The sequence below is a fragment of the Hippopotamus amphibius genome, chromosome 3, assembly GCF_030028045.1.
Source record: "Hippopotamus amphibius kiboko isolate mHipAmp2 chromosome 3, mHipAmp2.hap2, whole genome shotgun sequence".
In the NCBI taxonomy this organism is placed as follows: Eukaryota; Metazoa; Chordata; class Mammalia; order Artiodactyla; family Hippopotamidae; genus Hippopotamus; species Hippopotamus amphibius.
The window spans coordinates 123,995,984-124,140,162 of NC_080188.1; the positions used below are offsets into that span (position 1 = coordinate 123,995,984).

The 144,179-nt window shown below is 37.7% G+C and overlaps 2 protein-coding genes and 1 pseudogene across 4 annotated transcripts; all 3 read left to right on the forward strand.

Annotated features, from left to right (window-relative positions):
- Nucleotides 1-17,076: 17,076 nt before the first annotated feature.
- LOC130848781 (organic anion transporter 7-like) lies at nucleotides 17,077-18,612 on the forward strand (annotated as a pseudogene).
- Nucleotides 18,613-30,319: 11,707 nt separating this feature from the next.
- Nucleotides 30,320-30,823, forward strand: LOC130848782 (iron-sulfur cluster assembly enzyme ISCU-like). Its single transcript, XM_057727177.1, has one exon. The coding sequence runs from the start codon at nucleotides 30,320-30,322 to the stop codon at nucleotides 30,821-30,823; it is 504 nt and encodes a 167-aa protein (XP_057583160.1).
- An 18,001-nt stretch (nucleotides 30,824-48,824) lies between these two features.
- On the forward strand, nucleotides 48,825-115,983 carry LOC130849472 (solute carrier family 22 member 10-like). Of its 3 annotated transcripts, XM_057728389.1 has the most exons (11): nucleotides 48,825-48,897; nucleotides 72,484-72,600; nucleotides 73,293-73,396; nucleotides 106,509-106,663; nucleotides 106,766-106,934; nucleotides 108,198-108,321; nucleotides 109,509-109,624; nucleotides 111,905-112,119; nucleotides 113,623-113,731; nucleotides 114,253-114,456; nucleotides 115,786-115,983. In XM_057728389.1, the coding sequence occupies exons 2-11, from the start codon at nucleotides 72,520-72,522 to the stop codon at nucleotides 115,844-115,846; spliced, it is 1,338 nt and encodes a 445-aa protein (XP_057584372.1). In that variant the 5' UTR covers nucleotides 48,825-48,897; nucleotides 72,484-72,519; the 3' UTR covers nucleotides 115,847-115,983. The 3 variants fall into 3 exon arrangements, with proteins under 3 accessions (XP_057584372.1, XP_057584369.1, XP_057584370.1); XM_057728386.1 differs by lacking the exon at nucleotides 48,825-48,897 and having other exon boundaries at nucleotides 72,071-72,600; XM_057728387.1 differs by lacking the exons at nucleotides 48,825-48,897; nucleotides 106,509-106,663; nucleotides 106,766-106,934 and having other exon boundaries at nucleotides 72,076-72,600.
- Nucleotides 115,984-144,179: the final 28,196 nt, after the last annotated feature.

Consider the following 144,179-nt stretch of genomic DNA (forward strand, 5'->3'; position numbering starts at 1 on the left):
ATCCTTTGCCTCCTTAGGCAGGTTTATTCCTAGGTATTTTATTCTTTTTGTTGCAATGGTAAATAGGAGAGTTTCCTTAATTTCTCTTTCTGCTCTTCCATTGTTAGTGTATAGGAATGCAAGAGATTTCTTCACATTAATTTTGTATCCTGCTATTTTACTAAACTCATCAATTAGTGCTAGCAGTTTTCTGATAGAGTCTTTTGGGTTTTCTATGTATAATATCATGTCATCTGCAAAGAGTGACAATTTTACTTCTTTTCCAATTTGGATTCCTTTTATTCCATTTTCTTCTCTGATTGCTGTGGCTAAAACTTCCCAAACTATGTTGAATAAGAATGATGAGCGTGGACACCCTTGTCTTGTTCCTGTTCTAAGAGGGAATGCTTTCAGTTTTTCACCATTTAGAATGATGTTGGCTGCTGGTGTGTCATATATGGCTTTTATTAGGTTGAGGTAATTTCCTTCTATGTCCATTTTCTGGAGAGCTTTTATCATAAATGTATGCTGAATTTTGTCAAAAGCTTTTTCTGCATCTATTGAAATGATCATATGGTTTTTATCCTTCAATTTGTTGATATGATGTATCATGTTGATTGATTTGTATATATTGAAGAATCCTTGCATCCCAGAGATAAACCCCACTTGATCATGGTGTATGATTTTTTTAATATTCTGTTGGATTCTCTTAGCTACTATTCTGTGGAGGGCTATTGCATCTATATTCATCAGTGATATTGGTCTGTAATTTTCTTTTTTTGTGACATCTTTGCCTGGTGTTGGTATCAGGGTGATGGTGGCCTCATAGAATGAGTTTGGGAGTGTTCCTCCTGCTATATTTTGGAAGAGTTTGAGAAGGATAGGTGTTAGCTCTTCTCTAAATGTTTGAACGAATTCACCTGTGGATCCATCTGGCCCTGGGCTTTTGTTTGTTGCGAGATTTTTAATCACTGCCTCAAATTCCATACTTGTGTTTGGTCTGTTCATAGTTTCTATTTCTTCCTGGTTCAGTCTTGGAAGATTGTATTTTTCTAAGAATTTATCTATTTCTTCCAGGTTATCCAATCTATTGGCATATAGTTGCTTGTAGTAGTCTCTCATTTTCTTTTGTATTTCTGTGGTGTTCATTGCTACTTCTCTGTTTTCATTTCTAATTCTGTTGATTTGCATCTTCTCCCTTCTTTTCCTGATAAGTTTGGCTAATGGTTTATCAATTTAGTTTATCTTCTCAAAGAACCAGCTTTTAATTTCATTAATTTTTGTTATTGCTTCCTTCCTTTCTTTTTCATTTATTTCTGCTCTGATCTTTATGATTTCTTTCCTTCTGCTCACTTTGGGGTTTCTTTGTTCTTCTTTTTCTAATTGTTTAAGGTGTAAGCTTAGGTTATTTATTCGATATTTTTCTTCTTTCTTAAGATAGGGCTGTATTGTTATAAACTTCCCTCTTAGAACTGCCTTTGATGCATCCCATAGATTTTGAGTTGTTTTTTCATTGTCATTTGTTTCTAAATATTTTTTTATTTCCTCTTTGATTTCTTTAATGATTTCTTGGTTGTTTAATAGTGTATTGTTTGGCCTCCATGTGTTTGTATTTTTTGCAGTTTTTTTCCTGTAATTGATATCTAGTCTCATGGTGTTGTGGTCAGAAACGATGCTTGATATGATTACAATTTTCTTGAATTTGCTGAGGTTTGATTTGTGACCCAAGATGTGATCTGTCCTGGAAAATGATCTGTGTGCACTTGAGGAGAAAGTGTTTTCTCTCGTGTTTGGATGGAATGTCTTATAAATATCAATTAAGTCGAGATGGTCTAATGTGTCATTTAAAGCTTGTGTGTCTTTATTTATTTTCTGTTTGGATGATCTGTCCATTGATGTAAGTGGGGTGTTCAAGTCTCCCACTATTATTGTGTTACTGTCAATTTCCCCTTTTATGGCTGTTAGCATTTGCCTTATGTATTGAAGTGCTCATATGTTGGGTGCATAGATTTTTACCATTGTGATATGTTCTTCTTGAATGGATCCCTTGATCATTATGTAGTATCTTTCCTTGTCTCTTGTAATACTCTTTACTTTAAAGTCTAATTTGTCTGATGTGTGTATTGCTACTCCAGCTTTCTTTTGACTTCCATTTGCATGGAATCTCTTTTTCCATCCCCTTCTTTTCAGTCTATATGTATCCCTTGGTCTGAAGTGGGTTTCTTGTAGGCAGCATATAGAAGGGTCTTGTTTTTGGATCCATTCATCCAGTCTGTGTCTTTTGGTTGGAGCACTTAATCCATTTACATTTAAAGTGATTATTGACATGTGTGTTCCAATCCCCATTTTCTTAATTGTTTTGGCTGTGTGTTTGTAGGTCTTTTCCTTTTTCTGTGTTTCCTACTTAGAGAAGTTCCTTTAGCACTTGCTGTAAGGCTGGTTTGGTGGTGCTGAATTCTCTTAACTTTTGCTTCTCTGGAAAGCTTTTGATTTCTCTGTCAAGTCTGAATGAGATTCTTGCTGGGGAGAGTATTCTTGACTGTAGGTTTTTCTCTTTCAGGACTTTCAGTATAATTTGCCATTCCCTTCTGGCCTTCAGCTTTTCTGCAGAAAGATCAGCTGTTATCCATATGGGTTTTCCCTTATATGTTGTTTGTTGCTTTTCTCTTGCTGCTTTTCATATTTTTCTTTGTGTTTAATTTTTGTTAATTTGATTATGTGTGCCTTGGTGCATTTCTCCTTGGGTTTATTCTGTATGGGACTCTCTGTGCTTCTTGGACTTGGTTAAGTATTTCCTTTCCCATGCTGGGGAATTTTTCCACTATAACCTCTTGAAATATTTTCTCAGATCCTTTCTTTTTTTCTTCTTCTTCTGGGATGCCTATGATTTGAATGTTGCCACACTTAATTTTATCACTGAGGTCTCTGAGGCTGTCTTCCATTCTTTTTATTCTTTTTTCTTTTTCCTGCTCTGTGGCCGTTATTTCCCCCATTCTATCTTCCAACTCACTTATTCATTCTTCTGCCTCAGTTATTCTGCTGTTTATACCATTTAGAGTATTTTTAATTTCAGCTATTTTGTTGTCCATTGCTGTTTGTTTGTTCTTTAGTTCTTCTGATTCCTTATTAACTGTTTCTTGTACTTTCTGTATTTTGTTATCAGGATTTTTATCATTTTTACTATTGTTACTCTGAATTCTCTTTCACGCATTTTTCCTATCTTCTCCTCATTTATTTGGTCTTATGCTTTTTTTTCCTTCTCCTTAGCCTGCCTGGTGTTTCTTTGTTGTCTCATGGTAGTCTAAGCTTCAGGAATTGCTTCTCCTGACAATAAAGGGCTTTAAAGAAGACTGTCCAAGCCCCAGACTAATGTCCGTGTGTGGGGTTAACAAATACTAAGTCTCAGAAACACATACATGTATAAGACACACAATTACTGAATCCAATAGAACATGAGGCACTAGAAAAACCTGACAGAAGAACCCCAGTATGCTTTCAGACTTTCAAAGAAGAAACCAACAGAAATTCAAAACCAAAATAGAACAAAACAGAAATGAAAGCCAAAGACAAACAAACAAATAAATAACACCATACACAAACAAACAGAAATGCAGGGAGATATTGTAAGCTAGGATCAAATATAAAAAATAACTAGAGTACCACCAGACAGACTGGTGAGTCTCAGAATGAAATTAGACAATTATACTAAGAAATATGATAAAGTCAAAAACCTAATATTAAATACCAAGGTGCTTTGTCATCTGGAGAATAAAGCAAGAGTCTGAGCATATCAATACTATTGCTTATAAGTATGTTAAGATAAAATAAACTGAAAAAAATGGAAGACAGGACAACTGGAGAGCATAGTGTGACTGGAAATATGCAAATAAAAAGAAAGAAATAGAAACATATAAAAGATAGAGATGAAAAGAAGGTAGGAGAGATATATAATCTGCACTACCAAAAACTTAGCTAGAAATAGAAGTATATGAAAAGGTTAAAAATAAAAATAGAATAAGAAATGTTATAAAACTTGTAGATCCCTTAGGACTAAGACCATAATTAATAAAGAAAAAGAAAAAAAGACAAACAAAAAAACTAGAACTTACCCCAGAATGGACCAGTTCAATAGAATTGATACTAATATTTCTGTTTCCTTAGAATCTCAGTTGTAAGTGCCCTTCTACCTGCCTTTAGTTTTTTGTATTATTCTGTGACCAATAGAGCTTCCTTTATTGTATGTCTGTTAGTGCTGGTGTGTGGGGAGGGAGAGGGTACAACAGTGGTTCCTTCCCCTGGGAGTGAGTGAGCAGTGGTGCACTGTCATTTCAGTCAGGCTTGGAGGTGCCTATTTCAGAGGGATGCTGGTGGTTCAGGTGTAAACAGAATGTCTCAGAGTTGGGCCTCTTTGTGTTTTTTTTCTCTCGCTTACTCTCAGCTGCCAGCACTCTAAGCCAACCCAGCCTGAGGTCCTGAGGGCCCTTGTTAGCCCTGAGTGCCTTAGCTTGGCCCACAGGGGTCTTTCCTCTGCCCATTGCAGGCACTGAAAGAGAGAGAGAGAGGGGCTATGCCCACAGCTCCTTCCACCCCCGCCCATGAGCCAGGAGCATCCGGCTGCCATCACGGCCGGGCAGCTCTCAGGGGCAGACCCTCCTCGCTATGGACCTCTTCCCTCCTGTCCTCTCTGCTGTCTCCCTACTGGCAACAATGTTTCTCACCCTCAACCAGTTCTCCCATTCCCACGCTCCCTCTCCCAGACCCTCTGTTCAGCTGTGAATCAACGTCTCAGTCTGAGAACACTGAGCCATGGTGTGGACCTTCCATGTGTCTCTCACTCCCTCCTGTCTGCCACAGCTCAGCTGCTTCACCCTCTTAGAGCCATCATAGATGCTTCCCTACCAGTTATGTTGGGATCATTGCAGTCCTTTCTGGTGTCCAAGGTAGTCTACTGGTGTTCAGTTGGTTCTCTATGGGAATTATTGCATCTTTTGTTGCATTCCCAATGCATCTGTGGAGAGGGAGGCATTCCATGTCCCTCTACTTCCCCACCATCCTTTCTTTTTCTGCCTATGTTTTCATCTAAGAGTCTTATAGTGTCTGGCCTTACATTTAGGTCTTTAATGCATTTTGAGTTTATTTTTGTGTATGGTGTTAGGAAGTGTTCTAATTTCATTCTTTTACATGTAGCTGTCCAATTTTCCCAGCACCACTTATTGAAGAGTTTGTCTTTTTCCCATTGTATATTCTTGCCTCCTTTGTCAAAGATAAGGTGCTCATATGTGCGTGGATTTATCTCTGGGTTCTCTATTGTTTTCCATTGATCTATATTTCTGTTTTTATACCATACTGTCTTGATCACTGTAGCCTTGTAGTATAGTTTGAAGTCAGGGAGCCTGATTCCACCAGTTCCGTCTTTCCTTCTGAAGATTGAATTGGCTATTCAGGGTCTTTTTCGTTTCCATACAAATCGTAAGATTTCTTGTTCTAGTGCTGTGAAAAATGCCATTGGTAATTTGATAGGGTTTGTGTTGAATTTGTAAATTGCTTTGGTAAGTATAGTCATTTTCACAATGTTGATTCTTCCAATCCAAGAACATGGTATATCCCTCCATCTGTTTGTGTCGTCTTTGATTTCTTTCATCAATGTCTTATAGTTTTCTGCATATAGGACTTTTGCCTCCTCAGGCTGGTTTATTCCTAGGTATTCTATTATTTTGTTGCAATGGTAAATGGGAGTGTTTGCTTAATTTCTCTTTCTGCTCTTTCGTTGTTAGTGTATAGGAATGCAAGAGATTTCTGTGCATTAATTTTGTATCCTGCTACTTTATTAAATTTATTGGTCAGTGCTAGCCATTTTCTGATAGAAATTTTAGTGTTTTATTATGCATAATATCATGTGATCTGCAAAGAGTGACAGTTTTACTCCTTCTTTTCCAATTTGAATTCCTTTTATTTTGTTTTCTTCTCTGATTGCTGTAGCTAACACATCCAACACTATGTTGAATGAGAGTGATGAGAAGGCACCCTTGTCTTGTTTCTCTTCTTAGAGAGAATGCTTTCAGTTTTTCACCATTTAGAATGACGTTGGCTGCTCGTTTGTCATATGTGGCTTTTATTATGTTCATTTAACTTCCTTCTATGCTCATTTTCTGGAGAGTTTTTTATCATAAATTATGTTGAATTTTGTCAAAAGCTTTTTCTGCATCTGTTGAGATGACGATATGGTTTTTATCCTTCAATGTGTTAATATGATGTATCACATTGATTGATTTGTGTATATTGAAGAATCCTTGCATTGCAGGGATAAACCTCCACTTGATTGTAGTGTATGTTCTTTTAAATGTGCTGTTGGATTCTGTTCGCTGGTATTTTGTTTGGAAATATAAAAAGAAAAAGAAAAAGAAAAAGAAAGAATATAAAATAGAAATGTATTAAAGATAATGAAGAAAAGAAGATAAGTGAGATAAACTCAGCACTACAAAAAAGCTATCTAGAATAGAAATATATAAAGAGGCTAAAAATAAAAATAAAAGTAAAACATAAAATTAAAAATATCTTATAAAACATGAAGATCCCTTATGACTAAGATTGTAAAAAACAAACAAACCAACTAGAACTGACCACAGAATGCATCAGATCAATAGAATAATAATTCTTTTTCCTTGGGGTCTCAGTTGTATGTGTCCTTGTACATGCCTTGAGCCTTAGGCCACCTTCACATCCCCAAGAGGCCCTCTTCTGCCTCTGTGTTGGATTCTGAACGTGATGTTTGTCCTTTGAGGTCCACTTAGGCTCTGATCTGACCCAATGCCCATGTGTGCTTGCTCCTACTGTGCACAACTGCCATAGGTAAACCTTTTTCATTCATGGGAACATTTATTGTCTACTCTGACTTTCCAAAGGCATAGTGTCTACCTAGCTGATCACAGGGATTTAGTCTGCAGTGTGTATGTCTGATTGGAAGATTTTAGAACCTCTTCCTCAGTTCCCCTGTCCCTGGTGTTCAGCTTTGGTTTTGTCCCTGCTTCTGCATGTGGTCTAACCACCAGAGTCTGGTCCTGAGGCTGCCTTGGAGCTCTTTGGGTCTGCTTCAGTGAGGATTTCCTTTATGGTTCCTCTGCAGATGCAGGTGTGTGGGGAGAGAGAGAATTTGATAGTGGTTCCTCTCCCTGCATGTGACTCAACAGTAGCGCCCTCTTTGGATTGCAGTAGCCCCAGGGATGACTCCAAATGTGCAGGAATGCTGGCAGCTGTGAGTATAGGAAACCTGGCTTTTGTGTGGTTCTTTGCTGGTGCCTGGTGCAAAGCACCTGATAGACCACCTTTGGGGGCTTTTTACATTACTCTGTGGCCAGCAGTGAATCATTTATTGCTCATCTGTAGGCAGTGGTGTGTGGGGAGAGATGTCCCCTGCTGGTGTTTGATGTTCTTCTCTGCAGCCTTCTTCTGGCTCCCGGCAGCAGGCACACCAGGGCAGCTCCTCCTGGGGAATTTTTATATCCCGTGTGCACTGTGATAGCAAGGCCTAGAGGGGGCCTCCCTTTGTTCATAACAGGTGCCAAAAGAGAGGGTAAAACAGTGGCTCCTTCCCCTGTGTGTGAGTTAGCAAATAGTACCCTGCATGGCTCATGGGAGCCCTGGCATTGGTGGTGCCAATTGCAGAGAGAAGCCAGTGGGCTTGGGTGTAATAGGAATGTCTCTAGAGATGTCCTTCTCTGTGGCCTTCTTCTGCCTCTTGGCAGCAGGCACCCCAGGCCAGCCCTGCCAGGGGGTCTTTTCTATCCTTGTCATCTGCGGCAGCCAGGCCCAGAGGGGGTCACCCTTTGTTTGTCATAGGTGCCAAAAGAGAGGCTACAACAGTGGCTCCTCTCCCCTGCTTGTGAGTCAGCCTTAGTGTGCCAACACCATTGACACAGAGCTATCCATGGTAGGCATTCTCCGCTGTGGATTTCTTGCCTCCTGTCCCCTTACTCCATCTCCCTTCAGCCAACAATGTTTCTCACCCTGACCCAGTTCTCTTGTTCCCACATTCCAGCTCCCAGACCCCCTGTAGAGCTGTACATTCTAAAAGAGCTACATTCTTATACTCCCTTCCCCCACGTTTTGTGGTTTTGACATCTTATTTATATCTTCATGCTTATCCTTTTACTATTTATTGTATTTATAATTGTCTTTACAATTCTTTTGGTATCTCTAAATCTACACTGGCTTATTTTACTGATATTCAATCCTTCCTATATATTTGCCTTTCCTATTGTGATTTTCTCTCTCCTATAGATTTTTACTCCTTTTCTATTTAGAGAAGACCCTTCAATATTTCATTTAGGGTAGGCTTATTATTGTTGAATTCTTTTAGTTTTTGTTTGCCTGAGAAATTCTTTACCTCTCTTTGTGTTTAAATTATAATCTTGCTTGACAGAGTATCCTAGGTTGCAGGTTATTTTCTTTCAGCACGTTGTATATAGTATGTCACTCCCTTCTGACCTGCAAAGTTTATGCAGGGAAATCAGCACAAATCCTTATGTGGGTTCCTTATAACTGAGTCTTTGTTCTTCTCTTGCTGTCCTTAGAATCCTATATTTGTCTTTTGTTTTTGCCATTTTAATTATAATATGTCTTGCCATGAGTCTGATTGAGTTCATCTTGTTTGGGAATCTCTGTGCTTCCTGTACCTGGTTAAGTGTTTCCTTCTTTAGATTTGGAATGTTTTCAGCTATTATGTCATCAAATACATTTTCAATATCCTTATCTCTTTCTTCTCCTTCTGGAACCCCTATTATGTGCAGGTCACCATGTTTTATATTTTGCCACATATCTCATTTGGTGCTATCATTTCTTTCTTCTTTTTAAGAACTTTTATTGAGATACAGTTGACATACAATAAACTGCTTATATTTAGACCCCACTTGCTGTCCATATGTTTGTTCTCTATATCTGTGTCTCTATTTCTGCTTTGCAAACCGGTTGATTGGTACCATTTGTCTATATTTTGCCTATGTGTTAATATATGATATTTGTTTTTCTCTTTCTACTCACTTCACTCTGTATGACTGTATCTAGGCCCACCCATGTCTCTACAAAGGTCCCAATTTTGTTCCATTTTATGGCTGAATAATATTCCATTGTGTAAATGTATTGCATCTTCTTTATTCACTCATCTGTTGATGGACATTTAGGTTGCTTCCATGTTCTGGCTATTCTAAATAGTGCTGTAATGAATATTGGTGTGCATGTGTCTTTTTGAATTATGGTAGTCTCTGGGTATGTGCCCAGTAGTGGGATTGCTGGGTCATTTGGTAACTCTATTTTTAGTTTTGCAAGGAACATCCATACTGTTCTCCACAGTGGCTTTATCAATTTCCATTCCCAACAACAGTGCAAGAGGGTCCCATTTTCTCCATACCCTCTCCAGCATTTACGGTTTGTAGATTTTCTGATGTTTCCCACTCTAACCTATGTGAGCTGATACCTCATTGTAGTTTTGATTTGCATTTCTCTAATAATTAGTGATGTTGAGCAGCTTTTCATGTGCCTCTTAGGCACCTATATGTCTTCTTTGGAGAAATGCCTATTTAGGTCTTCTGTCTATTTTTTGATTGGGTTGTTTGTTTTTTTGATATTGAGCTCCATGAACTCTTTATATATTTTGGAAATTAATCCTCTGTCTGTTGATTAGGTTGCAAATATTTTCTCCCATTCTGAGGGCTGACTTTTCATTTTGCTTATAGTTTCCTTTGCTGTAGTTTCCTTTGCAGAAGCTTTTAAGTTTCATTAGATCTCATTTATGTTTTTTTTATTTCCATTACTCTAGGAGGGGGGTCAAGAAATGATCTTGTTGTTATGTCAAAGAGTATTCTTCCTATATTTTCCTCTAGGAGTTTTATATTGTCTGGTCTTACATTTAGATCTCTAATCCATTTTGAGTTTATTTTTGTGTACGGTGTTAGGGAGTGTCCTAATTTCATTCTTTTACATGTGTCTGTCTAGTTTTCCCAGCACCACTTATTGAAGTGGCTGTCTTTTCTCCATCATATATCCTTGGCTCCTTTGTCATAGATTAGTTGACCATAGTTTACCTCTGGGCTTTCTGTCCTGCTCCTTTGATGTATATTTCTGTTTCTGTGCCAGTACCATATTGTCTTGATTACTGTAGCTTTATAGTATAGTCTGAAGTCAGGGAGTCTGATTCCTCCAGCTCCATTTTTTTCCCCAAGATTGCTTTGGCTATTCAGGGTTTTCTTTTGTCTTCAAACAAATTTTAGGATTTTTTGTTCTAGTTTTGTAAAAAAAAATGCCATTGGTAATTTGATAGGGATTGCATTGAATGTGTAGGTTGCTTTGGGTAGTATAGTCATTTTCACAATGTTTATTCTTCTAATCCAAGAACATGGTATATCTCTCCATCTGTTTTTGGGTTGTCTTTGATTTCTTTCATTAGTGTCTTATAGTTTCCTGAGTACAGGTCTTTTACCTCCTTTGTTTGGTTTATTCTTAAGTAGTTTATTCTTTTTGTTGCAATGGTGAATGGGGTTGGTTCTTTAATTTCTTTTTCTGATTTTTCATTGTGAGTGTGTAGAAATGCAAGAGAATTCTGTGCATTAATTTTGTATCCTGAAACTTTACCAACTTCATTGATTAGTTCAAGAAGTTTTCTGGTGACATCTTTAGGATTTTCTATGTATAGTATCATGTCATCCATAAACAGTGACAGTTTTACTTCTTTTCCAATTTGGATTCCTTTTACTTCTTTTTATTCTCTGATTGCTGTGGCAAGGACTTCCAAAATTATGTTGAATAGTATGGAGAGAGTGGACATCCTTGTCTTGTTCTTGATCTTAGAGGGAATGCTTTCAGATTTTCACCAGAAACCAATGACGTTTCCTGTGGGTTTGTTGTATATGGCCTTCATTATGTTGAGGTAGGTTCCCTCTATGCCCACCTTCTGGAGAGTGTTTATCATAAATGGGTGTTGAATTTTGTCAAAAGGTTTTTCTGCATCTATTGAGAAGATCATTTGGTTTTTATCCTTCAATTTGTTAATATGGCTTATCACATTGGTTGATTTGTGTATACTGAAGAATCCTTGCATTCCAGGGGTAAACCCCACTTAATCATGGTGTATGATCCTTTTAATGTGTTTTTGAATTGTGTTTCCTAGTATTTTGTTGAGGATTTTTGCATCTAAATTCATCAGTGATATTGGTCTGTAATTTTCTTTTCTTTCTTTTTTTTTTTTAATAGTATCTTTGTCTGGTTTTGGTATCAGGGTGATTGTGGCCTAATAGAGTGAGTTTGGGAATGTTCTTTTCTCTGCAATTTTTTGGATGAGTTTGAAAAGGATGGGTGTTAGCTCTTCTCTCAATGTTTGATGTAATTCCCCTGTGAAGCCATGTGGTCCTTGACTTTTGTTTGTTGGAAGATTTTTAATCACAGTTTCAATTTCATTAGTTGTGATTTGTCTGTTCTTATTTTCTATTTCTTCCTGATTCAGTCTTGGAAGGCTGTAATGTCCTATGCATACCTATTAAATCTAGCTGGTTTACTGTATCATTTAAAGCTTGTGTTTTCTTATTAATTTTCTGTCTGGATGATCTGTCCATTGGTGTAAGTGGGATTTTAAAGTCACCCACTATTATTGTGTTACTGTCGATTACCTCTTTTGTATTTGTTAGCATTTGCCTAATGTATTGAGGTGCTCCTATGTTGGGTGCATAGATATTTATAATTGTTATCTCCTCTTCTTGGATTGATCTCTTGATCATTATGTAGTGTCCTTTCTTCTCTCTTGCAATATTTTTTTTAATTTTAAAGTCTATTTCTTCTGATATGAGTATCACTATTCCAGCTTGCTTTTGATTTCTATTTTCATGGAATATCTTCCTCTGTCCCCTCACTCTCAGTCTGTGTGTATCCCTAGGTCTGAAGTGGGTCTCGTGTAGACAGCATATAGATGGGTCTTGTTTTTGTATACATTCAGCCAGTCTGTGTCTTTTGGTTGGAGCATTTTGCCCATTTACATTCAAGGTAATTATCAATACATATGTTCCTATTGCCATTTTCTTAATTGTTTTTTTGTTTGTTTGTTTGTTTTTATAGGTCCTTTTCTTCCCCTGTGTTTCCCGCTTAGAGAAGCTCCTTTAGCATTTGTTGTCAGGCTGCTTTGGTAGTGCTGAACTCTCTTAGCTATTGCTTATCTGTAAAGCTTTTGATTTCTCTGTTGAACCTGAATGAGATCATTGCTGGGTAGAGTATTCTTGGCTGTAGGTTCTTCCCTTTCATCACTTCAAATATATCGTGCCACTCCCTTCTCGCTTGTAGAGTTTCTGCTGAGAAATCAGCTGTTAACCTAATGGGAGTTCCCGTGTATATTATTTGTCATTTTTCCCTTGTTGCTGCTAATAACTTTTCTCTGTCTTTAATTTTTGTCAGTTTGACTACTGTGTGTCTTGGCGTGTTTCTCCTTGGGTTTCTCCTGCCTGGGACTCTCTGTCCTTCCTGGACTTGGGTGGCTATTTCCTTTCCCATGTTATGCAAGTTTTCCACTATAATCTCTTCCAATATTTTCTTGGGTCTTTTCTCTCTATCCTTTCCTTCTGGGATCCCTATAATGTGAATGTTGGTGCATTTAATGTTGTCCCACAGGTCTCTTAGATGGTCTTCATTTCTTTTCATTCTTTTTTTTTAAATTCTTTTATGCATCAGCGATTTTCACCATTCTGTCTTCCAGGTCACTTATTCATCCTTCTGCCTCAGTTAATCTGCTATTGGTTCCTTCTAGTGTATTTTTCATTTCAATTTTTGTATTGCTTCTCTCTGTTTGTTTGTTCTTTAATTCTTTTAGGTCTTTGATAAACTTTTCTTGCAACTTTTCGATCTTTGCATCCAGTCTTTTTTCAAAGTCCTGGATCATCTTCGCCATCATTATTCTGAATTCTTTTTCTGGAAGGATGCCTATCTCCATTTTATTTAGTTGTTTTTCTGGGGTTTTATCTTGTCCCTTCAACTGGTAGAAAGTCCTCTGCCTTTTATTTTCTCTATCTTTCTGTGCCTGTGGTTTTCAGTTCCATTGAACAAAATACTGCTAATACTGCTTGATACTGCTGTCTGCCCTCTTGTGGAGGACACTATCTAAGAGGCTTGCGTATGCTACCTGAAGGGAGGGACTGGTGGTGGGTAGAGCTGGGTGTTGCCTTGGTGGGCAGAGCTCTGTAAAACTTTAATCAGCTTGTCTGCCAATGGGTGGAGCTGAGTTCCCATCCTGTTGATTGTTTGGCCTGAGGCTACCCAACACTGGAGCTTACAGACTCTTTGGTGGGGCTAATGGTGGATTCAGGGAGGGCTCACAACAGTGAACACTTCGCAGAACCTCTGTTGCCAGTGCCCTGTCCCCGCAATGAGCCACAGCCACCCCCCACCTCTGCAAGCGACCTTCAAACACCAGCAGGCAGGTATGGCTCAGTCTCCTATGAGGTCACTGCTCCTTCCCCCTGGGTCCTAGTGTGCACACTACTTTGTGTGTGCCCTCCATGAGTGGAGTCTCTGTTTCCCCCAGTCCTGTGGCGGTCTGGCAATCAAATCCAGCTGGACTTCAAAGTCTGATTGTCTGGAGATTCCTCCTCCTATTGCCAGACCCCCAGGTTGGGAAGCCTGACATTGGGCTCAGAACCCTCACTCCAGTGGGTGGACTTCTGTGGTATAACTGTTTTCCAGTTTGTGAGTCATCCACTCAGCACTTATGGGATTTGATTTTATTGTGATTGTGTCCCTCCTACTGTCTCATTGTGGATTCTCCTTTGTCTTTGGATGTGGGTTGTCTTTTTTGGTAAGTTCCAGTGTCTTTCTGTCGATGATTGTTCAGCAGTTAGTTGTAATTCCAGTACTCTTGGAAGAGGGAGTGAATGCATGTGCTTCTACTCCACAATCTTGAACTTCTTCCTATGCAATCTTGATACTAAATCCAATAATAGTTAAAAAATAAAAAGCATGGGGTTGTTAAAATTTCCTGACATGTTATCGGCAACACCACTGGTTCTTGTAACTTATTTGAACATAACAACTGCATTCTGATTGTATTATCACGCAAATTGAAAAATCTCTTTCAATTTGAACATACCCAATACTTGGACCATAATAAACGTCTGTTGCTGTCATTTCTGTCTGCTTTTCTGATTGAGTGAGTTTCATTTATTTATTCGCCTGATTACTTATCCATTCTCCCGTGTCATTTAGTCATCTAGTCATTGCTTTTTATATCATATTTGAATTATCTGGGTTTTTGTTGTTGTGTTCATCTTTATAGTTTCTAGTTCCTTGCCACAGTGATCTGTATTTCTATCAATAATCCTTCTTAACTCCTTCAGCATTTTTATTACCTCCTTTTTGAACTCAGGTTCTTGTCGACTGGAGGGGTCTCCTTCATTATTTACTCTTCCAGGTGATTTCTCTTGTTCTTTTAGACAAGAGTGGTTTCTCTGCTTTTTCATTTACTTAACTTTCTTTACTCTATGAAGTTAGGAAAAACAGCAACCTATGGGGGTTTTGAAGAGATGTTTATAGGTTGGAGCATCCCCATGGAAACTTTGAGTGTCCAATGTCTTTGGTGCAGGGACTGGTTTTGATATGAGTGCCAACCATGTCTTTCCTCAGGTGCACTCATCCTTATCACCTTAATATGCTGTGTGGTTGGTTTTGGAGTATCTAAAGCCTATTCAAGGTGTGATGTGGGAATTTCTTTCTTCTCCAGGCATGTTGTCACTTTTGGAGTAGAAGTTCTGAGGGTCAGGTTCCATCAAGTTTCATTACCCTTAAGTGCATGCCCTGCCTAAGTTGAGGGGAGTGTGGAAGTAGTTAAGGCCTGTGTGGTCACAGATAATGAAAGCATTGCCTGTGTAAGTGTTTGCAGCTCTGCTCAAATGTGTCCCAACTTTGCATACTTTTCCCTGATGTGTTTACCCTAGATCTACTGCAAGGCTGTGGTGTTGATTGTTCAGGCAGGCCTGGCATTTACTAGGTTGTGGCTTGGGGTCAGGTTATTGTGGTTGCAGGAACTGAAATGGCTGCACTGCCATCATATGTATGGGCTGCTTAGGACTTTCCTAGTGGTAGAGTGGTTAAAAATCCACAATTCCACTGCATGGAGCATGGGTTCAATCCCTGGTTGGGAATTAAGATCCGTCATGCTCTGTGGTGCACCCCCTGCCCCCTCCAAAAAAAATATATGGGCTGTTGCCTTGGCACTTTTTCCTAGGACTTTTGTCCCCCAAAGACATAACTAAGCTTTGGTGTGGAATGAGTGGGGCCAGAGTTCACCCCATTTGGATTAGGAAGTACAAGAAGGAAGTTGCTGCCAATGCCAATTTTACTCCATCCTGATTGTTGGCAAGCCAACAGGTGTGCTCTCCTTGCAAGTAGTGTCAGTATATCTGTCCCAATGGTTCTCCCAGCAAATAAGGGTGCTTGGATCTTCCACACAGGACCAAGAACTGGAATTCCCAGATGGTGGCTCTGCCTGATAACTCCCCAGGGTAGGAGTCCTCAGCTGAAAACCTTCTCTTATTCTCAGATCCCTTTCAAGGGTGGGGTTTGTGAACTTTTGACTTTCCCCCCAGTAACAGGGAAATCTTTCTTTCAGTTTTGGTTGTATAGGAGTTTTTCTGACAGTTTCTACTTAGTATTGTGTGAAAATTGTTCCACATGTAGATGTATTTTTGATTTTTTTAGGGGGATAAGTGAATTCCATGTCCTCCTACCTTGCCATCTAGATCCCTCCCCTCTATACAACAATTTTTAAGTGACAGAAGTTAAAAAATGGAAAACAGATTAGTAGTTGCCAAAGATTGAAAAGGGAGTGATAGGAGCAATGGGGGATGTTGTATATTTATAACAGTACAACAAAAGGAATGTCTGTGGAGAGGGACCTCTTTGATATCTTGACTGTGGTGGGCACAGGAAGTTACCCAGGTGATAAAACTATATGGCACAAAGTACACACCCATAAACAAACACAGGTACAAGTAAAACTGACTGGGGAAACATGAACAAGATCAGTAGATTGTATACTGTCAATGAATTAGTAGTAATACCGTGCTATAATTTTGCAAATATTACTATTAGGGGAAACTGGTTGAAGTGCACACTGCTTCATGTTATATATTTCTTGCTACTGCATGTGAATCTACAGTAATATCAATAAATATTTCAATTAAAATTATCAATGACTAGAATGTTATAGCACATAAATTACATTTTAAAAACTGGAAATGGTTATATTAATATGAGAAAAATACATTCTTGAATTCAAGGAGCATAACTAGAGATAAAGAGGCCAAGTTCATAATCATAAAATGACCAGTTCATCAGGATGCTGAACGCTAGTGGATAAAAGATCCTTAATATATTCTGTAAATGAATAAGTAAACCTTAGGAAATACACCCTTATGTGAGCTTACCACTGTCTTTCTCCTGTATCTTTATTTGAAGGAATTTAAAACTATTGTCACGTCCTTGTGTGATTGAAACTGATGCAGAATGTCAGTTACCAAAGGTAGTTATTGTACCACATTGCACTTTGCTTTAGTAAAACCAAAGGGTTGTATTTTGTTAATTATTTTAATCTAAATTCAGTATAAACAATAAAAACACTTGCATTCTGTCCTTTCCACAGGAAAATAATAAAGTAGTTCACTTCTGTGTGTCTCAAATTCCATTTTCTGGAAATGACTGAAGACCCTATAGTAGGCTTACTTTATTTTGTTTAGTGACTATGTATATGCCAAAGTCCAATATTGCCTTTACAAAATCACTGAGGAGAAGCACATTCAGAGAGTAAACCTTTAAACAACTTAATGGTCATCAGATACAAGTATCTTTGGTAAATAATTTTCTTTGTGAGTTACTAAAAAAGAAATCCCTCCTGATTCCAAAAGGACTGGTGAAACTGTTTCCACTGCTCTGTGCAGTAGTGAGGTGATAGGACACATTGATGAGAAACTGGTGTGATATCAGGCAGACAATGTGAATTAATGAAAGGACACATTTTTCTCCCTTTGAAGTTATTGCTAAAGTCATTCTGGTCTTCTTGAGGATCACCTGTTCACAATGGCCTTTGAGGAGCTCCTGGATGAAGTTGGTGGCCTGGGGAAATTACAGATCCTACAGATGGTTTTAATTCTTCCCTCTTTCATGATAGTAATGTACCATACACTGTTGGAGAATTTCACTGCAGCCATTCCTGGTCATCGTTGCTGGGTCCCCATCTTTCAAATGACACTTTCTTTGATAATGACACTGGGACTCTCAGCCCTGATGTCCTCCTGAGAATCTCCATCCCGTTGGATTCGAACTTGAAACCAGAGAAATGTCATCACTTCCTCCTCCCCCAGTGGCATCTCCTTCACCTGAACAGGACTTTCCCCAATATGACTGGCCTGGACACAGAGCCATGTGTGGATGTCTGGGTATATGACCGAAGCTCCTTCTCCTCCACCATCATGACTGAGGTAAAGGCCCCATTACTTCTTGTGAGTGCATGGTTCTGGTGTTTATAATAGCATATAATGAACATGGTTCAACTCTTAATTTACTGAGTAGTGTAGACAGTGCTCTTTCATTTTTTAGGAAAAGTGATTGCTTATCTTTTTAATTGCCAAGCACTTACATTACAATTGATAACAATAAAATCGACAAGCTAGTCATGAATTTTCCTATCACAAAGCTATAAATTTTATGTGACAATTGATGGTTAGGTGAGTTAGTACTTGACGCAAATTTTGGAAATTTTTTCTTGGTCGTTTGCTCTCAGCTTATCTATAAATTGCAAATATTTCTTAATTAAAAAAATTCCATGTCTTGGCTACTTGTCAGAGAAACAAATCAGAGTGCACTTCACTCTAGGCATGAAATCTGGAAATCAGAGTTGAAAAACACTTCAGTGTTTTCAATGTGTGGCAAATACTGAGGACCACTGAGGTATCCAGTGTTAAGTGAATATAAAGACTAGCACTGAGGTAACCAAGGAGAGTTACTTGAGGAGTTCTAAAAATATACGCTTAAGCTGAAACATGGATGATATATATCAGTAAATGTAGTAAAGGAATCCAGAAAGCATACAGTTCCTGAGGGGTTTTCGAGTGTGTGAACACTGAGGAACTATAAGATGCTGTGAAGCTCCTCTGTGCTGGTTTCCTTCTCTTCCAGTGGGACCTCGTATGTGATTATCAGTCACAGAAACCATTGGTTCAATCCCTGTTCATGGCTGGAATGCTGGTTGGGGCCTCATATATAGCCATCTGTCAGACAGGTGAGTGTCTCCACATCACTGATACCCTTTCCCTGTGGTGTCTTCACAGTTTATGACTAATTGTTTCATAAAGAAGTCTTTATTGAGTTCCAATATACAATTTATACTGTTGTGGGTGGCCTTGGTTCCCAGGCAATATAGACGGAAATGCAGAATTAGACTCATTGTGATGAATCACACTTTGTTGTCACAGAACTCTCTGTACTGGACACAGAAATGACCTCTCCTTAAGATCTGGGTGCATTTCAGATCAGCACTTAGAGGCAAGTTGGATTAACCTCATTTATAAAGATGAGAAGGGGTTACCAACGGGAAGTAAAAGGAAGGTACTTTGAGACAGGAGTTCAGCCTTTTTGAGGAAACAGCAAGGCAGTCCTTTGCCATGGTTTCTGTGTTGAGTCCGTCACAGATTCAGTGAGTTAAATGTTTGTGGGTTCCGACATCGGTCATTATGTTGTGGTTTACCTCACTGTAATTAGTATTCATTTCTATAAAACCTGGTGTCTTGCTATTTTGTACTAAATTTGAATTAAGACATATTTTTCTATAATCTGGACATTTGATTTTGTAAGTAAAAAAGCCTTATTAGAGGTAATCCTTGCAATCATGTAAGGTAATTAACCTATAGACATCTAGTGTTATAATCTGTGGTGTGAGAAGCTTGGGTAATTCTGTGCCTGCTAGTGATCACTCAAAAGTAAGAGGACAACCATGACAGCCATACACAAAAATCTCCTATAGAGGAAATGGGAGGCTTAAATTATCCTTTGTCATCTGTAAGCCTAACATCATTTAATCTTACAGCTGAAAACTCTGCGCTCTGAATATATCACCTCAATACAATTCATAAAAGATTTCAGTGTCAGAGTGCTGATACTCTCTGGTCTTTTGACTGAGTCTTTTAGGATGATTCACAATAAAATGCTGATTGATCTCTTTAGATGGGCATAGGATGATAGATGTGTGTGGCTGTGTGTAGAAGTGGGTTATGACAAGTGATGACAGTGGAAAATAAGGGAAAGAAGAGGGAGCCTTATATCTAAGCTAAACTAAAAAGAGGGAAAATCTTCTGAACACTGTCATGAAAACAAAACAAAACAAACAAAACATGTCAAACCTAAAACTTTCACATAGCAAAGGAAATGATCAACAAAATGAAAAGGAAACCTGAAGAATGAGAGAAAATATTTGTAAGCCATATAGCTGATAGAGTTACTATCCAAAATATACAAGGAAATAATACAGTCAGTAGCAAAAACCCCAAATAACCTGGCAAAGGAACTCAAAGGTTATTTCTCCAAAGAAGACATAAAAATAGAGAGTAGGTATATGAAAAGATGCATAACATCACTAATGACCAGGGAAATACAAACGAAAACAGCAAGATATATCCTTATGCCAGTTCAGATGGCTAATATATCCAAACACCATTGTCAAGACCAATGTCAAGGGGCTTTGTACATATGTTTTTTTTCCAGGAGGTTTACTGTTTGGGGTAATGTGCAAGTCTAATCTTTTTTGAGTGAGTTTTTTTGATTTTCTATATAGGAGTCAAATTTCATTCTTCTGCATGTGATTATCCAGATTTCATAACATCATTATCTAAGAGACTGTTATTGTCTTCCTTACCATATACGGTATCTGAAGATTTAATTTCTGGGATCATGATTCTTTTCTATTGCCTTTATGGGTCTATTTTTGTGCCAGTACCATACTGTTTTTATTACTTTATCTTTGTAGCATGGTTTGAAATCGAAAGTGTGATGCTTCTAGTTTGGACCTTCTATGTTAGGATTCTTTTGGCTATTTGGGGTCATTGGTGATTTCACATAAATTTTAGGATAGTTTTTCCTATTTCTGTGAAAATTGTCATTAGAATTTTGAAAGAGATTGCACTGAATCTATAGATGGTTTTGGGTGGTATGGACATTTAAAAAATATTAATTTTTCAGATCCACAGACATGGGTTTTTTTCTGTTTATTTGTGTCTTCCTCAAGTTCTTTCATCAAAGTCTTATTGTTTTCAGTGTTCATATCTTCTATCTCTTTAATTACTATATTGTTTTTGATAATGTAGTGAAAGGGACTGTTTCTTTTATGACCTTTTTCAGATATTTCATTGTTGGTGTGTAGAATGCAATTCACTTCTATATGTTGATTTTGTATCCCAGAAAGTTACTGATTTTTTAAATAAATTTATTTATTTATTTGTTTATTGGCTGCATTGGGTCTTCATTGCTGCATGAACTTTCTCTAGTTGCAGCAGGCAGGGGCTACTCTTCATTGTGATGTGCAGTCTTCTCATTGTGGTGGCTACTCTTGTTGTGGAGCACAGGCTCTAGGTGTGTAGGCTTCAGTAGTTGTGGCATGCAGGCTCAACAGTTTTGGCTCATGGTCTCTAGAGCATAGGCTCAGTAGTTGTGGTGCACAGGCTTAGTTGCTCCATGGCATGTGAGATCTTCCCGGACCACGGATCAAACCCATGTCCCCTGCATTGGCAGTCAGATTCTTAACCAGTGTGCCACCATGGAAGTCCCAAAGTTACTGAATTTTTATATTAGTTCTAGCAATTTTTTTTTGGTTAAGTCTTCAGCATTTTCTACTTAAAAGTTCATATCATCCATAACCAAAGAGAATATAATTCCTCCTTTCCAGTGTGGATGAATTTTTCTTCTTCTTCTTCCTGGATAGCTCTGACTAGGAACTCCAGGATTATGTTAATAGGAGTGGTGTGAGTGGAGACCCTTTTTTCCCCCTGGAATATAGAGAAATCTTTCAAAGTGTCACTACCTGTAGGATGTTATCTGAAGACTTGTATATCACCTTTATTATGTTGAAATATGTTCCTTCTATTCCTAATTGATTGAGCATATATATTTTTATAACAAATATGTAGACAGTAATCACACTCTTGAACAAACATTGCATCCGAATGGAAATTAAAAGTTTTAAAAATATCTGAGACAAACAAAAACAAAATCACAACATACCATAATTTAAAAGGGAAGTTTATAGTAACAAATGTCTATGTTAGAAAGAAACAAAGATCTTAAATAAACAATCTAACTCTATACCTCAATGACATAAAAAGAAGAGAATAAACCAAGCCCAAATTTATTAGAAGGAAGTGAACTAACAAGACTACAACAGAATATGTGTGTGTGTGTGTGTGTGTGTGTGTGTGTGTATGCATAGCTATATCACTTTTCTGTACACCTGAAATATTATAATTCAACTACACTTCAGTTTTCAAGAATTGCATTTCAAGAAAAGATAAGTGAAGGCCTAAAGAGTACATAAATAAAAATAACAAAATTGGAGGAAAAGAAAGATGGCAGTGAAATAGAAGGACATGGAATGCATCCCTCTCCACAGATGCATCAGGAATAAATCAAAAGGTGCAATAATTCCCACAGAGAACCAGCTGAACACCAGCAGAAGTCCTCAGACACCAGAAAGGACTGCAAAGATCCAGACATAACTGGGTAGGATGGGGGGTGTGGGGAGACAGGAGAAAGAGGAGGAGAAGAAAGGAAAGGGATGGATCCCACACCCTGGGGGTGGGGGGATCTGAAACAGAGGGAAGATTGCTGAATTCTGGGAAACATCCCTTATCTGATGGGGAAATCCCTTCTCCAATGGGGAATTTCCCTGAGTCAGAAGGGAGGCATTTGGGACTGTTCAAAGAGGTTGAAGCAGCTGATCTGGGGCAGACAGGAAAGAGTGAGAAACACACGGAGGGTCCACACAATGGCTCAGTGTGTCCGGACTGAGATGTAGGTTCACAGCTAAACAGGGGGTCTGGGAGCTGGAATGTGGGAACTGGAGAACTGGTTCAGGGTGAGAAACATTGTTGGCAGTGTGGAGACAGACTGAGAGGACAGGAGGGAAGAAATCCACAGCAGAAAATACCTACCACAGAAAGCTTGGTGGCCATAGTGGTGGCTTGATACTGCTGACTCACAAGCAGGGGGAGGAGCTGTGGGTGTAGCCTCTCTCTCACCACCTGTGACAGACAGAGGAAGGACCCCTCTGGGCCTGGGTAATGCTGTCAGGGAAAACAAAGGCCCCCAGGTGGGGCTGGCCTAGAGTGCCTGCAGCCGAGAGCCAAAAGTCCACAGAGTGGCACAGCTCTGGAGACATTCTGTTTACACCTGAGTTGCTGGGATCCCTCTGCAGCAGGCACCACCCAAGCCTCCTGAGCAGCTGTGACCCAGGCATAATGCCACTGCTCACTCATTCCCAGGGGAAGGAGCCACTATTGTATCCTCTTTTTCCCCATACACCGGTGCTTACAGACAAACAATAAAGGAAGCTCTGCTGGTCGCAGAGTAACACAAAAGGCCCAAGGGGTGTAGAAGGACACTTAAAGCTGAGACCACAAGGAAACAGAAATATTATTATTAATTCTGTTGATCTGGTCCATTCTGGGGTCAGTTCTAGCCTCTTTTTTTTTAAATTAATTACGATCTTAGTCCTAAGGGATCTACGCATTTTATAGCATATTTTTTATTTTATTTTTTATTCTATTTTTATTTTTAGTCTTTTTATATATTTCTATTTTTAGCTAAGTTTTTTGTAGTGCTGACTGTATCTTTCCTACCTTCTTTTCATCTCTATCTTTTATACATTTTTATTTTTTCTTTTCCTTTTCATATTTCCAGTCACACTATGCTCTTCTGTTGCCCTGTCTTCTATCCTTTTTTAGTTTCTTTTATCTTAATATACTTATAATCAATATTGTTGCTTGGCTCTGTTTCCTTGCTTTATTCTCCAGATGACACACTGGTTTGGTTTTTAATGTTAGGTTTGGCCTTTATCTTAGTTCTGATTATAATTGTCTGATTTTGCTTCGGGGAATCTTCAGTGTGTCTTATTGCACTGTCGCTCTTTATTATATTTGATCCTAGCTTTAAAAATTTCCCTGTATATGTGTTTGTGTGTGTGTGTGTTTTTAATTAATTATTATCTTAGGCCTAAGGGATCTACACATATAACATTTTTTATTGTTTTATTCTATTTTTCTTCTATTTTTACTTTTAGACTTTTTACATATTTCTATTTCTAAGTTTATTGTAGTTCTAACTTTATCTCTCCTACCTTCTTTCCTTCTCTTTTATACATTTTTTCTCTCTTTTCTTCTTCTTTTCATATTTTCAGTCACACTACACTCTTCTGTTGCCCTGTCTTCTATGCATTTTTAATTTATTTTACCTTAATATACTTATAATCAATGTTATAGGTCTGCCCTGTTTCCTTGCTTTATTCTCCTCATGACACACTGCATTGGTTTTTGTTATTAGGTTTTGCTTTTATCTTATTTCTAAGTATAATTGTTGGATTTCATTTTGTGAATATTCAGTCTGTCTGGTGGCACACTTGCTCTTTGTTATATTTGATCCTAGCTTTCAAAATTTCCCTGGATTTTTTTTGTGTATGTGTGGTGCTTTGTTGTTTTTGTTTGTTTGTTTTATCTTTTTTTCTGGTTTTGAATTTCTGTTGGTGTTCTCTTTGATTGTCTGATTGCATCCTGGGGTTCTTCTGTCAGGTCTTTCTAGTGCCTTATGTTCTATTGGATTTGGTATTTGTGTGTCTTATATATGTATGTGTTTCCTTGATTTAGTATTTGTTTGACTCAACACTCTGCAATTAGCCTGGGGCTTGGACAGTCTTCTTTAAACCCATTTATTGCCAGGAAAAGCAACCACTGAGGTCTGGACTACTCCATCAGAAGTGAAGTTGGAGGCTCTGGGAAGGGAACACTGAATCCAGGATGCTAGACTACTAGGGAGTCCTCAGACACAGGGAAGATTAACTGCAGAGAACTCTTACGGAGCCCTGTATTAGAGTCTAAGATCTGGCTTTGGCCAACACTCTGCAATGGCCAGTGCTGGACACCTCACACCAAACTGCAAACAAGATAGGAACATAAATGCACCCATCAGCACACAGACTACCTAAAGCCATATTAACCTCACAGATGCCCTAAAACATACCACCTGACATGGCCCTGCTCATCAGAGATAAAAGATACAGAGCCACACACTAGAAAAAGGACACCAGACACCACGCCCCACCAGGAAGCCTACTCAGGACAGTGGACAAACCCCACCACAGGAAGCAGAGGGCAGAAACAAGAAGAATTACTACTAGAAGCCATAGGGAAAGGAGACTGCAAATGCTATAAATTAGACAAAATGAGAAAACAAAGAAACACCATGCAGGCAAAGGAGCAGAAAAAAAAAAAACCGCACAAGACCAAATAAATGAAGAGGAAATAGGAAAATTGCCTGAAAAAGAATTCAGAGTAATGAGAGTAAAGATGATCCAAAATCTTGACAACAAAATAGAGAAAATACAAGAAACAGTTAATAAGGACTCAGATGAACGAAAGAGCAAACAAGCAGTAATGGACAAGAAAATCACCGAAATTAAAAAGACTGGATGCTATAAATAGCAGAATAGCTGAGGAAGAAGAATGAATAAGTGAGTTGGAAGATAGAATGGTAGAAATAACTGCCACAAAGCAGGAAAGAGAAAAAAGAATAAAAAGAATGGGAGACAGTCTCAGAGACCTCAGGGACAACATTAAGTGCACCATCATTCGAATCATAGGCATCCCAGAAGAAGAAGAAAAAAAGAAAGGGGTCTGAGAATATATTTCAAGATGCTATAGTGGAAAGCTGCCCCAACATGGGAAAGGAAATAATCAAGTCCAAGAAGCACAGAGAGTCCCATACTGAATAAACCCAAAGAGAAATACACAAGCCATATATTAATCAAACTAACAAAAATTAAACACAAAGGAAAAATATGAAAAGCAGTGAAGGAAAAGCAGCAAATAACATATAAGGGAAAATCCATAAGGATAACAGCTGATCTTTCTGCAGAAATTCTGAAGGCCAGAAAGGAATGGCAGGTTATGCTGACAGTCCTGAAAGGGAAAAACCTACAGCCAAGAATACTCTACCCAGCAAGAATCTCACTCAGATTTGATGGAGAAATCAAAAGCTTTACAGACAAGCAAAAGTTAAGAGAATTCAGCACCACCCAACCAGCCTTACAACAATTGCTTAAGGAACTTCTCTAAGTAGGAAACACAAGAGAAGGAAAAGACCTACAAAAACACAGCCAAAACAATTAAGAAAATGGTAATAGGAACACATATGTCAATAATCACCTGAAATGTAAATGGATTAAATGCTCCAAACAAAAGTCACAGACTGGCTGAATGGATCCAGAAACAAGAGCCTTATATATGGTGCCTACAAGAAACCCACTTCAGACCAAGGTACACATATAGACTGAAAGTAAAGGGAAGGAAAAAGATATGCCATGCAAATGGAAGTCAAAAGAAAGGTGAAATAGCAATACTGATATCAGACAAATTAGACCTTAAAGTAAAGACTATTACAAGAGTAAGGAAGGACATGACATAATCATCAAGGGATCCATCCAGGAAGAACATATCACAATGGTAAATATCTATGCATCCAACATAGGAGCACTTCAATACATAAGGCAAATGCTAACAGTCATAAAAGGGGAAATCAACAGTAACACAATAATAGTTGGAGACTTTAACACCCCACCTACATCAATGGACAGATCATCCAAACAGAAAATAAATGAGGACACACAAGCTTTAACTGACACAGTAGACCATCTTGACTTAATTGATATTTATTGGAAATTCCATTCAAAAGCTACAGAATACACTTTCTTCTCAAGTGCTCACGGAACATTTTCCAGGATATAATATCTTGGGTCACAAATCAAACCTCGGTAAATTCAAGAAAATTGAAATCATATCAAGCATCTTCTCTGAGCACAATGCTGTGAGACTAGATTTCAATTACCTAAAAAATATTGTAAAAAATACAAACACATGGAGGCTAAAAAATATGCTATTAACCAAGAAATCACTAAAGAAATCAAAGAGGAAATGAAAGAATATCTAGAAAGAAATGACAATGAAAACACAACAACCCAAAACCTATGGGACACAGCACAAGCAGTTTTAAGAGGGAAGGTTATAGCAATACAGTCCTACCTCAAGAAAGAAGAAAAACATCAAAAAAAAAAAAAAAAAGAAAGAAAGAAGAAAAATATCGAATAAACAACCTAACCCTACATCTAAAACAATTAGAGAAAGAAGAACAAAAAAAACCCAAAATAAGCAGAAGGAAAGAAATCAGAAAGATCATATCAGAAATAAATGAAAAAGAAAGGAAGAAACAACAACAAAGATCAATGAAACTAAAAGCTGGCTTTCTTTGAGAAGGTTAACAAAATTGTTAAACCATTAGCCAGACTCATCAGCAAAAAAGGGGAGAAGATGCAAATCAACAAAATCAGAAATGGAAAAGGAGAAATAACAACTGACACTGCAGAAATACAAAAGATCATGAGAGACTACTGCAAGCAACTATATGCCAATAAATTGGATGACCTGGAAGAAATGGATAAATTCTTAGGACGGTACAATCTTCCAGGGCAGAACCAGGAAGAAACAGAAAATATGAACAGACCAATCACAAGTGTGGAAATTGAGGCAGTGATTAAAAACTTCCCCACAAACAAAAGCCCAGGACCAGATGGATTCACAGGAGAATTCTTTCAAACATTTAGAGAAGAGCTAACACCTGTCCTTCTCAAACTCTTCCAAAATATAGCAGAAGGAGGAACACTCCCAAACTCATTCTAAAAGGCCACCATCACCCTGATACCAAAACCAGGCAAAGATGTCACAAAAAAAGAAAGTTACAGGCCAATATTACTGATGAATATGAATGTAAAAATCCTCAACAAAATACTAGCTAACAGAATCCAACAGCACATGAAGAAGTTCATACACCATGATCAAGTGAGGTTTATCCCTGGAATGCAAGGATTCTTCCATATACACAAATCAATCAATGTGATATATGATATCAACAAATTGAAGGATAAAAACCATATGATCATCTCAATAGATGCAGAAAAAGCTTTTGATAATATTCAACATCCATTTATGATAAAAAAAAACTCTTTAGAAAATGGGCACAGAAGGAAATTACCTCAACATAATAAAAGCCATATATGAGAAACCAACAATCAACATAATTCCAAATGATGAAAAACTGAATTCTTTCCCTCTAAGGACAGCAACAAGACAAGGGTGCCCACTTTCACAACTATTATTCAACGTAATTTTGGAAGTGTTAGCCACAGCAATCAGAGAAAAAAATGAAATAAAAGGAATCCAAATTGGAAAAAAAAAGAAGTAAAACTGTCACTCTTTGTAGATGACATAATATTATACATAGAAAACCCTAAAGAAGCTACCAGAAATCTGCTAGCACTAATCAATGAATTTAGTAAAGTAGCAGGATACAAAATTAATGCACAGAAATCTCTTGCATTCCTATACAATAACAATGAAAGAGCAGAAGGAGAAATTAAGGAAACAGACCCATTTACCATTGCAACAAAAAGAATAAAATCCCTAGGAATAATCGCGCCTAAGGAGGCAAAAGATCTGTGTGCTGAAAACTATAAGACACTGATGAAACAAATCAAAGATGATATAAACAGATGGAGGGACATACCATGTCCTTGCTTTGGAAGAATCAATATTGTGAAAATGACTATGTTACCCAAAGCTATTTACAGATTCTTCACAATCCCTATCAGATTACCAATGGTATTTTTCACAGAACTAGAAGAAATTTACAATTTGTATGGAAATGCAAAAGATCCTGAAGAGCCAAGCAATCATGAGAAGGAAAGATGGAGCTGGAGGAATCAGGCTCCCTGACTTCAAACTATAGTACAAGGCTACAGTGATCAAGACATTAGGGTATTGGAACAAAAACTCTGACAAAGGAGGCAAGAATATGCAATGGAGGAAGGATAGCCTCTTCAATAGATGGAACTGGGAAAATGGATAGTTACATGTAAAAGAATGAAATTAGAACACTTACTAACACCATACACAGAAATAAACAAAAAATCGATTAAAGACCTAAATGTAAGGCCAGACAGTATAAAACTCTTAGAGGAAAACATAATCAGAACTCTCTATGATGTAAATCAAAGCAAGATCCTTTTTGACCCCTAAAATAATGGAAATAAAACCAAAAATAAATAATTGGGACTTAATGAAACAAAAGCTTTTGCACAGCAAAAGAAACCACAAAACAAGAAGACAACCCTCAGAATGGGAGAAAATATTTGCCAATCAAGTAACTGACAAAGGATTAATCTCCAAAATATACAAGCAGCTCATGCAGCTTAATACCATAAAAGAAAATGATCCCATCCAAAATTGTACAGAAGACCTAAATAGACATTTCTCCAAAGAAGATATGCACATGGCTAACAAACACATGAAAAGCTGCTCAACATCACTAATCATTAGAGAAATGCAAGTCAAAGCCACAGTGAGGTATCACCTCACACCAGCCAGAATGGCCATCATCAAAAAATCTAAAACAGTAAATACTGGAGAGGGTGTGGAGAAAAGGGAACCCTCCTGCACTGTTGGTGGGAATGTAAATTGGTACAGTCACTATGGAAAACAATATGGAGATTCCTTAATAAACTAAAACAGGAGATACCATATAACCCAGCAATCCCACTCCTGGGCATATACCCTGAGAAAACCATAATCCCAAAGAAACATGTACCACTATTTTCATTGCATCACTGCATACATTAGCCAGGACATGGAAGCAACCGAAATGCCCATCAACAGATGAATGGATAAAGAAGATGTGGCACATATATACAATAGAATATTACTCCGTTATAAAAAGGAATGAAATTGAGTTATTTGTAGTGAGGTGGGTGGACCTAGAGTCTGTCAGAGAGTGAAGTAAGTCAGAAAGAGAAAAACAAATACTGTATGCTAACACATATATATGGAATCTAAAAAAAAGGTGGTATTGATGTACTCAGTGACAGAGGAAGATTAAAGATGCAGATATAGAGAACAGACTTGACATGGGGGATGGGGAGTGGGCGGAAGAGAGAAGCTGGGACAATCTGAAAGAGTAGTATTGACATTTATACAATACCAAATGTAAAGTAGTTGGCTACTAGGAAGCAACTGCCTAACATAGCGAGGTCAATTCAATGCTTGCTGATGATCTAGAGGGGTGGGACAGGGAGGGTGGGAGGGAGGCTCAAGAGGGAGGGGATATGGGGATGTATTTATAAATACAGCTGATTCACTTGTTGTACAGCAGAAAATGGCACAACACTGTAAAGCTTTTATACTTCAATAAAGATCGAAGAAAAAAATAAACAATTACATGTTAAAATAGTGTATACTGTAGAAGATATGCATAAATTCCTAGAAACACACAGCCTACCAAACAGAATTAAGAAATAGAGAGCTTGAGCAGACAAAACATATAAGGCAAGTGAATTGGTAATCAAAGACCTCCCAAGAAAGAAAAGAACAGGCCCAGATGGTTTCATGTAGCCATTCTACCAAAGATTAAAAGCAGAATCAATATCAATCCTTCTTAAACTCTTCCAAGATATAGAGGAAGCGAAAATATTTTCAAACTCTTTTTTTAAGGCTAGCATCATATTAATACCATAGCAATCATAATACAAGGAAAGAAAACTACAGACCAATGTCAGTGATGAACACTGATGCAAGACATCCTCATTAAAATACTAGTACACCAAATTCAACAATACAGTATAAGCACTATACACCATAAACAAGTGGTGTTTATCCATAGGATTCAAGAATTGTTCAAAATAGGCAAATTGTTCAACGTGATACACAGTATTAAGAGAATGAAAGGTAAAAACTATGGGATCATATCAATGGATGCTGAAAATATAGAAAATATTTAACATCCACACGATAAAAATTCTGAACAAAGTAGATATAGAAGAAACTTAACATCAAATCAGTAAAGACCACATATTGATAGCCCACAGCTAACATACTCAAAGGTGAAATACTGAAAGGTTTTCCTTTAAGATCCACTGCTGGCAGTCATAGCTAGTGTAATTAGGCAATAAAAACAAATAAAAGACATGCAGAGGCGCCAGCCCGCAAGATGGCGGCGTCCGGCGGTGGCCCTGATACTCCGGGCCCCTCACCTGCCCGCCAGGGAGTTGTCAGCTCCGGCTCGGCTCTCTCACAAGAAGGTTGTTGATCATTATGAAAATCCCCAGAATGTGGGGTCCCTTGATAAGACATCTAAAAATGTTGGAACCGGATTGGTGGGGGCTCCAACGTGTGGTGATGTCGTGAAATTACAGATTCAAATGGATGAAAATGGGAAGATCGTGGATGCCAGTTTTAAAACATTTGGCTGTGGTTCTGCTGTTGCCTCCAGCTCGTTAGCCACTGAATGGGTAAAGGGGAAGACGGTGGAGGAAGCCTTGACCATCAAAAACACAGACATCGCCAAGGAGCTGTGCCTCCCGCCTGTGAAACTACACTGCTCCATGCTGGCCGAAGATGCCATCAAGGCTGCCCTGGCTGATTATAAACTGAAACAAGAACCCAAGAAAGGAGAGGCTGAGAAGAAATGAGCCCCTGGCAAAGCCTCCCGCAGGTCACATGGGCTGCTTACCCCCGCACCGTGCAGTCACTTAGCTGTTCAGAAGACCTTGCACTACAATAAAAGTGCAATGAGATTCACACAGCATTTGTCATTCACGTTGTAACTCTAATACAAGCAAAATACACAGTCTAGTTGATCTGAATCCTGTGGCTTCTCACTTTCATCGCCTTAACTTAGTGTATGTCTATTTCAAATTGTGTGTATGGCCCCAAAACTGAAATCAATAGTTAAGTCTCAGGTTTGGGTACTCGTGAAGTGCACAAATATCTAACTTTCCCTGAATCTATTGCAGGGAAGATTACCAGTCGAATGCCTTGGTAAACTTATTTGGTAGGACCAAGTATTGTACATAAAACAGATTTGCATATATATAATAAAGGAATCTAAGACAGAAAAAAAAGACATGCAAATAGGAAAGGAAAAAGTAAAATTATTTCTATTTGTTGATGAATTGATCATATATGCAGAAAACGCTAAAGATTACACACAGAAAAGAGTTAGAACTAATACATGAATTCAGTAAAGATTTAGGATACAAAGAAATGTACAAAAATCATTGGCATTTCTATACACAAACAATAAATTATCCAAAATGATATGAAGAAAAAATCCTACTCACAAAGCAACAAAGAGAAAACTTAGGAATAAAGTTAACTTAGGGGGAGAAATACTTGAACACTAATAATTTAAAATATTGATGAAGGAAATTAAAAAGGACAGAAATAAATGAAAATATCCTTTGTTTATGAACTGGCTGAGTTAATACTGTCAAAATGTTCGTACTGCCTGAGTAGGTCTACAAATTCAATACAATCTGTTAAATTCTTATTGGCATTCCTTACAAAACTAGAAAAATGCAATGATTTTTTGGATATAACCTAAAAGCCCAGGCAACAAAAACAAAAATAGGCAAGAGTAGTTATATGAAGTTAAAAACTTCTGCACAGCAATGAAACCAATCAACAGAGTGGCAACCTATGAAATGGGAGGAAATATTTGCAAGATATATATCTGAAAAGGGCTGAAAATAAAAATGTATAAGAAGAAAACCAATATTTAATGACTCAATAGCAGAAAAACAAATAATTCAATTTGAAAAGAGGGCAAAGAACATATACAGAAAGTTCTCAAAAGAAGAAATACAAAAGGTCAACATATATATTAGAAGGTGTTCATAATCATCAGGGAAATGCAAATTAAAACCACAATGAGACATCACCTAACACCTTTTAGAAATGGTGTAATCAAACAGAAAAACGATAAGAATTTGCAAGTCTGTGGAGAAAAGGGAGCTTTTGCACAACCTTATTGTGAATGTAAATTGGTACCGCCATTATGGCAAACAGTGTGAAGTTTCCTCAAAAAGTTAAGAAGATTCAACAGTTTCATTCCTGGGTATATATACAAAGGAAAAGAAATAACTATTGCAAAGACACATCTGCCATCCCATACCCAATGTACAGAAACAACTTAAATATTGTTGATGAGTAGATAAATAAAAGAATTTTAAAAAGTGTGACAGGAACATTCAATGGAATACTATTCTCTCTTTAAGTAGAAGGAAAGCCTGTCATTTGCAAGAACATGAATGAATTATCACATTGTAAAAACTAAGCTGGACACAAGACAAATACTACATGACTTATAGGTGGAATCTGAAATACTTAAATCAGAGTAGTATAATATAGAGAGGTGGTTGCCAAGATTTTGTTGCTTAAAAAAATGAGATATTGGGCAAAGACTGCAAAGTTTCAGGCTTTCAGAATGAATAAATCCTGGTGCTGTACTGTATATCATGATAAATATAGCTAACAATACCATCCTCTATACTCAAAAATTGCAAGAGGCGAGATCAGAATTTCTCTCTCATGCACAAAAAAATCTGAAAAATGATGGATATGTTAATAAGTTTGGTTGTGGTGATCTTTTCACAATATACATAAATCCTCAAATTAGACATTTTTTAAGAGTTTTATATATTTTGGGGGGGTATAATTGGCATACAAAGTTATACGAGTTTAAGGTGTACAACATAATGATTCAATATTTGTATATGCTGGAAATGATCACTGCAATAATTCTGGTTGACATCTGTCATCATATATGTCACAGAATTTTTTTTCTTGTGAGGAAAACTTTAAAAATTTACTCTCTTAGCAACTCTCAAGTACACAATGCAGTGTTATTAACTATAGTCATTACAACATTGTGCATTACATTGTAATGACTTATTTTATAACTGTAAGTTTGTACATTTTGACTCCCTTCACCCATTTCACCCACCCTCACCCCCCACCTCTGACAACCATCAATGTGTTTTCTTTCTCTATGAGCTTGGTATACATTTTTATTTATTTAAAAAAAGTTTTAAAGCTCTTTATTGGAATATAATTGCTTTACACTGTTGTGCCAATTTTTGAGGTATACCATATAATTGCTTTACACTGTTGTGCCAATTTTTGAGGTACACCAAAGGGAATCAGCTGTATTTATACATATATCCCCATATCCCCTCTCTCCCGTGACCCCCTCCCTCCCACCCTCCCTGTCCTGGCCCTCTAAGTCATCACCCATCACGGAGTTCATCTACCTATGTTATGCAGGAACTTCCCACTTGCTATTTGTTTTACATTTGGTAGTGTATATATGTCAATGCTACTCTCCCACTTCGTCCTAGCTTCCCCTTCGCCCCCACCTCCAACCCTGTGTCCTCAAGTCCATTCTCTACATCTGCATCTTTATCCTTGCCCTGTCACTGGGTTCATCAGTACCACTTTTCTTTTTTATTTTTTAGATTCCATATACATGAGGTAGTATACGCTTTTTGTTTTTCTCTTTCTGGGTTACTTCACTCTGTATGACAGACTCTAGGTCTATCCACCTTATTACAAATAACTCAATTTCATTTTTTATAGCTGAGTAATATTCCATTGTATATATGTGCCACATCTTCTTTATCCATTCATCTGTTGATGGGCATTTAGGTTGCTTCCATGTCCTGGCTATTGTAAACAGTGCTGCAATGAACATTGTGGTACATGCTTCTTTTTGGATTATGGTTTTCTCTGGATATATGCCCAGTAGTGGGATTGCTGGGTCATATAGCAGTTCCATTTTTAGTTTTTAAAGGAACTTCCAAACTGTTTTCCATAGTGGCTGTATCAATTTACATTCCCACCAACAGTGCTGGAGGGTTCCCTTTTCTCCACATGCTCTCCAGCATTTATTGTTCCCAGATTTTTTGTTGATAGCCTTTCTGACTGGTGTGAGGTGATACTTCATTGTGGCTTTGACTTGCATTTCTCTAATGATTAGTGATGTTGAGCAGCTTTTCATGTGTTTGTTAGCCATGTGCATGTCTTCTTTGGACAAATGTCTATTTAGGTCTTCTGCCCATTTGTGGATTGGGTTATTTGCTTGAGATTCTTGTATAGTTTGGAGATTAATACTTTATCAGTTGCTTTGTCGGCAAATACTTTCTCCCATTCTGAGGGTTGTCTTCCTGTCTTCTTTATGGTTTCTTTTGCTGTGCAAAAGCTTTTATGTTTCATTGGGTTCCCATTTGCTTATTCTTGATTTTATTTCCATTATTCTAGGTCAAGGGTCAAAAAGGAATTTGCTTTGGTTTATGTCAAACAGTGTTCTGCCTATATGTTCCTCTAAGAGTTTTATAGAGTCTGGTCTTACATTTAGGTCTTTAATCCATTTTTTGTTTATTTTTGTGTATGGTGTTAGTAAGTGTTCTAATTTCATTCTTTTACATGTAGCTGTCCAATTTTCCCAGCACTACTTATTAAAGAGGCTGTCTTTTTTCTATTGTATATTCTTGCCTCCTTTGTCAAAGCAAAGATGCCCACATGTGCGTGGGTTTATCTCTGGACTCTCTATTGTGTTCCATTGATCTATATTTCTGTTTTTGTGCCAGTACCTAACTGACTTGATCACTGTAGCCTTGTAGTATACATTGAAGTCAGGAAGCCTAATTCTGCCAGCTCCGTCTTTCCTTCTCAAGATTGCTTTGGCTATTCGGGGTCTTTTGCATTTCCATGCAAATTGTAAGATTTCTTGTCCTAGTTCTGTGAAAAATGCCGTTGGTAGTTTGATAGGGATTGTGTTGAGTATGTAAATTGCTTTGGGTAGGATAGTTATTTTGACAATGTTGATTCTTCCAATCCAAGAACATGGTATTTCTCTCCACCTGTTTGTATGGTCTTTGATTTATTTCATCAGTGTCTTATAGTTTTCTGCATACGGGTCTTTTGCCTCCTTAGGAGTTTTATTCCTAGGTAGTTTATTCTTTTTGTTGCAATGGTAAATGGAAGAGTTTCCTTAATTTCTCTTTCTACTCTTTCATTGTTATTGTATAGGAATGCAAGAGATTTCTGTGCATTAATTTTGCATCCTGCTACTTTATTCATCAATTAGTGCTAGCATATTTGTGGTAGAATCTTTACGGTTTTCTATGTATAATGTCAGGTTATCTGCAAAGAGTGACAATTTTACTTCTTTTCCAATTTGGATTTCTTTTATTTCTTATTCTCTCTGATTGCTGTGGCTAAAACTTACAAAACTATGCTAAATAATAGTGGTGAGCATGGGCATCCGTGTCTTCTTCCTGTCCTTAGAGGGAATGCATTCAGCTTTTCACTGTTTAGAATGTTTTTGGCTGTTGGTTTATCATATATGGCTTTTATGATGTTGAGATAACTTCCCTTTATGCCCACTTTCTGGACAGTTTTTTATCATAAATGGATGTTGAATTTTGTCAAAAGCTTTTTCTGCATCTATTGAGATGATCATATGGTTTTTATCCTTCAATTTTTTAATATGATGTATCACATTGATTGATTTGTGTATATTGAAGAATCATTGCATTCCAGGGATAAATCCCACTTGATCGTGGCACATGATCTTTCTAATGTGCGGTTGGATTCTGTTTGATAATATTTAGTTGAGGATTTATGCATCTATATTCATCAGTGATATTGGCCTGTAAAGTTTTTTTGTGTGGCATCTTTTTCTGGTTTTGGTATCAGAGTGATGGTGGCCTCGCAGAATGAGTTTGGGAGTGTTCCTCCTTCTGCTATATTTTGTAAGAGTTTGAGAAGGATAGGTGTTAGCTCTTCTTGAAATGTTTGATAGAATTCTCCTGTGAATCCATCTGGTCCTGGGCTTTTGTTTGTTGGGATATTTTTAATCACAGTCTCAATTTCCATACTTGTGATTTGTCTGTTCAAATTTTCTGTTTGTTCCTGGTTCAGTCTCTGAAGATTGTATTTTTCTAAGAATTTATCCATTTCTACCACGTTGTCCATTTTTTTGGCCTATAGTTGTTTGTAGTAGTCTCTCATGATCCTTTATTTTTCTGCAGTGTCTGTTGTAACTTCTCCTTTTTCATTTCTGATTTTTTGATTTGCATCTTCTCCCTTTTTTTCCTGATGAGTCTGGCCAATGGTTTATCAATTTTATTTATCTTCTCAAAGAACCAGGTTTTAGTTTTATTGATCTTTGTTATTGTTTCTTTCATTTCTTTTTCATTTAGTTCTGATCTGATCTTTATGATTCCTTTCCTGCTGCTCACTTTGGGGGTTTTTTGTTCTTCTTTCTCTAATTGTTTTAGGTGTAAGGTTAGGTTGTTTATTCAAAATTTTTCTTCTTTCTTGAGGTAGGATTGTATTGCTATACAATTCCATCTTGGAATTGCTTTTGCTGCATCCCATGGGTTTTGGGTCATCGTGTTTTCATTGTCATTTGTTTCTTGGTATTTTCTTGTTTCTTTTTTGAATTCTGCAATGACCTCTTGGTTGTTTAATAGCATATTGTTTAGCCTCCATGTGTTTGTATTTTTTACAGTTCTTTTTTCAGGTAATTGAAATCTAGTCTCACAGCATTGTGGTCAGAGAAGATGCTTAATATGATATCAATTCTCTTGAATTTACTGAGGTTTGATTTATGCTCCAATATATGCTCTATCCTGGAGAATGTTCCCTGTGCACTTGAGAAGAATGTATATTTTGTAAGTTTTGGATGGAATGTCCTATAAATATCAGTTAAGTCCAGATGGTCTAATGCATCATTTAGAGCTTGTGTGTCCTGATTTATTTTCTTTTGGTTGATCTGTCCATTGGCACAAGTGGGTTGTTAAAGTCTCCAAATATTATTGTGTTAGTATCGACTTCCCCTTTTATGGCTGTTATCATTTGCATTATGTATTGAGGTCCTCCTATGTTGGGTGCATAGATATTTACAATTGTTATATTCTCTTCTTGGATGGATCCCTTGATCATTATGTAGTGTCCTTCCTTGTTTCTTGTAATGTTTTTAGATTAATGTCTAATTTGTCTGATATGAGTATAGCTACCCCAGCTTTCTTCTGACTTCCATTTGCATGGAATATCTATCTCCATCCCCTTACTTTTAGTCTGTATGTGTCCCTAGGTCTTAAGTGAGTTTCTTGTAGTCAGCATATATAAGAGTCTTTTTTTTGTATCCATTCAGCCAGTCTGTGTCTTTTGGTCATTTACATTTAAGGTAATTATTGACATGCATGTTCCTATCACCATTTTCTTAATTGTTTCAGCTGTGTTTTTGTAGGTCTTTTCCTTGTCTTGTGTTTAGTGCCTAGAGGAGTTCCTTTAGCAGTTGTTGTAAGCCTGCTTTGTTGGTGTTGAATTCTCTTAACTTTTGCATGTCTGTAAATCTTTGATTTGTCCGTCAAACCTAAATGAGATTCTTGCTGGGTAGAGTGTTCTTGGCTGTAGGTTTTTCTCTTTCAAGACTTTAATTATCTCCTGCACACCCTTCTGGCCTTCAGAGTTTCTGCAGAGAGATCCGCTGTTATCCTTATGGGTTTTCCCTTATTTGTTATTTGTTGCTTTTCTCTTGCTGCTTTTCATATTTTTTCTTTGTGTTTAATTTTCGTTAGTTAGATTAATATGTCCCTTGTTCTGTTTCTCCTTGGGTTTATTTTGTATGGGACTCTCTGCACTTCTTGGACTTCATTTACTATTTCCTTTTCCATGTGGGGGAAATTTTCCACCATAATCTCCTCAAATATTTTCTCAGACCCTTTCTTTTTTTCTTCTTCTTCTGGGATGCCTATGTTTCAAATGTTACTATGCTTAATATTATCCCTGAAGTCTCTGAGGCTGTCTTCTATTCTTTTTATTCTTTTTTCTTTTTCCTGTCAGTTATTTCCCCCATTCCATCTTCCACCTCACTTACTTGTTCTTCTGCCACAGTTATTCTACTTTTTATACCATCTAGATTATTTTTAATTTCAGTTATTGTGTTATTCATTACAGGTTATTTGCTCTTTAGTTCTTCTAGGTGCTTATTAAATGCTTCTTGTACTTTCTTACTTTGTTTTCGAGATTTTTGGATCATCTTCACTATCATTACTCTGAATTCTCTTTCAGGCAATTTTCAAATTTCTTCTCCATTTATTTGGTCTTGTTCATTTTTATCTTGCTCCTTTGCCTGCAAAGTGTTTCTTTGTTTTCTCATTTTGTCTAATTTATCATATTTGCTGTCTCCTTTCCCTATGCTGCCTAGTAGAAATTCCTCTTATCTCTGTTCTGTTTGGCTTGAGGTGTCAAGCACTGGAGCTTGCTGGCCTTTGATTGGATTTGGAGCTTTGTGTTGAGAATGAGAACTCTGGGGGAGCAGTTGGTAATTAATAGTCCATGGGGTCAGGAGTTCTCTGGTGGTCCAATGTCTGGACTCTGCTCTGCTGTTTCAGAGGTCCAGGTATGACCCCTAGCCAGGGCACCAAGACCCTGGATGCTGCACGGCATGGAGAAAAAGGAGGTAGAAGGAGTGCAAAGAAAAAAAGGAAGAAAAAATGGAAGAAAGGGAAAGAACAGACAGATCCCCAAGACTGGTGGTAAAAGCAACTCTAATCAGTCAAAATGATACAGGGAGATGTGCACACTCCACTTGCAGAAAGAGAAGAGGAAAGGAAACCAATGACAAGAGAAAAAGGGGAGAACAAAGAAAAGAAAGGAGAGAGTATTCATACCAATTACAGGCAAATCCACATACACATATGTACAGTAAAATTTTAAATAACAAATACCCAAAACCATTAACAGGATAAGCATACCAAAATGTCCTGTAATATTTCTAGATATGGCTCTGCCCCTGCTGTGGAGAGGACTGTGGAGAGCTCAATGTGATCTGGTATTAGCCCTGTGTGTATTTGTCCCCACAGTTGTCCCCTATGTCTGCAGTCTCTCTTGTAGTAACACTCATCTAATCAGGTGATTCACAGATGCAGGTTCTTTCAAGCCTATTGTGGGCATTAAATTGGCTCCTCTTGCAGCCATTTCCCTTTGTCTTCTTTGGTCCTGCAGTCCTTGTGGATCAGTTTTGGTTTTGTTCCCTATTTTGCATGTGGGTTGCTCTCAGGATTCAGTTCCCCACCCAGGCAAGAGGGGGTGAAAGAGGGTGATTGGGGCTCACTTGCAACTTCAGGTCGGGGGTAGGGAAGGAGATGGCAGTCTATCTGAAATCTGTGGGATTCCTTGCAGCAGCAGAGTTCAGACTGAGCCTGAGGTGTGCTGTGCATTCTCCCAGGGAAGCTGGTCCTGAATTTGGAACCCTTGGTGTTGGTGGGCTTCTCCTTCTTTTGGGAGGGTGTGGCCAATAACTTGCCTTACACACAGGACCCTTGGCAGAGGGGTGGGGAGGGGGCTTTTTGATCCAGCAGTTGTAGGTCATGCCACTTCAGGCCTGTGAGTTTGCATCGAGGGAATTTCCTCCCAAGCACTCTGACCCTGTGGGTGAGTGGGCCATAGGCCAGCTGCGTGGCAGCAGGGGCAGGGAAGCGGGTTGGCAGGCAAGTGAGCAGGAGTTTGGTGGGACTCAGCAGCATGTGGGGCAGGCGGGGTGCAGGGCAGCTGGCTTTTTGATCTAGCAGCCCCCACACCAGTGGTGCAGTGGCAGGGGCAGGGGAGAATGGTGGCCAGCAGGTGGGTAGGCATTCTACACGACTCAGTGGCATGCAGGGCAGGTGGGGGTGTGGGATGGTGGGCTTTTCGATCCAGCAGCCACTGGTCAGCCATGCTGGGTGGGAGGTGGGAATTTCAATACAGTAGTCATGGGTCATGCCACTTCATGGTCTGTGAGTTTGCATTGAGGGAATTTCCTCCCAAGCACTCTGAAACAAAAGTCCCCTGCCTCTCCATCTAGCCCAGGATTTTCCCCAAACTTCCTCATATCTTGCTGGCTCACCTGACCCTGAGGCTTTTCTTATGCAACCAGCCCCACTCTCTCCCTGGAGTCTGTTCTCTGAAGCCCAAGCCTTGGCACCGAGCCCCCCAGCTCACCAAGTGCTGCCATGGGTGAGCAGATTAACTTCTCTGGCTGAGGAGTGCTGCCTGACTCCTCCATGTGGGGATCTCTCTGCTCTGCACTCAGCTGACCTGCCATTGCTCTCCCTTCTGGGGGCTTCGAGGCTCCCTTTGTCCTTCCCCACAAGTTAGGTGGCTCCCCCATGTGTGGGAGTCTTCCCCCCTCACAGCTCCCTCCCAGAGGGGCCGGTCTGCTCAGAATTCTTTGTCCCTCTTTTTCCCTTCCTTCCTTTGCACTACCCACTTACATGGAAATTCTCTTGCCTTTTTGGCGATCTGAGGTCCCCTGCGGCATTCAGAAGGTGTTCTCCAGGAGTCACTCCCCAAGTAGATGTGTTTTTGATGTATTTGTGTGGAGGAAGGTGATCACCATGTCCTACTCTTCCACATCTTTTTCCAGTATCCCCCAAATTGAACATTTAGATGTATACAATTTTATCTGTGAATTATACCTCGATAAAGCAGAAAAATTTTAAATACATAAAAAATAGAAGAAAAATGTGAAATTTAAAAAGCTAACCTTACATGTTAAGGACATGGAAAAATAAGAGAAATGTAAATTCAAAGACAGAAAAGTAAGGAAATAAAGATTCGAAGGAAGATGAAGTGAAAATAGAAATAGTAGATTCAATGCAATAAGTAATAATTTCTTTGAAAATTCCTACAAAGCTGATTATCTTTGCCAAGAGTACCAACAGAGAGGAGAAGGAGGGCAGATGGAGAAGGAGAGGTGGGGCAAGGAGGGAGAGAGAGAGCTAGAGTGACACTTAGAGAGCAAAAGCGAGAGAGATAGAGACAGAGACAGAGAAAAGTATCTAAAATGAGACATAAAAGTGGGGATATTAATACCATGATTAAATAATTTTCAAAAAGTGTTAGAATACTATGGCAAGTATATGTCAAATAATTGGGTACCTAGATGAAATGGAAAAATTCTTAGACACCCTAATGTTACCTTAAATGAATCAAGAAGAGATAATCTTAGCAGAGGTAAAACAAGGAGAGATTGAATTAATTAAAAAAAATTTATCTGCCAAGAAAATAAGGTCCAGGGCCAATAGCTTTACTGGTGAATTCCACAAAACACTTGAAGTATTAACCCCAATATTTCTTGAACTCTTCTATAAAACAGAAGAGGAGGAAAACTTCCTAACTCATTCTATGAGACCAGTGTTGTTATGATATCAAAGCTAGACAGTGACATCACAACAAAGGGAAAGCATTCCCTACAAATATAGATACAAAAATATTCAACAAAATAATAAAAAACTGAATCTAACTGCCTAGTAAAAGGATAATACATCATAAAAAATTAGATTTATTTCAGGAATGCAAATGTTTATCATAAAAAATCATCCAATATAATATACCATTTTAATAGAAGGAAAGAAAAACCTATATAATGTTGAGATGCATGGGAGGCATTTTATGAAATCAAACACTTTTCATGATAAAAATGAAATAGGAATAACATGGAACTTACCAAATACATTAAAGGGTACTTAAGAAAAAAAGCTATAGCTAACATCATACTCAATGCTGAAAGCATAAAATCTTTCTCATTAAGATGAAGAGCAAGAAAAGATGTCTGTTTTCACTGCTGCTATTCAACATTATACTGGGGAATCTAATTAGAGCAACTAGGTCAGAGGGAGAACAAAAATTTGCCTAAACTGAAAAGGAAGAAATAAGAACCTACCTATATTTTCAGATGACATGATTCTATACATATAGAAGATACCAAAGAATGTGCAAGAAACCCATTAGAACAAATAAATGAATTCAACAATGTTATAGGTTACAAGATAAAGACTTAAAAATCAGTCATTTTTCTATATACCTGAAACCAATAATTTGAAAAGAAAATGAAGAAAATTATTACTCTTACACCATCTTCTAAAAGAATAAAATACTTTGAAATAAATGGAACATAGGTCATGAATGAATTGCACATTGAAAACTGTAAAGCCTTGTTGAAAGAAATTAGAGAAGAACTACACAAACAGAAGTCATGCTAAGTTAACGAGGTAGGAAGAGTTAATGTTATCAATAAACTCGACAGTGTTTAATGCAAACTACAGTTTAGTTGAAATCCCTATCAAAACACCCATGTTGTTTTCTTTCTAGAAACAGAAAAGCTGAACCTGAAATTCAGTTGAATTTGGGACTGGAAACAACCAAACAATGGTGTAAAAGAAAAATAAGTTAATAGGACCCATATGTCTTAGTTTCAGTACTAAAAATTTTTAATAATCAAATATTATGCTACTGGCATAAGATAGACATAAAAAACAATGTAATAGACTGAGAGCCCAGAAATAAATCCATACATTTATAGCCAACTGATTTTTGACAATGTTGCCAAGATCATTCAATGTGGGAAAGATCAGTCTCTTCAGCAAATACTGTTGAACAAATAAATATCCACATATAACAGAATACAGTTTGTATCTACCTAACACCTTACACACATTTACTTCATAACAGAATAATGACCTATATATGAGTGAAAATTTTAAAACTCAAAAGAAAACATAGAAAGAAACTATAACCTTGTATTCAGCAATGGATTATTAGACACCAAAAGCACAAACAACAAAAGAAAAATAAGTAAACTGTTTATCAAAATTAAAAACTTTTTTGAATCAAAGGATATTATCAGGAAATAGAAAAGACAAATTCAAATGGGTGAAAATATTGGCAAATCATATATCTGTTAAACGTTTAGATCCAGAATATACAAATAACTCAACAATAAAATGGAAAACCAATTAAAAATTAGCAAAGGATTTGAATAGATATATTTACAAAAAAGATAAATAAATAGTAATAAGCCCATGAAAAGAAGCTCAACATCATCATTTATTAGGGAAGTGCAAATCAAAACTCTATGAGAAACCAGTTCACACATACTAGGATGGCTATAATTAAAAAAAAAAGAAAATGTGAAACCAGAGAGAGATCTAGATGGTGGAGCAAGAGGATGTGGAGCTTGCCTCCTTGCCAATCAATATATATTTAAGAAAACACATTTACATGTAGAACAATTCTCAGTGAAAACTACCTGGAAACTGGAAGGACTGTTCTACAACCAAGGCTATAAGACATGTAATTACACATTTAATCAGATAGGATGAGATGAAAGTGATTGGGTCAAAACCTGTGCTCCAGTGAGGGGATTCAGAGAAAAAGGGAGATTACATGGGTGCAGGTCAACACTGGGAACTGGGTATGTCAAGGCACTGGGCATTTCAATTCTGGGGTCTTGTGTGGAGGAGACAAGCTACCATGGCTGTTTGGATTGCTCAGTATAGTGCACACAACATCCATGCCTGTTTTTTTGTTTCTTTTTTTTATTTTTTTATTAATTTTTAATATTTTATGATAAACTGCATATATTTAGAGTGTACAATTTGGTATCCCAATCTCCCAATTCATCCCCCCCCCAACCCTCCCCACTTTCCCCACTTGGGGTCCATATGTTTGTTCTCTACCTCTGTGTCTCTATTTATGCCTTGCAAACCGGTTGATTTGTACCATTTTTCTATAGTCCGTGTATATGTGTTAATACACAATATTTGTTTTTCTCTTTCTGACTCACTTCACTCTGTATGACAGTCTCTAGGTCCATCCATGTCTCTACAAATGTCCCAGTTTCCTTGCTTTTTACAGCTGAGTACTATTCCATTGTATATATGTACCACATCTTCTTTAGCCATTCATCTGTTGATGGACGTTTAGGTTGCTTCCATGTCCTGGCTATTGTAAATAGTGCTGCAATGAACATTGGAGTGCATGTGTCTGTTTGAATGATGGTGTTCTCTGGGTATATGCCCAGTACTGGGATTGCTGGGTCATATGTTAGTTCTACTTTTAGTTTTGCAAGGAACCTCCATACTGTTTTCCATAGTGGCTGTATCAATTTACATTCCCACCAGCAGTGCAAGAGCATTCCTTTTCTCCACACCCTCTCCAGCATTTACTGTTTGTAGAGTTTCTGATGATGCCCATTCTAACCGGTATGAGGTGATACCTCACTGTAGTTTTGATTTGCATTTCTCTAATAATTAGTGATATTGAGCAGCTTTTCATGTGCCTCTTGGCCATCCATATGTCTTCTTTGGAGAAATGCCAATTTAGGTCTTCTGCCATTTTTTGATTGGGATGTTTGCTTTTCTGACATTGAGCTGGAAAAACTATTTGGAGATTAATCCTTTGTCTGTTAATTCGTTTGCAAATATTTTCTCCCATTCTGAGGGTTGTCTTTTCATCTTGGTTATAGTGTCCTTTGCTGTGCAGAAGCACTGACGTTTCATTAGGTCCCACTTATTTATTTTTGTTTTTATTTCCATTATTCTAGGGGGTGGATCAAAAAAAGATCTTGCTGTTATTTACATCGAAGAGTGCTCTTCCTATGTTTTCCTCTAGCAGTTTTATAGTGTCTGGCCTTATATTTAGGTTTTTAATCCATTTGGAGTTTATTTTTGTGCATGGTGTTAGGAAGTGCTCTAATCTCATTCTTTTACATGTAGCTGTCCAGTTTTCCCAGCACCACTTATTGAAGAGGCTGCCTTTTCTCCGTTGAATATCCTTGGCTCCTTTGTCGTAGAGTAGTTGACCATAGGTTATCTCTGCTTTCTATCTTGGTCCATTGGTCTATATTTCTGTTTTTGTGCCAGTACTGTACTATCTTGATCACTGCAGCCTTGTAGTATAGCCTGAAGTCAGGAAGCCTGATTCCACCAACTCTGTCTTTCCTTCTCAAGATTGCTTTGGCTATTCAGAGTCTTTTGCGTTTCCATACAAATTGGAAAATTTCTTGTTCTAGTTCTGTGAAAAATGCCATTGGTAATTTGATTGAGATTGCATTGAATCTGTAAATTGCTTTCAGTAATATAGTCATTTTCACAATGTGGATTCTTCCAATCCAAGAACATGGTATGTCCCCCATCTGTTTGTGTCACCTTGATTTCTTTCATGAGTGTCTTATAATTTTCTGAGTACAGGTCTTTTACCTCCTTTGTTAGGTTTATTCCTAAGGTAGTTTATTCTTTTTGTTGTAATGGTGAATGGGATTGTTTCCTTAATTTCTCTTTCTAATCTTTCATTGTTAGTGTATAGAAATGAAAGCGATTTTTGTGTGTTAATTTTGTATCCTGCAACTTTACCAAATTCATTGATTAGCTCAAGTAGTTTTCTGGTGGCATCTTTAGGATTTTCTAGGTATAGTATCATGTCATCTGTGAACAGTGACAATTTTACTTCTTCTTTTCCAATTTGGATTCCTTTTATTTCTTTTTCTTCTCTGATTGCTGTGGCAAGGACTTCCAAAACTATGTTGAATAATAATGGTGAGAGTGGACATCCTTGTGTTTTTCCTGATCTTAGAGGGAATGCTTCCAGTTTTTCCCATTGAGAATCTTGCTTGCTGTGGGTTTGTCATATATGGCCTTTATTATGTTGAAGTAGGTTCCCTCTATGCCCACCTTCTGGAGAGTTTTTATCATAAATGGGTGTTGGATTTTGTCAGAAGCTTTTTCTGCATCTATTGAGATGATCATGTGGTTTTTATCCTTCAGTTTGTTAATATGGTGTATCACATTGATTGATTTGCATATATTGAAGCATCCTTGCATTCCAGGGATATAGCCCACTTGATCATGGTGGATGATCCTTTTAATGTGTTGTTGGATTCTGTTGGCTAGTATTTTGTTGAGGATTTTTGCATCTAGATTCATCAATGATATTGATCTGTTGTTTTCTTTTTTTGTAGTATCTTTGTCTGGTTTTGGTATCAGGGTGATGGTGGCTGCATAAAATTAGTTTGGGAGTGTTCCTTCCTCTGCAATGTTTTGGAAGAGTTTGAGAAGGATGGGTGTTAGCTCTTCTCTAAATGTTAGATAAAATTCACCTGTGAATCCATCTGGTCCTGGACTTTTTTTGTTGGGAGATTTTAATCACAGTTTCAATTTGATTCCTTGTGATTGGTCTGTTCATATTTTCTATGTCTTCCTGATTCAGTCTTGGAAGGTTATACTTTTCTAAGAATCTGTCCACTTCATCCAGGTTGTCCATTTTGTTGGCATATATTTGCTTGTAGCAATTTCTTATGGTGTGTTATATTTCTGTGGTGTCCATTGTAACTTCTCCTGTTTCAAATTTCATTGATTTGAGTCCTCTCCCTCTTTTTCTTGAGAGTCTTGCTACAGGTTTATCAAATTTATTTATCTTCTCAAACAACCAGCTTTTAGCTTTGTTGATTTTTTGCTATTGCTTTCTTTGTTTCTATTTCATTTATTTCTGCTCTGATCTTTATGATTTCTCTCCGTATACTAACTTTGGGTTTTTTTTTCTCTTCTTTCTCTAGTTTCTTTAGATGTAAGTTTAGATTTTTTTTTGGGAATTTTCTTGTTTCTTAAGGTAGGATTGTATCACTGTAAAATTCTCTCTTAGAACTGCCTTTGCTGCATCCCATAGGTTTGGGTCATTGTGTTTTCACTGTCATTTGTCTCTAGGTATTTTTTTTTGATTTCCTCTTTGATTTCTTCAGTGATCTCTTGGTTATTTAGTAGCATATTGTTTAGCCTCCATGTGTTTGTGTTTTTTATAGTTTTTTTTTCCTGTAATTGATTTCTAATCTCATAGCATTGTGGTCAAAAAGATGCTTGATATGATTTCAATTTTCTTGAATTTACCAAGTGTTGATTTATGACCCAAAATGTGATCTATCCTGGAGAATGTTCCATGTACACTTGAGAAGATTGTGTAATCTGCTGTTTTTGGATGTAATGTCCTATAGATATCTATTAAATCAAGCTGACTTATTGTGTCATTTAAAGCTTGTGTTTCCTTATTAATTTTCTGTCTGGATGATCTGTCCATTGGTGTAAGTGGGGTGTTAAAGTCCCCCACTATGATTGTGTTACTGTTGATTTCCTCTTTCATGGTTGTTAGTATTTGCCTTCTGTACTGAGGTGCTCCTATGTTGGGTGCATATATATTTATACTTGTTATCGCCTCTTCTTGGATTGATCCCTCGATCTTTATGTAGTGTCCTTTCTTGTCTCTTGTAACATTTTTTATTTTAAAGTCTACTTTATCTAATACGAGTATCGCTACTTCTGCTTTCTTTTGATTTCCATTTGCATGGAATATCTTTGTCCATCCTCTCACTTTTCATCTGTATGTGTCCCTAGGTCTGAAGTGGGTCTCTTGTAGACAGCATATATATATATGTGTGTCTTGGTTTTGTATCCATTCAGCAAGTCTGTGTCTTTTGGTTCATGCATTTTGCGCATTTACATTCAAGGCAATTATTGATATGTATGTTCCTATTACCATTTTCTTAATTGTTTTGTTTTTGTTTCTGTAGGTCCTTTTCTTCTTTTATGTTTCCCACTTAGAGAAGTTCCTTTAGCATTTGTTGTAGGGCTGGTTTGGTGGTGCTGAATTCTCTTAGCTGTTGCTTGTTTGTAAAGCTTTTCATTTCTCCATCGAATCTGAATGAGATCCTTGCTGGGTAGAGTATTCTTGGTTGTAGGTTCTTCCCTTTCATCACTTTAAATATATCGTGCCACTCCCTTCTGGCTTGCAGAGTTTCTGCTGAGAAATCAGCTGTTAACCTTATGGGAGTTCCCTTGCATGTTTTTTGTAGTTTTTTCCTTGTTGCTTTCAATAACTTTTCTCTATCTTTAATTTTTGTCAGTTTGACTACTATATGTCTTGGCATGTTTCTCCTTGGGTTTTTCCTGCCTGGGACTGTCTGGACTTCCTGCACTTGGGTAGCTATTTCCTTTCCCATGTTAGGGAAGTTTTCAATTATAATCTCTTCCAATATTTTCTCAGGTCCATTCTCTCTCTCTTCTCCTTCTGGGACCCCTATAATGTGAATGTTGGTGCATTGAATGTTGTTCCAGGGGTCTCTTAGTCTGTCTTCAGTTCTTTTCATTCTTTTCTCTTTATTCTTTTCTGCATCAGTGATTATCACCATTCTGTCTTCCAGGTCACTTAATCGCCTTTCTGCCTCAGTTAATCTGCTATTGGTTCCTTCTAGTGTTTTTTTTCATTTCAGTTATTGTGTTGCATATCTTTGTTTCTTCTTTAATTCTTCTAGGTCTTTGGTAAACTTTTCTTGCAACTTTTCGATCTTTGCATCCAGTCTTTTTTCAAAGTCCTGGATCATCTTCACCATCATTATTCTGAATTCTTTTTCTGTAAGAGTGCCTATCTCCTCTTCGTTTAGTTGTTTTTCTGGTGTTTTATCTTGTCCCTTCATCTGGTACAAAGTCTTGTGCCTTTTCACTTTCTCTGTCTTTCTATGCCTGTGATTTTCAGTTCCACTAGATGATATACTGCTAATACTGCTTGATTCTGCTGTCTTCCCTCTTGTGGAGGAAGCTATCTAGGGGGCTTGTAGGTGCTTCCTGATGGGAGGGACTGATGGTGGGTAGGGCTGGGTGGGCGGAACTCTAAAACTGTAATCCGATTTGGTAAGTGGAGCTCAGTGACACTTTAATCTGCTTGTCTGCCAATGGGTGGGGCTGTGTTCCCACCCTCGTTGTCGTTTGGCATGAGGTGACTCAGCACTGGAGCTTACAGGCTCTTTGGTGGGGTTAATGGTGGACTCAGGGAGGGCTCACAGCAAGAAGAACTTCTCAGAACTCCTGCCACCAGTGCCCCTGTCTCCTCGGTGAGCCACAGCTGCCCCCCACCTCTGCAGGCAAGCCTCCAACACCAGCAGGCAGGTCTGGTTCAGTCTCCTATGGGGTCACTGCTCCTTCCCCCTGGGTCCTGGTGAGCACATTTTTTGTGTGCACTCCAAGAGTGGAGTCTCCATTTCCCCCAGTCCTGTGGAAGTCCTGCAGTCACATCCTGCTGGCTTTCAAAGTCTGATTCTCTGGGAATTCCTCCTCCTGTTGCTGGACCCCTAGGTTAGGAAGCCTGATATGGAGCTCAGAACCCTCAGGACTTCTTCAGTATAACTGTACTCCAGCTTGTGAGTCACCCACCCAGCATGTATGGGATTTAATTTTAATGGGATCGCGCCCCTCCTATTGTCTCATTGAGGCTTCTCCTTAGTCTCTGGATGTGGGCTGTTTTGGTTCTTTTTGTGTGTGTGTGAGTTCCAGTGTCTTTCTGTGGATGATTGTTCAGCAGTTAGTTGTAATTCTGGTGCTCTCACAAGAGAGAGTGAGCACACGTCCTCCTACTCCACTATCTTGATTCTTCTGCCCCATGCCTGTTTTTTTGTATGAGTATTGTTTTCCATTTTACTGCTGAGTCATGTTACATGATACAGACGGGAAAATATTTTCTAACTGTACTGCAATGTGTTTCTGCATTATACATTAACCAGACCTACTGAAAGCTGCTAAAGCCTGTTTGGATTGCTCAGTATAGTGTACATGAGATCCACACCTGTTTTTTTGTATCAGTATTGTATTCCTTTTTACTGCTGAGTAATGTTACATAATACAGATGGGAAAATATTTGCAAACTGTAGTGCAATGTGCTTCTGCGTTATACATTAACCAGACCTCCTGAAAGTTGATAAAGCTTCTTTGAGTGTAATGGTCAATGCTTTTTTTCTTCTTCTTCCAATGTCAGCAACACTTTACAAGATTAATTTTTGTTTTCCTAATTCTTTAAGGGGTCATGGTGACCTGCTGCTCATTTCAAATGTGCAGACCTGAACTATGTAACTTTTGTGAACTTTATAAATTGTCAGTTTGTCATTATCATGTATGATCTTTTGTCTCAAAAATGTATAGGACTCTGCATTTTACTTTTAACAACTGTAACAGTCCTCAGTTTTCTAAGGGCTGTCTCCTAGGTTATAATCCTCTGCTTGGCTCAAATAAAATTATCTATTTCTCCATTAGCTCAATCATTGTTAATTTTCAGTCAACAGGTACCATCAAGAAGATAAGAGATAATAACTGCTGTTCAGATGTGGAAGAAAGGGAACAGTGTGGCATTTCCCCCAAGTATTAAAAATAGAACCACCATATGATACAGCAATCCTGCTCTGGGCATAAATCCAATGGAAATGAAAACAGGAAATTGAAAAGATATCTACACTCCCATGTTTATTGCAGCATTATATACAGTTACCAGGATATGGAAACAACCTAAATGTCCACTGCTGGATGATGGATAATGATGTAGTATATATACAAAATGGAATATTACTTAGCCACGAAGTAAGAAAATCTTACTCTCTGTGGCAACACGGATGGACCTTGAGAGCATTGTGCTGAATGAGATAAGTCAGAGAATGACACATACTGTTTATAACTTCAGTGTCAAATCTAAAGCAATCAGACTCATGGAAACAGAGAGTAGAATGGTGGTTATCAAGGGCTGCAAGATGTAGGGATTAGTGAAAATTTTAAGGGTATAAATTTGCACCTCATAGATACATAAGTTCTGGAGGTGTAATTCACAGCTAGTAATTATAGTCCACAATACAACATTATAAATTTCAAACTTAATAACAGACTAGATCTTAATTGTTCTCACCATAAAAAGAAAATGATAATTTTGTGACACAAATAAAGTATTAGCTGACACTATATTGGTGATCATATTGCAGTATATCATACTTGCAGTATCATATCAATGTAGTATATCTTAAACTTATAAGTTTTATGTCAATTATATCTCAATTATGAACAAACAAACATACAAAGACTAGTAACTATCTAGATGGCCTTCGCCAGGTGATTGGTTAAACTAACTTTTGTATCCGCATTCCATCTATTCAGCAATAAAAAGAAACAAGCTATTGATACACATAGCTACTTCAATGAATATCTGTGTAATTTTGATTAGTGAGAAAACCAATCCCAAAATATTATATACCATATTATTATTTATTTTAAAATTAAAATTTTCAGCATCATTGAGATATGACTCACATTAACACTGTGTAAGTTTAAGTTGTACAACATAATAAGTAGATATATGTATATATTGTGAAATAATTTCCACAATGAGGTTAGTTAGCTCATGCAACACCTCACATAGCTACAATTTTTTGTGATGAGAACATTATATACATAAAACATGTAGTCTTTATTCACCCATTGGCAGACACTTGGGATGTTTCCATGTCTAGGGTATTGTAAATAGGGCTGTAATGTACATGGGAGCATAGATGTAGATATTTCTAAGAGGGTGATTTAATTTCTTTCAGTTATGTATCCAGAAGTAGGCATGCTGGATCATGTGATACATATACTTTTAGTATTTAGAGGACTCCCCACACTGTTTTCTACAGTGGTTGTTCCAATTTTATTTGCCACCAGCAGTCTACATGCTTTTCCTTTCCTCTACACTCTCACCAGCACTTGTTATCTCTTATCCTTTATATGATTTTCTGGTAACTGTTCTAACAGATGTGAGGTAGTATCTCATCGTAGGTTTGGTTTACATTTCCCTGATAATTTGTGATGTTGAAATTCTTTTCATTTCTCCATTTGCCTTTTGGATATTTCCCATGGGGAAATGTCTATTCAGGTCCTTTGCTCATTTTTAAATCAGATTGGTAGGGTATTATTTTTTTTTGCTATTAAATTGTATGTATTTCTTATATATTTTGGGTGTTAATCTTTTATCAGATATGTTGATTGAAAATATTTTCTATCATACCATAGTTTGTATTTAATTTATTGATCATTTCTTTAATGTGTAGAAGTTTTCTGGTCCCACTTGTTTAGTTTTGCTTACATTACTTGTATTTTGGTGCCATATCCATAAACTCATTGCCAAGATCAACATCAAGGTGATTTCCTACTACGGTTTCTTCTAGGAGTTTTACATTTTCAGGTCTTATATTTAAGTTCTTAGTCCATTTTGAGTTTTATTTTTTGTGAGTGCAGTAAGACAGGTGTCCAGTCCATTTTTTAATTTGTGCAAACCCAGTTTCCCAGCACCATTTACTGCAGAGACCATGCTTTCTCCGCTAAGTATTCTTGGCACCTTTGTCAAATATTAGTTGATTGTATATGTAAAAGGTTTATTTCTGGGCTTTCAATTCTATTCTAATGGTTTATATGTCTGTTTTTATGCCAGTACCATATTGTTTAGTCACTATATCTTTGTAATATTGTTTGAATGAAGATGTATTATGAATTCAGTTATTTTTTTTATTATTACTTTGGCTGTTTGGAATCTCTTGTGATTCCAAACAAATTTAAGGATTATTTTTTCCATTTCTCCAAAACATGCCATTGGAATATTGCAAATCTGTGAGGTGCCCTGATGCTCTCAATGGCTTCATATAGGATGGATATTTACCAATATTAACTCTTCCAGCCTATGAATATGGGTTATCTTTCCATTTATGCGTTTCTTCCTCATTTTCTTTCATCACTGACTTACAGTTTTCAGTGTACAGATCTTTCATTTCCTTGGTTAAATTTGTTTTGCTTTGTTTGATGTGATTGTTAATGGGGTTGCTTTCTTTATTTCTTTTTTGGATAATTCATTCTTAATGTCCAGAAACACATTTTATACCTGCATGATTTTGAATCCTGTAACTTTACTGAATTTATTGATTGGTTCCAACAGTTTCAATCCTCTTTAGGATTTTCTATAAATGAGATAATATCCTGTGCAAATAATGATACTCTAACTTTGTCTTTGCTAATTTGGATGCGTTTTACTTCTTTTTCTTTACTGTTTGATCTGGCTATGTTTCTCATTATTTTGTTAAAGAGATGTGCTGATAGGAGGCACATTTTTGTTCTCGATCTTAGAGGAGAGTCTCTCAACCTTTCACCATTTAGTTTGATGTTAGGTGTGCGCTTCTTATATCGTATAAATGGCCTTTATCATATTGCGGTAAGTTCTCGCTATACCTATTTTGTTGAGAGTCTTGCTTGAAATTGCCTTTCTGTCCCTGTCTCTTTCACTAATTCTTGGATTCTCATAATGCATATGTTATTTTCTTTGTGCTGTCCCATAAGTCCCAAGGCCACTCTTCACTTGTTTTCTATTTTGTCCTCTGACTGAATAATTTCAAAACACCCATCTTCTAATTCAATGGTTAGTTCTTCTGCAATGCTGAATCTTATGTAGAAACACTCTATTAAATTATTTAGTTCAGTCTTTGTATTCCTTTTTAAAAAAACTCTTTATTGGAATATAATTGCTTTACACACTTGTACCAGCTTTTGATATACATCAAAGTGAATCAGCTGTATTTATACATATATCCCCATATCCCCTCATTCCTGCAACTGCCTCCCAACCTTCCTGTCCGAGCCCTTCAAGCATCACCCATCATCCAGTTGATCTCCCTTTGCTATACAGCTACTTCCCACTAGCTATCTATTTTACAGTTCGTAGTGTAAATATGTCTATGATACTTACTCACTTCTTCCCAGCTTCCCCTTCGCACACCCCCACGCCCAACCCAGTGTCCTCCAGTCTATTCTCTGCATCTGCAACTGCATCCTTATTCTTGCCCTGTCACTGGGTTCATCAGTACCATTTTCCTTTGATTCCATATATATGACTTAGCTTACAGTATTTGCTTTTCTCTTTCTGGCTTACTTCACTCTATATGACAGACATTAGGTATATTCACCTAATTACATGTAGCTCCATTTCATTTCCTTTTATGGCTGAGTAATATTCCATTGAATATATGTGCCACATCTTCTTTATCCATTCATCTGTTGATGGGCATTTAGGTTATTTCCATGTCCTGGCTATTATAAATAGCACTGCAATGAATTTTATGGTACATGTATCTTTTTGGATTTTGGTTTCCGCTGGGTATATGCCTAGGAGTAGGATTGCTGGATCATATGGTAGTTCTACTTTTAGTTTTTAAAGGACCCTCCATACTGTTTTCCATAGTGGCTGTACTAATATACATTCCCACCAACAATGCAGGAGGGTTGTTGTTTCTCCACACCCTCTCCAGCATTTATTGTTTGTAGATGTTTTGATGATGGCCTTTCTGAACAGTGTGAGGTGATACCTCATTGTGGCTTTGACTTGCATTCCTCTAATGATTAGTGATGTTGAGCATATTTTCATGTGTTTGTTAGCCATATGCATGTCTTCTTGGGAGAAATGTCTATTTAGGTCTTCTGCCCATTTGTGGATTGGGTTATTTTCTTTTTTGGTATTAAGCTGCATGAGCTGCTTGTATATTTTGGAGATTAATCCTTTGTCCATTGCTTCATTGGCTAGTATTTTCTCCCATTCTGATGGTTGTCTTCTTGTCTTGTTTATGGTTTCTTTCACTGTGCAAAAGCTTTTAAATTTCATTAGTCCCATTTGTTTATTCTTGATTTTATTTCCATTATTGTAGGAGGTGGGTCAAAAAGCACCTTGCTTTGATGAATCTCACAGAGTGTTCTGCCTATGTTCTCCTCTAAGAGTTTCATAGTGTCTGGCCGTACATTTAGGTCTTTAATGCATTTTGAGTTTATTTTTGTGTATGGTGTTAGGAAGTATTCTAATTTCATTCTTTTCCATGTTGCTGTCCAATTTTCCCAGCACCACTTATTGAAGAGGTTGTCTTTTTTCCATTGTATATTCTTGCCTCCTTTGTCAAAGATAAGTTGCCCATATGTACTTGGGTTTATCACTGGGCTCTCTATTGTGTTCCATTGATCTATATTTCTGTTTTTGTGCCAGTACCTAACTGACTTGATCACTGTAGCCTTGTAGTATACATTGAAGTCAGGAAGCCTAATTCTGCCAGCTCCGTCTTTCCTTCTCAAGATTGCTTTGGCTATTCGGGGTCTTTTGCATTTCCATGCAAATTGTAAGATTTCTTGTCCTAGCTCTGTAAAAATTGCTGTTGGTAATTTGATAAGGATTGCATGGAGTTTGTAAATTGCTTTGGTTAGGATAGTCATTTTCACAATGTTGATTCTTTCCAACCAAGAGCATGGTATGTCCCTCCATCTGTTTGTAACGTCTTTGATTTCTTTCATCATTGTCTTAAAGTTTTCTGCATACAGATCTTCTGTCTCCTTATGAAGGTTTATTCCTAGGTAGTTTATTCTTTTTGTTGCAATGGTAAATGGGAGAGTTTCCTTAATTTCTCTTTCTGCTTTTTCATTGTTTGTGTATAGAAATGCAAGAGATTTCTGTGCATTAATTTTGTATCCTGATACTTCACTAAATTCACCAATTAGTGCTAGCAGTTTTCTGGTAGAATCTTTAGGATTTTCTATGTATTATATCTTATCATCTGCAAAGAGTGACAATTTTACATCTTTTCTGATTTGGATTCCTTTTATTCCATTTTCTTCTCTGATTGCTGCGGCAAAAACTTCCCAAACTATGTTGAATAAGAATGGTGAGAGCGGACACCCTTGTCTTGTTCCTGTTCTAAGAGGGAATTCCTTTCAGTTTTTCACCATTTAGAATGATGTTGGCTGCTGGTGTGTCATATATGGCTTTTATTATATTGAGGTAATTTACTTCTATGCCCATTTTCTGGAGAGTTTTTATCATAAATGGATGTTGAATTTTGTCAAATGTTTTCTCTGCATCTATTGAAATGATCATATGGTTTTTATCCTTCCATTTGTTGATATGATGTATCACATTGAATGATTTGTGTATATTGAAGAATTCTTGCATTCCAGGGATAAACATTACTTGATCATGGTGTATGATCTTTTTTCATGTGCTGTTGGATTCTGTTTGCTATTATTTTGTTGAGTATTTTTGCATCTACATTCATCACTGATATTGGCCTGTAATTTTCTTTTTTGGTGACATCTTTGCTTGTTTTTCACATCAGTGTGATGGTGGTCTCGTAGAATGAGTTTGGGAGTGTTCCTCCTTCCGTTATTTTGGAAGAGTTTGAGAAGGATAGGTGTTAGCTCTTCTCAAAATGCTTGATAGTATTTGCCTTTGAAGCCATCTGACCCTGGGTTTTTGTTCTTTGGGAGATCACAGTCTCAATTTTCGTACTTAAGATTTGTCTGTTCATATTTTCTAATTCTTCCTGGTTCAGCTTTGTAGGATTGTACTTTTCTAAAAATTTACCCTTTCTTCCAAGTTATCTAATTTATTGGCATATAGTTGCTTGTAGTAGTGTCTCATGATCTTTTGTATTTCTTCAGTTTCAGTTGTTACCTCTCCTTTTTCATTTCTAATTCTGTTGATTTGCATCTTCTCCCTTCTTTTCCTGATGAGTCTGCTAATGGTTTATAAATTTTGTTTATCTTCTCAAAAAAACAGCTTTTACTTTCATTGATCTTTGTTGTTGTTTCCTTCATTTCTTTTCATTGGTTTCTGATCTTATCTTTATGATTACTTTCCTTCTGATCACTTTGGGGTTTTTGTTCTTTCTCCAATTGTTTTAGATGTAAGATTAAGTTGTTTCTTTGAGATTTTTCTTGTTTCTTAAGGTAGGACTGTATTGCTATAAACTTCCACGTTAGACCTGCTTTTTCTACGTCCTATAGGTTTTGGGTTGGTGTGTTTTCATTGTCATTTTTTTCCAGATATTTTTTGATTTCCTCTTTGATTTCTTGATTGTTTAATACCTTATTGTTTAGTCTCCATGTGGTGGTATTTTTTACAATGTTTTCAAGTAATTGATATCTAGTCTCATGATGTTGTGGTCAGAGAAGATGGTTGAAACAATTTGAATTGTCTTGAATTTACTGAGGCTTGATTTGTGATGCAGGTTGTGATCTATCCTCGAAAATGTTCTGTGTTCACCTGAGAAGAAAGTGTATTCTGTCATTTTTGGATGGAATGTCCTATAAATATCAATTAAGTCGAGATGGTCTAATGTGTCATTTAAAGCTTGTTTGTCCTTATTTTTTTCTGCTTGGATAATCTGTCCATTGATGTAAGTGGGGTGTTCAAGTCTCCTACTATTATGGTGTTACTGTCAATTTCCCCTTTCATGGCTGTTAGCATTTGCCTTATGTATTGAGGTGCTCCTATGGTGGGGGCATAGATATTTACCATTGTGATATGTTCTTCTTGGATGGATCCCTTGATCATTATGTAGTGTCCTTCCTTGTCTCTTGTAATACTCTTTACTTTCAAGTCTAATTTCACTGATATGAGTATTGCTACTCCAGCATTCTTTTGACTTCCATTTGCATGGAATATCATTTTCCATCCTTTTACTTTCAGTCTATATGTGTACCTTGGTCTGAAGTGGGTTTCTTGTAAGCAGTGTATAGAAGGGTCTTGTTTTTGTATCCATTCAGCCAGTCTGTGTCTTTTGGTTGGAGCATTTAAGGTGATTATTGACATGTGTGTTCCTATTACCACTGCCTTAATTGTTTTGGCTGTGTTTTTGTAGGTCTTTTCCTTCTCTTGTGTTTCCTACTTAGAGAAGTTCCTTAAGCAATTGTTGTAAGGCTGGTTTGGTGGTGCTGAATTCTCTTAGCTGTTGCTTATCTGTAAAGCTTTTGATTTCTCTGTTGAATCTGAATGAGATTCTTGCTGGGTAGAGTATTCTTGGCTGTAGATTTCTCTCTTTCAGGACTTTCAGTATATCCTGCCATTCCCTTCTGACCTGCAAAGTTTCTGTAGAAAGGTCAGCTGTTATCCTTATGGATTTTCCCTTATATGTTATTTGTTGCTTTTCTCTTGCAGATTTTCATATTTTTTCCTTGTGTTTAATTTTCATTCACTTGATTAATATGTGGCTCATTGTATTTCTCCTTGGGTTTTTTCTGTGTGGGACTCTCTGCTCTTCCTGGACTTGAGTGATTATTTCCTTTCCCATGTTGGGGAAGTTTTCCACTGTAACCTCTTGAAATATTTTCTCAGACCCTTTCTTTTATTTCTTCTTCTTCTAGGATGCCTATCATTCGAATGTTAATGAGCTTAATGTTTCATCAAGGTTTCTGAGACTGTTTTCCATTCTTTTTTCTTCTTTTTTTTCTTTCCTGCTCTGTGGCAGTTATTTCCCCCATTCTATCTTCCAACTCACTTATTCGTTCTTCTGTCTCAGCTATTCTGCTGTTTATATCATCTACAGTATTTTTAATTTTGGTGATTTTCTTGTCCATTACTCTTTGTTTGCTCTTTAGTCCTTCTGAGTCCTTATTAACTGTTTCTTGTATTTTCTCTTTTTTGTTACCTAGATTTTGGATCATGTTTACTGTCATTACTCTGAGTTCTTTTTCAGGCAATTTTCCTATTTCCTTTTTATTTATTTGGTCTTGTGGGGTTTTTTCCTGCTCCTTTGCCTGAATGGTGTTTCTTTGTTTTCTCATTTTGCCTACTTTATAGCATTTGCTGTCTCATTTCCCTATGCTGTCTAGTAGTAATTCTTCTTGTTTCTGCCCTCTGCCCTCTGTGGTGAGGTGTGTCCAGTGCCTTGAGCAGACTTCCTGGTGGGTGGTCTGGTGTCCTTTTTCCAATGTTTTGGCTCTGTGTCTTTTCTCTATGATGAGCAGGGCCATGTCAGGTGGTGTGTTTTATGAAGGAAACACTCACATGTATAAGACCCACAAATATGGAATCCAATAGAACACAAGGCACTAGAAAGACCTGACAGAAGAACCCCAGTATGCAATCAGACAATCAAAGAGAAAACCAACAGAAATTCAAAATCAAAAAAAAATAAATAAATAAAAACCAAAAACCAAGAACTCCCCCCCCACACACACACAGAAACACTTATACAGGAAAATTTTGAAAGCTAAGATCAAATATAATAAAGAGCAATAGTACAATCAGACAGACTGATGATTCTGAAAACAAAACCAGACAATTATAATGAGAACTAAGATAAAGACCAAACCTAATAATAAAAACCAAAGCAGTGTGTCCTCTGCAGAATAAAGCAAGGAAACAGAACCAAGCTACAATATTGCTTATAAGTATATTTAGATAAAATAACTAAAAAAAGATAGAAGACAGGGCAAAAGGGAGCATAGTATGACTGGAAATATTAAAAGAAAGAGAATAAATTAGAAATGTATAAAAGATAGATAAGAAAAGAAGGTAAGAGAGATACAGTCAGCACTACAAAAAAACTTAGCTAGAAATAGAAATATATAAAAAGGCTAAAAATAAAAATAGAATAAAAAATATGATATAAAACATGTAGATACCTTAGGATTAAGAGCATAATTAATTAAAGAAAAAAAAGAAGATAGAACTGACCCCAGAATGGACCAGATCAATAGAATTAACAATAATATTTCTATTTCCTTGTGGTCTCATTTTTAAGGGTCCTTCTACCCCCCTTGGGCTTTTTGTATTACTCTGCAACCAGCAGATCTTCCTTTATTGTTCATCTGTAAGCACCAGTGTGTGAGGAGAGAGAGGGTACAATGCTGGCTCCTTCCCCTGTGAGTGAGTGAGTAGTGGTGCCCTGCCTGGGTCGCAGTGACTTGAGTGGCTCAGTTGGTGCCTGTTGCAGAGGGACCCCAGTGTCTCAGGTGTAAATAGAATGTCTCCAGAGCTGTGTCACTCTGCAGATTTTAGGCTCTTGGCTACAGGCACTCTAGGCCAGCCCTGCCCAGGGGACTTTGTTATCCCTGACTGCATTAGCCAGGCCCAGAGGGGTCCTTCCTTTGTACATTGCAGGGGCTGAAAGAGAGGGTACACCTGCGGCTCCTTCCCCCTGCTTGTGAGTCAGCAGTATTGAGCTGCCACCATGACCTCCAAGCTTTCCATGGTAGGCATTCTCCACTGCAGATTTCTTATCTCCTGTCTCTCATTCAATCTCCTTACTACCAACAATGTTTCTCACCCTGAACCAGTTCTACAGTTCCCACATTCCAGCTCCCAGAACACCTGTTCAGCTGTGAACCGACCTCTCAGTCTGGACATGCTGAGCTGTGGTGAGGACCCTCCATGTGTTTCTCACTCTTTCTCGTCAGCCACAGATCAGCCACTTCACCCTCTTTGAACAGTCTCAAATGCCTCCCTTCTGACCCAGGGAAATTCCCTGTTGGAGAAGGGTTTTCCCCATCAGATAAGTAATGTTTCCCCAAATTCGGCAATCTCCCCTCTGGTTCAGATCCCCGCACCCCAGGGTGTGGGACCCGTCCCTATCCTTTCTTCTCCTCCTCTTTCTCCTTTTTTACACCCTCCATCCTACCCAGTTATGTCAGGATCTTTGCCATCCTTTCTGGTGTCTGAGGTCTTCTGCTGGTGTTCAGCTGGTTCTCTGTGTAATTTATTGAGTCTTTTGATATATTCCTGATGCATCTGTGGAGATAGATGCATTCCACGTCCTTCCACTTCACAGCCACCTTTCCTCTCCCAGTGTTTGTATTCTTTAGATTTAGGTTCTGTTTGTTTTTCTTTTTCTGTTTGGGGTATTCCTATTTCATTTTTTTCCATATCTTTCTTGGAGTATAATTGCTTTACACTGTTGTGCCAGTTTCCAATGTACAGCAAAGTGAATCAACTGTATGTACACATATATCCCCATATCCCCTCCCTCTTGAGTTTCCCTCCCACCCTCCCTCTCCCACTCCTCTAGGTCATCATGAATCACTGAGATGATCTCCCTGTGTTATGCAGCAGCTTCCCACTAGTCATCTATTTTACATTAGGTAGTGTATATATGTCAATGCTACTCACTCACTTTGTCCCAGCTTCCCCTTCCTCCCCCGCTCCCATGTCCTCAAGTCCATTCTCCATCTGTGTCTTTATTTTTGCACTGACACTGGGATGATCAATACCATTTTTTTAGATTACACACACACACACACACACACACTGCTGGTATACAGTATTTGTTTTTCTCTTTCTGACTTACTTCACTCTGTATGACAGACTCTAGGTCCATCCACCTCACAACAAATAACTCAATTTTGTTCCTTTTGATGGCCGAGTAATATTCCATTGTATATATGTGCTACACCTTCTTTATCTATTCATCTGTTGATGGACATGTAAGTTGCTTCCATGTCCTGGTTATTGTAAAAATTTCTGCAATGTACATTGTGGTTCATGTATCTTTAGGCAAAAGACCTGTATGCAGAAAACTATAAGATGTTGATTAAAGAAATCAAAGATGATACAATAGATAGAGAGATATACCATGTTCTTGGATTGGATGAATCAACATTGTGAAAATGACTATCCTACCCAAAACAATCTACAGATTCTATGCAATCCCTATCAAATTATCAATGGCATTTTTCACAGAACTAGAACAAAAAATTATACAATTTATATGGAAACACAAATGACCCAAATCGCCAAAGTAATCTTGAGAAGGAAAAATGGAGCTGGAGGAATCAGGCTCCTTGACTGCAGACTATACTACAAAGATATAGTAATCAACACAGTATGGTACTGGCACAGAAACAGAAATATATATAAATGGGTTAGGATAGAGAGCCCAGAGGTAAACCCACAAACATATGGTCACCTTATCTTTGACAAAGGAGGCAAGAGAGATAGTCTCTTCAATAAATGTGCTGGGAAAATTGGACAGCTGCATGTAAATGAATGGAATTAGAGCAGTCCCTAACACTAAACATAAAAATAAACTCAGAATGGATTAAAGACCTAAATGTAAGACCAGACTCTATAAAGTTCTTAGAGGAAAACATAGGCAGAACACCCTATGTAATAAATGACAGCAAGATCCTTTTTGACCCACCTCCTAGAGTAAAGGAAATAAAAAGAAAAATAAACAAATGGGACCTAATGAAACCTAAAAGTTTTTTCACAGCAAAGGAGAACATAAACAAGACAAAAAGACAACCTCAGAATGGGAGAAAATATTTCCAAGCAAAGCAACTGACAAAGGATTAATCTCCAAAATATACAAGCAGCTCATGCAGTTCAATATCAAAAAAACAAAGAACCCCACCCAAAAATGGGTGGAAGACCTAAATATATATTTCTCCAAAGAAAACATACAGATGGGCAACAAAGGCATGAAAAGATGCTCAACATCACTAATCATCAGAGAAATGCAACTCGATCCTTGTTTCCTTATATTGGCATCTATGCTATGAGTAAGCAGTCTCCTCTTCTAGACTTTATAGGTTCTCTTTGGCAGGGAAAGAGTCTCACTAGTCATCTCAGCCTGGAGTACTAAAAGTGTCTTTTAGTAGAATTCATGGGCAGGTGGGGCATTTTATTGTGGTCTCTAATTGGGTGAGGCCACTACCTGTTCTCTGATGTTGTGGTAGGGGTATTGCTGGCTGGGTTCCATGGTTGGGTTGGCCTGCTGGCTGGATCTACCTTCAAGGGGGATGTTGTGTGAGCCTCATATGGGGCAAGGGTGCTGGCTGTGCTTTGTGATTAGATGAAGCTACAAACTGGGTTCTGCCATCACCTCTTGGGCAAAGACTATGTTCCTTGTCAGGGTGGTGTTAATAGTTAAACTTTTGGTCAAGAGTATTGGCTTAGCTCCATAATTTCTCCTGGTTAGGTAGAGTCTTAACCTATGACCTCAAACTGAATGGTGCTACAGCATGGATTCACTGTTCAGGTGGGCTGCAAGCAGTGCTTTGCAGTTTGATGGGGCCTCAAGGAGTGAACTATGAATAAGTGGCACTGCCACTTGTGCCTGAAGCAGTAACTTTGCAGGCTGAGCTTCACCATGAAGTAGGCCACTGACTCTGATTTGCTACTGGGAAAAGTTGCTGCCTGGATCTCTGGCTGGGAGGGACCTCAAGCTTTATAGCACAGTTGAGTGGGCCTAGAGGCTGTGCACTGTGGTTGTGATGGGTTGGGTCCCTGTTGGCCTTCCTTGTTGTGTAGAGCTGCAGGATATATTGTACACTTGGGTGCGGTTATTGGAAAAGGCATGGATGGGACTGCAGGCTATGGTCAGCAATTAGACAGGGTCATAGGCTGGGCTGTGATGTGGAGTGGGGCTCCTTTCTAGACTGTGCATCTAGTAGTATCATATTCTGGAGTCTGAAGGTTATGGTTTAGGGTGCCTGGTTATGTGAGTTTAGAGGTTATTCTTAACAATAGAGCAGGATTTCTGGCTTGGCTTTCTGTACACAGATGAGCTCTGTGGCTGCCTGGATTTTCAGGGCAGCACTCCTGATTGGGTGGGAATGGAAGCTCTACTCACAAATTAGGCAGGGATGTGAAATTGCTTCCCTGCTTAGGTAGGACCATAAGCCAGCTCCATGGTTGGTATGGCTTATTGGTTGGGAATCCAAATCAGGTAGAGCTGCCATCTGAGCTCCCTGGCCAGAGACGTCTACCAGCTCAGCTTTTCAGATGAAGAGAAGTGTTTGACTACCACTGCAAGCACAAATGCGATCCACCAAGACCTTAGTGCTGGTTGCTGTGAACTCTCCGCCCTCTTCATCTCTATTTGATTCCCAGTCATAGAGCCTTGCAGATTCTCCCAGTGAGCCCCTGAGTGGGCCTCCTACAAAGCATCTCACAATTCTGTGGGAGCTGGATGTTCACATTGGATTCTTTTTCTCACTGGAGAAACCTTAGTCCCAAGGGGCCCTTTTGGTGTGGTGTTGTGCTGGATTGGGGAAGGAATGATGCAGTCAGAGTGTACTCATTCCTCTTAAACTTCTACTGTGTTTTTCTCTATCTTTCTGGTTCAGGGGTTGCTTCATCCTCACCTTCAAGTTCAGGAATTTTCACATTGATGACTTGTCTGTGGATAGTTGCTAGTTGATCTTTTGAGAATAACTGAGTTGGGAATGACCTATGTCATGATACTGATCATGTCATTTCCCCATATTTTTCTTTGTATGTAACAATTTTTTAATGACAGAATTTTTAAAATAGAAAACAGATTAGCAGTTGCCCAAGGTAGAAAAGGGAATGACAGGAGCAAGAGGGAGATGATTATACTTATAACATTACAAGAGGGACAACAGTGGGGATGGATGTCTGCAGTGTCTTGACTGTGGTGGTGGGTGCACGATAAAACTATATGGGAAAAACTGAAAGTAGGTGGAAAAAGATGGCGGCAAAGGAGAGAGACGTGGAGTGCATCCCTCTCCACGGATGCATTGGGAATGCACAGAAGGATGCAGTAATTCCCACAGAGAACCAGCTGAACACCAGCAGATGGCCTCAGACACCAGAAAGGACTGCGGGGAGCCTGACATAGCCGGTAGGGAGGCATCTACGACGGCTCAAAGAGGGTGAAGTGGCGGAGCTGTGGCAGACGGGAGGGAGTGAGAAACAAACAGAGGGTCTGCAGCGCAGCTTAGCGTTCCCGGACCAAGAGGTCAATCCACGGCTGAATGGAGGGTCCAGGAGCGGGAGCATGGGAACCGGAGAGCTGGTTCAGGGTGAGAAACATTGTTGCCAGTAGGGTGATGGACCGAGAGGACAGGAGGGAGGAGGTCCACGGAGAGGAGTGCCGATCCTTGAGAGCTGCCCGGCCATGATGGCGGCTGGAGGCTGCAGGCTCACGGGCGGGGGGGAGGAGCCGCGCACATAGCCTCTCCCTCTCTTTCGGCGCCTCTGCAACAGGCAGTGGAGAGACGTCCGTGAGCCACCTAAGGTGCTCAGGGATAACAAGCACCCTCAGGTGCTCGGGCGGGGCTAGATTAAAACCCCTTGCAATGCCAGCAGCAGGGAGGCTGCCCAGAGGGGGGAAAAAAAAACACAACAGCAACAACAACAAAAAACAACTGGAGAGAGGCCCAACTCTAAGACTTTCTGTTTACGCCTGAGCCACCGGCATCCCTCTGCAACAGGCACCTCCACGCCCAACTGAAACAACAGTGCGCCCCTGCTCACTCACTCCCAGGAGAAGGAGCCACTATTGTACCCTCTCCCTCCCCACACACCAACGCTTACATACAAACAATAAAGGAACCTCTGCTGGTAACAGAATAACACAAAAAACCCAAGGCAAGGAGAAGGACACTTACAGCTGAGACGCTAAGGAAAGAGAAATAGTAGTATTAATACCTATTGAACTGGTCCATTCTGGGATCAGTTCTGGATTTTCTTTTTCTTTTACTCTCTCTCTCTCTTTTTTTTCTTTTCTTTATTAAATACGATCTTAGCCCTAAGGGATCTACAAGTTTTATAACATAATTTTTTAATGGTATTTTTTATTCTTTTTTTTTTTTTTGCCTTTTTATATACTTCTATATCTAGCTAAGTTTTTGGTAGTACAGACAATATATCTCTCATACTTTCCTTTCATCCCTATCTTTTATACATTTCTATTCTTTTCTTTTATTTTGCATATTTCCAACCACATTACGCACTTCTGTTCCCCTTTCTTCCAGCCATTTTAAGCTTATTTTATCTTAACATACTTATAAGCAACACTATCGGTCTGCTCAGACTCCTCACTCTATTCTCCAGATGACGCACTGACTTGGTATTTAATATTAGGCTTTTGTCTTTATCTTAGTTCTTAATTCAGTTGTCTAATTACATTCTGAGAATCTCCATTCTCTCTGGTGGTACTCCAGCTCTTTTCTATACATGATCCTAGCTTACAAAATCTCCCTGGATTAATGTTTGTATGTGTAAGGTGTTATTTGCTTGTTTGTTTGCTTTTGCTTTTGTCTCTGATTTGTTCTGTTTCAGTTGTCAATTTCTGTTGGGTTTCTCTTTGAATATCTGATAGCACACTGGGGTTCTGTCAGGTCTTTCTAGAGCCTTATGTCCTAACGGATTCAGTAATTGTGTGTCTTATACATGTATGTGTTTCCTACACTTAATATTCATTTAATCCAATACTTGGACATTAGTCTGAGGCTTGGACAGTCTTCTATAAACACCTCTATCGCCAGGACAAGCAACCCCAAAAGTTTCGACAACCATGAGGAAACAAAGAAACACCATGCAGGCAAAGGAGCAGGAAAAAAACCCACAAGACCAAATAAATGAGGAGGAAATAGGAAAAATGCCTGAAAAAGAATTCAGAGTAATGATAGTAAAAATGATACAAAATCTCGATAACAAAATAGAGAAAGTACAAGAAACAGTTCATAAGAACTCAGAAAAACAAACAGCAATGGATATCAAATAACTGAAATTTAAAATACTCTAGATGCTATAACCAGCAGAATGACTGAGGCAGAAGAATGAATAAGTGAGTTGGAAGAAAGAATGGGGGAAATAAACGCCACAGAGCAGGAAAAAGAAAAAAGAATAAAAAGATTAGAAGACAGTCTCAGAGACCTCAGTGATAACATTAAGCATACCAATGTTTGAATTATAGGCATCCGAGAAGAAGAAGAAAACAAGAAAGGGTCTGAGAAAATATTTGAGGAGGTTATGGTGGAAAACTTCCCCAACATGGGAAAGGAAATAATTAACCAAGTCCAAGAAGCACAGAGAGTCCCATACAGAATAAACCCAAGGAGAAATACACCAAGACACATATTAATCAAACTAAGGACAATTAAACACAAAGAAAAAATATGAAAAGCAGCAAGAGAAAAGCAACAAACAACATATAAGGGAAAACCCATCAGGATAACAGCTGACCTTTCTACAGAAACTCTGCAGGCCAGAAGGGAATGGCAGGATATACTGAAAGTCCTGAAAGAGAGAAACCTACAGCCAAGAATACTCTGCCCAGCAAGAATCTCATTCAGATTTGAGGGAGAAATCAAAAGCTTTCCAGACAAGCAAAACTTAAGAGATTTCAGCACCACCAAACCAGCCTTACAACAAGTGCTAAAGGAACTTCTCTAAGTAGGAAACACAAGAAAAGGAAAACACCTACAAATAAAAACCCAAAACAATTAAGAAAATGCTAATTGGAACACACATGACAATAACTGCCTTAAATGTAAATGGATTAAATACTCCAACCAAAAGACACAGACTGGCTGAATGGATACAAAAACAAGACCCTTCTATATGCTGCCTACAAGAAACCCACTTCAGACCAAGGGATATATATATAGACTGAAAGGAAAGGGATGGAAAAAGAGATTCCATGCAAATGGAAGTCCAAAGAAAGCTGGAGTAGCAATACTCATATCAGACAAATTAGACTTGAAAGTAAAGACTATTACAAGAGACAAGGAAGGACACTATATAATGATCAAGGGATCCATCCAAGAAGAACATATCACAAGGGTAAATATCTATGCCCCCAATATAGGAACACCTCAATACATAAGGCAAATGCTAACAGCTATAAAAGGGGACATCGACAGGAACACAATAATAGTGGGAGACTTGAGCAACCCACTTACATCAATGGACAGATCATCCAAACAGAAAATCAATAAAGACACACAAGCTTTAAATGACACATTAGACCATCTCGACTTCATTGATATTTATAGGACATTCCATCCAAAAACGACAGACTACACTTTCTTCTCAAGTGCACATGGAACATTTTCCAGGACAGATCACATCTTGGGTCACAAATCAAACCTCAGCAAATTCAAGAAAATTGAAATCATATCAAGCATCTTCTCAGACCACAATGCCATAAGACTAGATATCAATTACAGGAAAAAAGCTGCAAAAAATACAAACACATGGAGGCTAAACAATTCACTCCTAAACAACCAAGGAATCACTACAGAAATCAAAGAGGAAATCAAAAAATATCTAGAAACAAATGACAATGAAAACACAACAACCGCAAACCTGTGGGATGCAGCGAAAGCAGTTCTAAGAGGGAAGTTTATAGCAATACAGTCCTACCTTAAGAAACAAGAAAATGATCGAATAAACAACCTAACCTTACACCTAAGACAACTAGAGAAAGAAGAACAAAGAAACCCCAAAGTGAGCAGAAGGAAAGAACTCATAAAGATCAGAGCAGAAATAAATGAAAAAGAAAGGAAAGAAACCATAAGAAAAATAAATAAAACTAAAAGTTGGTTCTTTGAGAAGATTAACAAAATTGATAAACCATTAGCCACACTCATCAAGAAAAAAAGGGAGAAGATGCAAATCAACAGAATGAGAAATGAAAAAGATGAAGTAACAACGGACACTTCAGAAATACAAAACATCACGAGATACTACTACAAGCAACTATATGCCAATCAATTGGATAACCTGGAAGAAATGGATACATTCTTAGAAAAGTACAATCTTCCAAGACTGAACCAGGAAGAAATAGAAACTATGAACAGACCAAACACAAGTACGGAAATTGAGGCAGTGATTAAAAATCTCCCAACACACAAAAGCCCAGGACCAGATGGGTTCATGGGCGAATTCTATCGAGAAGAGTTAACACCTATCCTTCTCAAACTCTTCCAAAATATTGCAGAAGGAGGCACACTCCCAAACTCATTCTATGAGGCCACCATCACCCTGATACCAAAACCAGGCAAAGATGTCACAAAAAAAGAAAACTACAGACCAATATCACTGATGAATATAGATGCAAAAATCCTCAACAAAATAATAGCTAACAGACTGCAACAGCACATTAAAAAAATCATACACCATGATCAAGTGGGGTTTATCCCTGGGATGCAAGGATTCTTCAATATACGCACATCAATCAATGTGATACATCATATCAACAAATTGAAGGATAAAAACCATATGATCATTTCAATAGATGCAGAAAAAGCTTTTGACAAAGTTCAACATCCATTTATGATAAAAGCTCTCCAGAAAATGGGCATAGAAGGAAATTACCTCAACATAATCAAAGCCATATATGAAAAACCAAAAGCCAACATCGTTCTCAATGGGGAAAAACTGGAAGAATTCCCTCTAAGAACAGGAACAAGACAAGGGTGTCCACTCTCACCATTCTTATTCAACATAGTTTTGGAAGTTTTAGCCACAGCAATCAGAGAAGAAAAAGAAATCAAAGGAATCCAAATTGGAAAAGAAGAAGTAAAATTGTCACTCTTTGCAGATGACATGATATTATATATAGAAAACCCTAAAGACTCTACCAGAAAACTGCTAGCACTCATTGATGAGTTTAGTAAAGTAGCAGGATACAAAATTAATGCACAGAAATCTCTTGCATTCCTATACACTAACAATGGAAGAGCAGAAAGAGAAATTAAGGAAACTCTCCCATTCACCATTGCAACCAAAAGAATAAAATACCTAGGAATAAACCTGCCTAAGGAGGCAAAATATCTGTATGCAGAAAACTTTAAGACATTGATGAAGGAAATCAAAGACGACACAAACAGATGGAGGGACATACCATGTTCTTGGATTGGAAGAATCAGCATCGTGAAAATGACTGTACTACCCAAAGCAATTTACAGATTCAGTGCAATCCCGGTCAAATTACCAATGGCATTTTCAAGGAAGTAGAGCAAGAAATCTTATGATTTGTATGGAAACGCAAAAGACCCCGAATAGCCAAAGCAATCTTGAGAAGGAAAAATGGAGTTGGTGGAATCAGGCTTCCTGACTTCAAACTATACTACAAGGCCATAGTGATCAAGACAGTATGGTACTAGCACAAAAATAGAAAGGAAGATCAATGGAATAGAATAGAGAACTCAGAAGTGAGCCCAAACACATATGGGCACCTTATCTTTGACAAAGGAGGCACGAGTATACAATGGAAAAAAGACAGCCTCTTCAATAAGTGGTGCTGGGAAAACTGGACAGCAACATGGAAAAGATTGAAATTAGAACACTTCCTAACACCATACACAAAAATAAACTCCAAATGGATTAGAGACCTACATGTAAGGCCAGACAGTATAAAACTCCTAGAGGAAAACATAGGCAGAACACTCTATGACATCCATCAAAGCAAGATCCTTTTGGACCCACCTCCTAGAATCATGGAAATAAAATCAAGAATAAATAAATGGGACCTCATGAAACTTAAAGCTTTTGCACAGCAAAAGAAACCATAAACAAGACTAAAAGGCAACCCTCAGAATGGGAGAAAATAATTGCCTATGAAACAACGGACAAAAGATTAACCTCCAAAATATACAAGTAGCACATGAAGCTTAGCACCAAAAAAGCAAATAACCCAATCCACAAATGGGCAGAAGACCTAAATAGACATTTCTCCAAAGAAGACATACAGATGGCCAACAAACACATGAAAAGATGCTCAACATCACTCATCATCAGAGAAATGCAAGTCAAAGCCACAATGATCTATCACTTCACACCAATCAGAATGGCCATCATCACAAAATCTGGAAACAACAAATGTTGGAGAGGGTGTGGAGAAAAGGGAACTCTCCTGCACTGTTGGTGGGACTGTAAGTTGGTACAGCCACTATGGAAAACAATTTGGAGGTTCCTTAAAAAACTACAAATAGAACTACCATATGATCCAGTCATCCCACTCCTGGGCATATACCCAAAGAAAACCATAATCCCAAAAGAAACTTGTACCATAATGTTTATTGCAGCACTCTTTACAATAGCCAGGACATGGAAGCAACCTAAATGCCCATCAACAAATGAATGGATACAGAAGATGTGGCATATATATACAATGGAATATTACTCAGCTATAAAAAGAGATGAGATGGAGCTATATGTCATGAGGTGGATAGAACTACAATCTGTCTTACAGAGTGAAGTAAGTCAGAAAGAGAAGGACAAATATTGTATGCTAACTCACATATACGGAATCTAAAAATGGTACTGATGAACTCAGTGACAAGAACAAGGATGCAGATACAGAGAATGGACTGGAGAACACGAGGTATGGGAGGGGGTGGGGGTGAAGGGGAAACTGAGATGAAGCGAGAGAGTAGCACAGACATATATATACTACCAACTGTAAAATAGTCAGTGGGAAGTTGTATGGTGGGGGGAGTCCAACTCGAGGATGGAAGATGCCTTGGAGGACTGGGGCGGGGAGGGTGGGGGGAACTCGAGGCGGGGGGAGTCAAGGAAGGGAGGGAATACAGGGATATGTGTATAAAAACAGATGATTGAACCTGGTGTACCCCCAAAAAATAAATAAATAAATAAATTAAAACAAACAGAAAAACTATATAGTACTAAGTCCCTCCCTACACACACAACACACACACACACACACACACACACACACACACACACACGCATGTACAGGTAAAACTGACTAGAGAAGTCTAAATAAGATTAGTATATTTTATCACTGTCAATAAATTAGTAGTAATATCATACTATAATTTTGCAAATACTACTATTGCGAGAAACTGAGTGACTTGCAAGCAATTTTTCATTATATTATTTCTTGTTGCTGCATGTGAATCTACAATATCCTCAATAAATATTTCAATTAAATATACAAAGGATCGGAAAGCTACAGCATGCAAACTGTAACTATAAGAAACCTAGATGCCTATATAAAAATGAGAAAATACATACTTGAAATCGAGGAGCTTTACCATAGCTCACTAGGCCAGGTTCATAATGACAAAGGGATCGATTCATCAGGATTCTGAACACTAGCACTTCAATTATCCTTAATATGCCATGTAAACCAATAAATAAACCTGAGAAGATAAACTCTTTTATGAGTTTACCACTGCCTTTCTCCTGTACCTATATTTCAAGGAATTTTAAATTATTGTGAATTCCTAGTGCAATTTAAACTGAAGTACAACATCAGTTACCAATAGGTAGTAATTACATTACACTCCACTTTCCTTTAATTAAAAACAAAGAATTGTATTTTGTTAATTATTTTAATCTAAACTCAGTAGTAGTCAAGAAAAACACTGGCTTCCTGTTCTTTTCACAGAAAAATCATAAAGTGATCCTCTTCTGTGTATCTCAAATTCCGTTTTCTGGAAATGACTGAAAACTCTGTTATACAGTCTTCTTTTGGATTATTTGGAAACCATGTCCACGCCAAAGTCCAATGCTGATGTCACAGGATCACTGAGGACAAACACATTCAAGGAGTAAACTTTTAACAGATTTCATTGTCAACAGCTAGAAGTACCTTTGGTAAATAATTATCTCTATAACTTCCCCCCAAAAAGGGAAGAGTAATATATCCTGATTCCAAAAGGACTGTGGAACCTGCTCTGTTGCAGTAATGAGGTGATGGGACCCATTAATGAGAAACTGGTGTGAGGTCATATAGTGCTAATTAATGAAAGGAAATTTTTTGTGCCTTTGAACTTATCTCTGTTAAGTCATTGTGTCTTCTCTTGAATATCACCTGTTCACAATGGGCTTTGAGGAGCTCCTGGATGAAGTTGGTGGCCTGGGGAAATTCCAGATCCTTCAGATGGTTTTAGGCCTGCCTTCTCTTATGATAATAATGTGTCATGTGCTGTTGGAGAACTTCACTGCAGCCATTCCTGATCATCGCTGCTGGGTCCCCATCCTTGATAATGACACTGTCTCTAATAATAACACTGGCATCCTCAGCCCTGATGCCCTCCTGAGAATCTCCATCCCATTGGATTCAAACTTAAAGCCAGAGAAATGTCATCGTTTCCTCTTCCCCCAGTGGCAGCTCCTTCACCTGAATGGGACCTTCCCCAACATGACTGACCTGGACACAGAGCCCTGTGTGGATGGCTGGGTGTATGACCGAAGCTTAATCTCCTCCACCATCATTACTGAGGTAAAGGCCCCATCTACCTCTTGTGAGTACATGGTCTGGGTTTTAGAATAACAAAATTGGCACTGTTCTAGTATTTAGTATTAGTGTAACTTTGCTGTCTTTCAGCAATAGTGGTTGCTTATCTTTCTAATTGCCAAGCACTTACATTACTATTGCAGACAGTGAAATCAACAAACTGGATGTGAATTTTAATATTACAAAGCTTTATATTTAGTGTGAATTCTGATGATTAGACCAGTAAGTACTTGATATACTTTGTGAGAAATTATTCTTAGTCAATTGTTCCTAGCCTAGTTGCAAATTGGAAATGTTATTACTAATTACAAAATTTTTCAATACCCTGGCTACTTGTCAGAGAAACAAATTATAATATATTTCACTGTAGATGTGAAATCCAGGCATCAATACTTAAAAAAATGAAAAATTCAGTGTTTCCAATGCATGGCACAGATTGAGAACCATCGTGGTATGCAGCGCTAAGTAAATATGAAAACTGGCTTTGATATAACCTAGGACAGTTAGCTGAGATTCTAGAGAATCCCATGCTTACACTGAGACTTGAATGATATAGATGAGTAAATGTAGTAAAGCAAACCAGAGGGAGTGTTCACTGAGGGCTATTGGAGTGAGTGAACATTGAGGGATTATGAGATGCTGTGACGCTCCTGGGTGCTGGTTTCCTTCTCTTCCAGTGGGACCTCGTATGTGATTATCAGTCAATGAAGCCATTGGTTCATTCCCTATTCATGGCTGGAATGCTAGTGGGAGGCCTCATATATGGCTATCTCTCAGACAGGTGAGTGTCTGAAGATCACTGCTGCCCTTCCTCTGTGGTGTTTTCACAGTTTATGATTAATTGTTTCATAAAGAAGTCTATTGAGTTCCCTTAATAAGCAATTTATACTGTTGTGGGTTGCCTTGGTTCCCAGGGAGCTATAGATAGAAATGTAGAAATAGAGATTCATTGTGATGAGTGTCATTTTGTTGCCACAGAGCTCTCTGTACTGGACACAGAAATGACTTTGCAATTAAATCTGGGGTGGAGGGTGGAATTTCAGGACAGTATTTAGAGGTGAAGTACCATAATACTTCACTTAGAAAAATGAGAAGGTATTACCTATAAGAAGGGAGAGGAAGGTGCTTCAAGACAGGAGGTTCAACCTGTTTCAAGACACAGATATAGAGAAGAACACTGCATGCCTTTGACATGGCTTCTGTGTTAACTCCCTACTGGACTCAGGGAGCTAACTGTTTGTGGGTTCCCAGATTCCTTGTCATGCCTTGCTATAATTAGTAAGTATTTCTATAAAACCTTGGTGTGTAGGGAGGTGGCACTGAATTGTATTAAGAAATAATTGTGGTTATAATTTGGACATTTGATCTTGTGAAAAAAGACTCTTTAGAGGTAATGCTTGCAACCATATAAGGAAATTAACCTATAAACCTCAGGTTTCATAATTTGTGGTGTGAGAATTTTGGCTTATCCTGTACCCAGCATGTCCATCCTGAAGTTAGAGACAACCATGCCAGACACAGACTCAAGTCTTTCATAGAGGAAATAGGAGATGTATTGTATCCCTGACCATCTATAAGCTTCATGTCATTTTGTCTTTCACCTGAAAATTGTGAATGCTGTATGTATTGCTCCAAATGTAATTCATAAAACAGTGTTGATCTTGACCAGTATTCTGACTGAGCCCTTTATGATTATTTACAATAAAATGCTAACTGATCAGTTTAGATGGGCATAGGGTGATAGATGTATGTGTGCATCTGTGTGGGGAAGGAGGGTTCTGATAATAGGTGAGAGCGGGAAATTTGCTGAAGAAGAGGTAAACTTATAGCTGTTAAAGGTTTTGAACTAAACAAAGGAAAAAAGCTCTGTATGTTCACACTAAAAGCCCAGGCAATGAAAGCAGAAATAGACTTATGGGATTATGTCAAAGTAAAAAGCTTCTTCACACCAAAGAACATGATAAACAAGATTAAAAGGAAGTACCATATCCATTGGTGCTCCTGATAACAGACCCACTGTTCTCAAACCTTACTGTGCAGCTTGAAGCAGCACTGTGGCTCTGTGTCAACCCTGCTTAGCAGGGTTCAAAGCAGTCCTGCCAGTCCAGCTACTTGTCAGGAGCCACAGCCATCCATACCCTCAGTAAGGGCCCACTGACTAGATCTGACCTTGGACCCAGCAACAGCCACATGACTCAGCTCCAGTCTCACTCAACTGTGATCCTGGGGAAAGTCCCATCAGATTGCAGAACCAGAAGATTTCTTGTTTGTTTTTTGTTTTTATTCTGCTCTTTTTTGGAGTTTAATTGCTTTACACTTCTGTGCCAGTTTCTGCTGTAGAACAAAGTTAATCATCTGTATTTATACATATATCCCCATATGCCCCGCCTCATGTAACTCCTTTGCACCCTCCCTATCCCACAACTCTAAGTCATCACCAATTATCAAGTTGAGTCAAAACCAGTCTGCAATGACTGGAAGAGCTGTCTGCTCCTTCAAATGCAGTCACCAAAGCAAGGCTATACAGATCAGAAAGAATCAGGAAAACATGACACCACAAAAGATACTAATAAAACCCCAGAAGCTAAAGAAATGAAGATCCATCAAATTATTGAGAAATAATTCAAAACAATATTTAATAAGCTCAGTGAACTACAAGAGAGCACAGATAGACAAGTAAATAATAGCTGGGAAACAAAACATGAACAAAATGAGAAGTTTGATAAAGAAAAACCAGAAAAAGAACCAAACCGAATAATACAGTGACTGACCTGAAAAATTCATTAGAGAGTTTCAATATCAAACTTGACCATGCAGAAGAAAGAATAAGCAAACTCAAAGAGAGGTCATTTGAAATTATCCAGTTAGAGGAACAACCATAATGAAAAAGATTGGAATAGAGTTAAGAAAGCATTTGAACTTACAGGAGAAAAGTGTATGAAATAATACATTCATATGCGTGTCCCAGAGGAAAAGAGAGAGGAAGGCAGAAAGTTATTTTGCTAAGAATTTCCTCAACCTAGGGAGGAAAATGGACAACACAATTCATGAAGTCCTAAAATTCCCAAATAGGGAAATTCCCAAAAGTTCCACACCAACACATAGCATAATTAAATTATCAAAAGTCAGACAAAGAGAGAATTTGGAAAGCAGCAAGAGAAAAGCAAGTTGTCACATTGAAGGGAACTCCAATAAAACTCAATAAATAGTTCAGAAACCTTGCAAGCCAGAAGAGAATGGAATATTCAAAATATTGAAAGGAGAAAAAAAAAACCTGCCAACCAAGAACACTTTATGTGGCAAAATTGTCTTTTAAGATTGAAATAAAAATAAATAGTTCCCCAGACCAAAAAAACAATTATCGAATTAGTCAACATTAGACTTGTCTCACAAGAAGTGAGTGCTAAACGATGTTCTTCAAGTTGAAACAAGAAGGTACTAAGTAACAAGAAAGAATGTCTCACTGCTGACAGTAAATACAAAGACAAACATTATTATATGTAATATAATACTATAATGGTGGTGTGTAAATCACTTTAAACTCTAGTGTATAAATGAAAAGACAAAAGTCATAAGAATTATCATAAGTACAAACATTTTCTAGTTGGAAACCAAATATAGAAAGAAAAAAATTCTGATATCAGTTACAGAAAATGTGTGTGGAAAAAATGAACTGTAGATTTTATGCAACTGAAATTGCTTTTCTCAGCTTAAACACTTTGGTTTAGTTTGTGTCTTTTTTTCACCATCATGTCCAGAGACATTCAGTTGGCTCACCAGATATAGGGAGAGAGAGCTGAAGTGAAAGCAGTTTTTGTGGTGTTTTGCAGTAAATTCTGTAAAATACTTTGTTTTTCTCAGCTTAAAGCAGACTGCTAAGCTATTAAAAATTCAATGTGGATCCAATGGTAAAAACAAAAAGGTACAGTAGACACACAAAAAATAAAGAGAAAAGGATAGGGAAGGTGGGAGGGAGTCATGGGAGGGAGGACATATCAGGATATATGTATAAATACAGCTGATTCACTTTGGTGTACATAAAAAAACTGGCACAACAGTGTAAAGTAATTATATTCCAATAAAGAGCTGAAAATAAGAATTAAAGTACAGCAATACAAAAGTAGGTATCAATCACAAAGAAGCACAAGAAAAAAAAGGAAGGAAAAAGGGAGCAACAAAAAATAGTATGATGAACAAAATAGCTCAGGAGGGAGGCTCAAGAGGTAGGGGATATGGAGATATATGTATAAATAAAAAAAACTTTTTTTAAAAAAGGAGAATTCCTTTCAAGAAAGATCACAAATACAACTAAAAAAATAAAAAATAAAAGAAAACCTTGGAGATATCATCCAACACCTGTCAGGATGGCTATTATCAAAAAGGCAAAGTGGAGGAGGAGAAAGGTGGAAGCAAAGTAGAAGGACGTGGAATGCATCCATCTCCACAGATGCATCAGGAATACATCAAAAGACATAATAAATCACACAGAGAACCAGCTGAACACCAGCAGAAGACCTCGGACACCAGAAGGGATGGCAAAGATCCTGACATAACTGGATAGGGCAGAAGGGAAAAAAAAAAAAAAAAGGAGACAGAAAAGGAGAAGAAAGGAAAGGGATGGGTCCCACACCCTGGGTTGGGGGGATCTGAACCAGAGGGGAGATTGCTGAATTTGGGGGAAAATCCCTTATCTGATGGGGAAACCCCTTCTCCAGGAAACCCCAGGAATTTCCCTGGGTCAGAAGGGAGGCATTTGGGACTGTTCAAAGAGGGTGAAGTGGCTGATCTGGGGCAGACAGGAAAGAGTGAGACATACACAGAGGGTCTGCACCATGGCTCAACGTGTCTGGATTGAGACATCAGTTCACAGCTGAACAGGTGTTCTGGGAACTGGAATGTGGCAACTGGTTCAGGGTAAGAAACATTGATGGCAGTGGGGAGACAGACTGAGAAGACAAGAGGGGAGAAATCTGCAGCAGAGAATGCCTACTGTGGAAAGCTGGGCTGCCACAGTGGCAGCTCGATTCTGCTGACTCACAAGCAGGGGGGAGGAGCTGCGGGTGTAGCCCCTCTCTCAGCACCTGTGACAGACAAAGGAAGGACCCCTCTGAGCCTTAATAATTCAGTCAGGGATAACAAAGGCCCTGGTGGGGCTGGCCTAGATTGCCTGCAGCCAAAAGCCAAAAATCCACAGGGTGGCCCAGCTCTGGAAACATTCTGTTTACACCTGAGCCACTGGGGTCCCTCTGCAACATGCACCACTACAGCTGACTGAGCTGCCATAACCCAGGCAGGGCACCCCAGCAGAGTCGTATGCAGGGGGGAGGAGCCATGGTTGTAGTCGATCTCTCGGCCTGAGCCACCAGTGTCCCTCTGCAACAGGCACTGCCTGAGCCACCCAAGCCACCGTGACACAGGCAGGGCACCACTACTCACTCATTCCCAGGGGAAGGAAACACTACTCTACCCTCTCTCTCCCCACACACCAGTGCTTACAGATGAACAATAAAGGAAGATCTGTTGGTCACAGAGTAATACAAAAAGCCCAAGGCTGCCAGAAGGGCACTTACAGCTGAGACCCAAGGAAACAGAAATATTATTATTACTTTCATTGATCAGGTCCATTCTGGGTTCTTTTCTAGTTTTTTTTTTATTAATTAATTACTATCTTAATCCTAAGGGATCTAGATGTCTTATCACATTTTTTTATTCTATTTTTTCTGTTCTGATTATAATTGTCTGCTTTTGATTTGGGAATCTTCATTCTGTCTGATTGTACTAATGCTCTTTATTATATTTGAGCTTAGCTTTCAAAATTTCCCTGTATATGTGTTTCTGTGTGTGTGTGGGGGGGGGTTGTTTTGGGTTTTTTTTTTTTTTTTTTTAGTTTTTTGATTTTTTTTTGGGGGGGGGATTTGAATTTCTGTTGGTTTTCTCTTTGATTGTCTGATTGCATACTGGGGTTCTTCTGTCAGGTCTTTCTAGTGCCTTATGTTCTATTGGATTCTGTATTTGTGTGTTTTATACAGGTAAGTGTTTCCTAGACTTAGTATTTGCTTGACTCAACACTCTGCCATTAGCCTGGGATTTGGACAGTCTTCTTTAAACCCCTTTATTGCTGGCACAAGCAACCTCTGAAGTCTGGACTACTTCATCAGAAGTCAAGTAGAAGGCTCTAGGGAGGGAGCACTGAATCGAGGATGCTAGGCTACTAGGGAGTCCTCAAACACAGGGAAGATTAATGGCAGAAAACTCTCATGGAGCCCCATATCAGAGTCTAAGACTTGGCTTCGTCTGACTGTCTGCAATGGCCAGTGCTGGACACCTCACACCAAACTACAAACAAGACAGGAACACAAACCCACCCATCAGCACACAGACTACCTAAAGCCATATTAACCTCACTGATAGCCTAAAACACACCACCTGACATGGCCCTGCTCATCACAGAGAAAAGGCACAGAGCCAAAACATTGGAACACCAGAACCCCTCACCAGGAAGCCTACTTAAGACACTGGACACACCCCACCACACAGGGCAGAGGGCAAAAACAAAAAGAATTACTACTAGACAGCATGGGTAAAGGAGAAAACAAATGTTATAAAGTAGACAAAATGAGAAAAAAAAGAAACACCATGCAGGCAAAGGAGCAGGAAAAAAACCCACAAGACCAAATAAATATAAGGAAATAGGAAAATTGCCTGAAAAACAATTCAGAGTAATGAGAGTAAAGATGATCCAAAATCTCAACAACAAAATACAGAAAATACACGAAACAGTTAATAAGGACTCAGAAGAACTAAAGAGCAAACAAAGAGTAATGGACAACAAAATAACCAAAATTAAAAATACTGTAGATGATATAAACAGCAGAATAACTGAGGAAGAAGAACGAATAAGTGAGTTGGAAGATAGAATGGGGGAAATAACTGCCACAGAGCAGGAAAAAGAAAAAAGAGAATGGAAGACAGTTTCAGAGACCTCAGGGATAACATTAAGTGCAACAACATTAGAATCACAGGCATCCCAGAAGAAGAAGAAAAAAAGAAAGGGTCTGAGAAAATATTTGAAGAGGTTATACTGGAAAATTTCTCCAACATGGGAAAGGAAATATTTAATCAAATCCAAGAAGCACAGAGAGTCCCATACAGAATAAATCTAAGGAGAAATACACCAAGCCACATATTAATCAAACTAATGACAATTAAACACAAAGAAAAAATATTAAAAGCATCAAGAGAGAAGCAACAAATAACATATAAGGGAAAACCCATAAGGATAACAGCTGACCTTTCTACAGAAACACTTCAGGCCAGAAGGGAAAGGCAAGATATATGGAAAGCCCTGAAAGAGAGAAACCTATAGTCAAGAATACTCTACCTAGCAAGAATCTCATTCAGATTCGATGGAGAAATCAAAAGCTTTACAGACAAGCAAAAGTTAAGATAATACAGAACTACCAAACCAGCCTTACAACAATTGCTTAAGGAACTTTTCTAAGTCGGAAACACAAGAGAAGGAAAAGACTTACAAAAACACAGCCAAAACAATTAAGACAATGGTAATAGGAACACACATGTCAATAATCACCTGAAATGTAAATGGATTAAATGCTCCAACCAAAAGACACAGACTGGTTGAATGGATCCAAAAACAAGACCTTTCTATATGCTGCCTACAAGAAACCCACTTCAGACCAAGGTACACATATAGACTGAAAGAAAAGGGATGGAAAAAGATATTCCATGCAAATGGAAGTCAAAAGAAAGCTGGAGTAGCAATACACATATCAGATTAGACTTTAAAGACTATTACAAGAGACGAGGAAGGACACTACATAATGATCAAGGAATCAATCTAAGAATAACATATAACAAATGTAAATATCTCTGCACTCATCATAGGAGCACCTCAAAACATAAGGTAAATGCTAACAGCCATAAAAGGGGACATCAACAGTAACACAATAATACGAGAAGACTTGAACACCCCACTTACATCAATGGACAGATCATCCAAAGAGAAAAAAAATAAGGACACACAAATCTTTAAATGACACATTAGACCATCTCAACTTAATTGATATTTATAGGACATTCCATCCAAAAATTACAGAATACAATTTCTCTTTCTTTTCTTTTTTATTGGAATAAAATTTCTTTACACATTTGTCCCAGTTTTTGAGGTACACCAAAGTCAATCAGCTGTATTTATACACATATCCCCATATTCCCTCCCTCTCTCAACTCACTCCCCACCCTCCCCATCCTGGCCCTCTAAGGCATCATCCATCATCGAGTTGACCTCCCTTTGTTATACAGCAGCTTCCCACTAGCTATCTATTTTACAGTTGGTAGTGTATATATGTCTATGCTACACTCTCACATTGGCCCAGCTTCTCCTGCCACCCCCGCCCCCCCAACCTCGTGTTCTCCAGTCCATTCTCTGCATCTGCATCCTTATTCGTGTCTTCTCACTGGGTTCATCAGTACCATTTTTTTTTTTTTTTTTTTTTTTTAGATTCCGTATATATGAGTTACCATACAATATTTGTTTTTCACTTTCTGGCTTACTTCACGCTGTATGACAAACTCTAGGTCTATCCACCTCACTACATATAGCTCCATCTCATTCCTTTTTATAGCTGAGTAATATTCCACTGTATATATATATGCCACATCTTCTTTATCCATTCATCTATTGATGGGCATTTAGGTTGCTTCCATATCCTGGCTATTGTAAATAGTACTACAATAAACATTATGGTACATGTTTCTTTTTTTGGACTATGGTTTTTTCTGGGTATATGCCCAGCAGTGGGATTATTGGATCCTATAGTAGTTCTATTTTTTGTTTTTTAGGGAACCTCCAAACTGCTTTCCACAGTGGCTGTCCCAACTTACATCACCACCAACAGTGCAGGGGAGTTCCCTTTTCTCCGAACCCTCTCCAACATTTGTTGTTTCTAGATTTTGTGATGATGGCCATTCTGACCATTGTGAGGTGATACCTAATTGTGGCACTGACTTGCATTTCTCTAATGATTAGTGATATGGAGCATCTTTTCATGTGTTTGTTGGCCATCTATATGTCTTATTTGGAGAAATGTCTATTTAGGTCTTCTGCCCATTTGTGGATTGGGTTATTTGCTTTTTTGGTATTAAGCTGCATGAGCTGTTTTTATATTTTGGAGATTAATCCTCTGTCCTTTGTTTAACTGGCAACAATATTTTACCATTCTTAAGGTTGCCTTCTTGTCTTGTTTATGGTTTCTTTCACTGTTCAAAACCTTTTAAGCTTCATTAGTCCCATTTCTTTATACTTGATTTTATTTCCGTTATGCTAGAAGGAGGGTCAAAGGGATCTTGTTTTGATTTATGTCATAGAGATTTCTGCCTAGATTTTCCTCGAGGAGTTTTATAGTGTCTGGTCTTACATGTAGGTCTTTAATCCATTTTGAGTTTATTTTTGTGTATGATGTTAGGAAGTGTTCTAATCTCATTCTCTTGCATGTTGCTGTCCAATTTTCTCAGCACCACTTATTGAAGAGGCTGTCTTTTCCCATTGTATATTCTTGCCTCCTTTGTCAAGAATAAAGTGCCCATATGTGTTTGGGCTTACTTCAGAGTTCTCTATTCTGTTCCATTGATCTTCCTTTCCATTTTTGTGCCAGTACCATACTGTCTTGATCACTATTGCCTTGTGGTATACTTTGAAACCAGCAAGCCTACTTCCACCAATTCTGTCTTTCCTTCTCAAGATTGCTTTGGCTATTCGGGGTCTTTTGCATTTCCATACAAATCTTAAGGTTTCTTGCTGTAGTTCTTTGAAAATGCCGTTGGTAATTTGATAGGGATTGTGTTGAATCTGTAAATTGCTTTGGGTAGTACAGTCATTTTCACGATGTTGATTCTTCCAATCCAAGAAGATGGTATGTCCCTCCATCTGTTGTATTGTCTTTGATTTCTTTCATCAGTGTCTTATAATTTTCTGCATAAAGATCCTTTTCCTCCTTAGGCAGGTTTATTCCTAGGTATTGTATCCTTTTTGTTGCAATGGTAAATAGGAGAGTTTCCTTAATTTCCCTTTCTGCTCTTTCATTGTTAGTGTAAAGGAATGCAAAAGATTTATGGCATTAATTTTGTATCCTGCTATTTTACTAAATTCATCAATTAGTGTTAGCATTTTTCTGTTAGAGCCTTTCGGGTTTTCTATGTATAATATCATGTCATCTGCAAACAGTGACAATTTTTCTACTTCTTTTCCAATTTGGATTCCTTTTATTTCATTTTCTTCTCTGATTGCTGTGGCTAAAACTTCCAAACATGAATTGAATAATAGTAGTGAGAGTGGACACCCTTGTCTTGTTCCTGTTCTTAGAGGGAATTCTTTCAGCTTTTCACCATTTAGAATGATGTTGGCTTTTGGTTTCTCATATATGGATTTTATTATGTTGAGGTAATTTACTTCTATTCCCATTTTCTGGAGAGCTCTTATCATAAATGGATGTTGAATTTTTTCAAAAGCTTTTTCTGCATCTATTGAGATGATCATATGGTTTTTATCCTTCCATTTGTTGATATGATGTATCACATTGAATGATTTGCATATATTGAAGAATCCTTGCATCCCAGGGATAAGGCCCACTTGATCATGGTGTATGATTCTTTAAGGTGCTGTTGGATTCTGTTTGCTAGTATTTTGTTGAGGATTTCTGCATCTATATTCATCAGTGATATTGGTCTGTAATGTTCTTTTTGTGTGGCATCTTTGCCTGGTTTTAGTATCAGGGTGATGGCGGCCTTGTAGAATGAGTTTGGGAGTATTCCACCTTCTGCTATATTTTGTAGGAGTTTGAGAAGGATAGGTGTAACCTCTTCTCTAAGTGTTTGATAGAATTCGCCTGTGAATCCATCTGACCCTGGGCTTTTCTTTGTTAGGAGATTTTTATTCACAGCCACAATTTCTGTACTTGTGATTGGTCTGTTCATAGTCTCTATTTCTTTCTGGCTCAGTCTTGGAAGATTGTATTTTTCTAAGAATTTATCCATTTCTTCCAGGGTAACCAATTGATTGGCATATAGTTGTTTGTAGTAGTCTCTCATGATCTTTTGTATTTCTGTAGTGTCCATTGTTCCTTCTCCTTTTTCATTTCTAATTCTGTTGATTTGCATCTTCTCCCTTTTTTCCTGATGAGTCTGGCTAATGGTTTGTCAATTTTGTTTGTCTTCTCAAAGAACCAGCTTTTAGTTTCATTAATTTTTGCTATTGTCTCATTTCTTTCTTTTTCATTGGTTTCTGATCTGATCTGATCTTTATGATTTCTTTCCTTCTGCTCACTTTGGGGTTTCTTTGTTCTTCTATTTCTAATTGTTTAAGGTGTAAGGTTAGATTGTTTATTCGATATTTTTCTTGTTTCTTAAGGTAGGACTGTATTGCTATAAACTTCCCTCTTAGAACTGCTTTTGTGGCATCCCATAGGTTTTGTGTTGTTGTGTTTTCATTGTCATTTATTTCTAGATATTTTTTGATTTCCTCTTTGATTTCTTTAATGATTTCTTAGTTTTTTAATATTGTATTGTTTGGCCTCCATGTGTTTGTATTTTTTGCAGTTTTTTTTTCCTGTAATTAATATCTTGTCTCATGGAGCTGTGTTCAGAGAAGATGCTTGATATGATTTCTATTTTCTTGAATTTTCCTAGGTTTGATTTGTGACCCAAGATGTGATCTATCCTGGAAAATGTTCTGTATGGACTTGAGAAGAAAGTGTATTCTGTTGTGTTTGGATGGAAAGTCCTATAAATATCAATTAAGTCGAGATGGTCTAATGTGTCATTTAAAGCTTATGTGTCCTTATTTGTTTTCTGTTTGGATGAACTGTCCGTTGATGTAAGTGGGGTGTTCAAGTCTCCCACTATTATTGTGTTACTGTCGATGTCCCCTTTTATAGCTGTTAGCATTTGTCTTATGTATTGAGGTGCTCCTATGGTCGTTGCATTGATAGTTACCATTGTGATATGTTCTTCTTGGATGGATCCCTTGATCATTATGTAGTGTCCTCCCTTGACTCTTGTAATAAATAGTCTTTACTTTCAAGTCTAATTTGTCGGATATGTGTATTGCTACTCCAGCTTTCTTTTGACTTCTGTTTGCATGGACGATCTTTTTCCATCCCTTTACTTTCCGTTCATCTGTATCCCTTGGTCTGAAGTGGATTTCTTGTAGGCAGCATATAGAAAGGTCTTGTTTTTGTATCCATTCAGCCACTCTGTGTCTTTTGGTTGGAGCATTTAATCCATTTACATTTCAGGTGATTATTGACATGTGTGTTCCTATTACCATTGTCTTAATTGTTTTGGCTGTGTTTTTGTAAGTCTTTTCCTTCTCTTGTGTTTCCGACTTAGAAAAGTTCCTTAAGCAATTGTTGTAAGGCTCATTTGATAGTGCTGTATTATCTTAATTTTTGCTTGTCTGTAAAGCTTTTGATTTCTCCATCGAATCTGAATGAGATTCTTGCTAGGTAGAGTATTCTTGACTATAGGTTTCTCTCTTTCAGGGCTTTCCATATATCTTGCCATTCCCTTCTGACCTGCAGAGTTTCTGTAGAAAGGTCAGCTGTTATCCTTATGAGTTTTCCCTTATATGTTATTTGTTGCTTTTCTCTTGCTGGTTTTAATATTTTTCTTTGTGTTTAATTGTCATTAGTTTGATTAATATGTGGCTTGGTGTATTTCTCCTTAGATTTATTCTGTATGGGACTCTCTGTGCTTCTTGGACTTGGTTAATTATTTCCTTTCCCATGTTGGAGAAATTTTCCAGTTTAACCTCTTCAAATATTTTCTCAGACCCTTTCTTTTTTTCTTCTTCTTCTGGGATGCCTGTGATTCTAATGTTGATGCACTTATTGTTATCCCTAAATTCTCTGAGACTGTCTTCTATTCCTTTTTTTTTTCTTTTTTCTTTTTCCTGCTCTGTGACAGTTATTTCCCCCATTCTATCTTCCAACTCACTTATTCGTTCTTCTTCCTCAGTTATTCTGCTGTTTATATCATCTACAGAATTTTTAAGTTCAGTTATTTTGCTGTCCATTACTCTTTGTTTTCTCTTTAGTCCTTCTGAGACTTTATTAACTGTTTCTTGTGTATTTATGTATTTTATTTTCAAGATTTTATATCATTTTTACTATCATCACTTTGAATTTTCTTTCGGGCACTTTTCCTATTTTTTCTTCATTTATTTGGTCTTGTGGGTTTTTTTCCTGCTCCCTTGCCTGCGTGGTGTTTATTTGTTTTCTCATGGTAGTCCAAACTTCAGGGGTTGCCTATCCTCACAATCGAGGGGTTTAAGGGTGACTGTCCAAGCCCCAAACTAATGGCTGACTGTAGAGACAAACAAATACTAAGTCTAGGAAACACATACCTGTATAAGACACTCAATTACTGAATCCAACAGAACATAAGGCACTAGAAAAACCTGACAGGAGAACCCCAGTATGCTATCAGACATTCAAAGAAGAAACCAAGAAAAATTGAAAACGAAAACAGAACAAAACAGAAGCAAAAGCAAAAACAAACAAACAAATAACACAACACACAGAGAAGCACAAATCCAGGGAGATATTGAAAGCTAGGATCAGATATAAAAAAAAGCTAGAGTAACACCAGACAGACTGGAGATTCTCAAAATGAAATTAGGCAATTATACTAAGAACTAAGAAAAGGACAAAAACCTAATAAGAAATACCAAGGTTGTGTGTCATCTGGAGAATAAAGCAAGGAGACTGAGTAGATTGATAATGTTGCTTATAAGTATGTTAAGGTAAAATAAACTAAAAAATGGATAGAAGACAGGGCAACAGAAGAGCATAGAGTGACTGGAAATATGAAAATAAAAAGAAAGAAATAGAAATGTATAAAAGATAGCGATGAAAAGAAGGTAGGAGAGATATATAGTCAGCACTACAAAAATCTTATCTAGAAAGAGAAGTATATAAAAAGGCTAAAAATAAAAATAGAATAAAAAATAGAATAAAAAATATGTTATAAAACTTGTAGATCTCTTAGAACTAAGATCATAATTAATAAAAAAAAAAACTAGAACTGACCCCAGAATGGACAACTTCAATAGAAATAATACTAATATTTCTGTTTCCTTGGAGTCTCAGCTGTAAGTGTCCTTCTTCCTGCCTTGGGTATTTTGTGTTATTCTGTGACCAGCAGTGTTTGCTTTATTGTTCATCTGTAAGCACTGGTGTGTGGGGAGGGAGAGGGTACAATAGTGGCTCCTTCCCCTGGGAGTGAGTGAGCAGTGGTGCCCTTTCTGTGTCACATAGTTTCAGTCAGGCATGGAGGTGCCTGTTGCAGAGGGGTGCCAGTGCCTCAGGTGTAAACAGAATGTCTGAGAGTTGGGCCTCTCTCTGGGCTTTTTTTCTCTCGGCTGCTGGCACTCTATGCCAGCCCCACCCAAGGGCCTGAGGGCCTTTGTTATCCCTGAGTGCCTTAGCTTGGCCCATGGGGTCCTTCCTCTGCCCATTGCAAGGGCTGAGAGAGAGAGAGAGGCTTCACCCATGGCTCCTCACCCCACCCATGAGCCAGGAGCATCCAGCTGCCACCATGACCCAGCAGCTCTCGGGAAGGCACTCCTCACTGTGGACCTCTTCCCTCCTGTGCTATCAGTCCATCTCCCCACTGGCAACAATGTTTCTCACCCTGAACCAGTTCTCCGGTTCCCACACTAACACTCCCAGACCCCCTATTCAGCTGTGAATTGACATCTCAGTCCAGGAATGCTGAGCTGTGGTGCAGACCCTCCGTGTGTTTCTCACTCCCTCCCATCTGCCATAGCTCAGCTGCTTCACCCTCTTTGAGCTGTAATAGATGCCTCCCTACCAGTTATGTTGGGATCTTTTCAGTCCTTTCTGGTGTCCGAGGTCTTCTGCTGGTATTCAGTTTGTTCTCTGTGGGAATTATTGTGTCTTTTGGTGCATTCCCAATGCATCTGTGGAGAGGAATGCATTCCACCTCCCACTATTTCACTGCCATCTTTTTCTCCCCCCGGAATACACTTTCTTCTCAAGTGCACATGGAACATTTTCCTGGACAGATCACATCTGGGGTCACAAATCAAGCCTTGGTAAATTCAAGAAAATTGAAATCATATCAAGCATATTCTCTGACCACAATACCATAAGACTAGATATCAATTACCTGAGAAAAACTGTAAAAAATGCAAACACATGGAGACTAAACAATACGCTATTAACAACCAAGAAATCACTTAAGAAATCAAAGAGGAAATCAAAAAATATCTTGAAAAAATGAAAACACAACCCAAAACCTATTGTATTCAGTAAAATCAGTTCTAACATGGAGTTTTATAGCAATACAGTCCTACCTCAAGAAAGAAGAAAAATCTAGGAGAAACAACCTAACCTTACACCTAAAACAATTAGAGAAAAAAGAACAAAAAACCCCAAAGTGAGCAGAAGGAAAGTAATCATAAGATCAGATCAGAAATCAATGAAAAAGAAAGGAAGGAAACAATAGCAAAGATCAATGAAACTAAAAGCTGGTTCTTTGAGAAGATAAATAAAATTGATAAACCAGTATGAAGACTAGTCAGGAAAACAAGGGAGAAGACGCAAATCAACAGAATTAGAAATGGAAAAGGAGAGGTAACAACTGATACCATAGAAATACAAAAGATCATGAGAGACTACTACATGCAACTATATACTAATAAGTTGGATAACCTGAAAGGAATGGATAAATTCTTAGAAAAGTACAATCTTCCAAGACTGAACCAGGAAGAAATAGAAACTATGAACAGATATACCTAAAGTACAGAAATTGAGATTGTTATGAAAAATCTCCCAACAAACAAAAGCCCAGGGCCAGATGGCTTCACAGGTGAATTCTATCAAATATATAGAGAAGAGCTAACATCTAACCTTCTCAAACTCTTCCAAAATATAGCAGAAGAGGGAACACTATAAACTTATTCTACAAGCCCACAATCACCCTGATAGCAAAACTGATGAATACAGATGTAAAAATCCTCAGCAAAGTACTAGCTAACAGAATCCAACAGCACATGGAAAAGATCATACACCATGATCAAGTGGGGTTTATCTCTGGAATGCAAGGATTCTTCAATATACATAAACTAATCAATGTGCTACATCAAATTAACAAATTGAAGGATAAAAACCATTTGATCATCTCAATAGAAGGAGAAAAAGCTTTTGACAAAATTCAACATGCATTTATGATAAATACTCTCCAGAAAATGGGCATAAAAGGAAGTTACCTCAACATAATAAAAGCCATATATGAGAAATCAAAAGTCAACATTGTTTTAAATGGTGAAAAACTGAAAGAGTTCCCTCTAAGAACAGGAACAAGACAAGGTGTCCACTCTCACCATTATTATTCAACATAGTTCTGGAAGTTTTAGCCACAGCAATCAGAGAAGAAAATGAAATAAAAGGAATCCAAATTGGAAAATAAGTAAAATTGTCACTCTTTGCAGGTGACATGATATGATGCATAGAAAACCCTAAAGACTCTACCAGAAAATTGCTAGCACTAATTGATGAATTTAGTAAAGTAGCAGGATACAAAATATATGTGCAGAAATCTCTTGAATTCCTATGACTAACAAAAAAAAGCAGAAAGAGAAATTAAGTAAAGTCTCCCATTTACCATTGCAACAAAAAGAATAAAATACCTAGGAATAAACCTGCCTAACGAGGCAAACGACCTGTATGCAGAAAAGTATAAGACACTGATGAAAGAAATCAAAGACAATACAAACAGATGTAGGGACATACCATGTTCTTGGATTGGAAGAATCAACATTGTGAAAATGACATTACTAACCAAAGCAATTTACGGATTCAACGCAATTCCTATCAAATTACCAATGGCATTTTTCACAGAACAGGAAATCTTACGATTTGTATGGAAATGCAAAAGACCCTGAATAGCCAAATGCAATCTTGAGAAGGAAAGACAGAGTTGGTGGAATTAGGCTTCCTCACTTCAAAGTGTACTACAAGGCCACAGTGATCAAGACAGTATGGTACTGGCACAAAAATTGAAAGGTAGATCAATACAACAGAGTAGAGAACCAAGAGGTAAACCCAAGCACATATGGGCACCTTATCTTTGACAAAGCAGGCAAGAATATATGATGGAAAAAAGACAGCCTCTTCAATAAGTGGTGCTGGGAAAATTGGACAGCAACATGTAAAAGAATGAGATTAGAACACTTCCTAACACCATACACAAAAATTAACTCAAAATGGATTAAAGACATTAATACAAGGCCAGAAACTATAAAACTCCTCGAGGAAAATATAGGCAGAAGACTGCATGACATACAACAAAGCAAGATCCTTTTTGACCCATCTCCTAGAATAATGGAAATAAAATCAAGTATAAACAAATGGGACCCCAATGAAGCTTAAAAGCTTTTGCACAGTGAAAGAAACCATAAACAGGACAAGAAGACAGCCCTCAGAGTGGGAGAAAATACTTGCCAATGAAGCAATGGACAAAGGATTAATCTCCAAAATATACAAGCAGCTCATGCAGCTTAATACCAAAAAAAAAAAAAAAAAAAAACAAATAAATAACCCAGTCCACAAATGGGCAGAAGACCTAAATAGACATTTCTCCCAAGAAGACATGGAGAGGCTAAGAAACACATGGAAAGATGCTCCATATCACTAATCATTAGAGAAATGCAAGTCAAAGCCACAATGAGGTATCACCTCACACTGTTCAGAATGGCCATCATCCAAAAATCTAGAAACAATAAGTGTTGGAGAGGGTGTGGAGAAAAGGGAAATCTCCTGCACTGTTGGTGGGAATGTAAGTTGGTACAGCCACTATGGAAAACAGTTTGGGGGTTCCTTAAAAAAAACAAAAAGAGAACTACCATATGATCCAGCAGTCCCTCTACTGGGCATATTTCCAGAAGAAACTATAATCTAAAAATATACATGTACCATAATGTTCATTGCAGCACTATTTGCAATAGCCAGGACATGGAAGCAACCTAAATGCCCATCAACAGATGAGTGGGTAAAGAAGACATGGCACATATATACAATGGAATATTACTCAGGCATAAAAAAGAATGAAATGTAGCTATATGTAATGAAGTAGATAGACCTAGATTCTGTCATATTGAGTGAAGTAAGCCAGAAAGCGAAAAACAAATATTGTATGGTAACTCATATATACAGAATCTAAAAAAAAAAAAAAAAAAAAAAAAAAGGTACTGATGAACCCAGTGACAAGACAAGAATAAGGATGCAGATGCAGAGAATGGACTGGAGGACACGGGGTTGGGGGTGGGGGGGTAAAGGGGAAGCTGGGACGAAGTGAGACAGTAGCATAGACATATTTACACTACCTATTGTGAAAAAATAGTTAGTGGGTAGTTGCTGTATAACAGAGGGAGATCAACTCGATGATGGGTGATGCCTTAGAGGGCCAGGACAGGGAAGGTGGGAGGGAGTCATGGCAGAGAGGGGATATGGGGATGTATGTATAAATATAGCTGATTCACTTTGGTGTACCTCAAAATCTCGTACAAGAGTGTAAAGCAATTATATTCCAATAAAAAGCTTTAAAAAAAGGCAGAAGTGTTGGTGACAGTGTGTAGAATTCTGTATACTCATGCTGTGAATGTAAATTCTTATAGATATTATAGAAAATATTGTGGCATTTCTCCAAGAAATTAAAAAGTTCTAGGAATCCCACTTTGGGTACATATCCAAAGGAAATGAAATAACTACTTCAAAGAGATATCTGCTCTCCTATATGTAACATATAGAAACAAAGTATATGTTGATCAGTGTGTCAATAAAGAAAATGTATGTATAAAGATTGTGTAATACTATTCCCCCTTAAGATAGAAGGAAATCCTGTCATTATAAACAACATGAATTAACCTTCATTTATCATGCTACGTAAAATAAGCCAGACACAAGACAAATACAGCATGACTTCACTTATACGTGGAATTTGACAGACTTCAATCAGAGAAGCATAGTGTTGTATGGTGGTTGCCAAGATTTGGGGGTGAGAGAAATAGGGAGATGCTGGTAAAAGGGTACAAACTTTCAGTCTTGCAGGATGAGTAACTCCTGGGGATGTAATGTATGACAAGGCAAATAGAATTAACAATACTGTACTGTACTATATACTCAACATTTGCTAAGAGGCTAGGTCATCAGTTTTCTCACCACATACAACAATGATATCTGCGAAACGAACCATATGTTATAAACTTAATTGTGGTGATCATTGCACATTATGGATATATCATCACAGCATATTGTACACCTTCAATATATACAATTTCTATTTGTCAATTATACCTCAATAATGGTAAAAATTTAATACATAAGAAAGAAAAGAAAAATATAAAATCAACACCCTAACTTTACATCTGAAGGAATTAGAAAAAGAAGAGAAATCTAAATCCAAAGCCAGCAGAAGGTAGGAAATAGTAAATATTACATGGGAGATAAATAGAAACTAGAAAAGCAGTATATTGAATGAAATAAATAACTTGCTCTTTGAAAATATCAGCAAAACTGATATCTTTAGCTAGAGTAGAAAGAGAGGATGAGAGAGAGAGGAGAGAGGAAGAGAGAGAGAGATGTAAAATAAGAAATAAAAGTGGGGTATTAATACCATCATTAAATAGTTTTTTTAATTAAAATAAAATACTATAAGCATTTGCCAACACACTGGGTAACTAGATGAAATGGAAAAAATTCTTAGACACACTCAAGTTTCCTAAAATGACTCAAAAAGAAATTAGGTAATCCAAACTGAACTAAAACTGCCAAAAAAGAAAAGTCCAGGAACAGACAGGAACAAATATCTTCATCAAACACTTGAATTATTGACACCAATTCCTCTTGAACTTTTCCATGGAACAGGAGAGGAGGAAAATTCCCTAATTCATTGTATGAGACGAATGTTGCTCTGATATCAAAACCAAATGATTTAGAGGAAAAAGATGGCGGTGAAGTAGAGAGACGTGGAGTGCATCCCTCTCCACAGATGCATTGGGAATGCACGGAAGGACACAGTCATTCCCACAGAGAAACAGCTGAACACCAGCAGACGGCCTCGGACATCAGAAAGGGCTGTGGGGAGCCTGACATAGCTGGTAGGGAGGCATCTACAAAGGCTCAAAGAGAGCGAAGCGGCGGAGCTGTGGCAGACGGGAGGGAGTGAGAAACATACAGAGGGTCCGCAACGTAGCTCAGCGTTCCCGGACTGAGACATCGATCCGTGGCTGAACGGAGGGTCCAGGAGCAGGAGCGTGGGAACCAGAGAGCTGGTTCAGGGTGAGAAACATTGTTGCCAGTAGGGTGACCAACCGAGAGCACAGGAGGGAGGAGGTCCGCCGAGAGGGGTGCCCGTCCCTGAGAGCTGCCCGGCCATGATGGCGGCTGGAGGCTGCAGGCTCACGGGCAGGGGGGAGGAGCTGTGCACATAGCCTCTCCCTCTCTTTCGGCACCTCTGCAACAAGCAGTGGAGAGACGCCCTGCGGGCGACCTAAGGCACTCAGGGATAACAAGCACCCTCAGGCACTCGGGCGGGGCTAGATTAAAACCCCTTGCAAGCCAGCAGCAGGGAGGCTGCCGAGAGAAAAAAAAAAACAACAACAACAGCATCAATAAGAAAAAAACCCCGAGAGAGGCCCAACTCTAAGACTTTCTGTTTACGCCTGAGCCACCAGCGCCCTCTGCAACAGGCACCTCCAAGCCTGACTGAAACAACAGTGCACCACTGCTCACTCACTCCCAGGAGAAGGAGCCACTATTGTACCCTCTCCCTCCCCACACACCGACGCTTACAGATGAAAAATAAAGGAACCTCTGCTGCTCACAGAATAACGCAAAAAAAAAAAACCCAAGGCAAGGAGAAGGACACTTACAGCTGAGATGCTAAGGAAACAGAAATAGTAGTATCAATACCTATTGAACTGGTCCATTCTGGGATCAGTTCTGGATTTTTTTTTTTCTCTTTCTCTCTCTCTCTTTTTTTTTTTTTTTTTTTTTTGATTATTAAATACGATCTTAGCCCTAAGGGATCTACAAGTTTTATAACATAATTTTTTAATGATATTTTTTATTCTTTTTTTTTGCCTTTTTATATACTTCTATATCTAGCTAAGTTTTTGGTAGTACAGACAAAATATCTCTCATACTTTCCTTTCATCCCTATCTCTTATACATTTCTATTCCTTTCTTTTTATTTGCATATTTCCAACCACATTACGCTCTTCTGTTCCCCTTTCTTCCAGCCTTTTTAAGTTTATTTTATCTTAACATACTTATAAGCAACACTATCAGTCTGCTCAGACTCCTTGCTCTATTCTCCAGATGACGCACTGCCTTGGTATTTAATATTAGGCTTTCATCTTTATCTTAGTTCGTAGTACAGTTGTCTAATTACATTCTGAGAATCTCCATTCTCTCTGGTGGTACTCCAGCTCTTTTCTATACATGATCCTAGCTTACAAAGTCTCCCTGGATTGATGTTTGTAGGTGTAGGGTGTTATTTGTTGTTTGTTTGCTTTTGCTTTTGTCTCTGATTTGTTCTGTTTCAGTTGTCAATTTCTGTTGGGTTTCTCTTTGAATATCTGATAGCACACTGGGGTTCTGTCAGGTCTTTCTAGAGCCTTATGTCCTAACAGATTCAGTAATTGTGTGTCTTATACATGTATGTGTTTCCTAGACTTAATATTCGTTTAATCCAATATTTGGACATTAGTCTGAGACTTGGAAAGTCTTCTATAAACACCTCTATCAGCAGGACAAGTAATCCCAAAAGTTTGGACAACCATGAGGAAACAAAGAAACACCATGAAGGCAAAGGAGCAGGAAAAAAACCCACAAGACCAAAGAAATGAGGAGGAAATAGGAAAAATGCCTGAAAAAGAATTCAGAGTAATGATAGTAAAAATGATACAAAATCTCAATAACAAAAAGAGAAAGTACAAGAAACAGTTCATAAGAACTCAGAAAAACAAACAGCAATGGATAACAAAATAACTGAAATTAAAAATACTCTAGATGCTATAACCAGCAGAATGACTGAGGCAGAAGAACGAATAAGTGAGTTGGAAGAAAGAATGGGGCAAATAAACGCCACAGAGCAGGAAAAAGAAAAAAGAATAAAAAGATTAGAAGACATTCTCAGAGACCTCAGTGATAACCTTAAACGTACCAACATTTGAATTATAGGCATCCGAGAAGAAGAAGGAAACAAGAAAGGGTCTGAGAAAATATTTGAGGAGGTTATGGTGGAAAACTTCCCCAACATGGGAAAGGAAATAATTAACCAAGACCAAGAAGCACAGAGAGTCCCATACAGAATAAACCCAAGGAGAAATACACCAAGACACATATTAATCAAACTAAGGACAATTAAACACAAAGAAAAAATATGAAAAGCAGCAAGAGAAAAGCAACAAACAACATATAAGGGAAAACCCATCAGGATAACAGCTGACCTTTCTACAGAAACTCTGCAGGCCAGAAGGGAATGGCAGGATATACTGAAAGTCCTGAAAGAGAGAAACCTACAGCCAAGAATACTCTACCCAGAAAGAATCTCATTCAGATTTGAGGGAGAAATCAAATGCTTTCCAGACAAACAAAAGTTAAGAGAATTCAACACCACCAAACCAGCCTTACAACAAGTGCTAAAGGAACTTCTCTAAGTAGGACACACAAGAAAAGGAAAACACCTACAAATACAAACCCAAAACATTTAAGAAAATGGTCATTGGAACACACATGTCAATAATCACTTTAAATGTAAATGGATTAAATGCTCCAACCAAAAGACACAGACTGGCTGAATGGATACAAAAACAAGACCCTTCTATATGCTGCCTACAGGAAACCCACTTCAGATCAAGGTACACATATAGCCTGAAAGGAACGGGATGGAAAAAGAGATTCCATGCAAATGGAAGTCAAAAGAAAGCTGGAGTAGCAATACTCATATCAGACAAATTAGACTTGAAAGTAAAGACTATTAAAAGAGACAAGGAAGGACACTACATAATGATCAAGGGATCCATTCAAGAAGAACATATCACAAGGGTAAATATCTATGCCCCCACCATAGGAGCACCTCAATACATAAGGCAAATGCTAACAGCTATAAAAGGGGACATCGACAGTAACACAATACTAGTGGGAGACTTGAACACCCCACTTACATCAATGGACAGATCATCCAAACAGAAAATAAATAAAGACACACAAGCTTTAAATGACACATTAGACCATCTCGACTTCATTGATATTTACAGGACATTCCATCCAAAAAACGACAGACTACACTTTCTTCTCAAGTGCACACGGAACATTTTCCAGGATAGATCACATCTTGGGTCACAAATCAAACCTCAGCAAATTCAAGAAAATTGAAATCATATCAAGCATCTTCTCAGACCACAATGCCATGAGACTAGATATCAATTACAGGAAAAAAGCTGCAAAAAATACAAACACATGGAGGCTAAACAATTCACTCCTAAACAACCAAGGAATCACTACAGAAATCAAAGAGGAAATCAATAAATATCTAGAAACAAATGACAATGAAAACACAACAACACAAAACCTATGGGACACAGCAAAAGCAGTTCTAAGAGGGAAGTTTATAGCAATACAGTCCTACCTTAAGAAACAAGAAAATGATCAAATAAACAACCTAACCTTACACCTAAGACAACTAGAGAAAGAAGAACAAAGAAACCCCAAAGTGAGCAGAAGGAAAGAACTCATAAAGATCAGAGCAGAAATAAATGAAAAAGAAAGGAAAGAAACCATAAGAAAAATAAATAAAACTAAAAGCTGGTTCTTTGAGAAGATTAACAAAATTGATAAACCATTAGCCAGACTCATCAAGAAAAAAAGGGAGAAGATGCAAATCAACAAAATCAGAAATGGAAAAGGAGAAGTAACAACAGACACCTCAGAAATACAAAACATCATGAGAGGCTACTACAAGCAACTATATGCCTATAAATTGGATAACCTGGAAGAAATGGATACATTCTTAGAAAAATACAATCTTCCAAGACTGAACCAGGAAGAAATAGAAACCATGAACAGACCAATCACAAGTACGGAAATTGAGGCAGTGATTAAAAATCTCCCAACACACAAAAGCCCAGGACCAGATGGGTTCACGGGCGAATTCTATCAAACATTTCGAGAAGAGTTAACACCTATCCTTCTCAAACTCTTCCAAAATATTGCAGAAGGCGGAACACTCCCAAACTCATTCTACGAGGCCACCATCACCCTGATACCAAAACCAGGCAAAGATGTCACAAAAAAAGAAAACTACAGACCAATATCACTGATGAATATAGATGCAAAAATCCTCAACAAAATACTAGTGAACAGACTCCAACAGCACATTAAAAAAATCATACACCATGATCAAGTGGGGTTTTTCCCTGGGATGCAAGGATTCTTCAATATACGCACATCAATCAACGTGATACATCATATCAACAAATTGAAGGATAAAAACCATATGATCATTTCAATAGATGCAGAAAAAGCTTTTGACAAAATTCAACATCCATTTATGATAAAAGCTCTCCAGAAAATGGGCATAGAAGGAAATTACCTCAACATAATCAAAGCCATATATGAAAAACCAAAAGCCAACATCGTTCTCAATGGGGAAAAACTGGAAGAATTCCCTCTAAGAACAGGAACAAGACAAGGGTGTCCACTCTCACCATTCTTATTCAACATAGTTTTGGAAGTTTTAGCCACAGCAATCAGAGAAGAAAAAGAAATCAAAGGAATCCAAATTGGAAAAGAAGAAGTAAAATTGTCACTCTTTGCAGATGACATGATATTATATATAGAAAACCCGAAAGACTCTACCAGAAAACTGCTAGCACTCATTGATGAGTTTAGTAAAGTAGCAGGATACAAAATTAATGCACAGAAATCTCTTGCATTCCTATACACTAACAATGGAAGAGCAGAAAGAGAAATTAAGGAAACTCTCCCATTCACCATTGCAACCAAAAGAATAAAATACCTAGGAATAAACCTGCCTAAGGAGGCAAAAGATCTGTATCAGAAAACTTTAAGACATTGATGAAAGAAATCAAAGACGACACAAACAGTTGGAGGGACATTCCATGTTCCTGGATTGGAAGGATCAACATCGTGAAAATGACTGTACTACCCAAAGCAATTTACAGATTCAATGCAATTCCGATCAAATTACCAATGGCTTTTTTCAAAGAACTAGAGCAAGAAATCTGATGATTTGTATGGAAACGCAAAAGACCCCAAATAGCCAAAGCAATCTTGAGAAGGAAAAATGGAGTTGGTGGAATCAGGCTTCCTGACTTCAACCTATACTACAAGGCCATAGTGATCAAGATAGTATGGTACTGGCACAAAAATAGAAAGGAAGACCAATGGAATAGAATAGAGAATTCACAATTAAGCCCAAACACATATGGGCACCTTATCTTTGACAAAGGAGGCACGAGTATACAATGGAAAAAAGACAGCCTCTTCAATAAGTCATGCTGGGAAAATTGGACAGCAACATGTAAAAGAATGAAATTGGAACACCTCCTAACACCATACACAAAAATAAACTCCAAATGGATTAAAGACGTACATGTAAGGCCAGACACTATAAAACTCCTAGAGGAAAACATAGGCAGAACACTCTATGGCATCCATCAAAGCGAGACCCTTTTGGACCCACCTCCTAGAATCATGGAAATAAAATCAAGAATAAACAAATGGGACCTCATGAAACTTAAAAGCTTTTGCACAGCAAAAGAAACCATAAACAAGACTAAACGGCAACCCTCAGAATGGGAGAAAATAATTGCCTATGAAACAACGGACAAAGGATTAACCTCCAAAATATACAAGCAGCTCATGAAGCTTCATACCAAAAAAGCAAATAACCCAATCCACAAATGGGCAGAAGACCTAAATAGACATTTCTCCAAAGAAGACATACAGATGGCCAACAAACACATGAAAAGATGCTCAACATCACTCATCATCAGAGAAATGCAAGTCAAAGCCACAATGAGGTATCACCTCACACCAATCAGAATGGCCATCATCACAAAATCTGGAAACCACAAATGTTGGAGAGGGTGTGGAGAAAAGGGAACTCTCCTGCACTGTTGGTGGGACTGTAAGTTGGTACAGCCACTATGGAAAACTATTTGGAGTTTCCTTAACAAACTACAAATAGAACTACCATATGATCCAGTAATCCCACTCCTGGGCATATACCCAAAGAAAACCATAATCCCAAAAGAAACTTGTTCCATAATGTTTATTGCAGCACTATTTACAATAGCCAGGACATGGAGGCAACCTAAATTCCCATCAACAAATGAATGGATACAGAAGATGTGGCATATATATACAATGGAATATTACTCAGCTATAAAAAGGGATGAGATGGAGCTATATGTCATGAGGTGGATAGAACTACAATCTGTCATACATAGTGAAGTAAGTCAGCAAGAGAAAGACAAATATTGTATGCTAACTCACATATACAGAATCTAAAAATGGTAGTGATGAACTCAGTGACAAGAACAAGGATGCAGATACAGAGAATGGACTGGAGAACTCGAGGTATGGGAGGGGGCGGGGGCTGAAGGGGAAACTGAGAAGCGAGAGAGTAGCACAGACATATATATACTACCAACTGTAAAATAGTCAGTGGGAAGTTGTTGTATAACAAAGGGAGTCCAACTCGAGTATGGAAGATGCCTTAGAGGACTGGGGCAGGGAGGGTGGCGGGGACTCGACAGGGGGTGTCAAGGAAGGGAGGGAATACGGGAATATGTGTATAAAAACAGATGATTGAACCTGATGTACCCCCCCAAAAAAATAAAATAAAATGAAATAAAAACCAAATGATTTCATAGGAAAACAACACTGCAACACCCCTTATGCATTCAAAAATCTACAATAAAGTGCTAGCACACGGAATCCAACGGCATGTTGAAAGGATTATACACCATGAACCAGTAGGATTTATCTCAGGATTGCAAACTTAGTTCAACATAAGGAAATCAATCAATGTAATATACCACTTCAATAGAATGAAGGAGAAAACCCCATAATTTCAGCTAATATATTCAGCACTTTATAAAGCCTAACATTCTTTCATGATATAAATAATAATAGTACTAGGAATAAAAGGGAGCTTAACAAGTTATAAGGTATTTAAGAAAAAAGCTACACCCACTACTGGACATATACCCAAAGAAATTCATAATCCAAAAAGAAACGTGTGCCACAGTTCTCATTGCAGCCATACTTACAATAGCCCGGACGTGGAAGTAGTAGTAGTGGGATTGCTGGGTCTTATGGTAGTTCTATTTTTAGTTTTTAAAGGACCCTCCATACTGTTTACCATAGTGGCTGTACCAACTTACATTCCCACCGACAGTGCAGGAAAGTTTCCTTTTCTCCACACCCTCTCCAACATTTACTGTTTCTAGATGTTTTGATGATGGCCATTCTGACTGATGTGAGGTGATACCTCATTGTGGCTTTGACTTGCATTCCTTTAATAATTAGTGATGTTGAGCATGTTTTCATGTGTTTGTTAGCCATCTGCATGTCTTCTTGGGAGAAATGTCTATTTAGGTCTTCTGCCCATTTGTGGATTGGGTTATTTTCTTTTATGGTATTAAGCTGCATGAGCTGCTTGTATATTTTGGAGATTAATCCTTTGTCAGTTGCTTCATTGGCAAGTATTTTCTCCCATTCTGAGGGCTTTTTTGTCTTGTCTATGGTTTCTTTCACTGTGCAAAAGCTTTTAAGTTTCATTAGGTCCCATTTGTTTATTCTTGATTTTATTTCCATTATTCTAGGAGATGGGTCAAAAAAGATCTTGCTTTGATTTTTGTCATAGAGTGTTCTGCCTATGTTTTCCTCTAAGAGTTTTAGAGTGTCTGGTCTTACATTTATGTCTTTAATCGATTTGGAGTTTATTTTTGTGTATGGTGTTAGGAAGTATTCTATTTTCATTCTTTGACATGTAGCTGTCCAATTGTCCCAGCACTACTTATTGAAGAGGTTGTCTTTTTTCCATTGTATATTCTTGCCTCCTTTGTCAAAGATAAGTTGCCCATATGTGCTTGGGTTTACCTCTGGGCTCTCTATTTTGGAACAAATATTTCCATTGATCTATATTTCTGTTTTTGTGCCAGTACCATACTGTCTTGATCACTGTAGCCTTGTAGTATAGTTTGAAGTCAGGGAGCCTGATTCCACCAGCTCCATCATTCCTTCTCAAGATTACTTTGACTAGTCAGGGTGTTTTGCGTTTCTATACAAATCATAAGATTTCTTGTTCTAGTTCTTTGAAAAATGCCATTGGTAGTTTGATAGGGAGTGCATTGAATCTGTAAATTGCTTTGGATAGTATAGTCATTTTCACAATGTTGATTCTTCCAATCCAAGAACATGGTATGTGTCTCCATCTGTTGTATCGTCTTTGATTTCTTTCATCAGTGTCTTATAATTCTCTGCATACAGGTCTTTTGCATCCTTTGGCAGGTTTATTCCTAGATATTTTGTTCTTTTTGTTGCAATGGTAAATGTGAGTGCTTCCTTAAATTCTCTTTCTGATCTTTCTTTGTTAGTGTATAGAATGCAACAGATTTCTGTGCATTAATTTTGCATCCTGATACTAAATTCATTGATTAGTGCTAGCCGTTTTCTGGTAGCATCTTTAGGGTTTTCTATGTATAATTTCATGTCATCTACAAAGAGTGAGAATTTTACTTCTTTTACAGTTTGGATTTCTTTTATTTTATTTTCTTCTTTGATTGCTGTGGCTAACACTTCCAAAACTATGTTGAATAATAGTGGTAAGCTTGGGCACCCTTGTCTTGTTCTTGTTCTTAGAGGGAATGTTTCCAGGTTTTCACCATTTAGAATGATGTTGGCTGCTGGTGTGTCATATATGACTTTTATTATGTTGATGTAATTTCCTTCAATGTCCACTTTCTGGACAGTTGTTGTTGTTTTTTTTTTTTTACCATAAATGGATGTTGAATTTTGTCAAAAGCTTTTTCTCCATCTATTGAGATGATCATATGTTTTTTATCCTTTAATTAGTTAATATGATGTATCACAATGATTGATTTGCAATATTGATGAATCCTTGCATGCCATGGATAAACCCCACTTGATCATGGTGTATGATTTTTTAATGTGTTGTTGGATTCTGTTAGCTAGTATTTTGTTGAGGATTTTTGCATCTATCGGTGATATTGGCGTGTAATTTTCTTTTTTTTGTGATGTCTTTGCCTGGTTTTGGTATCAGGGTGATGGTGGTCTCATAAAATGAGTTTGGAAGTGTTCCTTCTTCTGCTATATTGTGGAAGAGATTGAGAAGGTTAGGTAGTAGCTCTTCTCGAAACGTTTGATAAAATCCGCCTGTGAAGCCACCTTGCCCTGGGCTTTTGTTTGTTGGGAGATTTTTAATCACAGTCTCAATTTCAGTGCTTGTGATTGGTCTGTTCATATTTTTTGTTTCTTCCTGGTTCAGTCTTGGAAGAGTGTACTTTTCTAAGAATTTATCCATTTCTTCCAGGTTATCCAATTTATTGGCATATACTTGTTTGTTGTATCTCACGATCTTTTTTATTTCTGCAGTGTCAGTTGTTACTTCTCCTTTTCATTTCTAATTTGTTGATTTGTGTCTTCTCCTTTTTTTTCCTGATGAGTCTGGCTAATGGTTTATCAACTTTGTTTATCTCCTCAAAGAACCAGATTTTAGTTTTGTCGATCTTTGCTATTGTTTCTTTCTTTCTTTCTTTTTTTTTTTTTTTTTGTTTATTTCTGATCTGATCTTTATGATTTCTTTCCTTTTGCTCACTTTAGGGTTTTTTTGTTCTTCTTTCTCTAATTGTTTTAGGTGTAAGATTAGGTTGTTTATTTGAGATTTTTCTTGTTTCTTGAGGTAGGATTGTATTACTCTAAGCTTGCCTCCTAATACTGCTTTTGCTCCATCCCACAGGTTTTGGGTCATTGTGTTTTCATTGTCATTTTTTTCCATATATTTTTTGATTTCCTCTTTGATTTCTTCTGTGTCATCACTTTTTAAGGAAATGGAAATGAAATCTCTATGAGTAACCACTTCACACCTACTAGGATGAGTATAATTTAAAAAAACCAAAAATGGTAATTGTTGTTGAGGAAGTGGAGAAATTGAAACCCTCATGCATTGACAGTGGAAATATAAAATAGTGAAACGAAGATGGAAAATAGTTTGGTAGATTGTCAAAAGCCTAAACATATAATTGTTACTTGAACCAGCAATTCCATTCATAGGAATATGCTGTAAAATATTAAAAATAGGGTGTTAGATAGTTGTACATCAGTGTTCATTACATTATTTATAATAGCTAAATGTGGCAATCCAAGTATACATCAGCAGATTAATGGGTGAACAAATATGGTGCATATACACAATAGGATATTATTCAGCGAGAAAAAATGAATGATGTTCTGGTACATGGTATAACATAAGTAAACCATGAAAAAATTATGCTAAATGAAATAAACCAGGCACAAGAGGACAAATGTATGCATTCATTTAAAAGAACTATCTGGAATAGGCAAATTAATGGCAGTAGAAAGTAGATTTTAGGTATAAGATGGATAAGGTGAATGGGGAGTTATGAATTAATGATTACAGTATTTGAATTGTGTATCTAATTCTATCAGTGTTATTTCTTGTATTTCAAACTTTTGTTGCATCCATATACATTTGACATTTTCAGCATTATTATTTCTGGAAATGTATTTTCTTTTGAAATTTGTTTCCTTTGATGATAATATAAAGACTCAAGGCATTCTATAATTACTATTTGAATTGAATATTTTTACTGTCTTTTACTGTCAATTTACTTTCAACCTACAATATTTTGTAGTACAATATTTTTAGTACTATTTTAAGCAGCATAAAATTAGATGTTTTTTTAAACCCTTTTTGATAATCTCCCTCATTTGATAGATGGTTTAGGTCATTAGCAATTACTTTCATGTGATTGTTGTTATGATTTGTCTCAGTCTATGCTTTAATTTTATTTTTTCTACATTATGTTTTGATGATGATAATAATTATGAATATTATTATTTGGTGTGTTTTGTTCCTATGTTTCATATTTTCTGCCTTTTTTGGTGGATTATCCAAATTTTTAAAGAATACTGTTTGAAATATTGCAGGGGAATTTCAGTCCCCAAAATGTGTCTATTAATTTTTTATTGCTGGGCATATATATGAGGGTGACTCAAAAGTCATCCCCACTCTGGTTATATTAACACTTCTGGGGACTCTGCGAGAGCTCACGCCAATGAGCCCTTCCCAGAACCCCTGCTACCAGTGCCTCTGTCTCCTCGGTGAGCCACAGCTGCCCCCACCTCTGCAGGCAACCCTCCAACACCAGCAGGACATTAGAGTATCAAAAACAAATGGGCCTTCTACCAACACAACACCAGGCTGCAGGCTGCTGCTGGCAAGCGTGTTAGAGGTGACTTACTCCTCAATAAATATGAAGCAATTCTTCTCAGGTTGTTATTCAGAGTTTTATGGACCATTTTAGCCTTTGTGCTAAATTATGTTCCACTAAGCACCAAAGTATGTGAGTTTTTGCTGCATTTTTGTGGGTTTTTGGCAACAACCAGTCTGGTTAAATAAAAGTTTATTATAATTTCTCAACTGATTTAGTAAAATTGGTATAAGTGTGTAGCTTTGGTAAATTAAGCAGCTTTGAAAGTCCTTTAAATCCATTACATTTGTGACCACTTAAGAGTCTACAAAATACTTTTACCTACTGAATCCGCATTTAACCCCCATAATAACCCTGTGAGGTAGAATAGGCAGACGCTTTTATTGCTGTGTATGGGTGTGTTTATCAGACCTATGAATTGGATTGTGTGAACCTACATCCATGGCCTCAAATGATGGGAAAGATAGAAGTACTTAATGCAAGGAAATCAGACCATAGGCTAGACAATGAATGACCTAGTGTGATCAGACTCTAAAAGATGAACTGGACCAATTGGATGTATCTCTCAGCAAAGGAGACATCACTATCTTTCCTTCTAGAAATTATCTCTGAAATAGATGTGGATTTCCAGACCTAAATGAATGATGCAACCAAAAGAATCTTCCTATTGAATATAAGAAATACCCCTGGATGCAGATGCAAAGAATGGACTGGAGGACATGGGGTTGGGGGGGCAGGGGGCAAAGGGGAAGCTGGGACGAAGTGAGAGAGTAGCATAGACATACATACACTACCAACTGTAAAATAGATAGCTAGTGGGAAGTAGCTGTATAACAAAGGGAGATCAACTCGATGATGGGTGATACCTTAGAGGGCCAGGACAGGGACAGCAGGAGGGAGTTGCAGGAGGGAGGGGACATGGGGATATATGTATAAATACAGATGATTGACTTTGGTGTACCTCAAAAACTGGTACAAGAGTGCAAAGCAATTATATTCCAATAAAGAGCTTAAAAAAAGAAAAGAAAAAAACTTCAGTTGGCCACACTGTCTTATCAGAGCTTTCTGTTCAAGGCTACTGTCTCCCCAGTCACTTCTGTGCAGGTGTGAATGTGTTACATCAGTTCATTTGTAACTGTGGTGTGAGCAAAAATGGATGTCCCACTTGTGATTTGCACAAAAAAAGAGCAGCGTGAAGTGATTCATTTTTTGTGGTCTGAGGGTGTATCTGGAGCTGTTATTTATCAAAGACTGTGTGTGCAGTATGGAGAAAATGTTTTGTCATGAAGAATTGTGTATGAATGGATAGAGAAGCTCAAGGAAGGTCGCACAAGTGTTAGCCAACAAGAAGGAGCTGGACTCACTTCTGATGAAGACGTGAAGACAGCAATCTACTTGTGTCTCACAGTTCAGCCTAATACATTTTTTAATGAGAGAATACAAAAGCTTGGTGACAGAGGGATGACGTGTATTGAAAAGCGAGTAGATTATGTCAAAAAATGATGTATTTGTCTTTTCTAAAAGTTAATTAAAATAAATTCTACAGCCAGAGTATGGATAATTTTTGACTCACCCTCCTATTAGCACATCCTGTGTAGTCCAAGTTGTATCCACTAAGGTCCCCTTTTCTGGACACCCAAGGAACACCAAATTCCCTTTTCTTTATTTGTCCTCCACCTACTTTTTCCCTTCATTCACCATCTTACATTAATCTTTTCTCTGAGAAAATTCTATAAGTTCCTTTATCTGGGTTACAGCACTCCTATTCTTCTAGAAAAGCGTGTTGCTTGAGAACTATAAATCCAGATTCAATAGAATGATTTTACATAAACTTTTAACAACTTTGATGCAGTGTTTCCCTGATTGTTTGCATCACTTTAGCCTTAACCTGTCTGATCCTAGAGACCGGAGGATACTTTCAGCTCTCTAGTGTCACTGACACTATACAGAGTCTCTACTATGCTAAATATGTATGCTTGTACAATGGCTGCTTATGTTAATTACAATTCCCAGTACCATGGTTTCTTTGATATGTTATCACTTGATGTCAGATGCCTCCTGCTGACTGGAGGATGAAGATTTGACATTCTTAGTCTATATTATATAGACAAGGAGTGTTGCTTTTGTGGAGATTTGTTGATTTTGCTCTTGTTTTTTCAAGCTTTCAGGTACATAATCAATTGTTAAAACATTCTCTGGATTTCAGAGTATGCTTTTGTTTTCTGAATTTTTTACCATAAATTATTATTACTCCCATAATCTAAGCTGAATCTTTGCTTCTTAGGTTTGGGCGAAGGTTGATTCTCAGGTGGGGTTTACTCCAGCTCGCCATCTCCGGGACATGTACAGCCTTTGCTCCCAATTTCCTCATTCACTGCTCATTACGCTTCTGGTCAGGTTGTTCTGCTGTGGTCGTCATGACAAATAACAGTATGCTCAGTAAGTCCACAACTTTTACCTTCTCCATTTTCCAATCCTTGAATTTGACCATGAAATTTCACTCTTATCTGACATTAATATCCCAAATGGATTTTCTTTCAGTTATAGAGTGGACAAGGTCCCAGTCAAAAGCCATGGTAATAACACTGATATCCTGTGCCTTAAGTATGGGACAGACAATGCTGGGAGGACTGGCTTTTGTCTTTCGAGAGTGGCGTACCCTGCAGCTGGTGGTGTCTGTACCTTTCTTTGTCTTTTTCCTCTCCTCAAGGTATGGGCCTTCTCTCTCACTCTGTCTTCAGGGAAACTGGTATGAAAATGCATATTGAATCAGGGTATATTGATTTTCTTATTCCATGGACCATACCTTATTGTTTGGACTTAAAACCCTTGTCTTTCATCTGTTCACTCTGTGCAAACTGAGATTGAGAAGCACAACAGGGAGTGACAGTGACCTTTCTGCCAGGGAGTTCTAGGTGATTTCTGCCATCCTTCTTCATGTATCTTACCCAGTATAGTGGTCATATAATTATTCTAATATTATTTTCCTTAATATAAAATACAGACTCAAGTATTCAAAAAGTAAATATCTTTAATATTTTTTGGCTTTGAAATGAATCACGTTATGGAAAAGTTTTTATTTTCATTTTATAGATGAAATTGGACAAAAGGAAGAGACAGCAAATTTATTCATATAGCTAGTTGACAAAATAGAAGCATAGTTTCTCCAGTAATAAAAGTAACATGCAGTCTAGGTTATTTACCTCTTATGTTCAAAGGTAAACATAAATAATTCCCTTAAATAATTTTAACATTTATTTATAGTTAACTTCATCGCTACACTTAAAACTAGTCTAAAGAGAATCAGTTAGTCGATAGTGAAGAGATAAATATAGATTTAACACAGTGAGACGAGTTCACAGAGAGAAGAGAGTGCAATTAATGCCAGACACAACCATTACATTGTTCTATTCTCATAACAAGCCTACAAGGAAGGTGGCACTACTTTCTGCATTTTATTGATGAGAAAACTGAGGCTGATATAACTGACTCATTTGTGTAGTTAGTTACTAACAGAGCATGCCGTGGCAGGAGTATTTGCAAACTTTGTTGGGCTTTAAGCTTACGTAATTGGGGGGCTATTTTAAAGAATGTATTTTATAAATATATACTGGGAACTCAAATTTGCTAGAACCAAAGACAAGTTTGGAAGGGAATCATGCATGTGGAAAACTCTCAAGCTCAAGCCATATAAGCTTCTGGGAAAATCTGCTGATTAAGCAGAGAGAAAATTTGACTCCAAAGTCTGTATTGGACTGTATGTAGTATACCTTTCAGGTGCAATGCATGTGGTGGTCATTCTCATATCTTCCCAGTATTTGTATTCTATTATAGTAGAACATGAGTATCTTTCCTCATCCAACAAGTAAAGTTGTAGATATATAATTGGAAAGCAAAAAGCATCTGTTGCCAATAACCATATGACATATGAGAAAGAGAGAGCTGACTGCACTGTGTGCTCTTCTTTCATCAGGTGGCTGGTGGAGTCTGCTCGGTGGCTGATTATCACTAATAAGCCAGATGAGGGCTTAAAGGAACTTAAAAAAGTTGCACACATAAATGGAATAAAGAATGCTGAAGCAATCCTGAACATGGAGGTGAGCAGGAAGGAGAAGATGGTTACTGGATGGAAGGATTGGAGGGAAGACATAAACTGACACCTGCCTTCTCCTTATTGAGATAGAAAAACTGCTTTTCTAACAATGGCAGCTAGTTGAGAATGCAAGCTCAGTTCTTGTCTTTCATGGCCATCTCTCTCTCTCTTTTTTTTTTTTTTTAGAACATTTATTGAGATACAGTTAACATACAATAAACTGCATATATTTAGAATGTACAATTTGGTATCCCAATCTCCCAATTCATTCCCCCCCCAACCCTCCCCACTTTCCCCACTTGGGGTCCATATGTTTGTTCTCTACATCTGTGCCTCTATTTCCACCTTGTGAACCGGTTGATTTGTACCATTTTTCTATAGTCTGCATATATGTGTTAATATACGGTATTTGTTTTTCTCTTTCTGACTCACTTCACTCTGCATGATAGTCTCCAAGTCCATCCATGTCTCTAGAAATGTCCCAGTTTCCTTGCTTTTTATAGCTGAGTAATATTCCATTGTATATATGTACCACATCTTTTTTATCCATTCATCTGTTGATGGACATTTAGGTTGCTTCCATGTCCTGGCTATTGTAAATAGTGCTGCAATGAACATTGGAGTGCCTGTGCCATTTTGAATTATGGTGTTCTCTGGGTATATGCCCAGCAGTGGGATTTCTGGGTCATATGGTAACTCTATTTTTAGTTTTGCAAGGAACCTCCATACTGTTCTCCACAGTGGCTGTATCAATTTACATTCCCACCAACAGTGCAAGAGGGTTCCCTTTTCTCCACACCCTCTCCAGCATTTACTGCTTATAGATTTTCTGATGATGCCCCTTCTAGCCATCTCTTAAAAAAGGAAGCTTCAAGTGCTGTACAAAGACTTCTTAATTTAGCTCATTCCTTGATCTGAATCTATTGTCTATATACTCTCATGGATACCCTGACCTCTTATGGATACCCCGACCCTGGCCTCATTTTCAAAATATCATTGTTGCTGTATAATTTTCTGGCATCTCCCTTAACTCCCTACGTCCTCCTTCATATCTCATTCACTCCTGTGATGGCATGTATAACATGTTACACTACAAAGAAAGGTAACATATCTCTCCTGTCCTATTGGGTGCCAGAGCTCATCACAATACCTGGCACTATGTTGACAAATGACACGTTTGTTTTGTTGAAGGGTTTGAGAGCTGCTATGCAGAAGGAGCTGGAGGCAGCACAGACCAAAACTACCATGTTTGACTTGTTGCGCACACCCAACCTGCGTAAAAGGACCTGTCTCCTATTCTTTGTGAGGTGGGTTTCACACAGTGCATGACAACATTCAAAGAGTGAGGACATGAATCTATTTATTTCAAAGGTTATAACTGTGTTGTGAGAGGGAGGGGTTTATTTGAAGATAAAAGATGAGGAAAACACACCAAATGAGACTCCCGTGGAATTGATTATATGAAGAAGAGTTTGTTAGGTCATATCATACTATCAGTCTCTTCACTGGAGATTAATATTGAGAACTTCCATACAGATTTTGGCACCTGGTTTTCTTCATTTTCGCTTTCAATTTGCATTGGAGCAAATATTGCACACAGTAATGTGAATACATCGTGAATATAAACAAATCAGTGAATATTTCAATATGTAAAAATGTAGCCAACCTGCAGATCAAGATGGAAAAATCCTAATTTTCCAAGAGTTCCCCTCAACTATCCAGTACAACAGTAACCACCACCACTACCACCACTGCCTGACTCTGTTCTCTCCTCACTGCCCTCTCCTGTGCCAAATAGAAGTTAACAGCTATTCTTATTTCCTTCTCTATAGATGAGTGTTGCCCAATCTTGACCTTCACATAATGTAAATGATAGACGGGTTCTGTGACAGCCCATTTTCCTCATGCTTATTCAGGAAGATTCATCCATTCTGTTGCATGTAACAGTAGGGTGTTCTCCTTCCTAGTGCTTTAATTTCCAGTAGATGAATACACTACAATTTCTTTATGTTCTTCAACATTGGTGGACTTTTACTTGTTTCCAGTTTGGAGTGTCAGCTAGGGCCTCTGTAGAAAATCCTGTACATTATCTCTTAAACACAAATAATTATTTTTGAGGGTCAGGAGGAAAATATTTTAGGTAATTCTGAATTTTTGAAGCATTACAAGAAGAGACCCATATAGGACAATATAGAGCTGATGCCAAGCTTAAAAAATTAACTAATGAATTATATAGTTTACCTCTTCCTAGGCATATCCTAGTAGACTGCTTCTGCAATTAACTGCATTGGGCTTTTTCACCTACCCACAAAGCCATACACATCAGTTTCTTAATCCTAGACAATCAGAGTGGAAAAAAAAATAGAGATAATGGTCAAGAAAGAGTTTACTTATTTGAGATTGCTGTGGTCTGTGATGGTTTCTTCTGTTGTAATATCTAAGTATAGCTCTCTCAGAGTGTTAGTAGATCATGAAAGTTGACTCCTTTCTCTTAGATCCTTCATGGTTGAATTGTAGATCACCTGAAGAAAGCTTTGATTCCATTTCTTATGGTACATTTGGTGTATGTTTGTTTGCTTGAATTCTTTTTTTTAAGCTCTTTATTGGAGTATAATTTCTTTACACTGTTGTGCCAGTTTCTGCTGTACAGCAAAGTGAATTAGCTGTATTTATACATATATCCTCACATCCCCTCCCTCCTGTGACTCCTTCCCACCCTCCCTATCCCACCCCTCTAAGTCATCACCAATCATCGAGTTGATCTCCCTGTGTTATGTAGCAGCTTCCCACTCCCTATCTATTTTACATTTGGTAGTGTATATATGTCAATGCTACTCACTCACTTCGTCCCAGCTTCCCCTTTGCCCTCCACCCTGTGTCCTCAAGTCCGGACCTAGAGTCTGTCATACAGAGTGAAGTAAGCCAGGAAGAGAAAAACAAATACTGCATGCTGACTCTTATCTATGGAATCTAAAACAATAGTACTGATGAACCCAGTGACAGGGCAAGAATAAAGATGCAGATGAAGAGAAGGGACTTGCTTGAATTCTTACTTTTTCCCTTAGCCCTAAGAAGTCAGATATGAACTTAAATTTCCTAGAATTGTGATAGACACCAGGTACCGTGCTCCAGGTCAAGGGGACACAGGTAGCATCTTTGCAGCTTCAACCACTAGTGGAAAGAAAGGAAATTCTTTATGGTATTGAGGTTGGTGACGGAAAGGGAGGACTTACAGCATACTGACAACCCTCCAAAAAGAAATCCTTTCTCTAATTTCCAAGTTTTACCCTTCTATATTCAACTCCTATACACCCTCCAACATAGTGATTGGATCAGGTTATGTTTTCCCATAACTGCCAACTGTCTGCCTAGGGACTCAGGCAAAAGAATGACAGGAGAAATTCATCTTTTTTTCACATATAGCCATGCAGTTTTTAATGATATATTTATCACCTTAAAATGAAGTTTCATACAAATCAGCCTGTGTCTTTATTCTTTAACCATTGACTGCCTGGGTGATTATAATCATCAACTGCAGCCCCTAGGCCCTAAGTCTTATGGCTTGTGTCTTCTCTTGTTCACTACAGATTCGCAAACACGATATCATATTATGGCACATTTATCAACATACAGCACTTTGGAAGGGATATTTTCCTGTTCCAGGTAATCTTTGGCGCTCTCACTTCTTCAGCCCGAGTTCTTCCACTTTTACCACTGAATCACATGGGCCGTAGACCAACCCAGATGCTTTTCATGTTCCCGGTGGGACTTTCCATTTTGGCCAACACGTTTGTGCCCCAAGGTGAGAGAAGACTGGACTTTATCTCATGCTTCAGGAACTGTATTAGTCACTTTTCTAAAACCAGGAATAAAGAGAGCTCCTACTTAAGGGCTAAGTAGTCCACCAAAGCAAGCAGATGAGAAAGTCTGCTAAAAAGTTGTTGAGGAAGGAGCCAGAAGTGAGTAAGGGGCAGCTCAGATATACATTTATCTTTGTCACATCCTAGAAGTATCTGGAAACTGGTACCATTTAATCCTCACACTTCCTCTAGGACAGCCCTTGTTCACTTGCATTTTGTCCATTCACACTTCTAATAACAAGCATAGAGGGGTGGGGCCTTGCAATTATACTCCAGGTGAGGACACTCTCTGGTCACTCCCTCTGTTTGGGCTCTTCATTACCAGCTTCGATGACTGGTCTACTATCCCATCTCTATGTATCCACATGGAAGTGTGGCATTGTCACCATGACTACCATTAGCGCTTATTATAGGCATCTTCCAGGAAATGAAAGAAAATCCCTCTTTTTCAAGGAATGAAAGAGTGAAGAGTAGGAGCAGGATTTAAGCAGATTAAAATCCTTTCCATTCCCTGTTAGATTACTTTTAAGTTAATAGAGTGATGATATGTATTGAGTAGGAGAAACTTAGTGGGCACTGTACTTCACCATCTCCCAGTGCAGGAATAGACTTCACAGCATCAGAGATGGGTGGATTCTGCTGCTCAGGATATCATTAATGATATAGGCTTACTCCGTGACAAGAGAGTTCTTTCCAATATTATACAGCTATAATTAGATTTCTTTTTATATTGTAAAAGTGGCTCCCAAGTCCTGACTTTTTTTTCCAAATAGAAGTTTCCATTCTTGCTTCCTTATGTCTAACACTGATGTAGATCTGGCTTCTCTTCAGCCTGTCCACTAACAGAGTAGTTCTGTCCTTTTATTACTCTCTGGTGCCTTACTCACCCCACGGCAATGCTGTATCTACACCAGGTTGACTGACTCATTTCGGTTTACCTGGGACTTTCCTGATTTTATCAATGAAAATCCCACCTTGCTAAAACCTGCTAATTCCAAGGAAAACCAGGATGATTGGTCACTTTAAATTCTGCCCTTTAATTGTAAGCTCATCAAGGTTAGAGCTTATAATTAGGAGTCTTAGTCATTGTCCACATAACAGTCCTACCTTCTACCATAAGGATATAGCAAGTGCTGGACAGAAGAAGTAAAAGCAACTTCCTGCCAGACTCACTTTTTCTTCTCCTTCTCTGGCAAATCTCAGATATGCAGAGAGATTTGCTGCAATTAATCCAGATAATTTTACATACTTCGTACCATCTACGTTGATAACTCTGCATTTCTCAGTTTACCAACTACTCTGTGCTACCTGCCACTGTATAACTTTCTGTGATGTGTTTCAAACATACAAATAACCTATAGGGGTTTTTTTAACCTCACAAAATTCAGTGCATGCTGATTCACTCATCCCATAATTCTTAGTCTCACTGGTCTTCCTCTCTCCAGAAATGCAGACCCTGCGCGTGACTTTGGCGAGTGTGGGAATGGGCTGTGTTGCTGCCGCTACCACCAGTACTTCTGTTCATGCTACTGAACTCTTCCCCACTCTCCTCAGGTATAAGAGTTTGTGATTATTCTGACAGAACTCAAAGTAGCACTTCCCCAGCTAACTGATACTTATTGCAGGAATATACACAATAAGGTCTGCTAACTATAAAGCAATCATTTGTAACAGTAGTAGTAGTAGTAGTAGTAGTAGCAGCAGCAGCAGCAGCAGTAGTAGTAGTAATAATGTACTAACAGTGTTTATAGCCAAAGTTTATTGAAAAAGCTGACATGGTGCCATATACTGTGCTAAGCAGCACCTTCATGCATCCTCTCATTAATTCTTTAGACTACTTGCCAAGGTAGGTGCAATGTGTAACATTCTGTTTAAAATGACAGTGGATCTTAACACACTTTGACCCTGACAAAGGCAGCTAGAAAACCACAGAGCAAATGGTAAAAACAAGTGTTTTGTATCAAACTTATGTAATTAACAGTTGTGTTTTATTGTCTTCCATAATCACAACAAAACAAAATATTTTCATGTGCGAATTATTACTGGATTATTACATGTTGTCGTTTACCCCTCAGGGCAAAATCAGCAGCTTTAGATATGATGGCTACTTGGACTGGGGCAGCACTGGCTCCCCTCTTGATGACCCTAGTGGTATATCTACCCACTCTGCCCTGGATCATCTATGGAGTCCTTCCTATCCTTTCTGGTCTTGTTGTCCTTTTTCAACCTGAAACCAGAAATCTGCCTCTGCCTGACACCATTCAGGATGTGGAAAATAAGTGAGTAAACCTTATAGACATCCCCTGGGAGGGACTGTTTGTGCTTCGGATCTGTGGGTGAGAAAGGCAAAACACCGAGTGGGCTCCTCAGATCCCTGGGAAGGCTTAGCCTTGCCTGGAATACTTCCATAGGGTCATTGCCTTAATGAGTGGCAAGGTCATTTCCACCCACTGTGAGTTCCAGTCTAGACTGCAGAGATCTCCTCTGCCTTGTTCTCATTGGTGGTTTTAGTGCTGAAGAGACAATAAGCTCTGTTGTTGTGGCACATCCTACCTGCCCTCAAGAGAGACACACATCCTGATGGTATTTCATGATCCTCAGATCAATAAGAGCCTGGGATATGAAGCAGTAAGAAATGAGACATCTAGTGAAGGAATAATATTAGGAAGATCACATGGAGTTAAAGTTACTCTTTGAAAAGATAATAAAGAAATAAATTTTGTATTGGTGCTTATAACATTAGACAATTTTGCTACTATAAGTAATAGAAATATTGAGGATAGGGAAAATAAAAAAACAGTAAAAGGTATTTTAAAAGAAGAAAAATGGTATCTCAATTTTCTAGTGCTTTCATAATAAGTAAAATTCCCCAGTCGAGTGACTTAAACAACAGAAATTTATTGTGTCACAGTTCTAGAGGCTCAAGTTGTTTGTAGAGCCATGCTACCTCTGAAGGCTCCAGGAAAGGGTCTGTTCCAGATCTCTCTTGGCTTCTGGTGGTTCCTTGGCTTGTGGCAGCCTAACTCCTATCTTCACATGGCATCTCCCTGGCATGCCTCTGTGTCCAAATTTTCCCTTTGTATAAGGAAACCAGTCATATTGGATTACGACTGGTAATAATCCAAGGTGAAGTAGGACACCACACTACTCCAGTATGACCTGATCTTAATTAATTAAATCAACAAAATCCCTGTTTCCAAATATGATAATGTTATATTCTGAGATACTGAGTGTTAAAACTTCAAAGTATGGATTTTGGGAGGGACACAATTCAATGTGTAACAAGAAGAGTGTTCCCTTAAGATTTTCTCTTGACTTTCCAAAGGTGTCATTGGCCAGATGTCTACAGAGACCAAGTGAGAGTAGCCAATTTCAAACTGCTTTTTTGGATCTGCACAGTCAGCAGAGCCTTTTCCAGCATGAGTATCAATCCCTCATGGATTTTACAGAATTATAAGCTGTTGACGGTTAGAGTATCAGTTTGTACTTGATGTAGTACAAGTGCAAACATGGAGGGCATGCAAACCTTTTTTTTGTTTGTTTTTTTAATGTTTAATTTTATTTACTGATTAGTTAGTTGATTGGCTGTTTCTGTTTTGTTTGTCCAGCAAAAAATTCTCAAGAAAAGTAAATGAAAACGATTCTTACATAGAAGTGACAAAATTTTAAGGAGCTTTCATGACCTGATGGGTGAGGAAAAGAAAAATATGAAGAAAAAAAGGAGTTTTTTTCTTTATATCTAAAAACAAGCAAGAAAATATACTGGAAATATGAACCGTGGAATAAGTTTGCAATTAAAAATATGTGTTGGAATGTTCCTGATTGTCTAGTGGTTAATACTTCACCTTCCAATGCAGGGGTTGCAGGCTTGATCCCTGGTCAGGGAGCTTAGACCCACATGCCTCACAGCCAAAGAACCAACATGTAAAACAGAAACGACATTGTAAGCAATTCAATAAAGACTTTGAATACACACACACACACACACACACACACACACATACATAATATATGGAAACACATAATTCATGAACATTCCAATGTGGAAAAATTTCAAATTTATCAACAAATTATGAGTAGACAAGATGATTCGTAAACAAAGGACCACCGTGGAATTAGGAGGCGGCTGGTTGATGTATGGAGCAGCATATGGTGAACTCTAACATAAATATACAAAACCCAGGACAGTATAGCATTTGCAATCAGAAATCGAAAGAAATCCAGAAACAGGCACTAATATATAAGTATTTAATACATGATACTATTAACTTCATAAATCACCAGCAAATAGAAAGATTATGAGATAATTGGAAATACATGGATTGAAATAACAATGGTGACCTTTTAATGGTAGAATTTTAAGTGATTACTACTTTTTCTTTTCATTTTTTCCTTCATATTTTAAAAATTAGCATATATCATTTATTATAAATATATCAAAATTGAAGGGAAAGTAACAAGACAATTTTCCAAATGTATATACATTTAATAAAATCACTACAAATTAAAAATTATGTTCTGAGTTTCACAGCTAATTTAGTATGAAAAGCTGTTCAAATATACAGTAATTTAAGACTAATGTGGATTGAAATATAAATTCTAATTTTCAAAACAGCAGATATGAAGGTACTAATAATTCTCATGAGTAAGGACAGATTGCAACAGGCATTCATAAAGGTGAAAACACAGTATTATTTTAAAAATATGCTGTAAAGCTGCTAAACACAGTTAACATTATTTTAAGATATTTCTTCTATTTTTAGTTCTGCAAACACTTGTTGCGCATGTTTAACTTGCAAAGGACTTGGTTTATTTCTGTGGATACAGACATTTAATGAGACTAAAAAGCATAAAATCAGAAGCATCAAGCAGTTCACATATGCAGTTTGGATGTCAAATTGTGTTTTTCTACAAATCTATGTGATTTTAACTTGGAGCCTCAAGTGTCTCTAAGTCGGCAGGATTCCAGAATTATTGTGGGTGCATATACCTCAACATCTCTCCATCTGAGGTATCAAGATTCCAGCATCTTTATACAAAGCTAAAATTATGGGTCAGGAAAGAAAGAGATGGTTTTCACATTTCTGCTCAAAAAGATTACAGGCTCTCGAGAAGAGCACCCTTTGTCCACTTCCACTTTGCAGTTCTACAATTTTTACTTTTCAACAGATTTTGTAAAGTGTATTGAAACAAACATAAGGGGTTTTATTGTTTGTTTGTTTAGTTTGTTTAAGTGGTGAATTAAAGAATGAAATGTTAAATTAAGCTTCTACTAGGATAAGCTTACTTGTTCAGGATATGGTAACCTTTTAAAAAACATATTGTTTTATTTGATTTGCTAACATTTTAATGAGAGATTTTGCATCTATGCTAATGAGAGCTATTGGTCTCTAGATCACTTTTCTTCTACCATTATCTGCTTTTGGTATCACAATAAGGCTACCTACATAGAATGCGAGGAAAACTTCTCTCCTGTTCCTGAAGAAGTTTGTGTAAAATGGAAATTACTTCTTGCTTAAATATTTGGTTAAAGTTCCACTGAAGACACCTATAGTTTTCTTCATGGGAGGATGTTTATCTATCAGTTTATTTATATAATAGATATAGGAGTGTTTGGTTCATTTACTTTTTCATGAATAATTTTTCTCTTACTGTGGATCCTATTTTCCTATTTCTTTGCTTACCTTGTATTTTTTTTTTCAGATATATATGTGTGTGTGTATACACGTCTTTATTGAAGTATAATTGCTTTACAATGTTGTGCTAGTTTCTGCTGTACAACAGTGACTCAGCTCTATGTATACATATATCCCATATCTCCTCCCTCTTGATCCTCCCTCTCACCCCTCCTGTCCCATCCCTCTAGGTTGTCACAAAGAACTGAGCTTACCTTTGTTAGTGTATATATGTCAATGCTACTCACTCAGTATGTCCCAGTTCCCCTCCCCCACACCCCGTGTCCTCTAGTCTATTCTCTACATCTGTATCTTTATTCCAGCTCTGCCACTATGTTCATCCATAACAATTTTCTAGAAACCATATATATATATGTGTTAGCCTGCGGTATTTGTTTTTCCCTTTCTGACTTATTTCACTCTGTATCACAGTCTCTAGGTCCATCCACCTCACTACAAATAACTCAATTTTATTCCTTTTTAAGACTTAGTAATATTCCATTGTGTATATATATATGACATCTTTATCCATTCATGTGTCAATGGACATTTAGGTTGCTTCCATGTCCTGGCTATTGTAAATAGTGCTGCAATGAACATTGTGGAGCATGTATATTTTGAAATATGGTTTTCTCAGGGTATATGCCCAGGAGTGGGATTGCTGGGTCATATGGTAGTTCTATTTTTAGTTTTTTAAGGAATCTCCATACTGTTTTCCATAGTGACTGTGTCAATTTATATTCCCATCAACAGTGCAGGAGGGTTCGCTTTTCTCCACACCTTCTTCAGCATTTATTATTCCTAGATTTTTTTATTGTGACCAGTGCGAGGTGATAACTCATTGTGGTTTTTGCATTTCTCTAATGATTAGTGATGTTGAGCATCTTTTTCATGCACCTCTTGGCCATTCTGTATGCCTTCTTTGGAGAAATGTCTGTTTAGGTTTCCACCCATTTTTGGATTGAGTTGTTTGTTTTTTTACTATTGAGCTGCATGAGCTGCTTGTATATTTTGGAGATTAATCCTTTGTCAGTTGCTTCATTTGCAAATATTTTCTCCCACTTTGAGGATTGTCTTTTCATTTTGTTTATGGTTTCCTTTGCTGCGCACAAAAACAGAAATATAGATCAATGGAACAGGATAGAAAGCCCAGAGATAAACCCACACACATATAGTCATCTTATCTTTGACAAAGGAGTCAAGAATATACAATGATTAAAAGACAGCCTCTTCAATAAGTGATGCTGGGGAAACTGGACAGCTACTTGCAAAAAATGAATTTAAAACATTCTCTAACACCATACACAAAAATAAACTCAAAATGGATCAAAGACCTGAATGGAAGGCCTGACACTATAAAACTCTTAGAGGAATATATAAGCAGAACACTCTATGACATAAATGACAGCCAATCCTTTTTGACCCACCTCCTAGACTAATGGAAATAAAAACAAAAATATACAAATGGAACCAAATGAAAATTAGAAGTTTTTACCTGGTAATTTTTGATAGAAGCCAAACATTGCAACTCTTAATTTCTTGGGTGCTGGATATTTTTTTATTGCTAAAAACGTTATTGAGCTGTATGGAATATGCCTAAATTATTGGGAAACACTGATCATTTGGGGTCTTATTTTAACATCTTTAGGTAACACAGAACAACATTTAGCCTAGGGCTATTTTTCTCCCCTCTGAATCAAAATCTTCTGAAAACCCTACCAAAAAGCCCAGGCAAACTATGAGGTTTTTCTATTCTGGATGATGGGATTAGGCACTATTCCCTTTCTGGTAGGAAATTCATGGAGTTTTACCTCCAACCATCTAGAATAAGTCTTTCTCCATCTTGTATTTTTTTTCACATGCATAAATGCTTGAATGAATTCAGTGAGAGACCCTCTGCTGAATGCTCAGTGAAGTCTCTGCAGATCTCAGAATCAAAATAATATATAGGAAAGCCAATTGCACAAGACAGTTCAGGAAAAATCCTAATGTTTGCAGAAGAATTTATGATATGATATAGGTGACGTTCAAAACAGCGTGGAAAGTAGTATACATCTAGAAAAAATTACTTAAATATTTTGGGGAAATAATATTATATATTTATATTAGATCAGAATAAATTCCGATTAATTTAAAAGCTAAAATTTTAAAGGAAACAAGTCATAAAGATACTACGTGAAACTACAGATGAACATCACATCTTCAGAATGTGAAGGGTTTTCAAATCATAAATAGAATTTATGTGATCAGGATGTAAAGATAAAGACTTTGCTTACATTAATATTTAAATATATCTAAGGAGAAAACATCTAATTAGAAGTTCATTAAAAAGGATAAAGTATAAAAAAACCCAACTTTTATACCTTGGTCATGAATATTTGGGTAACTTTTACATTCTTTGAAAAGCTTCTCTTCACTTCATGACTTTTAAAACATATGTATTTTGTGAAACCAAATAATTTAACAATTAAAAGCAACACTAATGAGAAGACTCTTTGTATTATTAATAAGAAACAATTTACTGATATTACAATATCATGAGTTCTTTCAAGGAAACAAGTGTAATAAACACCGGATTAAAGAAAATGCACAAGGGATAGTGAAGTGTAACTGAGAGAAATGCAAGAGACTAATAAATATGAAAATAAATTCAAACTCAATAACAAAATTAAAACTTTAAATTTTTTCTCATTAAAACTATCAGATTCAGGAAATTAAAGTCCAACAACATTACAGAAGATGTGAGAAAACAAAATTTTTCTGGGGCTTCTTGCAGTACCATTTTAATAGGCACAATCTTTCAGAGGCAATTTAATAAATACAATGAAATTAAAACACATAACCTTTATTTTAGAAACTGAATGGTAAGAACTTGATCTTAAAGCCATAAGTACTGAAAGACTTATGATGCATATATCAGGCAGTTCATAAATAAAATTTCCAAAGAAAAACTGGAAATCACCTAAATTTTCTGATTAAATAAATTAGAATATATCCCTCCAGACTTCTTCCACTTCTGCCAATAGAAAGGATAAACATAACAGTATGCATTGAGGAGGGGGGAGAAAGAACTTAAGTTAGAAGAGCAGGAAAAATGAAAGTATATAATAGGACACTATTCTTGTGGGGAAAAATAAAGGTGAATGAATTTAGCCAAAATACTAACATTAATATCTAAATGTGTTACTACTGTCAAGAACTTTCATGAAGTAAAATTTTCTATTCCTAACCATTTTGTGAAGAATGTTTCATTCAAAACTGACCCGTATATATACTGTTTACAAGAATCCCACTTCAGATTTAGTGAAACATCCAGACTGGAGGTGAAGGGATGGGACAAGGTATTCCAAGCAAATGGAAACCAAAAGAAAGCTGGAGTAGTGATACTCATAACAGAAAAAATAGACTTTAAAATAAGGACTTTTACAGACATACATATACTACCAACTGTAAAATAGTCAGTGGGAAGTTGTTGTATAACAAAGGGAGTCCAACTCGAGGATGGAAGATGCCTTAGAGGACTGGGGCAGGGAGGGTGGGGGGGACTCGAGGGGGAGGCATCAGGGAAGGGAGGGAATATGGGGATATGTGTATAAAAACAGTTGATTGAACCTGGTGTACCCCCCCAAAAAAAAATTAAAAAAAAAAATAAGGACTTTTACAAGGGACAAAGAAGGACACTACATAATGATCAAGGCATCAATCCAATAAGAAGATATAACAGTTGTAAATATATATGCACCCAACATAGAAGCACCTCAATATATAAGATAAATGCCATGGGAATCAGAGAAGAAAAAGAAATAAAATGAATCCAAATTGAAAAAAAGAAGAAGTAAAACAGCCATTGTTTGCCTATGACATGATACTATACATAGAAAATCCTAAAGATGCCACCAGAGCTAGAGCCCAGGCAGGTAGGCACAGCCCCTAGGTCACTCCTGGGGATGCAGGTCTTGAGTGTGTCCCCTGCCTGGCTCCGGACTCCATGCCACATCATGGTCAGTGTCTGCCTTCCACTTCCCCACTGCTGCAGCCACAGGCTAAGAGATGCTTGAATACTTCTAGACCAAAAGGCTGGCACTCAGTGGAGGACAGAAGAAGAAAGAGAAGACACACATTCCTGAGGAGAATCAAGGTGGCAGAGTAGGAGGACGTGCACTCACTCCCTCTTGCAAAAGCACCGGAATTACAACTAACTGCTGAACAATCATCCGAAGAAGGACACTGGAACTCACCAAAAAAAACCACCCCACATCCAGAGACAAAGGAGAAGCTGCAATGAGACAGTAGGAGGGGTGCAATCACCTTAAAATCAAATCCCATAAATGCTGGGTGGGTGACACACAAGCTGGAGAAGAGTTATACTGCAGAAGTTGTGAGGATTCTGAGGCCCACATCAGGCTTCCTAACCTGGGAGTCCAGCAACGGGAGGAGGAATCCCCAGAGAATCAGACTTTGAAAGCCAGTGGGATTTGATTACAGGACTGGGGGAAATGGAGACTCCACTCTTGGAGGGCACACAAAAAAGTGTGCTCACCAGGACCCAGGGGGAAGGAGCAGTGACCCCATAGGAGACTGAACCAGACCTGTCTGCTGGTGTTGGAGGGTTGCCTGCAGAGGTGGGGGGCAGCTGTGACTCACCGAGGAGACAGGAGCACTAGTGGCAGGGGTTCTGGGAAGTTCTCATTGGCATGAGCCCTTCCAGAGTCCACCATTAGCACCACCAAAGAGCCTGTAAGCTCCGGTGCTGGGTCACCTCAGGCCAAATGACAACCAGGGTGGGAACACAGCCCCACCCATTGGCAGACAAGAAGATTAAAGTGTCACTGAGCTCCACCCCCCAAATTGGATTAAAGATTTACTTAGCTCCGCCCACCCAGCCCAACCCACCATCAGTCCCTCCCATCAGGAAGCACCCATGAGATTCCTAGACAGCTTCCTCCACAAGAGGGAATACAGCAGAATGAAGCAGTATCAGCAGTGTTTCATCTACTAGAACTGAAAATCACAGGCACAGAAAGACAGAGAAAGTGAAAGGTGCAAGACTTTGTACCAGAGGAAGGAACAAGATAAAACACCAGAAAAACAACTACATGAAGAGGAGATAGGCACTCTTACAGAAAAAGAATTCAGAATAATGATGGTGAAGATGATCCAGGACTTTGAAAAAAGACTGGATGCAAAGATCGAAAGGTGACAAGAAAAGTTTCCCAAAGACCTAGAAGAATTAAGGAACAAACAAACAGAGATATGCAACACAATAACTGAAGTGAAAAATACACTAGAAGGAACCAATAGCATATTAACTGAGGCAGAAGGGAGAATAAGTGAGCTGAATGACAGAATGGTGATAATCACTGATGTGGAAAAGAGTAAAGGACAAAGAATGAAAAGAATTGAAGACAGCCTAAGAGACCCCTGGGACAATGTTAAATGCACCAACATTACCAATATAGGGGTTCCAGAAGGAGAATAGAGAGAGAAAGGACCTGAGAAAACACTGGAAGAGATTATAGTTGAAAACTTCCCTAACATGGGAAAGGAAGGAGCTACCCAAGGGCAGGAAGTGCAGAGAGTCCCAGGCAGGAGAAACCCAAGGAGAAACATGCCAAGACATATAGTAATCAAACTGACAAAAATTAAAGAGAGAGAAAAGTTATTGAAAGCAACAAGGAAAAAACGACAAATAACATACAAGGGAACTCCCATCAGGTTAGCAGCTGATTTCACAGCAGAAACTCTGAAAGCCAGAAGGGAGTGGCATGATATATTTAAAGTGATGACAGGGAAGAACCTACAATCAAGAATACTCTACCCAGCAAGGATCTCATTCAGATTCGATGGAGAAATGAAAAGCTTTACAAACAAGCAACAGCTAAGAGAATTCAGCACCACCAAACCAGCCCTACAACAAATGCTAAAGGAACTTCTCTAAGTGGGAAACATAAGAGAAGAAAAGGACCTACAGAAACAAAAATGAAACAATTAAGAAAATGGTAATAGGAACATACATATCAATAATTGCCTTGAATGTAAATGCGCAAAATGCACAAACCAAAAGATACAGACTGGCTGAATGGAAACAAACACAAGGCCCATCTATATGTTGTCTATGAGAGACCCACTTCAGACCTAGGGACACATACAGATGGAAAGTGAGGGGATGGACAAAGATATTCCATGCAAATGGAAATCAAAAGAAAGCTGGAGTAGCAATACTCATATCAGATCAAATAGACTTTCAAATAAAAAATGTTACAAGAGACAAGAAAGGACACTACATAAAGATTGAGGGATCAAACCAAGAAAAAGAGACAACAATTATAAATATATATGCACCCAAAATAGGAGCACCTCAATACAAAAGGCAAATTCTAACAACTATGAAAGAGGAAATCAACAGTAACACAATCATAGTGGGGGACTTTAACACCCCACTTACACCAATGGACAGATCATCCAGACAGAAAATTAATAAGGAATCACAAGCTTTAAATGACATAATAAATCAGCTGGATTTAATAGATATCTACAAGACATTACATCCAAAAACAGCAGATTACGCATTCTTCTCAAGTGCACATGGGACATTCTCCAAGATAGATCACATTCTAGGACATAAATCAAGCCTTGGTAAATCCAAGAAAATTGAAATCATATCAAGCATCTTTTCTGACCACAAAGCTATGAGATTAGAAGTCAATTACAGGAAAAAAACTGTAAAAACCACAAACACATGGAGGCAAAACAATACGCTACTAAATAACCAAGAGATCACTGAAGAAATCAAAGAGGAAATCAAAAAAAAAATACATAGAGACAAATGACAATGAAAACACAATGATCCAAAATCTATGGGATGTAGAAAAGGCACTTCTAAGAGGGAAGTTTATAGTGATAAAATCCTACCTCAAGAAACAAGAAAATTCCCAAATATCTAATATCTAAACCTACACCTAAAGAAACTAGAGAAAGAAGAGCAAACAAAACCCAAGGTGAGTAAACAGAGAGAAATCATAAAGATCAGAGCAGAAATAAATGAAATAGAGACAAAGAAAACAATCACAAAAATCAACACAACTAAAAGCTGGTTCTTTGAGAAGATAAATAAAATCAATAAACCTCTAGCAAGACTCATCAAGAAAAAGAGGGAGAGGACTCAAATCAATAAAATTAGAAATGAAATAGGAGAAGTTACAACAGACACCGCAGAAATAAAAAGCACCATAGGAGATTGCTACAAGCAAATATATGCCAATAAAATGGACAACCTGGATGAAATGGACAGATTCTTAGAAAGGTATTACATTCCAAGACTAAATCAGGAAGAAATAGAAAATATGAACAGACCAAGCACAAGTATGGAAATTGAAACTGTGATTTAAAATCTCCCAACAAACAAAAGTCCAGGGGCAGATGGATTCACAGGTGAATTTTATCAAACATTAAGAGACGAGCTAACACCCATCCTTCTCAAACTCTTCCAAAATATTGCAGAGGAAGGAACACTCCCAAACTCATTTTATGAAGCCACCATCACCCTGATACCAAAACCAGACAAAGATACTACAAAAAAAGAAAACTACAGACTAATATCACTGATGAATTTAGATGTGAAAATCCTCAACAAAATACTAGCCAACAGAATCCAACAACACATTAAAAGGATCATACACCATGGTCAAGTGGGGTTTATCCCTGGAATGCAAGGATTCTTCAACATACTCAAATCAATCAATGTGATACACCATATTAACAAACTGAAGGATAAAAACCACATGATCATCTCAATAGATGCAGAAAAAGCTTTTGACAAAATTCAACACCCATTTATGATAAAAACTCTCCAGAAGGTGGGCATAGAGGGAACCTACCTCAACATAATAAAGGCCATATATGACAAACCCACAGCAAACATCATTCTCAATGGTGAAAAACTGCAAGCATTCCCTCTAAGATCAGGAACAAGACAAGGATGTCCACTCTTGCCACTACTATTCAACATTGTTTTGGAGGTCCTTGCCACAGCAATCAGAGAAGAAAAAGAAAAAAAAGGAATCCAAATTGGAAAAGAAGAAGTAAAACTGTCACTGTTTGCAGATGACATGACACTATACATAGAAAATCCTAAAGATGCCACCAGAAAAATACTTGAGCTAATCAATGAATTTGATAAAGTTGCAGGATACAAAATTAACACACAGAAATCTCTTGCATTTCTATACACTAACAATGAAGTTTCAGAAAGAGAAATTAAAGAAATAATCCCATTCACCATTGCAACAAAAAGAATAAAATACCTAGGAATAAACCTAACAAAGGAGGTAAAAGACCTGTACTCAGAAAACTATAAGACACTAATGAAAGAAATCAAAGATGATACAAAGAGATGGAGGGACATACCATGTTCTTGGATTGGAAGAATCCACATTGTGAAAATGACTATATTACTGAAAGCAATTTACAGATTCAATGCAATCCCAATCAAATAACCAATGGCATTTTTCGCAGAACTAGAACAAGAAATTTTATGATTTGTATGGAAATGCAAAAGACCCCAAATAACCAAAGCAATCCTGTGAAGGAAAGCGGGAGTTGGTGGAATCAGGCTTCCTGACTTCAATCTATACTACAAGCCTGCAGTGATCAAGACAGTATGGTACTGGCACAAAAACAGAAATATAGAATAAAGAAACAGGGTAGAAAGCCCAGAGATCAACTATGGTGAACTAATCTATGACAAAGGAGGCAAGGATATACAATGGATAAAAGGCAGCCTCTTCAGTAAGAGGTGCTGGAAAAACTGGACAGCTACATGTAAAAGAATGAAATTAGAACACTTCCTAACATCATACACAAAAATAAACTCAAAATGGATTAAAGACCTAAATGTAAGGCCAGACAGTATAAAACTGCTAGAGGAAAACATAGGAAGAACACTCTTTGACGTAAATAACAGCAAGATCTTTGTTGATCCACCCCCTAGAATAATGGAAATAAAAACAAAAATAAATAAGTGGGACCTAATGAAACTTCAAAGCTTCTGCACAGCAAAGGAAACTGTAACCAAGACAAAAAGACAACCCTCAGAATGGGAGAAAATATTTGCAAACGAATCAACAGGCAAAAGATTAATCTCCAAAATATATAAACAGTTCATCCAGCTTATTATCAAAAAAACAAACAACCCAATAAAAAAAATGGGCAGAAGACTTAAATAGGCATTTCTCCAAAGAAGACATATGGATGGCCAAGAAGCACATGAAAAGCTGCTCAACATCACTAACTATTAGAGAAATGCAAATCAAAACTACAATGAGGTATCACTTCACACCGGTTAGAATGGGCATCATCAGAAACTCTACAAACAGTAAATGCTGGAGAGGGTGTGGAGAAAAGGAATGCTCTTGAATTGCTGATGGGAATGTAAATTGATGCAGCCACTATGGAAAACAGTATGGGGGTTCCTTGCAAAACTAAAAATAGAACTACCATATGACCCGGAAATCTCACTGCTGGGCATATACCCAGAGAACACCATAATTCAAAATGGCACATGCACTCCAATGTTCATTGCAGCACTGGTTACAATAGCCAGGACATGGAAGCAACCTAAATGTCCATCAACAGATGAATGGCTAAAGAAGATGTGGTACATATATATAATGGAATATTACTCAGCTGTAAAAAGCAATGAAACTGGGACATTTTTAAAGACATGGATGGACCTAGAGACTGTCATACAGAGTGAAGTGAGTCAGAAAGAGAAAAACAAATACCATATATTAACACATATATGTGGACTATGGAAAAATGGTACAAATCAACCGGTTTGCAAGGCAGAAATAAAGACACAGATGTAGAGTACAAGCATATGAACCCCAAGTGGGGAAAGTGGGGAGGGTTGGGGGGAAATGAATTGGGAGATTGGGATACCAAATTGTACATTCTAAATATATGCAGTTTATTGTAAAAAATAAAAAAATAAAAAGTTAAAAAAAATGATGCCACCAGGAAACTACTACAGCTCATTGATGAATTCAGAAAATTTACAGGATAACAAAATTAATACACAGAAATCTCTTGCATTCCTATACAGTAACAGTGAAATATCAGAAAGAGAAATGAAGGAAACAATCCCATTTACCATCACAAAGAAAAGAATAAAACACCTAGGAATAAACCCACCTAAGGAGGCAAAATACCTGTACTCTAAAAAATGTAAGATGTTGGTGACGTAAACAGACAGAAAGATATGCGAATGGGTTGGAAGAATCAACATTGTCAAAATGACTATAATACCCCAGGCAATCTGCAGACTCAGTGCAATCCCTATCAAATCCCAGTACTATTTTTCACAAAACTAGAACAAAAAAATCTTAAAATTTGTATGGATACACATATGACCACCCATAGCCAAAGCAACCCTGAGAAAGAAAAATGAAGCTGGAGGAATCAGCTGTATTTCAGTCTATACTACAGAGCTACAATAATCAAAACAGTAATGTACGGGCACAGAAACAGAAATGTAGTTTGAAGGAACAGGATAGAAACTCAGAAATAAATCCATGCGCTTATACTCAATTAATCTATGGCAAAGGAAGCAAGAATATACAATGAAGAAAAGAGAGTCTCTTCAATAAGCTGTGCTTGGGACCAAAAAAATATAGTGGAGGAGTAAGACATGGAGATCACCTTCCTCCCCACAAATACATCAAGAATACATCTACTTGTGGAAAAACTCCAGGGGGGCACCTTTCAAATGCTGGCAGGGGACCTTGGACCCCCAGAATGGCAAGAAAATTACCATGTAACTGGGTAGTACAAAAGAAAAAAGGGAAAAAAAGAGATAAAGGAATCCCAAGGAGCCGTGCCCCTCTGTGAAGGAGTTGTGAAGGGTGGAAAGCTGGCACACATTGGAAAGCCCCCTCACTGGTGGGGATGGATGGGGGAGCTTTGGAGCTCCCAGAGGAGAGAGCAACAACAGGTGTGTGGAGGGCAGAGTGTAAAGATTCCTTCACCAAGGATTCAGGGAGCACTCCCCAGCCATAGATGCTGGTATACTCACCCACAGAGGCAGGCGGGGGCTGAGCACCGAGGCTTGGGCTTCAGAGAACAGACACCAGGGAGAAAACTGGGGCTGGCTGTGAGAAAACAGACTGGGAGGGAGTGCACCATAGCTAGCTGGGAGGAAGTTTGGGGGAAAGCATCAGCCAGACAGAGAGGCAAGAGAACTTTGTTTCAGGGTGCTCAAGAGGAGCTTGCTGCCCTGCAAACTCACAGGCTGCAGAGTGACACATATGTGAGCACCACCCACGACCTGTGGCTGCTAAATGAAAACACAGAGCCTGTCGCCACCACTCCTACTGCTGTTGCTGCCTAGAGTCCTTTGTGTAGGGCAAGTCATTGGGTGCATCCTCCTGGAGGTGGGTGCAGCCTGCCAGTGCCAGTGTTCTGCATTCAGGACCAGCTTCCCAGGGAAAGTGAATGGCACACCTCAGGTTCGTGCCAACCTTTCCTGCTGCAAGCACTCCCACAAATTTCAATTAGACTGCCATACCCCTACTTCCCCCTGCCTGAATTTGCATGTGAGCCCCAATCACCCTCTGTCACCACCTCTTGCCTGGGTGGGGAACCAATTCCTGAGAGCAGCCCACACTCAAAGAAGGGACCAAAACCAAAATTGATCCTCAAGGACTGTAGGACTAAAAGAGAGAAAGGGAAACAGCCACAGGAGAAGCAGATTTAATACCCACAGGAGGAGCAGATTTAATACCCACAATAGGTTTGATAAACTCTACATCTGTGGATCACCTGAATAGATGAGTGTTTCTACAATAGAGGCTGTAGACTTGGGGGCAACCGTGGACAGTGGGGGAAAAATACATGCAAGATTAATAGCAGATTACAGTCTGAGCTCTCCACAGACCTCCCCACAGCAGGTGCAGAGACCTACCTAGAAGTATTGGAGGAATTCCTCTGAAAGCGTGCATATTTCCTCATGTGATTTTAGCTGTTTATATTTGCTTTTACCACCTGTCTTGGAAATTTGTCTGTCCTTTCCATTTCTTCCTTTTTTTTTTTCTTTTTTTCTTTTCTGTCTTTCTACCTACTTTTTCTCCATGCTGTGCAGCTTCAAGGGGCTTGGTGCCCTGGCCAGGGGTCAGACCTGGACCTGTGAGGCAGCATAGCTGAATTCAGGATGTTGGACCACCAGAGAACTTCCAACCCCATGGAATATTAGTCAGCAAGTGCTCTCCCAGATGTCTCAATCTCAACACTAAGATCCAAATCCAACCAAAGGCCAGCAAGCTCCAGTTCTAGATACCTCAAGCCAAACAACTAGCAAGACAGGAACATAACCTCACCCATTTGCATACAGAGAGCCTATAGTCATACTAAGCCCACAGACACACCCAAACATGCCAACAGACACGGCCTTGCACATCAGAAGGATAAGATCCAGCTCCATACATAAGAACACAGGCACCAGTCACCCCCACCAAGAAGCCTACACAATCCACTGGACCAAGCTCTGCACTGGGGACAGACAACACAGTTAAGCAGAACTACCACCCTGCAGCCTAAGGAAAAAAGACCCCAAACAAAGTAAGTTAAATAAAATGAGAAAACAAAGAAAGATGCAGTTGATGAAGGAACAAGGTAAAACGCCACAAGACCAGGCAAATGAAGATGAGATAGCCAGTCTACCAGAAAAAGAATTCAGAATAATGATAATAAAGATGATCCAAGATCTCAGAAATAATATTGAGGGATAGATGGAGCAAAAGAAAGAAATGGTTAACAAGGAGCTGGAATAACTAAATAGCAGACAAACAGGGATGAACAACACAATAACTGAACATAAAATACTCTAGAAGGATTGCAGAGCAGAATAACTGAGACAGAAGAGTGGATATGTTACCTGGAGGATAGAATGGTGGAAATAACTCACACAGAGCAGAGAAAAGAAAAAGGAATGAAAAGACTTGAGGACAGTCTCAGAGAGCTCTGGGACAACATTAAACATATGAACATTTGAATTATAGGGGTCCCAGAAGAAGAAGAGAAACAGAAAGTGTCTAAGGAAATATTTGAAGAGATTACAATGGAAAACTTTGCCACCATGGGAAAGGAAAGAGTTAATCAAGTTCAAGAAGTGCAGAGAGTCCCGTACAGAATAAACCTAAGGAGAAACACACTGAGGCACATATTAATCAAACTAACAAAAATTAAACACAAGGAAAATATATTAAAAGCAGCAAGAGAAAACCAACAAAAAATATATAAGGGAAAATCCCTAAGGGTAACAGCTGATGTTTCTGCAGAAACTCTGCAGGCCAGAAGGCAGAGGCAGGATATACTTCAAGTATTGAGAGAGAAAAATCTACAGCCAAGAATACTCTACCCAGCAAGAATCTCATTCAGACTTGATGGAGAAATCAAAAGCTTTACAGACCAGCAAAAGTTAAGAGAATTCAGTACCACCAAACAGCCTTACAGCAATTGCTAAAGGAACTTCTCTAGGCAGGAAACACAAAAGAAGGAAAAGACCTACAAATACAAACTGAAAACACTTAAGAAAATGGTAATAGGAACATACATGTCAATAATTACCTTAAATGTAAATGGATTAAATGCTCCAACCAAAAGACACAGACTGGCTGAATGGATCCAAAAACAATACCCTTACATATGCTGCATACAAGAAACCCACTTCAGACCTAGGGACACATACAGACTGAAAGTAAGGGGATGGAAATAGATATTCCATGCAAATGGAAGTCAAAAGAAAGCTGAAGTAGCAATACTCAAATCAGACAAATTAGACTTTAAAGTAAAGAGTATTACAAGAGACAAGGAAGCACACAACATAATGATCAAGGGATCAATCCAAGAAGAAGATATAACAATTCTAAATATCTATGCACCCAACATAGGAGCACCTCAATATATAAGGCAAATGCTAACAGCCATAAAAGAGGAAATCAACAGTAACAAAATAATAGCAGGAGACTTTAATATCCCACTTACACAAATGGACAGATCATCCAAACAGAAAATAAATAAGGAAAGACAAGCTTTAAATGACACATTAGACCATCTTGACTTAATTGATATTCCTAGGACATTCCATCCAAAAACTAAAGGATACAATTTATTCTCAAGTTCACATGGAACATTCTCCAGGATAGATCACATCTTGGGTCACAAATCAAGCCTTGGTAAATTCAAGAAAATTGAAATTGTGTCAAGCATTTTCTCCAACAACAATGCCATGAGACTAGTTATCAATTACCTGGAAAAAAAGTGTAAAATATGCAAACACATGGAGGCTAAACAATATGCTACTAAACAACCAAGAAATCACTGAGGAAATCAAAGAGGAAATCAAAAAATATTCAGAAACAAATGACAATGAAAACACAATGAACCAAAACCTCTGTGATGCAGCAAAATCAGTTCTAAGAGGGACGTTTATAGCAATACAATCCTACCTCAAGAAACAAGAAAAATATCGAACAAACAACCTAAACTTACACCTAGAGCAATTAGAGAAAGAAGAACAAAAAAAAAAACCCAAAAGGAGCAGAAGGAAAGAAATCAGAAAGATCATATCAAAAATCAATGAAAAAGAAATGAAAGAAACAATAGCAAAGATCAATAAAACTAAAAGCTGGTTCTTTGAGAAGATAAATAAAATTGATAAAGCATTAGCCAGACTCATCAGGAAGAAAACAGAGAAGACACAAATCAACAGAACTAGAAATGAAAAAGGAGAGGCAATAACTGACACTGTAGAAATATAAATGATCATGAGAGACTACAACAAGCAACTATATGCCAATAAATTGGATAATCTGGAAGAAATGGATAAATTCTTAGAAAAGTACACTCTTCTAAGACTGAACCAGGAAGAAATAAAAAATATGAACAGACAAAACACAAGCACTGAAATTGAGACTGTGATTAAAAATCTCCCAACAAACAAAAGCCCAGGGCCAGATGGATTCACAGTCGAATTCTATCAAACATTTATAGAAGAATTAACACCTATCTTTCTTAAACTCTTCCACAATATAGCAGAAGGAGGAACACCCCCAAACTCACTCTATGTGGCCATCATCACCCTGATACCAAAACCAGACAAAGATACTACAAAAAAAGAAAATTAGAGACCAATATCACTGATAAATTTAGATGCAAACATCCTCAACAAAATACTAGTGAACAGAATCCAACAGCACATGAATAAGATCATACACCATGATCAAGTGGGGTTTATCCCTGGGATGCAAGGATTCATCAGTATGTACAAAGCAATCAAGGTGACACATCGTATTGCATAATTGAAGGATAAAATCCACATGATCATCTCAATAGATGCAGAAAAAGCTTTTGACAAAATTCAACATCCATTTATGATAAAAACTGTCCAGAAAGTTGGCATTGAAGGAAGTTATCTCAATATAATAAAAACCATATATGACACACCAGCAGCAAACATCATTCTAAATGGTGAAAAACTGAAAGAATTCCCTCTAAGAACAGGAACAAGATAAGGGCGTCCACTCTCACCACTATTATTCAACATAGTTTTGGAAGTGTTAGCCACAGCAATCAGAGAAGAAAACAAAACAAAAGGAATCCAAATTGGAAAAGAAGAAGTAAAATTGTCACTCTTTGTAGAGGACATGATATTATACATAGAAAACCCTAAAGATGCTACCAGAAAACTGCTAGCACTAATTGATGAATTTATTAAAGTAGCAGGATACAAAATTAATGCACAGAAATCTCTTGCATTCCTATACTTTAACAATGAAAGATCAGAAAGAGAAATTAAGGAAACAATTCCATTCACCATAGCAACAAAAAGAATAAAATACCTAAGAATAAACCTGCCTAAGGAGGCAGAAGATCTGTATGCAGAAAACTATAAGACACTGATGAAAGAAATCAATGACAATACAAACAGGTGGAGAGACATACCATGTTCTTGGATTGGAAGAATCAACATTGTGAAAATGACTATACTATCCAAAGCAATTTACAGATTGAATGCACTCCCTATCAAATTACCAATGGCATTTTTCATAGAACTAGAACAAGCAGTTTTATGCTTTGTATAAAAATGCAAAAGACCCCTAATAGCCAAAGCAATCTTGAGAAGGAAAAATGGAGCTGGAGGAATCAGGTTCCATGACTTCAAACTATACCACAAGGCCACAGTGTCAAGACAGTATGGTACTGGTACAAAAGCAGAAACATAGATCAATAGAACACAATAGAGAGCCCAGAGATAAACCCATGAATATATGAGCACCTTATCTTTGACAAAGGAGATAAGAATATACAATGGAAAAAAGACAGCCTTTTCGATAAGTGGTGCTGGGAAAATTGGACAGCTACATGTAAATAATGAAATTAGAGCACTTCCTAACACCACACACAAAAATAAACTCAAAATGGATTAAAGACATAAATGTAAGGCCAGAAACTCTAAAACTCTTGAAGGAAAACATAGGCAGAACACTGTATGACATAAATCAAAGCAAGGTCCTTTTTGACCCACCTGCTAGAATCATGGAAATAAAATCGAGAATAAACAAATGGTACCTAATGAAACTTAAGAGCTTTTGCATAGCGAAAGAAACCATAAACAAGACAAGAAGACAGCCCTCAGAACAGGAGAAAATATTTGCCAATAAAGTAACTGACAAAGAATTAATCTCCATCACCAGCTTTGATGACTAGTCTACCTCTATGTACATCTCTACATATCCACATGTGAGTGTGGTGTTTAGTCACCTTGACTGCAGCTCATTCTCATGGGCATCTTCCAGAAATAAAAAAAAATCCATCTTATTCCAGTGGTCAAGGAGTGTACAGTAGGAACAAGGGTTTAAGCAGCTTAGAGTCCTGTCCATTCCCTGTTAGATTACTTTGTACATTAATAGAATGATGATATGTACTGAGTAGGAGAACCTTAATGTGTACGATGCTTCACCATCTCCCAATGCAGGAATATGCTTCTCAGCATTAGAGGTGGGTGGACTCTGCTCCTCAGAATATCATTAATGATGCAGGCTTACTTAAAAAAGAGCTCTTTCCAATATTATAACACTATAATTGGATATCTTTTTATACTGTGCAGAAAACTGATTCTCCAAAACTTTTCAGTGGTTCCCAAAATTTGAAATTTTTTTAAATAGAAGTTCCATTCTTATTTCTTTATGTCTAAGATTGATCTAGATCTAGCATCTCTTCAACCTGTCTGCTAAGAGATTACTCCTGTCCTTCTATTATTCTCTTGTGCCATACTTATCCCATGGCAATGCTGTATCTACATCAGGTTGACTGACTCATTTAGGTTTTTCTGGAAGTATCCCAGCTTTATCAATGAAAATCCCACATTGCTAAAACCTCCTAATTCCCAAGAAAAGCAGGATGACTGGTCACTTTAAATTCTGCATTTTGTGATCCCCTGAAGGTTAGAACTGAGTCTTAGACTCAGTGATTGTCCACATGACAGCCCTACTTTCTTCAATCATGATGTTGCAAGTACTGGACAAAATAAGTAAAAACAAATTTCTGCCAGGTTCACCTTTTCTTCTTCTTCTTCTCTGGCACAGCTCAGCTATGCAGAGAGATTTGCTGCAGTTAATCCATATAATGTTATGTACTTTTTACCACCCATGTGGATAATTTTACACTTTTCAGTTTTTCAACCACTCCATGATCCCTGACACTGTAAAATTTTCTATACTTTATTTCAAGTATAAAAATAACCCGTGGATTTTTTCCTGACTAAATTTCATGCATGCTGATTCCCTCAACTCAGATTTCTATATCTTTGGTCTTCCTCTCCCCAGAAATCCAGACCTTGCGTGTGACTTTGGCAAGTGTGGGAATCACCTTTGTTGCTGCCCCTCAAACCAGTTATTCTGTCCACTTTGCTGACCTTTGCTCCCCACTGTGGTCAGGTATATGAGTTTATGGGAGCTTTGCCAGGGCCACTAATAGGACTCTCTCAACTAATTGATGCTTATTGTGGGAGTAAACATAATCAGGCAGGTTCATTATAAAGCAATTATTTGTATAATAGTACTAGTGATAATAAACCAACAGAAATTATAGCCAAGGTTTATTAAAAAAGCTGACTTGGTGCCATGTGCTGTGCTGGGCAGCACTTCAGTGCATCCTCTCATTAACCTTTTGGACCACTTGTCAGGATAGGTGCAGTGTTAACATGCTGATTAAAATGGTGACAATGAGTCAACACACTCTGATGCTCACAAAGACAGCTAGAAAATCATAGATCAAGTATCAAAAAGAAGTGTTTTTCACCAATCCTGTGTATTTAATAATTGTGTTTTATGTCTTCCATAATCACATCAAAATGTTGGATCATAAGTTACATATGTGGATCTTAACCAAATTATTACACATTGTGGTTTACCCCTTAGGGCAAAAGCTACAGGACAAAATATGATGGTTACTTGGTTTGGGGTAGCACTGGTCACTTCTAGATGACCCTAATTGTGTATCTACCCACTTTGTCTTAGATCATATATGGAGTTTTTCCCATCATTGCTGGTCCTGTTGTCCTTTTCCTATCTGAAACCAGAAATCTGCTTCTGCCTGACATAATACATGATGTGGAAAATAAATGAGTAAACCTTTTAGCCATCCCCAGGAGGGCCTGTGTGCTTTGGATCTGTGGGTGAGAAAGGCAAAACACCAAGTGGGCCCCTCAGATCCCTGGGAAGGCTGAGCCTTGCCTGGGATACTTCTATCTTGGGCCATTGCCTTCATGAGTGGCAAGGCCATTTCTCCCCACTGTGAGTTCCAGTCTAGACTGCAGAGATCCCTTCTGCCCTGTTCCCATTGGTAGTTTCAGTGCTGAAGAGATGATAATTAGTTCTGTTGTGAGGGCACATCCTGCCTTCCCACAAGAGAGACACACATTCCTGATGGTATTTCATGATTTTTAGAATCATAAGACCCTGGAATATGATGGGGTAAGAATTATGAAGGAATAATGTTAGGAAGATCACATAGAGTTAAAGACTCTCTTTGAAAATTTAATAAAGAAATAAAGGTTACTTACATGCCTGTAAGATTTAGGCAATTTTGCTGCCACAAGTAAAGGAAAAAATGAAGATACAGGAAAAAAGAAACTGATAAGGTATTTTAAAATAAGAAAAATGTTATATTAGTGATCTAAGGCTTCCATAATGACATTCCAGAAACTGAGTGACTTAAACAACAGAAATGTATTGTCTCACAGTTATATAGGCTGGAAGTCTGAGCCTGAGTTGTTGGCCAGTTTGTGCCCCCTCTGAAGGCTCTAGAGAAGGGTCTATTCCAGGTCTTTCCTGGTTTCTGGTACTTCCTTGGCTTGTGGTAGCATAACTCTAATTTTCACTTGTCACTTTTGATGGCATGCCTCTATGTCCAAACTTTCCCTTTGTTAAATGGCACCAGTCAAATTGGATTAGGGGCCCACCCTATTCCAGTATAACCTCATCATCATTAATTATATCTGAAATAACAGTTTCCAAATATGGCAGTCTCACATTCTGAGGTACTGAGAGTTAAGACTTCTACATATGAATTTTTGGAAGGAGTCACGTGTAGCAAGTTGAGAGTTCCCTTAAGATTTTCAATCCACCTCTTGACTTTCCAAAGGTGTCATTCACCAGATGTCTAAAGAGATCAACTGACAATTGCAACTTTCAAACTGATTTCTTGGGTCAGCAAAGTCAGCAGAGCTTTTTCCAGTGTATCAGTTCCTCATAGATTTTATTGGGTTGAAAAAAGCTATGGTTAGAGGATCAGTTTATACTCATGCAGGGAGGACACCCAAGCTTATTTTTATTTTTTCTGATTTTTCATTATTTATTTTTATTTGCTGATTAGATGGCTGAATAGTTGTTTTGCTTTGTTTTTCCAGCAAACAATTCTCATGAAAAGTAAATGAAAAAGATTCCTACATAAAAGTGACAAAATTTAAGAGATTTTATGAGCTGACTGGTGAGGAAAAGAAAAATAGGAAGAAAAAATGGGAGTTTTGCTTTTATACCAGCAAACTAGCAAGAAAATAAACTGGAGAATTGAAACATTTATAATTAGTGATTATAATCACTTGTAATTAGTGATGTTGAGAATCTTTTCATGCATCTATTGTCCAACTTGATGATTTCTTTGAAAAAATGTGTATTTTGTATCTCTGCCCATATTTTAGTTCAATTTTTTTGTTGTTATAGAGTTGTATGAGTTCTTATATATTTTGGATATTAACTCACCCGATGTAGGATTTGAAAATATTTTCTCCCATTCCATAGGTTGCCCTTTCATTTTGTTAATTGTTTCAGACCAATTTCCTTTGGGATATAGATGCACAAATCCTCATTAAAATACTAACAAACTAAGTATTCCAACATACAAAATGATCAAAACACAAATTAGTGCTATTAGTGCCAGGAATATAAAATTGGTTTAATTAATATAATTAAATAATATAATATAGCATATTAAGTTAGTTAAAAATCACAAAATTATGTCAATAGAGAAAAACATCTGTCAACATTCAAAACCTCCATGGTCAAAATGCTCAATAAACACATAATAGAAGGGGACTTCACTGTGATAAAGAGCATATATGATTTTTCATTTTGTTGATTATTTCCTTTGCTGTGTAGAAGCTTTTGAATTTGATGTAGTCCTACTTTCCTTGTTTTGCTTATATTGCCTGTGATTTTGATGTCATATCTACGAAATCATTGCCAAGACCAAGGTCAAAAATGATTTCCCCTGATTTCTTTGAGATGATTTACAGATCCAATTGTGTTAAGCTGCTTAAAAGGAACATTATTTGGCCTTAAAATAGAAGTAAATCTTGCCATTTGGGGCAACATGGACTAGCATACAGACATTATGATAAGTGAAATATGCCAGTTACAGAAGGAAAAATACTGCATGATTCCACTTATATGGGGTTTATAAATACTCAAACTTGTAGAAGCAGAGAGGAGAATGGACGGTAGTTGTCAGGGGTTGGGGGAAGGGGGAGTGGGAAATTGTCTTTCAATGGTATAAGGTTTCTAGGTGAATGAGTCTATAGGAAATAATGTATTGTGTATTTAAAATATGCTAAAGGAATGGACCTTATGTTGTGTTCATTAAAAAAAGACTACAGGGCTTCCTAGGTGGCGCAGTGGTTAAGAATCCGCCTGCCAATGCAGAGGTCATGGGTTCGATCCCAGCTCCAGGAAGATCCCACATGCCGCGGAGCAACTAAGCCCGTGTGCCAAAAAATAAAATAAAATAAAATAAAAAATAAAAAAAGACTACAAAAGAATATAAGGGAATTTTTTGAGGTGATCAATATGGTTAGTACCTTAGTGTAGTGATGGTATTATGGGTGTATGCACATCTACAAGCTCAACAAAGTGTATATACTAAATGTGTGCAGTATTTGTATTTAAAACATACTTCAATAAAGCTGTAAAAGAGCATATATGAAGAGCATGCAGAAATTATCATTCTCAATGGTGACAGGCTGATTTCTTCAACATAAATTCATGAACAATATAATGATGTCAACTACCACCATGTATATTCAACAATGTATTGAAAGTTCTACTGAGGGTAATTAGAAAAGAAAAATAAATAAAAGACATTCCTTTTGGAAAAGAAGAAAGAAAACTATCTTTATTTGCAGATGCCAAAATTTTGTATGAAGAAAATCCCAAGGATCCACTAAATATCTATTAGAAGTAATGAGTTTACCAACTTTTCAGGTTACAAAATAAACTGCAAAATCAATTTCATTTCTAGACACTACCAATAAACAACCCAAAATTGAATCTAAAAAAAAATTAATTTACAATATTATTACAGAGAATAAAATATGTAGAAAAATTTAATAGAAGGAGTGAAAGGTCTGTCCACTGTAAAGCACAAAATGGTGTTGTATGAAAATAAAGTAGATCTAAATAAAGGGAAACATTTCTCCTCTTCTTGTATCAGGAGGCTTAATATTGTCAATAAAGAAATATTTCTAAATTTGATCTGATTGAAAACAACTTCCATCCACATCTCAGCTGGCTTTTTTTTTTCTTTTTGCAGAAATAGACAACTGTCTTTAGTATTCATATGGAAAACAAGAATTCAGATTGCCAAAACTGTATTGAAAAAGAATAAGCTTAGAGATCTTCATTTCTCACTTTCAAAGTTTACTGTGTAGCTGCAGTACAGTGTTGTTCAGGCATAAGGATAGACTTAGAGATAAAGGAATAAAATTGAGAGCACAGAAATAAACACTAAAATGCTCATTTGGTTTTTAAAAAAGAGGACAAAAAAACTTCATTTGGGAAAAGGAAGTCTTTAAGAAATGATGCTTAATCAAAACTGCAATGAGGAATCACCTCACACTCGTCAGAATGTCTATTATCAAAAAGCTTACAAATACTGAGTGCTGGAGAGGATGTGGAGAAAAGGGAATCCTCATACACTGTTGGTGGGAATCTAAATTAGTTGTAACCACTTTGGAGTACAACATGAAGGTTCTTTTTTATCAAAAAACTAAAAATAGAATTACCATATATTCCAGCAATTCCACTCCACAATATATCCAGAAAAGATGAAACACTAATTCAAAAAGATACATGCACCCCAATTTTCATAGCAGCACTATTTACAGTAGCCAAGAAATGGAAGAAACCTAAATGTCCATTGACAGAAGAATCGATAAAGAAGATGTAATATATATACACTGGAAATTTAATCTTCCATAAAAAAATGAAATAATGCCATTTCCAGCAATGTGCATGAACCTAGAGATTATCATACTAATTGAAATAAGTCACACAGAGAAAAGCAAATATCATATGATATCACTCATATGTGGAATCAAAAAATGATAGAAATGAACTTATTTACAAACAGAAAGAGACTCACAGACACAAAAAATAAACTGATGGTTACCAAAGGGGGAAGGGACAGAGGGATAAATTAGGAGTGTGGGATTAGAAGATACAAAACTACCGTGTATAAAATAAAGAACAAGTACCTACTGTTTAGCACAGGGAGCTATATTTAATATCTTGTGATAACCTATAATGGAAAATATACTTTAAAAGAATATATATATACACATATATACATATATATTACTGAATCTCTTTGCTATAGTATCACAACATTGAAATTATCACAACATTGTAAGTCAACTACACTTCATTTTTTTTAAAAAAAGAAATGATGTTTGGACAAATACACACATACAAAAAGTTTTTTGGACCTCTAACTTATGCTATGAACAAACAAACAAAATTCATAATGAATCACAGACAAATATCAGGGCTAAAACTATAAACTCTGAAAAAACACAGGAGTAAATATTCATGATTTTCATTAGACAATGACTTCAGTGTGATACAAAATAACAAATGATAAAAGTGATGGATATTAGAAAGATGTCAGAACAGGAGGTTCCAGCCCTCCTCTTGCACAGAAACACCAATTTAACAACGGTCTATGGATGAAAATTCCTTTATGAGATATCTAGAAACCAGATGAGAGGTTATAGAACCCTGGTAGAGCACAGAAATGAGAAAAGACCCATTGAAAGGGATGAATAGAAAAGTTCCACTTTCCTCCTGTCACTCTCCTCCCAACAAGGCACAGAGCAGCACTGAGAAAGATCCCCTTGGCCCACACGTTCTCACATGAGAGAAAGATTGTCTGTGGATCCTGGCTTCAGGCTATGGCCATGGACATCACCAACAGGCAGCCCACTCAGGGTCCCTGACAACTGGCCTGTCCAGAGTCTCTGGCCAAGGTAACTGGTGTAGAGTTTTCCCTGCCTAAGTCAGCCTGTAGAGACTGGAAAGGGTGACTGCTTCATCACATGGGCAGACAGAAATGCAAGGCTACAAGAATTATGAAGACTTGAGGAATATGATACAACCAAAGAAACAAAATGCAGCTGCAGTAATTGACCTTAAGAAATGACATCTGTCAACTGCCTGACAAAGAATTCAAAATAATCATTTCAAAGAGGTTCAGGAAGCTCTTTAGGTTGTGAGGAAATGATGCTAAGCAGCAACATGAAAGCATAAGAAAATGGAAATCTCACTGGTAAAGGTAGAAGGAAATATATAGACAAATAATAATGTAACACTGTAATGGTGGTACATAAATCACCTTTAGCCCTGACATAAAAATTAAACACATAAGTATTAATAACTATGACCATAAATATTTGTTTCATAAAATCAAAATAACAAGACGTAAATTCTGACACCAATAACATATGCTCTGTGTATGTGAAGTAAATTTGTAGAGCTTTCATAGGCAATTGAAATGAATCCTTATCAGCTTTGAATAGACTGTTACAACTATAAAAAGTTTCATGGAAGTATTACAGAAACCACAAAGGAAAAACTGACAGTAGATACAAAAAGATAAAGGGAAAAGAATCATAGTATATTACCAGGCACACAAAAGACATTTTCATTGATTTCCCACAGAGCTCAGTTCTTTTCTTTGATCCCATTGAAACCCTTCAGTATTACAAGGGAGCAAAACTAGAGTCCATATCCATGTTTGCTTAGTGGAGGCAGACAGTACCTAGACCACGTGACAATTTTCTGTAAGGCAAGGCTGTGCTAAAAACTAATGCCTCCTCAAGGAGCCTCCCTAGAAAGATGCCCCAGGAAGATGCTGCCCTCATCCCTGAAGACACATCCTAGGAAATCAATGGAATCAGACCTATCCCAACTTTTAGGAAAGCAGGAAATACAGTACATAGAAAAATGAATTCTGTAGCATAAACTAACCTTCTTCCAAAACTCACCAAGCCCCTACATACAGCAGGCAGTGATGTCTCCCAACTTAAACAAAAAACAAAATACACTTCTGATGATCTCACTTTTTCCTTCAGGTAATACCCTATTATCTGATCTTGGTTGACAGAAAAAAAAAATCCTTTCTCATTTTCTTCCCTTCCATTTATATTTTTAACTAATCCTATCAACCATTCATTGTCACCAAATGTCTTCTTAAGGTCCTACTGCTTTCCATATTTTCACACCCAAATATTTATGTGTTGTGGTTGATAAATTCCTCTTCTTAGAAACATTTTCTTTATTTGGCTAAAAGACCTTGCTTTATTTTTATTTTATTAATTAATTGCAGGCTTTTCTTTCTCATTCTCCTGTGCTGACTCTTCCAACACTAGAGTGATGGTGGGCTCACTTCCTGAATATTTTCTCTTCTCTGTATATACTCACTCTCTTCTTCTCTTTACTATTAGCTTCTAAATTTACATCTCCAGCACAACCTCCCCTCTAAACCCCAAGTTTTAAAACTTTCTCCCCCTCAAATCACATTCAGAATCTGGTTGACCCTAACCACCCGCAGTATTACTTCCCAAGACTAACTCATTCTCATTTCTTCCTTGGACTATTGTCCCCTCTCCAGTTCACACATAATGCCTCAACTAATTCTTCTAAGATTTATCATGTGATGTCATATCTCTGCTCAAATATCTCTTGTGGCTCCCATATCATGCAGAATGAAAGTCAACACTCTTACCTTCATGTCCATATGAGATTTATTCCCCTCTCTCTCTTTACCACTCTGACCTTCTCTAACATTTTTTTATAACTATACTGGTCATTTTTATGTTTCAAAAGATCCCAGAAACACTTCTACCACAGGATTTCTGCCTTTCTTTCTCCACAAAATACTTATCTCAAAAATTGCCTCAGTCTTTTTACTTCTCTGGTCAAATGTTGCCATATTTGAGAGACCCTCCATTAGCATTCTCCTGTAATCTAAATATAGACTCCACTTCTAACTACCTATCTCCTTGCCCTGCTTCATTTTTTTCACACCATTTAGCACTACCAGGCATATATTTGCATATTCAAATACAAGTTCAGTGAAATAATCTGCTTTTTTGTTGCTGTTGTTGATGATGGTTTTGTTGCATCCTCATCACCTTGAAGAATTGTTGGAACATATTAAGAGTTCTTGGAACATATTGAATAATTGTGGGATATTGGATAAAGGGAATACAAGAAAGCCCAATGTATGGGGATCCAACCATCAAAACCACAAAATATCATTTATTTTGATAAAAGGAAGTTAATATGGGGGGCTAATATGCAAAGGTTCAAACAAGAAATGGCAAGACAATTTAGATCAGCAATAACAGGAAGCTGCTACCACAAAGACTAGAGAACAAATAGAGGAGTTGGTGCTACTGTAGTTCAGGTTCCAGGGTCATGCAGAGGAGCCTGGGAGTA

Coding starts and splice junctions, on each gene's coding strand:
- LOC130848782 (XM_057727177.1), top strand. CDS start 30,320: ATGCAGAGGCGCCAGCCCGCAAGATGGCGGCGTCCGGCGGTGGCCCTG.
- LOC130849472 (XM_057728386.1), top strand. CDS start 72,199: ATGGGCTTTGAGGAGCTCCTGGATGAAGTTGGTGGCCTGGGGAAATTC. Junction 72,601..73,292: donor CCTCCACCATCATTACTGAG/GTAAAGGCCCCA, acceptor CTTCTCTTCCAG/TGGGACCTCGTATGTGATTA. Junction 73,397..106,508: donor TATGGCTATCTCTCAGACAG/GTGAGTGTCTGA, acceptor TTTGCTTCTTAG/GTTTGGGCGAAGGTTGATTC.